The following is a 139,788-nucleotide window of genomic DNA, read 5'->3' on the forward strand; positions in this document are numbered from 1 at the left end:
TTTAAAACAATTCATGAATTACGTTCCCTATACATTTTCATTATGTGCTTTAATTACCATTGACCAGTTGATGGAAGATACTGCAGAGTTTGGCAGGGAAATAATCCAACAGCAAAGCGGCTCTTTAAGCGCATTTACCTAGAGGACTTACAGGGCCACAAATTCATGGTAAATATTGTCATGCCCTGGGCTAGATAAGTTATTTAATGTTAACCACCTGAAAGTATTTTGTCTTTTTGGAATTCAATATATTGGTCTAAGTCAGTTACACTTTTCTGGATCCTGGGATAACTTTAAAAGTTCTAAGTATTTTTTCATGAAACTTGAAACATGAACAGATGACAATAAGGACATTTTGCACGTCATTTCATGTTGTTAATAATGCAAGAATTCTGGTTGCTATGGCAACAAATATATTTAACAAACTTAAAATAGTGAAGTTTAACAGGTAGGGGACCATATTGCTTTGCAATATCTTGTTATAGTTTGAATGTAAATAACTCTTTGCTTTAGACATTTTTATGATTTTTTATTCTGTAGAGCACATGTGAGCAGTATACAATGTACCTCATACCAAAAAGGACCCGAAGGCAGTGACTGGTGTTCAATATTCTTAGAAGAAAAGGAAAATGGCAGTGGAAGACTTGGACAAACATTTTAAAAAACTAGCCTCTTGTGTTTAACTTGTGTTAAGCCTGGCAGTCTGTGGCTGGTGACATGTTTTATTTTGGTCACTTCTTGTATAAAAAAGACCAGTTATTTATTTTGTGAATTGTATTTTGTGTTTGTTTTTTGTCTTAATTTATTTGTTGTTTTTTTTTAATTTAGGAATTTGAAACTTGGATAATAGAATTAAGTCCGTGTTCAACAGTACTGAGCATAGTATAATAAATAACAAATTTACAACAGTTGTTAATTTGTTATGTATTATTATTAACTATGCTCAGTACTTGAATACTGGCTGTCTGCATGGGAATTTGTTTTCTAGAAAGTTGGTTTCAGACTTAAATATTTGACGTTAACCTTCGGAACTTTTCTAGAATTGTACTGGAACACATCAACTAGAACTGAACTTCTGTTATCATACTGAAAGTGTTCTAGAATTAATAAGGAACAGTTGTTGAACGTTAAAATTTATGAGAAAAAACTCTAGAACAATTGTGCGTGATGTGTGTGTGCATGTAATTGTGTGTGTTTATGAACATATGTGAGAAAGGAAGTATACTTGTCATAAGAGAAATGTAAAATTCTACTTCTATGTTTTATATTGTGCCTTTTATAAGTTTTTCTTTTCTCACCTGTATATGCATGCATGTTTATGGATGTGTTTTTAAATGTGTGCATGCATGCCTGTGGTTAAGAGAGTTAGTACTTTATGAAAATGTACAACCACTCATTTTTGAATATGTACTGTGACTGCATGTGTGTGGTTAATGATTGATGCCAGATCTTGTTCTTGTTTAACTTCTATGATGAAACCTTTAGTTACATTCACATTTGTTTTTCAAAATCAATAAAATGCCTTTGATCTATAATATTTTTTTTTCTATTTTATTCCAGGTTTTTATTAAATTCAATAGCTTTTCACGGAATTCCACGGCATTCTATGGAATTCCACGGCATTCTATGGAATTCCACGGCATTCCATGGAATTCCACGGCGTTCCATGGAATTCCACGGCGTTCCATGGAATTCCACGTCGTTCTATGGAATTCCACGGCATTCTATGGAATTCCACGGCATTCTATGGAATTCCACGGCATTATATGGAATGCCACGGAATTCTATGGAATTCCACAGCATTTTATGAAATTCCATCCCATATCAAGCCCCCCTCCTGTGTTTTTTTCACTTTTCCATTGATTGCATGGAATCGGATGGAAAGTTAGTGCCAATACTCCACGGAATTCGATCTAACGATTTCCATAGAATTCCATATGATTCCACGGCAGATCTACAGACGGGAAGCTCATCAAGGTCTAAATCACTATCACTCCAAGCGAAAAAATCAGGGTCTCTGTTACGCGACATGATTGCACAAATGATACAGAATTTAAAAATGTAAAATCCAAAATATGTACTAGTATGTCCAACTTATAAGATACACAATCGAGAACAGCCTTTTTTTTAACAGTTTTATACAGCATTTCATTGTGTTTATAACGTACTATTATAAACAAGTATATTAAAATCTAACACATTCACAACAAAGACTTACCTTAATTGGACATCACAATGACATATAAAGAATGAATTCGCCGGCCGCGGCCACTGATCACACAATTAAAATCAATCAACAACGCAAACTGATAATTGAAGTAAGAATCCCTTCCTTTAATTAATTCTCAAGAGTAAAGAAAAAACACACAAAGCATCTTCAGTTCGCTAATTGATCCGACGATTAACACGCGCGTGAAATGTTTTTGTTTTTTTCTTTTCGCGAAATCCTAGCCCACGATACTGAAAGCTTAATTTAATTACCAAAAGAAAAAAACTGGATTACAAACAAAACTTTAATAACCTATAACTCATGAATTAAATCTCAATAAAAAGAGAATTAAACAATTGAAAAAAATCTACACAATCAATATTGAAATAAGTCGAACTAAAACCGTTTTTGGATCGAACGATCATAGCATTTATTATACTGTAATGTTGTTTTAATCAGAGACCTAGATCTATGTGTCCACATATATCTATCCTTTTTGAAATAATAATATTTTATAAGGTTTTAACTGTCTGAAATACCAAATTATACAAGAATATTTTATCAGCAAAAGCCTTTCAAATAAACTATTCAACAGCATTCTCGCCGCGATTTGGAAGTTCTTAGCGCAATTGCTTCAATGATCGCGGCATTATGAATTCTTATTGTAGGTAAATAAAATCGAGATTTTATAAAAACATAATTACTCATGTTTCTATGAAACTTAATTTTATGAAAATCGGATCATTTTTTACCAAGTTACAGCCGCCTTTCTACAGCGCCGTAACATTTTCGCATAACTTTTCTCGATAATCGTTACTAAGCCGTTGCTACTGACGCGTCGCTATCTTATCGCAATCGTGATACACCGGCTATCTCCGGACTACTCCGATTGATTCATGGAATAAATCGTCTGCTGATCCCAAGTGTTCTTATCAGTTTCTCGACCACGTGACCCCGCCGAGAGATAGCCCGATAAGGCGCGAAGTTTCCAATCTGTGTAATCTATAGGTCTTTGACATACCATATATATATATCGCTCAAATCAGCCAATGAAATAAATGAAGTGTCTTTATTTGTGTCTAGCCACAGGAAATTTTATTGGACAGTCTGTCTTACAAAGGTCAGGTAAGGTGAAAAGCTGGCTTAGACAGCTTCCACGAGAAAGTACAATTGAAACATATACATGTAACTGTTAAGCAAGTGCTAATTATAGCAAAAAACAAAACCTGCATATTTAATTGGCTCTGGAGATAATCTGTCTACTGGGGTCGGTGATGTCCCCCAATAGCTTATCTTATCAGTTTATTTATAAACTGCAGTGTGATAGCTCTTATAATGAGGTGAAGCAAAATGTCTATGTCACAAAAGAATGTTACTTTCAGTTGCAACTGGGCAGACATGTGGTCAATTACACGAAAAAAAATCAATGAAATTAATGATTTTAACTTATTTTTTAACATGATTAATGTTTTTTTTCATTGATATATTATTAATTGGTAATCTCAACCAAAGTGATCAAATTGATTACAGATGTATTAATTCATGCATTTAATAATATTTGGGCTTCTAGACCCTTTATCAACCACTGTTCATCTATAAAAAAAAATCCTATTCTTATTACGGGTGTCACGATACGCTCCCCTTCATTACTATACGTATCGCGGTACAGTGTGTACGATACAATATGTACCGGGATACGTATTGTCAGATGGAAACAACATACAAACCATTTTAAACCATTTTTTCAATTTTATTTAAAGACCTCTACATACATTCATTTCTTTAATTTGTAAAAAATGTAATTTAATTTTAAATTCATGATTACAAAATTTGTCATTTAAAAATTGGATATGAGATGATATTGGCAGAATTTCCATTAACATTGATCCAATTACTGTGCCACATATTTTATTGATTGCGCCAATGGAATCTTTCTTGCCGCGTATTGTTACAACATCCAAACATTAAAAGTTTACTTGGCGCGTTGGCGCATATGAAAAATGCTGTACCGTACCATACGCACTCGAAGGCGTATCATGCACTGTACTGAGAGGAGACTATTACCATATACCGTCCCACACAGTACCGTGACACCCTTAATTCTTATCCTATTAACTTGCACAAAAAAGAAAGATGCATAGTACTGCACGATTATTGCATTTGATGTTCATGGGCATTTGAAAAGTGCGGTCACTCATTCAACTTCTATCAGAAAGGAAAGAAAATGCCAGAGTCTCTTCACTGGTGCAGAAGTTGCATGAATTGCTTTTTCAAAATGTAACTTGTATACATGGGTTAACATGGTTCACTAAAATTCTCATGAAATCAATTATTTGACTGATTACTTAACTGTTCCCACACCTAATTAAGCTCCAACACTTATTTTTTGCATAAATGCAGATCATCAATGCAATAGACTGTATTCGGAACTCCACTAATCGTTAGGTACAATAAACTTTTTACCATTATGACCCTAGTGTCACATGAATATTCTGGTACCGTACTTGCTTAGTTTGAACAAGACTATTTCTAAGCAATATAAGTCCAATACCGATGAAACTCCACCATTTTCAGCAATATTTCTAGTCTATGTGTTGCCATACCAATCAGAATTATTGACATTGGAACACAATGAATTGACATGCATAATCTCCATGTTGCCTTCTATCCATGTTTCAAGTTTCATGAAAAAATATGTAGAACTTTTAAAATTATCGCAGGATCCACTATTTTCAGCAATATTTCTAATCTATTTGTTGCCATAGCAACCAGAATTCTTGACGTAGGAACAAAATGAAATGACGTGCATAATCTCCATATTGCCATCTATCCATAATTTCAAGTTTCATGAAAAAATATGAAGAACTTTTAAAGTTATCACAGGATCCAGAAAAGTGTGACTGACTGACTGACAGACAGAGCAAAAACCATAAGTCCCCTCCATTTTCACCTGTAGGGGGAATAACAATACGCATTCCCGTGGATCTAGGTCAATTTTATTTGTAACTCATGTAAATTAGCCGAAAAAACCAGTTGCAGGCAAGTTCCAAATAAGAACTATTGTTCAGACTTAATCCCTTGAAATACCCCTTGGACCGAGAGCTATCAGAGATCTACACCACAGTAATTAACTACATGTACATGATAAGTTGGCAAGTATCTGATGTTGTTAATGTGTCATTTGTCTTCATGAATTGAAATTGAATCTGCTTTTTGGTCAAAAGTAATCATAATCATAAAATAATTAAATGAGTAATGACCTCTTGTAGTGGTAATCTATAAAATTATTATTTAAGTAAAACAAAAGCTATAATTAATGATCAATCCATGATTAATGAAAAAAGTAATCAATTAAAAATCATGATGATAACAGATTAACAATTATGATTACCCCATGTCTGCTACTGGCAACTTATTGAAAATATAACCCCATTTCTCAGGTAAAAAGTTTTTATCAACTCATCAAATAATTATGAAATGGTATTTGTACTAAATACTTCAGGTAAAAATGAAAGTTACATTTAAAATTTGAGATTTGCACAACAGTAGATAGCAGCTTGTGCTTCAGTGATTGAGACACAAAGAAACTATTATCAAGCATGTGCAATACCCTTAATGTTTTGAAGCATATTTAATTTGCATGAAAACAACTCTTTTATCTTGAAATAATTAATGAGAAAATCAGAGCTTCCCTTGGCATACTTTTTTGTATCTTCATCACACCCTAGGGTGAATTAAAAAGAGACAAAACAAAAACACAATTTCTGATAGAATATTGGAAATAGTGTCACAAAGCATTTGGAGATTCTCAGAATGTTCAAAAGAAATTGTAAATACATTTTAAATGTTTATTTATGGATTATGATGAACAATTTAATGATCAATATAAAAAGTGCTTATGAAATGCTGGGAACAAATTAAAATGAATGATGCCTGATTGAAATCCCGTTGTGTTTTTTCCAGAGACTATTTATCATCTTTGATGTGAGGTGTGAGCATTTAGAAGCCCTTAAATCAATTGAAAGTCTGTCACATTGAATCTTAAATTATGAGTCTGAATATTGAAATGTGTAAAAGGTCCCTTTTTTGGGCTGGACTAAATGACTGCCAACTTATGACATTGAACAACAAGTTTTACTGTAAAGTGTCAAATGAGCAGTACAACAATTGGCCCAGTGACACCCCATTTGCACAAATATTTGTTTGGTACTTTTTCAATCATTTTTGACCCAAGCATTATAACTCCTTAGTAAACTCCTAACAACAAGTATCGTTGAAAACGATGGATGCTCCCCGATGATGCGCTTTGTCAATCTATGTTAATAACCACCTAAAATCTATTATTAGCCTCGGTGACCTTGACCCCAAATTACATCAAGCGTCATCAAAAGGTAGGTCTATATATAGGTACCTACATGCCAAATATGTAAGAGATCAGTAAAATATTGAAGGCGCTATGAAAAACTGTAACAAAAGTGTGACGGAAAAATATATAATTAGCCTCGGTGACCTTGACATTTACCCCAGTGACCTAAAAACTCATCAAAAGGTAGAGGTCCATGCAAGGTACCTACATGCCAAATATGAAAGAGATCGGTAAAGTAGTTAAGGCGGATGGCCCTATGAGAAACTGTAACAAAAGCGTGACGGAAAATCTATTATTAGCCTCGGTGACCTTGACCTTGAACCCAGTGACCTCAAACCTCATCAAAAGGTAAAGGTCCATGCAAGGTACCTACATGCCAAATATGAAAGAGATCAGTAAAGTAGTGAAGGCCCTATAAGAAACTGTAACAAAAGCGTGACAGAAAATCTATTATTAGGCCTCTGTGACCTTGACCTTGAACCCAGTGACCTCAAACCACATCAAAGGGTAGAGGTCCATGCAAGGTACCTTAGACATGCCAAATATGAAAGAGATCCGTAAAGTAGTGAAGGCCCTATGAGAAACTGTAACAAAAGCGTGACAGAAAATCTATTATTAGCCTCGGTGACCTTGACCTTGAACCCAGTGACCTCAAACCTCATCAAAAGGTAGAGGTCCATGCAAGGTACCTACATGCCAAATATGAAAGAGATCGGTAAAGTGTTGAAGGCGCTATGAGAAACCGTAACAAAAGTGTGACGGAAAGAAGTAAGGAAGGAAGGAAGGAAGGACAAACTGGCCACTATATGCTCCGCCAAAATTTTATTTCGGGCAGCATAAAAATATAACACTTGTTTAACCCTTTCCCACACAAAAGCAAAGTGGAAGTGGCTATGTGCAAACAGTATAACTAATCAGAACAGCCTGTGAATAAAACGCAGGCTGTTCAGGTTTTATGCTGTTTGCTGCTCATCAGTATCTAAGGGTTGGAAATGAAGCCTTTAAAACTTGGATCTAGTAAGAAAGGTCTTGAATTAAATATAACTTTCTAAGTGACTACAAATGCGTCAAAATACTACTTAGTATCTAAGGGGTAAAGGGATAAACAAAAAGTAAGGATTTGTAGTAAAAAACTAAGAAGATTGCCAGTAATATTACAAACAAATAAAACTATGTATTTAAACATGATAATATTGTCTTTGTGAAATTAATCTGCAGATTCATTAGCCCATTGTTATCAATAATTAAATCAAATACAACTGATAGATTTACCATGCCAACACATTGTTTAAAACAATTATTATAATACTTGTTTTCCTCAATAAAAAAAACAACTTATTTCGTATTCATTTAAAATTAATAAAAAACCCTCAAATCTCAAGATTGTTTGACCTGGAGATAATAAGATATTTGTGTGGAGTGTGTCCTTCAGCTTATCAGTTACTGTGTTACTGATTGTAATCTAATAAACCGTGGGTGACTGTGCTCTCTAGGGGTCTAAGGTGACAAAATAAGATAAGACTGGATGCATGTATTTAAGAGGGCATAAGGCACTATTTGGATTTTTTATATTAATAAATGACATTAAATAAAAATGGAAACTAACAAACTAACAGCTCATAGATTATGGGCATTCAATAGTGGTGATATTATATTGTTAGTAAAAAACAACTGCATTAATTTATCAAAAAGAAACTTAACACATAAAATTGTCTATTTGGTATCTGAAAAATCTTTTCTTGCTGAAATTGTGATGTACACACCATCAATGCATTTGGTTACGTAATATCCCATATTTCTACGAATTCACTGATGGTATTGACACAACTTACATGTAACTGTAACAATAATAAATATTAATAATAATTATACTGCGAAAAAGTTTCCACCGTAGATTTTCATTTTCAAGTAATTGATCGCCTGATAATAAAGGCCAATTTCGTGCAGTCACACCAGCAACCAGTATTCGATTTCCATTCTGGGACCAGGGTCCATGTAAATTGTTTCGGTGGTGACAATACAATATAGGTGGAGCTTAAATTAGGTACTCTGGTTGATCCACATGGCACATGACCATGTCAACTTTAAAATATGTTTTTCAATGAGTCAGAGATTAATGCATAGACTTAAGCTCTTAATATTGAAAATTCTTCCCACATTTTGAGTCTTAACTGCAGGAGCTCCAGGTCAACACATTGTCATAAACATGATAATACATATTCATCATCACACACTGTCATGCAATTATTCAGGTGAGGAAGGAACTAAGAAATAAAATATATGCACACATGCAGACATTTGTTCACAACCTGTGGCTTTCAAGCCTAAAAGATGCAGCAGACGTAAACATCCTCAGGTGTGAAAAATGATGTTCAATAAATTTAAAATAATCTACAGTAGATACACTTGATTAACCACACAGACGAAATCTACAGTACTGTAACGACACTGAATTGCACTTAAGTATGTGAATAATTTCATCATTGTTCAATTAATTAATTAATTCAATACCAACAACAAAAAATCAATTATAAAAGTGGATAACATTCATTAACCCTTTCAGTGCGGGAACCGAATTTTAAAGGCCTATGCAAAACGTGGTGTCTCATCAGGATCCAAACTGTTTGCTATTCTGATAGTATTCTTTGAAAAAAATCAAAGAAAATGCTAGTTTTAGAAATTCAGCAGACGACATTTTAGCAGACGACAAATTTCCCAGCATGCAAAGGGTTAAGGGGGAAGGGGATATATTTTTGCCCAAATTTCAAGTTCCGAAAGGCAGCAAACAGTCAAATCCATTTCATCAAAACAGAAAGTGACACAAGAACGCCTATTTGTGTCAGTGTCATAATATAGCGCTAAGGCAACATGCATTGAAAATAAAACCAAAGACAAGGCCAGCTTCTTCACTTGTGAAACTATTGCCCTTGATCTTCCCCCCGGAAGCGAGACAATTCACCCCCAAGACAATTCACCCCGATTATCTATTGATGTTTGTTTTTGTTATCAGGGGTTTTTTTTAGAAAAAGGGGAAGACGCTGGACGCTGGGTAAAAGGGGAAAATCGAGCGCGAAAGAGACATATTTGGGGAAAAAATAAAAAACTGTTCATTTCAATGTCTATAACTCGCCTACAGACTTCAGGTTTTTTTTTAGAAAAAGAGGCATGTCTCTGACCTTTTTGTTCTTAAACACATGAGCAAGTATGATATTAAAGTCAAAGTCCTAAATAAAGTTGCAGGGGTAGATCTAATAATGGGAAATGTTTTCAACTGGGGCCGGGGAACGATGTCAATATTGTGATTTCAATTTCATGATGAATGGGTTGACGATCTAGATCTGCTACAGTATTGGAAGGGAAAGGTGCGGCTGCTGCCGATTGTCTACTTTCACTTTCACAATAATCCGACAGTATTAATCGATGTTGATTACATGTACCTTCGAATCCTGCTGGGTTTCGACGGTTTTTGATGATTCATTCTTAAAAAATGCGTCAACGCAATTAATATTTTCCGAGTCCGAACGTTTTATTTTGTTCGTGTATGAACGCCAATTGTGAGACTTTTTCTGTTTTAACGTTTATATCTTGGCTTTCAAATAACCCGGGTGAAAATTCGACTGGTTTCTGGAAATTTATTGACGGAACACCCTTCTCGCGCAAGACCGGAATCCAGTAAAATAGTCACATGATTAATACGATTAGTTGCCCGGTTTCCACGACGTAATTTAAGAGCTATATAATATAGAATCACTGGGATTCCCAGATTTGAGTGTTCGTCGGGAGAGAGAGAGAGAGCGAGATCGTTGTACATGGTACAAATTTGATAAGTGTCGGCTTCCCAAAAGAAAAAAAAAAATTCTTTGAGGGTAAAATATTATATTTTGGTTAAAAATTATATTTTTGGAGGGGAAATGGTTGTTTTAGGGGGAAAATTCTGGTAGGGGAAGACGCCGAATATCGGCGTCACTTTCTTAGTAAAAAAAACCCCTGGTTATTAACAATATCTTATTATAACACTGTATTATGTGAATTGGGAATAAGACATCAAACTGGGAATGAACATCATTTTGGTGATTTTCTCAAACAAAACTATTCATTTCATGAGCAACATATATTTTTGTAATACATTATCTATAATTTAAGCTTAATAAGAAATTTTCCATGACTTTTTCATTAACAGTGATTGAATTTGTTTCATTTAAAGTGTATTTTGAAACCGTGTCCATGCGCGGCATGGACACAGTTTCATTTCATGAGGATTTTTTGTTTAAATTAATAAAAAATCAAGTTTTGAAGTAAAATCAATTTAAATGATGCTATTATATATGCAAGTATATGTTTTAATTATAATTTGTAAAACTAGATAAATGCAACATATAAAACTGCATATTATGCACTTTTGATAAAACACAATTTAATCCCAAATTGATGTCTTATTCCCAATTCACATAATACGGTGTTTTATTAACAATATCTTATTATTGTTTTTATGTCATTAAATAATTTATTATGTGTTTATGTTTTATTTAAGATTGATTTTATTCATTAAAACAGTTTATATTTGTAAAAAGTGTATGAATAAATAATAATGGTATTGGATACATTATTTGGAAATAATCTAATTGTTTTATTTGATAAGTTATGCAAGATTTCGAAATTTTTATAAAATTACTATATTTATTTTTAAATGGGAAATATAATAATAAAATATTTGTCACATAATCAGTCAACAAAGTAACAACACCTAAAAAACAACCTTTTTCACACCCATAAAGGTATCAATAAACAGATAATCTGTCAGGCATTTAGAGCTGATGAGGGTACTGATTATCTAATGGTAGATAAGGCTATTACTGATTGGGGTTGCTTAGAGATAAGGCTGAAGTATGGAATGAGTTAACATACTGTATGATTGAAGTGGACTTGAATTGAGTACAATTTTTGTAAAAAGTACATTACATTTCAAAACATGTTTAAGAGGAGCATACTAGTGGTATTATAGTAGATTTAATAAATCATGAGGTATTCGTGTATAAGTAGCATTTAAAAAAATTATAACATAAAATGGTGTGAATTTGATACTGGCTTTGAAATGAATACTGATAATTGCAGACTAAAATATGTTTCAATACACAACATTACAAAACACAACTTCTATCACTAATCCTTCAATGAGAGAAAATCCAACAACTTAATGGATAATAAGAATAAAAATAATAATTTTTTTAATGAAACACTTTTGTTTATAGGCAGTTAAATAAAAATAATAATCAAAATATCAGGTGAACAACAATGGAATTTTTTAATACAATACCAGGTCTTAGAATTGCCCAGCCCAACATAATTATTTGTCAATGTGTGTAACTGAAGTCTTTGTTTATCTGTGTTGACACTTTGATAAAGCCTTGTCAGGTGTGTGAATGCTTATCATGTACCATCATGTAACTCTAATGGAACTCAAAACTCCCCATTTTTCTCATGTAACTGCGGCGTGCGTCAGGGAGAAAATTTATCGCCCATCCTCTTTTCCCTTTTCCTAAATGACCTTGGGAATTACTAAGAATCTAAAAGCCACCATGGTATAGAACTTACAAATCCAGAAAACAATATTGCTACTTTTCTCAAAATAATTGTACTATTATATGCAGACAACACAGTCTTAATTGCTGAAAATGCCCAAACACTACAAAACTGTCTGAATGACTTTGCTGATTACTGTAAAACATGGAAGTTAAATATAAATAAGGATAAAACAAAAGTAATTATTTTCGGATCAAGGCAAAATAGAAACTTCTCTTTTAAAATAGACAACATGTCTCTAGAAATTGTTAACTCATACAAATATCTAGGTGTTTTTTTAGCAAAATCTGGTAGCTTCCTAACTGCAAAGAAACATCTTGCACAACAAGCAAGGAAAGCAATGCACCTACTCTATTCAAGAATTAATAACCTTAATTTACCAATATATCTGATATTAAAACTTTTTGATAACACTATCCTGCCAATATTAACATATTCAGCAGAGGTTTGGGGCTATGAAAGCATTGATTTACTAGAGAAAATACACAATGAATTTCTGAGAAAAATTTTCAATCTAAGAAAAAGCTCCCCACTTTATATGATATACGCAGAATTCGGAAGATACCCCGTAGATCTCAATATAAAATGCAGAATGATTGCATACTGGAATAGATTAATAACTGGGAAACCGGATAAATTAGCATATCTCATATATAAATACATGTTAAACCTTCCTAACTTTGAATCTAAATGGATAAATTATGTAAAAAATATCTTCACACAAACTGGCAGAAATTACATATGGCTAAATCAAGATCAAATCCAAAATAAAAATATAAAGTACACTATAAAGAGCATATTACTTAATCAATACCAGCAAACCTGGCATACCTCACTTCAAAACTCAACAAAAGGCTTAAACTATTCAATATTTAAGGATAAGATTGAATTAGAGAAATATTTAATCACACTAACTAAATATGAATCATCTTTATTTATTAAACTTAGAACTGGTAATCACTTTTTCCCAAATGAGACAGGTAGATGGACCAATCAAGACATAAATAAGAGAACATGCCCTCATTTTACATGCAGAGATGTGGCGGATGAATTTCACTACATGCTTATATGTCCCTTTTTTAATGAACATAGAAGGAAGTTTATAAAAAATACTACTACTGTAGAACAAATACGCTAAAATTTAAAGAATTGTTGACAACAAGGTCCTTAAAGGATTAAAAAAAATTATGTAAATTCATAAAAGTATTATTTCAAACATTAACCCGCTGATAAGTTTAACTTGGTGTATATGTTAAATTATGTTTGTTATCTTTTATGTATTTCAACAATTAAACCTCATAAGACTAATTCATATCCACAAAAAATATTACTTTAAACGCTAACACGTTGATAAATTTATTTATATAGAGAACAAAATCATGTCTAATGCAGTACTTTTTGCATTTCGTCTCAATCAATCAATTAATATTTTATCAGATGAATTAATCATCTTACATATTGGTATTACTACATCATAGTTCATGTTGAATACCTAACTTCATTCACTACGCATGTTTAAAATATTTTTACGCATGTTTTTTCAATCTGGCAACAAATATCAATGTCACAAATTTGAAATTACTGATTTACTCATAAATGTTGTTAGCAAATTGTGATTTATATTTTAAACCTTGCACTAGCCAAATTATATGCAATGTACATGTATGTTTGTATCTCAAGCTTATTGTTAACCTTGCTGGAATATGTTTTTTAATCAATGACACTTGACACTTATTACTTATTGCAGCACTTCTACTCATCCCCCCTCTCCATCACCCATCCATGCCTTTCACCATTGATTTCATGTGCCATGTGTAAACTTACACAACTTCACAAATACATGTACAGTAAAGTACTTTTTGTCATGCAATCTCACTACTGCAGGTCAAATCGACACAATTTAGTACATGATTATATAAAGCTACTTGCTGAAACAATAACATAAAGTCCTTTACTTACGAATCACATGGTCACTGACACAGGACAAACATGGGCATGGTTAATCTGGCCTGACACAACATCGGTCAATGTCACGTGAATGGGTCACTTCACATTTGATCATTACTTAATTAAAACACACCAATTAATCCCAAGTAGAATTACATTAACAGACAATTTCGGTCTACAAAATGTAAATCTATACGTCACTTTTTAAAGTTTAGTTAATAATATATGCGATCTATAAATGAAACACTCTCCACGATTATTCTACAGAGGAAACAGTGAAAACACAAACAATACGCACATTTCTGACCTAATTCCAGGGTTTACACACAGATCAGCGAAGCGCTGCAGACAAAAATAAATTAACCAATCAAATTCACCGGGTTTTAAATAGAACCGAATGAAAAAACCATAACTATAGTCTGCATCAGTAATCCATGTAAACAAACAGGTTATTCAGGCCAAAGGAATAAAAAATGTTTATTTCTCAGGTCAACATCATCATTCCCCCACTCAATTCAAATGTATGTCTCATATCTTTTTTCATCTCCACTTCTCTTTCTCTTTTCTATTTTCTATGTAAAGTTAAACACCATGTCACAATTGTTAATAACTCTTTGTAAAAGATGCATTGTCACTGAATACTCATGTGTCACTATATTTGTGATTTGAGCTTAATAAAGGTTATGTTGTTGTTGTTGTTGTTGCTTGATTGTAATACCCATTAATAGCACGCTTCCAACCAGATTAAATTTCCTTTCTTTAATTAAGGTTTTCTTATCAATTAAACCATAATATTTTATTAAATTAATTATCCCATCTAACATGAATAAATAAGTAATTGTCATAATGTAAAATTCTAAGAATTAAATGAAACTAATTAATCAACTTCAATATTTGACAAAGTTCTCAAATAATAAAATAGCAGTTAACCTAATAATATTATTTCAGTCTTCACGATAGTTCATTTTATCCACTAGCCATTCGGGCTACTGGAATGGTAAAGACAAGTAGCCCAGCAGCAAAATTACTAGCCCAAAATAAATTTGTTAAAATATACACCCTGATAAAGGGTTTCATCTTTCAATAGCAGTTAATCTATTAAAAGTAAAATTGTATCCAGGGTATGTTAACTGTAAAGCCTATTGCAAAAACAATTGCAACACAATATAACAAGTCAATGTAATTATGTCCTTTATTAATTATAAGTATTTAACATGGAGAGTAAGTTGGTTCCTTTTTCCTAGTTCCATATTCCTTATTCGAATAAGGAATAAGGAACAGTTCCTTATTCCTTATTCACGATTCCTTATTCGAATAAGGAATAAATAACGGTTCCTTATTCCTTATTCACGCTTAACATATTTGACTAAGCTTTTTAAGAAAAATAATGCAAACAATTCTCAATTAAATCAAAGCTAAATAACAAGAATACATTTAATTTGTGTATAACGATACATATTCATGTTTCTTCTCAGCGTTTTAATAGGATTTTTTGAATAACCCGAGCCGGCATTATCTACTTCGAATTCTAACTTCAAATCAACCAAACCTTAAGCCTGTATACTTATTTAACATTTATGTGATATAAAAATGCAATCTAGTACATTTCCTAAGTTTTGTTTTCATTTAAACTCCATTTCCTTTTTCGCGGCCGAATAAGGAAACAGGAACCAGTTCCTTATTCCGTATTCAAGCCGAATAAGGAACCTGCATTTTTTTACTTAAACATCAATGAAAATGATCAAAATTGTTCAACATATAAATGAACATCATTATATACATGTGTATACATAGGTTGGATATTTAAAATACGCATTGCAATACATTTCTACTAAGTTTTAAGTAATGATAAACCAGTTCCTTATTCAGTTTGAATAAGGAATAAGGAACTGGTTCCTTATTCCTTATTGAAATCGAATAAGGAACTGGAATGTACTTACTATTAATAATAAATCAAAATCGAATAAGGAACGGCATTTTCTTACTTAAACATCAATGAAAATGATCAAAAATGTTCAACATATAATTGAATATCATTATATACATGTGTATACATAGGTTGGATATTTAAAATACGCATTGCAATACATTTCTACTAAGTTTTAAGTAATGATAAACCAGTTCCTTATTCAGTTTGAATAAGGAATAAGGAACTGGTTCCTTATTCCTTATTGAAATCGAATAAGGAACTGGAATGTACTTACTATAAATAATAAATCAAAATCGAATAAGGAACGGCATTTTCTTACTTAAACATCAATGAAAATGATCAAAATTGTTCAACATATAAATGAATATCATTATATACATGTGTATACATAGGTTGGATATTTAAAATACGCATTGCAATACATTTCTACTAAGTTTTAAGTAATGATAAACCAGTTCCTTATTCAGTTTGAATAAGGAATAAGGAACTGGTTCCTTATTCCTTATTGAAATCGAATAAGGAACTGGAATGTACTAACTATAAATAATAAATCAAAATCGAATAAGGAACGGCATTTTCTTACTTAAACATCAATGAAAATGATCAAAATTGCTCAACATATACATGAATATCATTATATACATGTGTAAACATAGGTTGGATATTTAAAATACGCATTGCAATACATTTCTACTAAGTTTTAAGTAATGATAAACCAGTTCCTTATTCAGTTTGAATAAGGAATAAGGAACTGGTTCCTTATTCCTTATTGAAATCGAATAAGGAACTGGAATGTACTTACTATAAATAATAAATCAAAATCGAATAAGGAACGGCATTTTCTTACTTAAACATCAATGAAAATGATCAAAATTGTTCAACATATAAATGAATATCATTATATACATGTGTATACATAGGTTGGATATTTAAATACGCATTGCAATACATTTCTACTAAGTTTTAAGTAATGATAAACCAGTTCCTTATTCAGTTTGAATAAGGAATAAGGAACTGGTTCCTTATTCCTTATTGAAATCGAATAAGGAACTGGAATGTACTTACTATAAATAATAATTCAAAATCGAATAAGGAACGGCATTTTCTTACTTAAACATCTATGAAAATGATCAAAATTGTTCAACATAAAAATGAATATCCTTTTATACATGTGTATACATAGGTTGGATATTTAAAATACGCATTGCAATACATTTCTACTAAGTTTTAAGTAATGATAAACCAGTTCCTTATTCAGTTTGAATAAGGAATAAGGAACTGGTTCCTTATTCCTTATTGAAATCGAATAAGGAACTGGAATGTACTCACTATAAATAATAAATCAAAATCGAATAAGGAACGGCATTTTCTTACTTAAACATCAATGAAAATGATCAAAATTGTTCAACATATAAATGAATATCATTATATACATGTATATACATAGGTTGGATATTTAAAATACGTATTGCAATACATTTCTACTAAGTTTTAAGTAATGATAAACCAGTTCCTTATTCAGTTTGAATAAGGAATAAGGAACTGGTTCCTTATTCCTTATTGAAATCGAGTAAGGAACTGGAATGTACTTACTATAAATAATAATTCAAAATCGAATAAGGAACGGCATTTTCTTACTTAAACATCTATGAAAATGATCAAAATTGTTCAACATAAAAATGAATATCATTATATACATGTGTATACATAGGTTGGATATTTAAAATACGCATTGCAATACATTTCTACTAAGTTTTAAGTAATGATAAACCAGCTCCTTATTCAGTTTGAATAAGGAATAAGGAACTGGTTCCTTATTCCTTATTGAAATCGAATAAGGAACTGGAATGTACTTACTATAAATAATAATTCAAAATCGAATAAGGAACGGCATTTTCTTACTTAAACATCTATGAAAATGATCAAAATTGTTCAACATAAAATGAATATCATTATATACATGTGTATACATAGGTTGGATATTTAAAATACGCATTGCAATACATTTCTACTAAGTTTTAAGTAATGATAAACCAGTTCCTTATTCAGTTTGAATAAGGAATAAGGAACTGTTCCTTATTCCTTATTGAAATCGAATAAGGAACTGGAATGTACTTACTATAAATAACAAATCAAAATCGAATAAGGAACGGCATTTTCTTACTAACAAAAACATAAATAGGAATTAAAGAGATCAATAAGTCAATGAAAATCACTGTAAATATAGGTTGGCTATAACAAATATTTATTGAGGTACATTTCTATTTATTTTTTTATAATTATAACCCAGTTCCTTATTCGATTTCAATAACTGGTTCCTTTTTTTTTTTCTTGCCAAAAAGATTAATGAAAGTGAACTAAAGAGACCCGTACATCAATGAAAATCATTATAAATGTAGATTGGGCATCAAAAATATGTATTGTAGTACATGTCTACTATTTTTATTTAATTTTATCCTTGTTCCTTATTCGGTTTGAATAAGGAATAAGGAACTGATTCCTTATTCCGTATTCAAATCGAATAAGGAACTGGCGATTTCTTAATAAAAAATAAGTGAAAATGAATCACTGAGAGCAATAAATCATGAAAACCACTGTTAATGTAGGTTGGGTATAACAAAATAGTTATTGAAGTACATTTTTATTTAATTATTACCCAGTTCCTTATTCGATTTAAACATGATGAAAACATGTCTGATACTCATCTATCGGATAGTCTTGGCCAAAGGTAAGGTCCAGATGCTAGAATGATGCGATTAAAGTACCCGAAATTATGGCCTCTGAATAAGGAATTAGAAATAAGTTAGTTCCTTATTCCGGAGCCTGTATTTCGGACAATCACTTTCGGATATTTTATTTTTTAGATGTGTGTGTTATTTAAGCTTGATTATGTTATATAGATATATTCTGTCACATTTCTTTGTTTATTTTATTTTACGAAATACGCTGACAACAAATATTATTAAGACGATAATAAGGAAATGGCATTGTCTTACTCAAACATAAATTAAAATTAACCAAACAATACTACATGTCAATGAAATGATGGTACACGTAAAAAATAAATTAATGCAATACATTGCTGCTAAGTTTTATTTAATGAGTTCCATATTCGGTTTGAATAATGAATAAGGAACTGGCTCCTTATTCCTTATTTAAATCGAATAATGAACTGGCGATTTCTTACTAAAAAAATAAATGAAAATGAACCAAAGAGACCAATATATCAATGGCAATCATTGTTTTTCACGTTGTGTATCCAAAACTTTAACTGCTGTACATTTCTTCTTAGTTTTATTTAATTATAACCCAGTTCCTTATTCGATTTCAATAAGGAATAAGGATCTAGTTCCTTATTCCTTATTCAAATTGAATAAGGAACTGCCATTTTCTGAATAAAAAGGAAAAAAAAAGAGACAAATAAATCAATTAAAATCATTGTAAATATAGGTTGGATATCGCACATATGTATTGTACAACATTTCTACCTAGTTTTTATGTGTAATGATGACCAGTTCTTTTTTCGCGGGTGAACAATGACAAAGTAACCAGCTGCACTGACTCGGAAAAATAGGACTGGTAACCACCGATACCAGCGCCATTTTGTCGCGTCCCACGATCTTTTATTGTGTGCCATTATTGAAGGTCGCCGGATGTACCGCTGGCATCCAAGATCGGGAAGACGCGTTTTCGGAGATAGAAAATGAATTTTAATATATAAACACTCAATAAGAGCTTGTATACGCATTTGTTTTTTAATGGAAAAACAAAATACGTAGGCATCTCGATGAAACTTTCCAGACTAATAAAGGCACCTGGCCGCTGCTTCCGGTGCATAATCGCCTTTATATTGACGTCTGTGACGTCGAACTGACGACAACGCTGTCCGAAATATTGGCATTCGGTAAGAAAACAGAGCGCAACTGTTACGCTAAGATTAGCGAGGGACTGTTTACCATCGAGGCCATCGCCGTTTTGTAGATCCCACAGCCAATAATCGTGTGACGAGGTTGAAGGTCGCCGGATGTACCGTTGGTCTGCATGAAGACAAAACGTGTATTCGCACTAAAACAAATCTACGAAAATAAAACACTATTTCAGCTAGTATTCGCGCAGGTGTTTGAATGTTAAATAAAATAAAATGTTGATGCATCTCGATGAAAGTTTCCAGTCGACTAGAGGCACCTTCAACGCTGCTTCCGGTGCAGTCTTGATTTTATGGTGACGTGTTGAAATCTCTTTACATCCTTAATCATATCCCTTCGTAACCGCTTACGTATGAAAACGGAATGAGATATCTAAAACATGCTTAGTAATGAGATATCGTTTATTATTGGCCAAAGGTAAGGGTCAGATAAAACTTAAAGAACTGTATTAGAGATATAAATAAAAAAATAACCAAAGAATACTAAATGTCAATGAAATAATGGTACATGTAAAAAAATATATTGCAATACATTGCTGCTGAGTTGTATGTAATGATAACCCAGTCCCTTATTCGGTTTGAAAAAGGAATAAGGAACTGGTTCCTTATTCCTTATTCAAATCGAATAAGGAACTGGTATTTTCTTATTAAAAAACTGAATTAAAATGAACCAAAGAAACCAAATAATCAATTGAAAGCATTTTAAACGTAGGTTGGGTATTAACAACTTTAATTGCAGTACACCTGTACTTAGTTTTATATAACGATAGTCCAGTTCCTTATTCGGTTTGAATCGGGAATAAGGAGCTGGTTCCTTATTCCTTATTCAAATCGAATAAGGAACTGGCATTTCCATGCTAAACAAATAAATTAAAATGGACCAAAGAGACCAATTAATCAATGAAAATCATTGTAAATATAGGTCGCGTATCAAAATATGTACTGCAGAACATTCCTACTTAGGTTTTTGTTAAATGATAACCCAGTTCCTTTTTTTCTTCTGAATATGGAAAAATTAGCAGCCAGTTGCACTTACTTCGGAAAAATAGGACTGGTAATCAAAAAGACCAGCGCCATTTCTTTAGTTCCCGCGACCTTTTATCGTGCGCCAATCTTTACGGTCGCCGGATATACCGTTGGCATCTAAGATCGAAAAAACGCGTTTTCAATGAAAGAAAACCTATTTAATTAGAAACACTCAATAAGAGCTTAAGAACGCATTTGTCTTTAAATTGAAAAAAAAGCACAAAAAACGGGGGCATCTCTACGAAACTTTCCAGACTACTAGAGGCATCTAGGCCGCTCCTTCCGGTGCAGACATTTTTTATGGTGACGTCAGTGACGTCGCACTGATGACAACGCTGTTCGCAATTTTGGCATTCTGTTCGAATACAGAGCTCAACTGTTAAGCTAAAAACGGCGAAGGACTCTCAACCATTGAGACTATCGCCGTTCTTTAGATACCACGGTCAATAATCGTGTGCCGAGGTTGAAGGTCGCCGTATTTACCGTTGGTCTGCATGAGCGAGAAAACGCGTATTCGCATTTAAACAAATCTATGAAGAAAAAAACACTATTACAGCTAGTATGCGCGCAGGTGTTTGGATTTTAAATAAAATTAAATATTGAGGCATCTCATGGAAACTGTCCAGTCTTCTTGAGGCACCTGGACCGCTGCTTCCGGTGCAGTCTTGCTGTTTTGTGACGTATTAAAATCTCTTTGCATCTTAATCATATCTCTTCGTAACTGTTTACGTTAAGAACGGAATGAGATATCTAAAACATGCTTAGTAATGAGATATCGTATAGTCTTGGCCCAAGGTAAGGGTCAGATAAAACTTAAAGAACTGTATCAGAGATAAAAATAAAAAATCTTACATTAAACAGAGCCAATAGTAACGAACATAAAGTTGCGCTTTGCGAGAATGATCCGAATTTAAGTATCCGAAGTTATAGTCTCTGAATAAGGAATTGGGTAATAAGTAAGTTCCTTATTCAGAAGCCTGTATTTCGGACGATCACTTTCGGATATTTTATTTTTCAGATGTTGTGTGTGTTACTTCAGCTTGATTATGTTGTATGAATGTATTCTGTCACATTTCTATTGTATATTCTATTTGACGATACACGCTGAAAACAAGTATTATTAAGAAGATAATTAGGAAATGAAATTGTCTTACTCAAACATAAATTAAAATTAACCAAATAATACAAAATATCAATGAAATGATGGTAGATGTAAAAATAATAATATTGCAATACATTGCTGCTAAATTTTATTTAATGAGAATCTAGTTCCTTATTCGGTTTGAATAAGGAATAAGGAACTGGTTCCTTGTTCCGTATACAAAACGAATAAGGAACTGGTATTTTCTGATTAAAAACCTTAATCAAAATGAACCAAAGAAACCAATAAATCAATGAAAAGCATTTTAAACGTAGGTTGTATATCAAAAACTTTAATTGCAGTACACCTGTTCTAAGTTTTATATAATGATATTCCGTTCCTTATTCGGTTTGAATAGGGAATAAGGAACTGGTTCCTTATTCCTTATTCAAATCGAATAAGGAACTGGCATTGTCTTGCTAAAAAAATAATTGAAAAATAACCAAAGAGACCAATTATTCAATGAAAATCATTGTAAATATAGGTCGCGTATCAAAATATGTATTGCAGTATATTCCTACTTATGTTTTTGTAAAATGATAACCCAGTTCCTTTTTTTCTGAATAAGGAAAAAGTAGCCAGTTGCACTAACTTCGGAAAAATAAAACTGGTTATCAAATAGACCAGCGCCATTTCTTTGGTGCCCTCGACCTTTTATCGTGCGCCAATGTTTAAGGTCGCCGGATATACCGTTGGCACCCAAGATCAGAAATCGCGTTTTCGGTGATAGAAAATCTATTTAAATGGAAACACTCAATTACAGTTTGAGTACGCATTTGTGTTTAAATTGAAAAAACAAAATACGGAGGCATCTCATCGAAACTTTCCAGACTACTAGAGGCACCTGGGTCGCTGCTTCCGGTGCAGTCTCGCTTTTATGTTGAAGGCAGTGACGTCGCACTGACGACAACGCTGTTCGAAATATTGGCATTCTGTTCGAATACGCTACGTTACGCTTAAAACGGCGAAGGACTGTTAACTATTGAGACCATCGCCGTTTTTTAGGTACCACGGTCAATGATCGTGTGCCGAGGTAGAAGGTCGCCGTATGTACCGTTGGTCTGCATGAGCGGGAAAACGCGTATTCGTACTTAAACAAATCTACGGAAAAAAAACACTATTGCAGCTGGTATTCGCGCAGGTGTTTGAATGTTAAATAAAATAAAATGTTGAGGCATCTCTATGAAAGTTTCAAGTCGACTAGAGGCACTTGCACCGCTGCGTCCGATGCAGTCTTGCGTTTATGCTGACATGTTGAAATCTCTTTACATCCTTAATCATATCCCTTCGTAACTGTTCACGTATGAGAACGGAGTGAGATATCTAAACCATGCTTAGTTATGAGGTATCGTTTAGTCTTGGCCAAAGGTAAGGGTCAGATAAAACTTCAAAAACTGTATCAGAAATATAAATAAAAAACTTACATTAGACATAGCTAATAATAACGAATATAAAGCTGCGCGATGCGAGAATGATCCGAATTTAAATATCCGAAGTTATAGCCTCTGAATAAGGAATTGAGTAATAAGTTAGTTCCTGATTCAGAAGCCTGTATTTCAGACGATCACTTTCGGATATTTTATTTTTTAGATGTTACGTGTATTATTTAAGCTTGATTATGTTATGTGGATGTATTCAGTCACATTTCTATTGTATATTCTTTTTCACGATACACGCTGTAACAAGTTTTATGAAGACGATAATAAGGCAATGGAATTGTCTTACTCTACCATTTGTTCTACCATTATACAATATACTGTACTATATTTCTGATGTCTATAGCCAGAATATTTGGTATATTTTGGAAGGGGTCGGCCCGGGAGTAAGCTCACGGGTCGGCCCGGGGGAAAGGGTGGGAAATTAAGCGCGCCACGTGCGTTCTTAAGGTGTTTTTTGGGCCTTAATAGGACATTTTGATAAAATTGTGTGATTTTTTTTATCGAAATATATTTTTATTTAGTATTATTTGAGTAAACGTTGGTGAATTTAAAGTGAAATCGAAAACATAATCAGGAAAAGTTGAAAGATGTTTGATAGGGGTCCGAAATACCGAATTTGCACTAACATTATACTGTTTGCTGGCCTGTTTGGTATTGAAATATTATAACACCCTAGCCATAGGTGTCGCATGTCTTTCTTTTCCGTTAGTTCAAAGTACCACGAACACATTGATGTGCGCATTGGGGTTTAGTTGTGCCCCGGGGTCAAAATAGGGTGTGTCAAAGTAGGGAACCCTCGTCAAAAATGAGATTTTTTTAGGCAGATATGTTCTTTTTAATTTTTAAAGTTACCAAACTCGGCCATGGCTGCTTCAAACTTAGCAAAATTATTTTTATTTGTATGCCGAAGCGAAAAAAAAACTTTAACCTACATATTGGTGTGGGGGTGGGCTAAGGGGGGTCAAAGTGTCCATTTTTCTACCATAATACAATATACATGACAATATTACTGATGTCTAGTTCAGGATATCTGGTATATTCAGGTAGCCTTAGTCGATATCTACCAACTTTTGCAATATTGATCATAGCAACTTGATATTTGGCATGCATGTGTATCTCATGGCGCTGCACATTTTGAGTGGTGAAAGGTCGAGGTCAAGGTCATCCTTCAAGGTCAAAGTTCAAATAGGGGGCATTGTGTTTCCGACAAACACATCTCTTGTTAATACTACATTTAAACATGTACATTTGAGCTTAAATAATCATGATAAGTCATTCCAGCTTCAGATCTGTAACACTTAATGTTTGTACTGTGTACACATGTTTTGTTATTAAAAGACATGATTGCTTGTAGATGCTCCTTTTTGTATACAGACTCGATATTTCTGTGTTAAGTATATTCTTATTAATTGCATATTGTCTGCGAAAGTAAAAGCCAAAGTAGGACCCAATGCTTGATTCAAGGAACAAGCACATATTGCCATGATGTTAAATTGTGAAGAGTTGTCAACACGACTTTGACTTTCTTATACTGTAATCATATTTAACTACATGTTATCATTTGTCACAGGTGAATTTCACAATAAAATGACTTAAAATGATGTGAATTGTTAAAATAATATCATCATATATCAAGTTATAAAGGTATTCCCCGTACTTTAACAGGATTGTTATTGTTTTACTAATTAAAGTGTCTTCATGTTATACAATTGTTTTGTTTTAGCAATATCTTGACTAATTTAACAAATGGTGCCGGTTTGTTAATAAAAATAGCATTCAGGAGGCGGTGAAAATTAGCCTATATGACTATAGTTAAACCATGTGAAAACTATAGAAATCACAATCTAGCCGGATCATCATTAAATTAGGAATATTTGTTCTAATGATATCTTGGTCGAGTTCCAAAACAGTTTGGGTAATATGAAAAACATGGCAGCCAGGGGCAGTTCAGTTATGTTTATAAGGCTATAGTGAAAGCTTCTGTAGATTTCCAGCTAAGCAATGTTTTATTTATTTGGTTCACAGATAAGAGCCTTTTAGCCTTTTTGTGATTAAATGTTTCGAAAACTTTACTACCATTTTATATGATAACTTACACCATGTTGGTAATGATCTTCCTATTTGTAATTACTTACAAATGCTTTATAAAGTATATTTGTTTGTTTGTAAATTGTTGTCATGGTTTGAATGCCTTTAATTATAATGTTGTATAATATGGTAATGTTTTGATTTTTTGAGTATGTATGATGCATAATTTCTGTTTAAACTGTTATGAAGAATTTCTGTCTAAACTGTCATTACAATGTACTTATCTAACACAAACCTCTCAATATAATTTACACTACTCTCGCCAGATGTTCACTTTGGCTGCACAGTTTTCAGTCTTTCAAGTTTGGAACTACTCAGAAATGTTTGGTATTTCAGTCAAAATTTAACCATTTATTCCCCATATTTGTGGTACATAAAGAAACAACAAAGAGTTTGAATGTGTGTACTGCCAATTAGTTGCATTTTATACTTGCCCATCTTTAAACAAACTAACGAATGATGGCCAAAAATGGCTTTGTGGTTTTCTATCTAACATTTAACACAGCAACCCTTTATTTTCTATAAATGAAAGCACTTGCCAGTTTATGTAACTGTATATTTTACAGAAATATATATATATTGTAATGAATGTGTTGTAGAAAAATTCAAGTTACTCTAACGAGAAAAGGAAACTTCGAGGGCAACTGCGACATTTCTTGTTTAGTTTTATTATGCCCCCCTTTGAAGAAGAGGGGTTATATTGTTTTGCTAAATGTCAGTCGGTAGACCAGTTTGTTTGCGATCAATAACTTGTGTACGGTTTGACCCATTGGCTTGATACTTCACATGTACTTTAGTCTTGGACAGAAGATGACCCATATTGATAATTAGGTTACAAGGTCAAAGGTCAAGGTCAGTCACACTAAGTTTGAAAATTGTTTCCGATCAAAAACTCGTCAACAAATTGACCGATTGTCTTGATACTTCCGTTGTGCATTGGCGTTGGACAGTAGATGGCCCTGATTGATATTGGGGTTATAAGGTTAAAGGTTAAGTTCAGTCATTCTAAGTTTGAAAATTGTTTCCGAGCAATATCTCATCAACGAATTGACCGATTGTCGTGATACTTCCCTTGTGCATTGGCGTTGGACAGTAGATGGCCTCGATTGAAATTGGGTCACTAGTTTAAAGGTCAAGGTCACTGTGACATAAGGTTTTATTAAAGTGGCTTAGTCAAACTAATATGATAAGATTAACATTTATGGTCAGTTTTGTTGCAGAAAACCCTGTGTCAAGACCCTGTTGGGGACAAAAGTCTCCGATCATGGAGCTCTTGTTGCTGTAATTTTCGCTTTAGATTTTGACAAATTCTGTTGTGTGTTATTGGTTACACAGGTAGAAAAATTCAAGTTACTCTAACGAGAAAAGGAAACTTCGAGGGCAACTGCGACATTTCTTGTTTAGTTTTATTATGCCCCCCTTTGAAGAAGAGGGGTTATATTGTTTTGCTAAATGTCAGTCGGTAGACCAGTTTGTTTGCGATCAATAACTTGTGTACGGTTTGACCCATTGGCTTGATACTTCACATGTACTTTAGTCTTGGACAGAAGATGACCCATATTGATAATTAGGTTACAAGGTCAAAGGTCAAGGTCAGTCACACTAAGTTTGAAAATTGTTTCCGATCAAAAACTCGTCAACAAATTGACCGATTGTCTTGATACTTCCGTTGTGCATTGGCGTTGGACAGTAGACGGCCCTGATTGATATTGGGGTTATAAGGTTAAAGGTTAAGTTCAGTCATTCTAAGTTTGAAAATTGTTTCCGAGCAATATCTCGTCAACGAATTGACCGATTGTCGTGATACTTCCCTTGTGCATTGGCGTTGGACAGTAGATGGCCTCGATTGAAATTGGGTCACTAGTTTAAAGGTCAAGGTCACTGTGACATAAGGTTTTATTAAAGTGGCTTAGTCAAACTAATATGATAAGATTAACATTTATGGTCAGTTTTGTTGCAGAAAACCCTGTGTCAAGACCCTGTTGGGGGCAAAAGTCTCCGATCATGGAGCTCTTGTTGCTGTAATTTTCGCTTTAGATTTTGACAAATTCTGTTGTGTGTTATTGGTTACACTATAGTAATTATCAGATATGGTTTATATGATTGCCGAATAGTGTTTTTTTCTTTGAAGTGTATAAATCTCCAAACCATTTTTAAGTGTTCAATCTTTATAAAGCTGTATGATTCGACATTTTACCGATGTTGCTTAATTTCTTAACAATGTATGCTTTTGGTTAAAGTTATTGCTGAACTGCGTAAGGTAATAGTATTTATCAAATTTTCAAACCTTACAGCACTGTCGGGTTTAATATTTAATTTTGAAAAACACATACGGGTATGTTTGAAGGTATGCCTCATGTATATATATAAATATATTTATATATATTATTAGCGTTGCATATATATAACAAAATTACACTTATTTTCTATATGTCTGCGTTGTTATTATTTCTTGCACCTGTCAATTTACGTATCCTGAAATAAGCTAGCTTTTGCGGAACAAAAACACACAAATCTACTGGTTCAAAAGCTGGCTGATTTATAATTCTTTCAAAATTACATACCATATCGACCTTTATTATGTGAAGAAACTAAGTCCATTGGTGAATAAAATGGGCTAGCGTTCTTAGTGTTGTTGTTGTTGTTTTTTTACGAAGCACAGCTCAATCTGTGATAGGTCTGTTTTGACCAGTCAATAATTGCTTACTTTTTTATCAGTCCCGGATTTTATATGTGTAGTGCTTAACAAAAAGATCATGGCTGCATAATCCGAAATATTTACTGCAACCTGTGGCCAAACAACCGAGAGGCGCGGAAATTCTCTATAGACACATGTTTCATCTTATCATATGAAATGAAATAAGATGAACCATTAAAGAAAAAAAATGTTTAAAGTTATTTGTTTCAAAATTATTTATTCTAGCGTACATGTGTATTATTTAAGTCTTAAATATTGCATGTTCTTCATCCGTTGTGAAATAAGTCTATGGAAAAAGGAACGACAATTTCAAACTTACAACGGGGTTGTTCGCCTTCCAACTGTGAATTATAAATATGACAAACATGTAGACATGTGCATAGAAAATATTTCTTATATATTTCTACCTAGTAATATTCAGTATTGTTTAGTTTACTTTTTCGCGGCATTATAATAATTAATCACATGCATATTCAAACCGATCGGGGTATGCTTACTTTAACAGTAAACATATACCAAATCTGTTTTGGAATCATTTTATTTGCTTTCACCTTTTTAGTATGATTCTCTTTTTTTCACGTTAGTTCTTCCGTCAACTTCAGAGATTAAATAAACAACTCTTAATTAGTTATTTCTTAACATGAATAAGGGACAAAGTCCATGTCAATGACCGTAACCATTTCGACTCTTTATTTATAGCTGGCTTAGGTATCGACCATCCGAATGTGTGTTTCTGGAATACAGAAGTGGTATCAAATACGCAAGTAGTAAATGAAGTTTAGTTCTCATGTGTAAAAGCAAAGCAGAAACGAGCCAAGGATGTTCGAAGTGGTTAATAAGTTATTACCTAGTATCTGCCAATTACAGTTAGAATAGAAAATGAAACATATTTTAATAACGTCTATTGATTTGCTTATATAACCAACTAACAAAATGTCAATTTACTTTCACAACGATGTACTGTGTGATTGACACTGTGACGTACCCATTTTAAATCAATTATATTTTCCAATAAACAACAGTAAAATATAAAGGAAAATGATTGGTCACAAACAAAAATGTTTAATTGTTTCGGATGAAGTGTGGATAGCAAAATAAAGGATCTACAAAACGGAAATGGCCTCGATGGTGAACAGTTTTTCGCCGTTCTTAGCGTAACTGTTGCACTCTGTATTCGAACCGAGTAAGCAAATGGGTTATCATTAAATTAAACTTAGTAGAAATGTACTGCAATTAATGATTTTGATACCTAACCTACATTTTAAATGCTTTTCATTGATTTATTGGCTTCTTTGGTTCATTTTATTTGTATTTTTTATTTAAAAAATGCCACTTCCTTTATTATTCGATTTGAATAAGGAAAAAGGAGCCATTTCCTTATTCATTATTCAAACTGAATAATGAACTAGGCTATCATTAAATAAAACTCAGTAGCAATGAATTGCAATAAATATATATTTTTTTATTTCCAACCTTCATCTTTATACCTTGATTTTCTTTGACATTTAGTATTCTTTGGTAAATTTTAATTTATGTTTGAGTAAGACGATGCCATTTCCTTATTATCGTCTTCATAATACTTGTTTTCAGTATCGTCAAATAGAATATAAAATAGAAATGTGACAGAATACATCCATATTACATAAGCAAGCTTAAATTACACACACAGCAGCTAAAAAAATAAATATCCGAAAGTGACCGTTCGGAATATAGGCTTCCGAATAAGGAACTAACTTATTACTCAATTCCTTATTCAGATGCTTCGGATAATTACATTCGGATCATTCTTGCAGAGCGCAGCTTTATGTTCGTTATTATTGGCTATGTTTATTGTAAGATTTTTTATTCTATCTCTGATACAGTTCTTGAAGTTTTATGTGACCCCTTCCTTTTGCCAAGACTATACGGTATCTCATTACAAAGCATGTTTTAGACATCCGATTCCGTTCTCATACGTAAACGAATACGAAGGGATATTATTAAGGATGCAAAGAGATTTCAACACGTCACCATACAAGCAAGACTGCACCGGAAGCAGCGGTCCAGGTGTCTCTAGTAGACTGGAAAGTTCAATCGAGATGCCTCAACATTTTATTTTATTTAACATTCAAACACCTGCGCCCAAACTTGCTGTTATAGTGTTTTTTCTTCATAGATTTGTTTAAATGCGAATACGCGTTTTCTCGCTCGTGCAAACCAACGGTAAATACGGCGACCTTCAACCTCGGCACACGATTATTGACCGAGGTATCTAAAGAATGGCGATAGTCTCAATGGTTGAGAGTCCTTCGCCGTTTTTAGCTTAACAGTTGCGCTCTGTATTCGAACAGAATGCCAAAATTGCGAACAGCGTTGTCGTCAGTGCGACATCACTGACGTCACCATAAAAAATGTCTGCACCGGAAGGAGCGGCCCAGATGCCTCTTGTAGTCTGGAAAGTTTCGTAGGAATGCCTCCGTTTTTTTATTCAATTTAAAGACAAATGCGTTCTCAAGCTCTTATTGAGTGTTTTTCTAATTAAATAGATTTTCTATCACTGAAAACGCGTTATCTCGATCTTGAAGCCAACGGTATATCCGGTGACCTTAAACATTGGCGCGGAAAATAAAGGTTGCGAGAACCAAAAAAAAATGGCGCTCGTCTATTTGATAACCAGTCCTATTTTTCCGATGTTAGTCCAACTGGTTACTTTTCCTTACTCGGAAGCAAAAAAAGGAACTGGCTTATCATTTAACAAAAACCGAAGAAGAAATGTTCTGCAATACATATTTTGATACGCGACCTATATTTACAACGATTTTCATTGATTAATTGGTCTCTTTGGTTCATTTTAATTGGTTTGTTTAGCAAGGAAATGCCAGTTCCTTATTCGATTTGAATAAGGAATAAGGAACCAGTTCCTTATTCCCTATTCAAACCGAATAAGGAACTGGGATATCATTATATAAAACTAAGTACAGATGTTCTGCAATTCAAGTTTTTGATACCCAACCTAAATATAAAATGCTTTTCACTGATTTATTGGTTTCTTTGGTTCATTTAAATTAAGTTGTTTAATAAGAAAATGCCAGTTCCTTATTCGATTTTAAAAAGAAACAAGGAACCAGTTCCTTATTCCTTATTCAAACCGAATAAGGAACTGGGTTTTCATTAAATAAAACTCAGTAACGATGTATTGCAATAAATATGTTTAATTTCGAACCTTCATATACCATGATTTTCATTGACATTTAGTATTCTTTGGTTAATTTTAATTTATCTTTGAGTAAGACAATTCTATTTCCTAATTATCGTGTTCATAATACATGTTTTCAGCGTGTATCGTCAAAAAGAATAAACAATAGAAATGTGACAGAATCCATCCATATAACATAATCAAGCTTAAATAACACACACAACATCTAAAAAATAAAAAAATCCGAAAGTGATCGTCTGAAATACAGGCTTCCGAATAAGGAACTAACTTATTACTCAATTCCTTATTCAGACGCTATACTTTCGGATACTTACATTCGGATCATTCTCGCATAGCTCAGCTTTATTTTCGTTATTATTGGCTATGTTTAATGTAAGATTTTTTATTTATATCTCTGATACAGTTTTTTAAGTTTTGTCTGACCCTTACCTTTGGCCAAGACTACACGAAATCTCTTTTCTAAGCATGTTTTAGATATCTCATTCCGTTCTCATACGTTAACGGTTACGAAGGGATATGATTAAGGATGTTAAGAGATTTCAACACGTCACCAAAAAATCAAGACTGCACCAGAAGCATCGGTCTCTTGTAGACTGGAAAGTTCCATCGAGATGCCTCAACATTTTATTTATTATTCAATAACCTGCGCGCAAACTAGCTGTACAAGTGTTTTTTCTTCAGAGATTTGTTTGAGTGCGAATACACGTTTTCTCGCTCATGCAGACCAACGGTACATACGAGGACCTTCAAACTCGGCACACGATTATTGACCAGGGTTCCTAAAAAAACGGCGATGGTTTCGATGGTTAATAGTCCTTCGCCGTTTTAAGCGTCATAATTGCGCTCTGTATTTGAACCGAATGCCAATAGGTTGTACAGCGTTGTCGTCAGTGCGACGTCACTGACGTCACCATAAAAGCGGGACTGCACCGGAAGCAGCGGCCCAGGTGACTCTAGATGTCTGTTTAGTTTCGTCGAGATGCCTCTGTATTTTGTTTTTCAATTTAAAAAAAAGCGTACTCAAGCTGTTATTGAGTGTTTCTTTTTAAATAGACTAACTATCACTGAAAACGCGTTATCTCAATCTTGGATGCCAGCGGTATATCCGGTGACATTAAACATTAGCGCACGATTAAAGGTCGCGAGAACCAAAAGAATGGCGCTGGTCTTTTTGATAACCAGTCCTATTTTTGCGATGTAAGTCCAACTGGTTACTTTTTCCTTATTCGGTAGCAAAAGAAGATCTGGGTTATCATTTAACAAAAACCGAAGAAGAAATGTAATGCCTTACATATTTTGATACCCAACCTATATAAACAATGATTTTCATTGATAAATTGGTCTCTTTGGTTCGTTTTAATTGATTCAATAAGCAAGGAAATGCTAGTTCCTTATTCGATTTGAATAAGGAATAAGGGACCAGTTTCTTATTCCCTATTCAAACCGAATAAGGAACTGGGATATCATTACAAAAAACGAAGAACAGATGTACTGCAATTACAGTTTTTGATACCCAACCTACATTTAAATACTTTTCATTGATTTATTAGTTTCTTTGGGTCATTTGAATTAAGTTGTTTAATAAGAAAATGCCAGTTCCTTATTCGATTTGAATAAGGAACAAGGAACCAGTTCCTTATTCCTTATTCAAACCGAATAAGGAACTGGGTTTTTATTAAATAAAACTCAGTGCCAATATATTGCAATAAATATTTTTATTTTCGAACCTACATATACCATGTTTTTTTTTATCACATTTAGTATTCTTTGGTTAATTTCAATTTATGTTTGAGTAAGACGATTCCATTTCTTTATTACAGTCTTCATAATAATTGTTTTCAGCGTGTATCGTCAAATATAATATACAATAGAAATGTGACAGAATCCATCCATATAACATAATCAAGCTTAAATAACACACACAACATCTAAAAAATAAAAAAATCCGAAAGTGATCGTCTGAAATACAGGCTTCCGAATAAGAAACTAACTTATTACTCAATTCCTTATTCGGAGGCTATACTTTCGGATACTTACATTCGGATCATTCTCGCATACCGCATCCTTTATATTCGTTATTATTGTCTATGTTTAATGTAAGATTTGTATTTATATCTCTGATACAGTTCTTTAAGTTCTATCTGACCCTTACCTTGGGCCAAGACTATACGATATCTCATTACTATGCATGTTTTAGATAGCTCATTCCGTTCTCATACGTTAACGGTTACGAAGGGATATGATTAAGGATTTAAAGGGATTTTAACACGTCACCATTAAAGCAAGACTGCACCGGAAGCACTAGTCGACTGTAAAGTTTAATTGAGAGGCCTGAATATTTTATTTTATTTAATATTCAAACACCTGCGCGAATACTAGCTGTACTAGTGGTTTCTTCGTAGATTTGTTTTAGTGCGAATACGCGTTTTCTCGCTCATGCAGACCAACGATACATCCGGCGACTTTCAACCTCGTCACACGATTAATGGCCGTGGGATCTACAAAACGTCCGTGGGATCTACAAAACGGCGATGGCCTCGATGGTAAACAGTCCCTCGCAGATCTTAGCGTCACAGTTGCGCTCTGTATTCGTACCGAATGCCAATATTTCGTACATCGTTGTCGTCTTTTCGACGTCTCTGACGTCAACATACAGGCGATAATGCACCGGAAGCAGCGGCCAGGTGCCTCTAGTAGTATGGAAAGTTTCATCGAGATGCCTACGTATTTTTTTTCCATAAAAAAAACAAATGCGTATACAAGCTTTTATTGAGTGTTTATATATATTAAAATGCATTTTATATCTCCGAAAACGCGTCTTCCCGATCTTGGATGCATCCGTACACTCGGCGACCTTCAATAATGGCACACAATAAAAGATCGTGGGACGCGACAAAATGGCGCTGGTATCGGTGGTTACCAGTCCTATTTTTCCGAGTTAGTGCAGCTGGTTACTTTGTCATTTTTCACCCGCGAAAAAGGAACTGGTCATCATTACACATAAAAACTAGGTAGAAATGTACAAGAATACATATGTGCGATACCCAACCTACATTTACAATGATTTTTATTGATTTATTGTTGTTGTTTTTTGTAAGAAAATGGCAGTTCCTTATTCGATTTGAATAAGGAATAAGGAACCAGTTCCTTATTCCTTATTGAAATCGAATAAGGAACTGGGTTATAATTAAATAAATAAAAAGTAGAAATGTACTGCAGTTAATGTTTTGGATACACAACGTAAAAAACAATGATTGCCATTGATTTATTGGTCTCTTTGGTTCATTTTCATTTATTTTTTTATTAAGAAATCGCCAGTTCCTTATTTGATTTGAATAAGGAATAAGGAGCCAGTTCCTTATTCCTATTTCAAACCGAATAAGGAACTGGATTCTCATTAAATAAAACTAAGCAGCAATGTATTTCAATAAATATATTTTTACATGTACCATCATTTCATTGACATTTATTATTCTTTCGTAAATTTTAATTTATGTTTGAGTAGAACAATGCCATTTCCTTAATATCGTCTTAATAATATTTGTTTTTAGCGTATTTCGTCAAATAGAATATACAATAGAAATGTGACAGAATACATCCATATAACATAATCAAGCTTAAATAACACACACACACACACATCTAAAAAATAAAATATCTGAAAGTGATTGTCCGAAATACGGGCTTCCGAATAAGGAACTAACTTATTACTAATTCCTTATTCAGAGGCCATAATTTCGGATACTTTAATTCGGATCATTCTATCATAGCGCAGCTTTATATTCGTAATTATTGGCTATGTTAAATGTGAGTTTTTTTTTAATTTATATCTCTGATACATTTTTTGAAGTTTTATCTGGACCTTACCTTCTGCCAAGACTATCCGATAGCTGAGTATCGAATAAGGAACTGGGTTATAATTAAATGAAACTAAGTAGAAATGTACTTCAATAGCTATTTTGATATACCAAACCTACATTAACAGTGGTTTTCATGATTTATTGATCTCAGTGATTCATTTTCACTTATTTTTAATTAAGAAATCGCCAGTTCCTTATTCGATTTGAATAAGGAATAAGGAATCAGTTCCTTATTCCTTATTCAAACCGAATAAGGAACTCGGCTATAATTAAATAAAAAAAGTAGACATGTACGGTACTAGGCTAAAATTAAATAAAAAAAAGAAGACATGTACTATAATACATATTTTTGATGCCCAATCTACATTAATAATGATTTTCATTGATGTATTGAGCTCTTTGGTTCACTTTAATTCATCTTTTTTGGCAAGAAAATGGCAGTTCCTTATTCGATTTGAATAAGGAATAAGGAATCAGTTCATTTAAATCGAATAAGGAACTGATTTATAAGTAAACTAAAATAAGTAGAAATGTACCTCAATAAATATGTGTTATACCCAACCTATATTTACAGTGATTTACAGTGATTTTCATTGATTTATTGATCTCTTTGATTCCTATTTATGTTTTTGTTTAGTAAGAAAATGCCGTTCCTTATTCGATTTTGATTTATCATTTATAGTAAGAACATTCCAGTTCCTTATTCGATTTCAATAAGGAATAGGGAAGCAGTTCCTTATTCCTTATTCAAACTGAAAAAGGAACTGGTTTATCATTACTTAAAACTTAGTAGAAATGTATTGATATATGTATTTTAAATATCCAACCTATGTATATACATGTATATAATGATGTTCATGTATATGTTGAACAATTTTTATCAATGTCATTGATGTTTAAGTAAGAAAATGCAGGCTCCTTATAAGGAATGAATAAGGAATAAGGAACTGGTTCCCTTTTCCGTATTCGGCCGCGAAAAAGGAAATGGAGTTTTAATGAAAACAAATATAAGGAAATGTACTAGATTGCATTTTTATATCACATAAACGTTAAATAAGTATACAGGCTTAAGGTTTGGTTGATTTGAAGCTAGAATTCGAAGTAGATAATGCCGGCTCGGGTTATACAAGAAATCCTATTAAAACGCTAAGAAGAAACATGAATATGTATCGTTATACACAAATTAAATGTATTCTTGTTATTTAGTTTTGATTTAATTAAGAATTGATTGCATTATTTTTCTTAAAAAGATTAGTCAAATATGTTAAGCGTGAATAAGGAATAAGGAACTGTTACTTATTCCTTATTCGAATAAGAAATCGTGAATAAGGAATAAGGAACTGTTCCTTATTCCTTATTCGAATAAGGAATAAGGAACTAGGAAAAAGGAACCAACTTACTCTCCATGTATTTAACATGTGATAAACAACTTCTTCGTTCATCTAATCATCACTGCAATCCTGGAGATCCTCTTAGTCAGAAACCATATCCTGTAAAACAAGCAACCTGATAGTTATTTTCCAGAAGTTTACTTGACAAGTGAAGGCATAGATGGCATACTTTTATCATACATGTTGACTTTTTTCTTATGCTGTGTTTTTAAGCGTAGCTTATTAAACTCTGTCTTACAGAAGTAGCTTCTCCTTCATCACTAATTTTTTACCACTTTTCTTGAAATTCACGTTTCCGTGATTTTTCATAGTCATTTGTTGACTTACGATCAGAAGTGGGCAGTTTCTTGCCAGGCTTCACTCCAGCTACGTATTTAAGCATTATGCAGCCTTATGCGCGTAGGGACTTTCAACTTTGGAAATAAACACACAAACAAGGTTACAAAGTAAAACGATGTTTATTCGGGAAATGCAAGCCGCGTACGTCGATAAGTTTACTTCAGCAGAAAAACACATCAGCATGACGTGTGACACTAGTAAATAACCAGTCTAAATTGTTCACCACGTGGCCTGTGTTACGACTCGAAAATGACCGTTGAATGTATGGACCAATCGGAACGCGTTTAAATCTCGTATTTTAGGCAAAGTTGAACGAAGTTCTGTCGGAAATCTTCGCGAAGTACTCACAAAATAATGACTTTTATCACACTTAAAAATGAAACAATATTGATACACGGAATTTCTACTGGCCCGACGGGCGTACAATATGGCAATTTTAATAGGCCCGAGCTATAATTTACACGCCCAGGCCAACGGGCGTGCGCTTATTTCGCAGACTGTTATTTAAATCCAATGCACAAATATTATAAATACAAAATACTTAATTTGTTTCAATTTTATATGTTGTAACACAGTTTATAGGAAAATAACATTGGTTGGATTGCATTTGACAAAAAACACTATTTCATCTTTCATTTACATACTACATTTATTACCTTCACATCAAAATTGTGCTACAAAGTCAAAATTATAACCCCAAACATCTGTTCACAACTTATTTTTAAATATGACAAAAGCAAATGAACTTCCCCCACCCACCTACTTTTTAATGAAAAATTGAGAAATTTTACCCATTTCATGGCATGCAAAGTACATTAAAACAGAATGCAATTCTAGTTTTGGCTACATTACTCATTAATTTCAACCATGTACTGTGCTTATTTACCTACAAGTCTTTAGATTTTTCACAATTTACCTTTAAAGTTCTGTTCTGTTTCTGCAGCGTGAAATATTGACCTTCGCAAAAACCTCCTTTTTGGAGATCCAAAATATCCTTGCAAGGGAGCTGTCGCTAGTTTCAATGTTGTTTTTTTAAACAATATTTTGAGACATTCTTTCTTAAACCTAACACCAGAAATACCTTTTATAATTTCCTAATCGATTTTTAAAGACCATAGGTTACCGATACCCTAAAGATATGTAATTTTTCCCCCTTTCACTGATATGTGCTCGGTACGACTAAAGAGCGTATATGTCTATGTAGTGTATCGCAACCGTTGTTTATTTTTGGTGTTTTCACTACTTCATATACACTTATATTTGTTAATGCAGCATCAACATACTACAACAATATCCCGGAAAGAGAAACATAATGCATTTGAATATCAACCGTAGTTTCGTTTTGACAACTGACGACATACAAGATTCGATTTACGAAGTGAATCTAAATCTAGTTTTAGTGCAGATTCGTTCATACGACACAAATACACTATTTTGTTTTACGGATCATTTCGGATTAGAGGACTGGGTGAGTCATGTAAAATATCGATTATAATATATACTTTTTATAAACAACTGGCAGCAAGATGAGTTGCAGATAATTCGTCAGTAACCACATTTAAACTAACTCTTTTGACCTGTTAATTATGTTCAGCTCAATTCAACAGTGAAACATGCCCATAATATCACTTTAATTGTTAATTTGGAATTGTAATAATAAACCATATGTCACCTAATCAGTCAAGAAAGTAACAATACCTGAAAACACCATATCCTATTTCCCACCCCTAAAATTACAATAAACAGCTAATCTGTCAGTCATTCAGAGCTGATGAGGGTACTGATAATCGAGGGGTAGATAAGGCTATTACTGATAGGGGTTGCCTAGAAATAAGGCTGTAGTATGGAATACTTAAATAAATATTTTAATTTGTCATGCTTTACAATTTAATATTTAATTAATTAATGTAGAACTGTAACTCATGTTCAAATTTTAATAATGCTGGGCAATTTTATTAAATTATTAATTAAATACACATTTGATTCTGTAAAATTGTATTATGACTGATTATTATTGTAAAATTAATAATCTTTGCGTACAAAAATGTTTCAATACATGTAGGTATGATAATCATATATACTCGGTTTATATGATACTAAGCTATACGTATTTGTACTCACGTTAACATTATTGTTATACGTTTTTTACTTATAATTGTGTGCGCAATAAGTTTTCCATAGGTAACGGGATATTCATTAATAGTTTTATGACAAATATTAAATTCTTAATAATTCATAGCTCTATCAGTCTTTATGTCCTATTCATTAAATTACAATATTAGTGTACATATTGTAAATCGTTGATAATGTGTGTAAATATTGAAATAAATATTAAAATAAAAGTATATAGATGTATGTCTACTTGTGTACATATTGTACAGCTTTGATACTGTATGTAAATATTGAAATAAATATTAAAATAAAAGTATATAGATGAATGTCTACTTGTGTACATGATAAAGCTTTGACAATGTGTGTTTCAAATATTTTAATAAAAATAATAGTTTAAAAAATATATTTTAAAAAGTACTTTTACTGTCTGTTATAATGTGCCGATAATGTAACCTGGTGTAAACACAATTTGTTAAAAAAATGTGTTATTTTGTGAAAATATTGCAATAAAAAGTATTGAACTAAAATGAAAGTATTTCTCATTTGTGTTTATGCATAAATAACTCATTCAAAACCCATCAACACATCAATAGTTTCACTACCGTGCGAGTTGACTTTTAGGTACGAGTTGACTTCCGTGCGAGTTGACCAAACAACGTGCGAGTTGACTACCGTGCGAGTTGACTAAGGTACGAGTTGACTGTAAACCTTGTATTGTGGAGTCGTCGTGGTTATTGTTGGTTGTGTGTAGCCTAAAAACAATGTTCATATTCGCGAACATGACTTTAGAGTTCGAAACATGATAATGGCTAGAGAATTGATCTATTTATGTTAACAGTCTTAATTATATTTTACATTAAACTGTAATTTGTTGATAAAAACATTGCAGAAAAAGCATCAATATTGCAAATATTCGATCATATTCGCTCGTTTCGTTCATATTCGCGAAAATGAGTCATATACGCATTATAGACGGACCCAAAATTTCGAGCAAAAAACTTCAAAAACTGTTAAACGGGAATAAACAACACAATAATACAATTCCGAATGACAATAAGTATGTTTCCAATGTTATTGTCTTTCTGGATTGTATTTATCATCACAAAAATGGATAAAAGCAACGTTTGGATTATCAAAAGGTAAATGTAATATATTTTCGAGATAAGTCACTTTATTATTTATACAGTCTTTCAAAATTATGGAACGTTTTAAATTCATCTTTCCAGAAATAGCAATATGTGGGTCTAATCTCTTTCAAAAAGACATTTTATTCAACGTAACGTACCGAGTTAAGAAAATTCAAAAATTATAAATTGATTTTGACACCTTAAAGGTGCCTTTTCACAGATTTTGGCATTTTTTTAACTTATTCATTAAATGCTTTATATCGATAAATGTAAACATTGGATCGTAAAAGCTCCAGTAAAAAATCAAGAATAAAATTTAAAAAAGGAAAAGAACATTGCCCGGACCAGGTTTCGAACCAGTGACCCCTGGAGTCCTGCCAGAGTCCTGAAGTAAAAACGCTTTAGCCTACTGAGCTATTCCGCCGAGCACATTTACCTGACGTATTTTATACCTTATATAAGCAATCTTCGTAGTTTCACAAAATTTAACGACAAAAACAGAACTCTCCAAATTATTCAATCGTTTCGCGTTGCAACGCTTTATAATTTTTAGGCTTTAAAATCGTCAAAAGATGCATATAATGGCTATATTAGACCATGGTAAATGTTCAGTATAACTGTTTCCTCACAAATATCATAACTAAAACGAAAATTTGCGAATCTGAAACAACTTTTTTCAATTTTGTCAATTTACCAAAGCGTGAAAAGATCCCTTTAAAAAGAAAACATCAATTATTTAATAAAGTTTGGTGTCTTTTACTCTTTATACAATAGAATATATTGCAATGGGTATAAACTGTTTATTGAAGTCTGATCCCCCCTCCCTTCTCTGGTCAAACTCCCATTGGAGTTCTTTATAAATTGGAGTTAGACGGGGATCCCCCGTCAAACTCCCATTGGGGTTTAATTTAAATGGGAGTTTGCCGGGGTCCCCCGTGAAAACCCCGTTGGAGTTTAATGGATATGGGAGTTTCACGGGATCCCCTGTCAAAACCCCACGGAGGAAGAAAATCTACAAACACTTTATTTTCTTATTAAAGTACATATTTCTTACAATTATAACTTAAACATGTGTATTTGTAAACATTGAAACAGAAAACAAAGCATAATATTTAAATTACATTTTTTGTAAAATATAGGTAAAATTCTCCCGTCTGGAAAAATCTCCCGTTGGAAAATTGCAATTCTTAACGGGGGAGCCAAAACCCCGTTGGGATCCAACGGGGGATGGCAACTTTATCATCAAATAACTCTACTTTCCAAAAACATTTTTACTCTTTTTTTTCAATTATATGTATGTACTCAATGCCCCCTACAAATATGCAAAATTTCATAACATTTGTTCAATAAATAAAAAAAATAAGTTTGCAAATAATCTGGATTTGCAAACTTAATCTGGATACTGTTTTTTAAGAATGGTGCCGTTAAGTGAGAATTTTTTGTTTTGAAATAGATTTTCAACTAGTATGTTTATAACTTATAAGGGAAATCAAATACTTTAATTTCATTTGAAAATTGTGGAGAGAAAAAGTTATAACATTTCAAGCAAAAGATTTAATAAAGATTTCCTTTGATTCCATTGTCAACTCGATAGTTTTTGGCGAATACAAATGTTGAAATATGATTTTGTTTGGTTTATGGTTTTGTTAAAGGAAAATCAACGTGACAGTCAAATGATTTTTGGTGTAAGACACACTATATTGTGTTATGTAAAGTAATGTTTTGTTCAAATTAACTTAACAATAGTTAATATTTATTGTATTTACAGTGTTTATAATAATATAATTGTTCACTATTTGTTGACATTACCTGTATATTTTGGTGGATTTAATATTTCGTGTGTCCGCTGCTGGTACATTTTATAATGTTTTGTTTATACGGGTTGTAATACTTTTTTGGAGGCATTAAACTAAATGTAAGTAATCGAATATCACTGTTGAGTGGCATCTAATGAATTCGTTGTAACATTTTCATGTTCAATGCATATCAATTGATGCCATAAAAAGAACACATTCAGCAATCAAATGGGCGGAAATACAAAAAACTGCATAAAAAAGTGTACATTTCTTTGAAATTTTTTTCTCATTTAAATGATATACATGTATGTCTACATGTTTACTACTAAATGCAGTTGACGTTTTTTAATCAGAGCTGTTATGATTAACATAGGCATTAAGAGTTGTGTATGCCCCACACGGGCGGCATATAGATTTCGCACTGTCCGTCGGTCGGTCGGTCGGTCAGTCTGTCTCTCCGTTCGTCACACTTTTCGTGCACGCTCTCTAATTCAAGTAGTTCTCATCCGATCTTCACCAAACTTGGTCAGAAGTTGTATCTAGATAATGTCTATGCCAAGTTCGAACATGGGTCATGCCGGGCCAAAAACTAGGTCACTTGGTCACTTAGTGCGTTTCAAACATTCAGCATAATGTCCGTTCTTAAATTCAAGTAGTTTTCATCCGATCTCCTCCAAACTTGGTCAGAAGTTGTATCTAGATAATGTCTACGCCAAGTTTCAACATGGGCCACACCGGGCCAAAAACTAGGTCACGGGGTCTCTTAGTGCGTTTTAAACATTCAGCATGGCGTCCGCTCTCTAATTCAAGTAGTTTTCATCCGATCTTCACCAAACTTGGTCACAAGTTTTATATTGATAATGTCTAGGCCAAGTACGAAGTTTGGCCATGCCGGGCCAAAAATAGGTCACGGGATCAAAAACAAGGACAGTGGTCACTAAGTGTGTTTTTAACATTCAGCATGGCGCCGCTCTCTATTTCAAGTAGTTTTCATCCGATCTTCACCAAACTTGGTCAGAAATTGCATTTAGATGATCTCTATGCCAATTCGAAACGGGCCATGCCGGGCCAAAAACTAGGTCACTTAGTGCGTTTTAAACATTCAGCATGGTGGTCGCTCTCTATTTCAAGAAGTTTTCATTCGATGTTCACCAAAATTGAAAAAAGTGGCAGAAAAATCAACATATACAAACTGCAGCAGAAGACATATGTAACAAACAGCAAAATTTAAATATTAAACACCTGTTATGCCGCAAACTACTAGTTTAAAACAAAAAGGCGATGTATATAAAAAAAAAATAACACAGTTATGCTTTATGTAGTGGCAAAGTTACAGTTGGGGGCATCCGTGTCGCGTGGACACATTTCTTCTTTACAGCTTTCTCGGAAAGTGTGTTGTTTAATATTTAGAATGTAATTATCTTGTAGATACTCCTGCATTTAGTGGTATCGGGTATAGAAATTGTTCTGTGTGTTCCTGTGTTTTCATGTTAATTCCGTGTTATACTAGTATGTGCACTTTTTAATACTCTATTTCTGCATTGCTATATGTGCACATGTGTATATGTGTATTTTAGTTTTACATAATACATATTATATTAAACTCAATGTGTTCTTGTAGACGTAACGCCTCGGCGAAGATTCAGTATACACTTCTGTGGATATAATGTTCTTATACTGATGCCTTATGTCATTTAACATAGCTACTGCTATACCACATAAACTTTAAGCCGCAGTGAATTTTGTGACAATTTATTCATCTGACCATGTTTCAGTCCCTTGTCGAGTTATAGAATGGACAAGCAAGTTGTCAAGTTACAAGGTTGACATGCGTGTGTGTGATCTTAACCTTCTTGGCCTTTTAACTTCAGACAGTATTCATTCGTGCTTGTATAGGCAAGCGTAGTTATCGGTTCATCCAATGTTAAGCCAGCAGTAAGGGCAATCAATACAACTGTCGTGACCATTGATCCAATAATCATTTTGAACTTTCGTACGCCCCATGACGAAATGTGTATGGAGGCTATATAGTCATTGCTAGAACTACGCGTCCTGTTTCCCCGAATAGTGGAGTAAAGACATATTTTTAACCTGCTTTGGTTGTTTGTTTGATTTGGTTTTACATATTTTGGGGTCCAGTGCATTACTCCATGGTGCAGGACGAGAGTTTGATATACATAAGAACAAACAGTATCACCTTTTGCAGCCGACTCGCCGCTCAACAGCCAAGTTACTTGTATTAATGCCAAGGCCATTAATGGGCACCCGATTATTTCTTTATGGATATAGTAAATGTACACGCCCATGACTCGATTTTGCATGATGGAATTTCGAAATAAATTGGCCTAAACCCTAACCCACTTCGCATCAAAGTGAAAATGGAAATGTGCAAACAGCATAAAACCAGAAAAGCCTGCAAGTAACTCGCGTTCCGTTCAGGTTTTATGCTGTTTGCTGCTCATCAGTATCTAAATGTTGAATTTGAAGCCTTAAAAAATTGAATCTGGTATGAAAGGTCTTAAATTAAATATAACTTTTGAAGGGACTACAAATGAATCAAAATATGTATTTAAGTGGTAAATGGTTAAATGGCCATTGCATAAAGATATTAACGTTTGTTTGTACCCCGTCTATGAATTTATTGAAAGTACAAGCCCGTGTGAATCCCAGACACATAACTTTAGTTTGAATGATTGGATTTTATAAACAAAGAACGGACTCGAGATCAAATCAATAAGCCTTAGGTTTGCGATTAATAGGCTTAAACTGTTAAAATCAACATTCGCCTTAAACATGCACACTTATATCCAATATGTAAATTAAAGAACCAAGCCGGTGAACATTCTGCATTTCATTCAAATCTGTGTTTTATATAAACACGCGTTTAATTTCTGTATAATTGTTAGCAGAAGCAGAAACATAATTATCAGCTTATTTTCAACCTAGTTTCATACGTTAAACCCTTTACCACTGAGATACGTATTTTCACGCATGTGTAGTCACTTTAAAAGTTATATTTCATTGAAGACCTTTCTAACTGCATTCCAGTTTTAAAGGCTTTATTGCAAACCCTTACTGGTGAGCAGCAAACAGCATACAACCTGATCATACTGCGGGACTTACTCGCAGGCTGTTCTTGTTTTATGCTGTTTGCACATAGCCATTTCCACTTTGCTTGTGAATGGGAAAGGGTAAAGCTTATATTTTGGTAAACAATTACAACAAGTATACAGATATGTGTGAATATAATTTTCAATAAACATCATAACTTATCACCACTGCGTTTAATGAGATTTAAAAATACCCACACAATAAACTATTAATAATGCTTTTTACACGAACGGTATTTCGCTTGCGTTAGCCTGAAAACAAAAGCAAATTTATAAAGCAAGCTGTTTTCATTAAAACAACATTATTATTTCATTATTGAATAAAAACGAACACTTAATTCAGACATTCACGTTGAATATTTGTAAATGTGTATCGATGCCATTGTAAACATGTTTAAATGCGCTTTTTAGCAGAACCAATGTTTTCTCGTATATTCTTTCAAACAACACATTTTATTACTCAATTTAAGGCAAAGATTCATGAACAGGTATAAGAAACATAACTTTTAATACGCCGGCATGTTTTGGTTTGTCTATAAAGAATAACATAAACACCGCTGCTCATTCTATGGTTGGAGCAGCATTGCCGGCGGTAGAGTTGTTGTTATAGAAATCTTCGCTGCATCAGGACTTGCACCATGGAACAGGACGACCATGTTCACTGACACTACACTAGAAGCTATTCATCCATATGAAGTGACAATAAATATCTGTATATTTATGAAGAAATCATAACTCGTATGCACTTTCTTTTTTAGCTTTCATGAACGATTTTCAGACAAGATGACCTCGTACGTTCTACATGCGTGGTTTGATAATTAAACTTTTTATCTTATCATGACATTATACTACACCGGTAGTTTTTTTTATCACCAGTCAAATATATGGCATTTACCGATAGGTTTTTATTCATTTCTTTCACTTAAATTTGTGCTATTTTATATCTGTATAGCGTTAATGTGTCCTCAACATAGGGCGTTTATTGATAGTCCATGCTGTCTTCACTTGACGATTTATTGACATAGGACTGACAATGAAAAATTCGGTGAGATGGAATTTAATACGTACCGTTATTGTAACTAGACCAACATTTTTTCTAAGTGACGTTTAAACATGAAAGTTATAGTCCGGATTTCCCTACTATGATAGTATTACTTCGATGCGTGGTACTAAGACGCAGTGATGTAGCTAATGTTCTAGGGGATTTATCTCAAATCAGCCAATGAAATATTCGGATTTATTCATTCGAATCTACAGGCGGTAAATGTTCCCAACAATTTTTTATAGGCGGTTAATAAAAGTCATTTAAGGTGGAAAACTGGGTAAGACAGCTACGCCGAAAAAGTGGGTATTGTGAATTGTTTGCTTAAGGGGTGTTGCTGCAGTTTTGATGATTTTTTTCCATCTAATAACTTTTGCTCAAAAATTTTATTCAAGTACTACATACAAATACTAAATGAAAAATGCAATAAAAACATAGGGTCACCGGCTTTGTTTGGATTTTATTCACCATTATATAATATGTACTTTTTCATTAAAACTGAACAATCTCTAATTGCATAATAATGATTAATAACCTATGAAATTGGAAACATGTAGAGATTATATAAGCTTATATATATCATATACCACAAACAACCAAAAAAATGGAGAACACAAGTTAAATTTTAAGAAATGTAATTGTTATAAATTTTATGTCGACCAAAAAACGTCATTTTTTTACTATTTTTACCACAAAAATGGAATTTAAAAAAGTTCTATCTTATAACTTTTTGCGAAACTTCTCAAATATGTTCATCTATGTATTGTTATCATGAAACAAAAGTAAAAAAGGGGGGTCACCGCACTTTTAACAGAGATTTTTTGTTTTAACTATCCCTACCGTCTACGTCAAATTTTATAAAAATACATCAATTAGACAAAACCCAAGTACCGGTACATAGATTGTAAGAAATATACATAAACATTAGAAATTGTGTTGAGTCCTAACTGGGATCACAACAGCTTACCAAAAGACATAAATAAAAAACAATATCTAATCACAAACATAATACCATACAGTATCAAACTCGATCTTAATCATTAATAACTTACATGTACTTGTTCACAAATTTCGGCTTGTTTTGAAGTTTGTGATTAAATGCTTTAAATTGATAAATTTAAACGACATGACTAAAAAGCTCCAGTATAAAACAAGAATGAAATTGAAGAAATAAAAAAGAAGTAAAAAAAGTTAACCCCACCTGGGATCGAACCACTGACAATTGAATTATAAACCAATTCGGTCATTTCTGATGATACTGATAACAAAATTATTGAGTTGTGATAATAGCACCATCGGTGTTGCTATATATATATTCTCCGTTAAATAAACTGCCGCAACACCCCTTAATTATAAAGTCTTAAAAGAGTAACCTACTGTTGCAGCCACGCAGCCTTGCTTGAAATTGGATTGTCCCTGTCGATCAAATTCTTTAATACTGAATAACTTGAAAAATAAAAATATTGTAAACATTGATGATTATCAGAAACCATTTTGAAAGAAAAAGGAATTCCGGTTTGATCTCATACGATATTTAAATGATATAATGAATAAACATTCATACAAAATTAAGAATATAGAAAACGCGGAATTATAATCTTATATTCTATAAGATAGTTATACAAATATGTGTTTTCATTCACTTTTTCTATATGAATCGCGCTACGAGAAACGGGATTAAATGCATGTGCATAAAGTGTCGTTCCAGATAAGCCTGTGCAGTTCGAAAGCCTAAATGAAATTTTCGTTAAGACGAGTCTTTCTTAAAACGACAAATACTATGAAAGAGAAAAATGTTGTACCCTGGTTAGCAAGTGCGGACTGCACATGCTTACATGTATCTGGGACGACACTTGACGCACATTCCGGACTCGTAGGTAAATGATGCAGTTCAATTGTATCTGAAACCTCCTCAGGACCACATCGCTGCACCGTGTCACACAGTATCAGGTCAGACACTTCATCACAGCTGTAGCACTGAAGATGTCTGTAATGTTCTAACGCTGCGAGCAAACTTTACCATTTGAGTTCTTAAAATATATGGGTTTTGAGTCAAAATGTTTTTCAATGCTAATAACAATATTAAAAATATTTATTTTTGCAGCACTGTTGCCTTTTTTGTATTTAACAATAAATGCCTTTTTTTTAAAGATACTTTCTTAATATCATTCGTGCATCGAAAAATACATATCGCCATTTACTATCTTCGTTTTACTTTTGTGAACTTTCTCATTTGCATTTAGTTATTTGATTTGTACATGTAGTTCTACAGAAATACTATATATTTACCAAGGTCTATCCCAGCTGGAAAACCGTAGGCACCAAATGTAAAGTTTCCAAATGCAATAAATCCAAACACCACATGTGTTTCTGTCGTTGTCATCACGTGCAAGACAGTGGTAATTCTGAATGTGAGGACTGTTTAATTGTTAAATGGAGTTGCCACGTGAGCAGTGTCCACGAGGTGATCACGTGGTGGTTTGCCGTCTAGACGAAGTGTTTGCGACGCGAAGGAGATAATTGTAACGGAAATATATGTTTGTGGTTAATATAAACCTCTAGTACAACAAATGTATACAAATTCATGAATTGTTGAATACTCGGACCAATTGTCATGTACAAATCAGATTCTTTATATTGAATGACGGAAATAGGATCGTGACTAGTGACTACCAAGGACAAACGTTTTGAAACGTTTGAAATTTCCGCGCGTCGCATTTTTGTGACAAGTAAATTGCCCAATACATAATTACATAAATCGTACAAATACAATTGGGATGAGCGTACGGAAATAAATCATACACATAGTTCTTCAAAAATCATAATAAATCATGAAATGGTTACACACTCCATACTGTTTGGTAAAAGAAAACGTCAAAATAGTCCTTCAATTAAATGATCGAATGACAACGACATTTATCAGACAACAATTTTTTATTCCGCATAATTGTAAACGTTGAACTTAGGTTATCGGGATGAATCAGAAAGGAAGGTCGTGTTTCTTATCTCACGTTCATCACTTTTGTTAGGCTGTTCTTCAAACATTTATCTTAAGTGGCGTTGGCTATATGTGCAGCATGTGGCATATGTATTTGGTGACGGCTGCTTTCCTTTTTGGATTCTCATTTGCTCAAGGATGTAAGTAATCTACAATTGATTTTTGTAGATTTTTATGTCCTTCACCACTAAAGTGGTATAGTAGAACTCATCAAGGTGCAGCTACATATGAAGTCTCAAACTTGTAGGTGGAAGCACTTTGATTTTAGAGCCTATGTTAAAGTTTTATATTAGAGGTCACAGTGACTTTGACCTTTGACCTAGTGACCCAAAAATGGGTGTGGCGAGTGGTAGTCATCAAGTTGCAGCTTCATATGAAGTTTCAAAGTTGTAGGATGAAGCACTTTGAATATAGAGCCAATGTTCAAAACCTTAACAAAATGTTAAGGTTTTATTAGAGGTCACAGTGACCTTGACCTTTGACCTAGTGACCCAAAAATGTTGTGGCGATTGGAACTCATCATGTGGCAGCTTCACATGAAGTTTCAAAGTAGTAGGATGAAGCACTTTGATTTTGGAGCCAATTTTCAAAACCTTAACAAAATGTTAAGGCTTTAGCATTCCGGACGACACGACGGCGGACACGCTGGCTAAGACAATACCTCGGGTTTTCTTCGAAAACAGCCGAGCTAACAAGTGTAATTATCATACCACTCATGTACATTGTAAAACGTACGAGGTCATCTTGCCTGAAAATCGTTCCTGAAAACCAAATGGGCAATTAATATTTGCCAGTTTGTTGTTAGTAACACAGCCTGACCATAGTGATAAACGCCGAATATCTTTTAATGATATTTCTTGTCACTATACGCTCCGTGTTCTTGTTTACCATACGTCTAATGCCCCTGCCCAAAGGCAATTTCATACGATTTATGATTACTTTATAAATATACAGATATTTATTGTTGACTCATATGGATGAGTAACTTCCAGTGTAGTGTCATTGAACACGGCCTTCCTATTCCAAGGTGCAAGTCCTGTTGCAGCGAAGATTTGTGTAACACCAACTGCACGTCCGGCCATGCTGCTCCAATCATAGGTTGAGAACTGGAGGTTAATTCAATTTGTATAAACAAACAAAAACATGCCGGCATATTGTACGCTTTTTCTATTATACCTGTTCAAGAACCATTGCCTGAAATTCAGTAATAAAATGTGTTGTTTGAAAGAATATATGAGAAAACATTGGTTCCGCTAAAAAGCGTATTTAAACATATAAACAATGGCATTGATATGCATTTACACATATTTAAAGTAAATGTCTAATTTAAGTGTTCGTGATTATTCAATAATAAAATATGTTGTTTTAAAGAAAGAGCTTACTTGATAAATTTGCTTTTGTTTTCAGGCTAATGCAAGCGGAATACCTCTCATTTATAAAAACATTCATTACTAATAGGTTATTATGTGGGTATTTTTAAATCTCATTAAACGCGGTTGTGCTAAGTTATGATGTTTCTTGAAAATTATATTCACTCATATCTTTATACTTGTTGTTATTGTTTACCAAAATATAGGCTTAACCCTTCCCCGGTCAGAAGCAAAGTGAAAATTGCTTTGTGCACACAGCATAAAACCAGATCAGCCTGCGAGGACTCGCCGTCTGTTCAGGTTTTAAGTGGTTGGCTGCTCATCAGTATCTAAGGGTTGGCAATAAAGCCTTTAAAACTTGAATACAGTAAGAAAGGTCTTTAATTAAATATAACTTTCTAACGGACTACAAATGCGTAAAAATACTACTACGTGGTAAAGGGTTAAACGCATGAAACTAGGTTGACAAATAAAATAAGCTGATAATTATGCCTCTTTTTCTGCCAACAAGTATACAGACATTAAACGCCTGTTGTTATAAATTAAGAACTTAATCAAATGCAGAATGTTCACAGGGCATGATTCTTACATATTGGATTTAAGTGTGCATGTTTATGACAAATGTTGATTTTAACACTTTAAACCTACTTATCGCAAACCTTAGGCTTATTAATTTGCTATCGAGTCCTTTCCCTGTTTATAAATACTATCATTCAAACTTAAGCTATGTGCCTGGGGTTCACACGGGCATGTACTTTCACTAAATTCATAGAAGGATTATATACAAACTTCAAGCACTCACTTTTACATTGGCCTTTACACGAAGAAAATTTTTGTTGCTTGCGACACAATATTTTAATACAATGGTCATTTTAGGCCAATTTATTTCGAAATTCAATCATGCACAATCGAGTCTTGGGCCCGATGATTACTTTTACTACATCCATAAAAGGAATAAGCGGTGCCGATTATGACCTTGACATAAAATCAACATACATGGATGTTGAGCGGCGAGTCGGCTTCAAAAGGCGAATGTTTGTTCCAATTTATATCAAACTCTCATCATGCACCATGATGTAATGCACAGGACCCCAATATGTAAAGACAAAGCAAACGAACAACCAAAGCAGGTTATGCATATGCCTTTACTCCACTATTCGGGGAAACAGTACGCGTAGTTCTAGCAATGACCATCCCTTTCCCACTCAGAGTTAAAGTGAGCTTTGTGCAAGCAAACAGCATACAACCAGAACAGTCTGCGAGTAACTCGTAGCCTGTTCAGTTTTTATGCTGTTGGCTGCTCATCATTATCTAAGGATTGGAAATGAAGCCTTTAAAACTTGAATCTAGTAAGAACGGTTCTAAATTTAATATAACTTTTTAAGAGACTACAAACACGTCAAAATACGTATCTAAGTGGGAAAGGGCTATATAGCCTCCATACATATTTCATCATGGGACGTACGAAAATTCAAAATGATTATTGGATCAATGGTCACGACAGTCGTATTGCTTGCCCTTACTGCTGACTTCAGTTTGGATGAACCAATTACTACACTTGCCTCTACCAGCACGAATTAATACAGTCTGAAGGCAAAAGGTCAAGAAGGTAAAGGTCACACACATGCATGTCAAACATGTAACTTGAAAACTTGCTTGTCCATTCTATAACTCGACAAGGGACTGAAGAATGGTCAGATGAATTAATTGTCACAAAATTCACTGCGGCTTAAAGCTTATGTGGTATAGCAGTAGTTATGTTAAATGACATAAGGCATCAGTAAGGGGAAGTTACATCCACAGAAGTGTATACTGAATCTTCGCCGAGGCGTTACGTCTAGAGGAACACATTGAGTTTAAGTTAATATCTATTATGTAAAAATAACATACACATAAAAACATATAGCAATGCAGAATTATAGTGTTAAAAAGTGCACTAGTATAACACGGAATTCACATGAACAGACAGAACTAAACAGAACCATTTTTATACAAAATACCAATAAATGCAGGAGTATCTATTAGATAATTACATTTAAAATATTAAAAAATAATTCCGAGAAAGCTGTAAAAAACTCACAAGGCCTATGTAAATCCTAAAAGCTCTGATTTAAAAACGTCAAATGCATTTACTAATAAACAAGTAGGCATACTTTTACTAGAAATGGCGCAGCAGAGGCCGACGCGTAACCCCACGCCGCATGTTTGACCCAGAGACGCCCTAGGGTTGGTAAGGGGGCCATGCATAGTTGAGATTTACCGTATTGTCATAAGAAAAGTTCAGTATCAATTAGAAGTGAATCTGTGTAGAAATGAAGAAATTATAGTAAAAGGCAATTTTGGGTGGGCGTGGCCATTGTGACCGGGGCGCCCCAGGGTTGGTAATGGAGCCATGCATAGTTTAGATTGACCTTATTGTCATAAGAGAGGCTCAGTATCAATTAGAAGTGAATCGGTGCAGAAATGAAGAAGTTAATGTAAAATAACATAAAAAATGAGTGAACATCTCTGACCCGGCCCCGCCCCAACCCCCATAACTTTTGACCCAGGGGTCAGATAAAAATTCCGTTACTGTCACCGTCGTACATATGCTCATAGCTACCATGTATGTAAGTTTCAAGGTTCTAGTGCTAATAGTGTAGGAGGAGCAGGTGGCCAGAACGGACGGACGGACAGACGCACATTAATACAATATCCCCACTTTTTCTCCGAAAAACGTGGGGATAATAACATTTAAATGAAAAAAGATTTTCAAAGCAATATTTGTCAAAAAACTTTTTCTATCCATGTTTTTTTTTTTTGACCACGTAAATTATTTCCACCCATTTGGTTGTTGACTTTGTTGTTTTTATGGCATCAATTTAATTGAACATGAAAAATGTAACAAGACACAAGATCCGACTTAACAGTGATATTCGATTTCTTACATTAAGTTTAATGCCTCCAAAAAATATTGCAACCAATATAAACAAAACATTATAAAATGAACCAGCAGCAGAAACATGAAATATTAAATCCACCAAACAATACAGGTAATGTTAACAAATAGTTAGCAATTATATTATTATTAACACTGTGAATACAATATATACAAACTATAGTTAAGTAAATTTTAACAAAATATTACTTTACATTACAATACATAGAGTGTCTCAGACCAAAAAACATTAAACTGTCACATTGATTTTTCTTTAACAAAACCATAAACCAAAGGAAATCATATTTCAACATTTGTATTCGCCAAAAACTATCTAGTTGACAATGGAATCAAATGAAATCTTAATTCAATATTTTGCTTGAAATGTTATACGTTTTTTTTCCCAGAATTTGCAAATAAAATTAAGGCTTTTGATTTCCTTATAAGTTATAAACATACAAGCTAAAAATATATTTTCAAACAAAGAATTCACCTTTCTTAAAAGAAAAATACTTTTTTAAGATGGATTAATACGAAGGACAATAAATATGTCAATCTATTCATCAGTTGAGAAGAATTAAGTAACATTAATTTACTTAGGATGACTTGTTTTTAAAGCATCATTTGTTCAAACAAACAACACATATATTTTCAAGTACTTCATTACAAACAATGAACGAAATCTACAGAGCTACATGTATGAAAGCAAAACGATTCTTAACTCACTTTTAATATGTTAGACAAAATAATACAGATTAACACATATTTCATGCAAACTTATACTACTGACTACGGTATACTGACAAAAATATTACATATATATGTAAGTAAGGATGTTACATTTGAATACAATGCATGAAAACATTTATAATGATAACATAGAAGTTAACACAGATTATGCGGAGCAGAGGCTTTGAAAGAACACCCCAAATATATATAATTGTTTTCTTGTATTACTATTTTGCATAAACTTAGTACAGGTTCGTCATTTTATTAACAAAAAACACAGGATTCTAGTTAAGAATTCATGTTGAAAACAAATTTGTCAAACATATGTAATGTTACTGAATGTTAGTTGCATATGCCTAGTAATGAAGGCAAATATTATGACTTATAAAATACTATTCTCCGATTGTACGAGTTATTTCGGATTAAACAAATAAATTTGAAACTAAGCAATTTGAAACTAAGCATTTCATATTCATCTCCTTCTTTGAAACAAGGTCTTTGCAACAACTAAAAGCTTCTTTGAAGGTGATAACGGTGGGTTGACAGATGTGTTTATGTGATTAGACCAATTTTAAGGCAAATAACTTTGAAGGCAAAATTTGATAAAAATATTTTTATACGAAATAAAGATTTATATGGAGATTTTATGTAAACATGGCAATATAATGAAAACATCCAATAGTAATTCGGCATATTATAAGGTTCAAATACAGAAATAACAACCATTTTTATTTCTTTAACCAATATTATAAGACTTAGGCCATTTAATAGGAAATCATTAATACAAATATTGACAGATTTTTTTTAAAACAGACCTACGTACCATTTTCTGCTGCATAAGTGAAAACAAAAAATCAGTTTCACTTGAAATAGGTCACAGAGACGGCTGGCCTAATAACACATGTTAGGACACAGACAGAGTCACATTAATTCTACAATGGACAAAGGTCCATAATTCAGCAAAGCATCTGGTCGCAGTCAAAGTTCCTTACCATCATAAACACATTATAGAGGTCAAAAACTGGTCACAGTAAAAGTTCCTTTCTATACCATCATAAACACATTAAGGTCAGTAAAATGTAAAAGTTTATGCAAGAGCAGTTAAAGAGGAGTTGAAGACACACGCTTCATAATATATCGTAAAAAAGACATCTGAACAACAGAAAAGGTGTAATATTGCAAATTTATATGCGTGAATACATCATTGTGTATTCGCAAATTATCATACAGGAATTGTTCTTAAAATACAAAAATATAGAAAGAAATTAGGACCAGGCACTGATGACGATTTTTCAGCTTTGGTAGACATCACCCTCCTACAGGTGCAATAATAGCTATACTCCTGAACTGCTTGAGATTTTTTTTAATATCATATTTTAAATCTAATAAAAATTTTAATCCTAAAAAATAAATCTAAACAAGAACTCAATAGAAACAACAAATAAAATTGCATTGTATAAAATGTAAACCATGGTTTTATTATTGAACAACTTAGAATGATACAGTTTTGCAAACATTTTTGTTCAAATACATACACAAAATACACCAATTTAACATGCTGTTGGCAATGCTTATTTTCAAGCATGATTTTCAAACATATGGATAATAAATGTGTACAAAATATAATTTTTCAAAAATTTGCTTGATTGTTAACATTTTAAAATGCTTTATTTGAACAAATGAAAAAACTAAAATTCATGAAATACAGTTGTATAAAGATTGTTTCGCAAGAAAAAAGCTCACAACACTAACACAAAAAAACATGACAACAAAAACACATGTTCTCCCTTTAAATTCAGGTTTTATTGCAAGAAAAAAAAGTAATAAATGACAAAAGATAACAGGCTATAAATCTAGGTTCCATTACCAGACACTGTTTTGATATAAAAAAAAGTCAAAATACTGATTGTAGGGAATTATGACACAGCAATGTCACTGATTGATTGACATTGTACATATGATATTGCCAAATAATCTGATTGCGGCAACCCTTTCCACTCAAAAGTGCATTAACCCTTTGCATGCTGGGAAATTTGTCTTATTACTTTTTTCTGTTTGATATATTTTATTATCCTCGTAAATAGGTGTGTGAGGGTCGAGGACAACACACTTGACACAATGTATGCATATCATAACAAATTTTAAACATTTAATCATCAATAGCTTCTACTTTATAATAATATTGCAAATTATTAACCCTTTGCATGCTGGGAAATTTGTCGTCTGCTAAAATGTCGTCTGCTGAATTTCTAAAATTAGCATTTTCTTCGATTTTTTTCAAAGAATACTATCAGAATAGCAAACAGTTTGGATCCTGATGAGACGCCACGTTCTGTGGCGTCTCATCTGGATCCAAACTGTTTGCAAAGGCCTTCAAAATTCGGTTCCAGCACTGAAAGAGTTAAAAAAGGCTATATGCAACCAGCAGGCTGTTCAGGTTTTATACTGTTTGCTCCTCATCAATAACTTAGGGTTGAAACATTTATGAAGACTTTGTCTCTTTCCCACTCAGAAGCAAAGTGAAAATGGCTCTTGCAACCAGCATAAAACGAGAACAGCCTGCGAGTGACTCAGAGTCCGTGACGTGGTTTACCCGGAATACGGTGGGGGCGGAGCATTGGGGTACTGAGGGTTGACACCTGAAATGAAAACATTGGCTTAAATTATTTCAAGGCGTAAAGAAAGTTGTTTGGTTACACTTACTTACCAAACCACCCCTTGTTATTTAAAGAACTATATATAGGATATATGAGCCTTGTTCTGGAAGTACTGGATTTAATGCACGTGTGTAAAGTGTAGTGCCATATTAGCCTGCACAGTCTTCCATCCGTATCAGTGATGAAACTTTTTGCCTATACTGGATTTTCCTTAAGAGAACAATTCCTTTAAACAGAATTTACAATAAAAGCGGAAAGTGTCATCATCCACCAAATCATCATCAGCACAAATGTAGTTATCATCGATAACATCACAATCATCATCCTTTTCTTTTTCTCTTTCTTCTTCGTTCTAAACATCCTCATCATCACCATCATCATCCACTTTACCAATATCAGCAACAATGTTGTATCAGTGATGAAACTTTTTGCCTATACTGGATTTTCCTTAAGAGAACAATTCCTTTAAACAGAATTTACAATAAAAGCGGAAAGTCTCATCATCCACCAAATCATCATCAGCACAAATGTAGTTTTCATCGATAACATCACAATCATCATCCTTTTCTTTTTCTTTTTCTTCTTCGTTCTCAACATCATTATCATCACCATCATCATCCACTTTACCAATATCAGCAACAATGTTGTATCAGTGATGAAACTTTTTGCCTATACTGGATTTTCCTTAAGAGAACAATTCCTTTAAACAGAATTTACAATAAAAGTGGAAAGTGTCATCATCCACCAAATCATCATCAGCACAAATGTAGTTATCATCGATAACATCACAATCATCATCCTTTTCTTTTTCTCTTTCTTCTTCGTTCTAAACATCCTCATCATCACCATCATCATCCACTTTACCAATATCAGCAACAATGTTGTTCTCATCATCAATCATCATCATCATCATCATCATCATCATAATCATCATCATCCACCCCATAATCATCCGCAAAAATGTAGTTTTCATCAATATCATCACCATCTTCATCTTTTGTTTCCTTTTTCTTCGTTCTCAAAATCATCATCATGACCATCATCATCCACTTTACAAAAACCAGCAACAATGTTGTTTTCATTATTATCATCATTATCATCATCATCATCTTCTTCTTCCTTATCTCCACCATTGCCACTTTCATCATAAACACCATAACCAACTTCAACAACTACCTCACCGTTTTTGAATGGGGCTATAATAAAAATACCTTGCTGGTCATAGCCAATGCCCATGGTTGGGGGTTGATAGCTTGCCCCAGGGGGTGGGGGAGGGTAGCTGTAGGGCTGGAAGGGGGCAGGGCCAGAAACCTCACCCTCGGGCAGTGCAGATTTTCCCATGTCTGAAATCAATGTAAGACTTAAAATACTGTCATCTTTACTTATATACACATCTTTTTTTTCAAATTGAGATTTAAAGAAAATATAAAATAGAGACTAAAAACATTATTTATATTCGGGTGTGCTCAATGAAAAATGGTTTAATGCATACGCGGAAAGTGTCGTCCCAAATAAGCCTGTGCAGTATGTACAGGCTTATCACGGACGACAATTTCCGCTCTAATAATATTCTCTTTTCAAAGAAAGTCTCTTCTTAGCAAAAATCCAGTTTTGGAGGAAAGTGTTTTCCCTGATTAGCATGTGCATACTGCCCAGGCTAATATGGGACGACACTGTATAAAACTCCATTTCCACAGATTGCAGCTCATTTAAATGAGAAGATCTTGTTGACACTGGCCCCTGCCATTATGTGATGCAAACAAAACTGCTGCTACGGGCATGTTTGTACCTGAAAGTCTTCACTATCAGCCCATCAAACTCAGTTAAGTTTTTTAGGGGGTGAAATTTTGAGTGAAAAATTGGCCCCATTCCCAATCTAAAAAAGTTCATATTTTCCCACATAACTGTCTAAAATGTCCAGTTAAAGTTAACCATTATTTCAATTTTCTTGTTGAATAATTTAAAACTTAAGTTAATCTCCTACCTTTTAATTTTTTTTAAAGCTTGTATTTAAGTTTAACTTCAGAAATCATTGAGACTACATTAATGTTTGTGTATAATATACAGCCATTATCAAACCTTCCCAAGCCACCATTTAAAGTGATAAATCCAGCCCACTTCAAACCTTTTCAAGCCACCATTTCAAGTGATAAACCCAGCCCACTCCATTTCAAGTGATAAACCCAGCCCCCTTCAAACTTTCCCTAGCCACCATTTCAAGTGATAAACCCAGCAAACTTTAATCACTGGTAGACTCTACTGCACACTTGGTTTATAGCTTGATACTGAATGTCTGATATAAAACAAGCACTAACATTTGCAAGTCCATGCAAATCACTTTCTTGGAAAAGAGGACTTAAAGCATGTGCATAAAGTGTCGTCACAGGTCAGCCTTTGCAGTCTCCACAGCCAAATTAAGGACGACACTTTCCGCTATTATTCAATTTATCATTTAAACAAATATCCAGTCCAGGCAAAAAATGTTGTCTCTAAAAAGCATGTGCAGACCGCAACAGACCAATCTGGGATGACACTTTACGCACATGCATAAATCCCACCGCACAGACTAATCTGGGATGACACTTTACGCACATGCATAAATCCCAGCAGACCGCAACAGACTAATTTGGGATGACACTTTACGCACATGCATAAATCCAAGCAGACCGCACAGACTTATCTGGGATGACACTTTACGCACATGCATAAATCCCAGCAGACCGCAACAGACTAATCTGGGATTACACTTGACGCACATGCATAAATCGCATCAGACCGGAACAGACTTATCTGGGATGACACTTTACGCACATGCATAAATCCCAGCAGACCGCAACAGACTAATCTGGGATGACACTTTACGCACATGCATAAATCCCAGCAGACCGCAACAGACTAATCTGGGATGACACTTTACGCACATGCATAAATCCCAGCAGACCGCAACAGACTAATCTGGGATGACACGTTACGCACATGCATAAAACGCATCAGACCGCAACAGACTAATCTGGGATGACACTTTACGCACATGCATAAATCCCGGTTTTCCCAGAATGAGGCTCAATTCTTCAAATGAAATCTGAAAACAGATACTCTTCTTGAGAATGGATATTAACCCTTTACCACTAAGATACGTATTTTGACGTGTTAAAAGTCACTTAGAAAGTTAAATTTAACTAAAGACCTTTTTTACTAGATTCAAGTTTCAAAGGTTTCATTTCCAACCCTAAGATACTAATTAGCAGAAAACAGCATACACCTGAACAGACTGCGAGTAACTCGCAGGCTGTTCTGGTTTGATGCTGTTTGCACATAGCCATTTTTTTTTTGCTTCTGAGTTGGAAAGGGTTATGCCTAATTACCTTCAAATCCCTCTGGTTTGTTTGGTGGCGGGTAGGCAGGGTAGCCGGGCTGGGAGTTTGCACCATCTGATAAAAAAGTGAACATGAATATGAGACTGAAAGACCCAAATCCGCTCACCTGAGAAACAAAGGAACTGTCCTGCTTTGTGCAGCCCAACATATTATTAGAACAAATGTTCTGACCAAGTTATGAACATGGATCTATAAATGTAACTTTTATAGTGTTAACAAGGTTTTACTATAGCCATATATGGAAAAATGTCCCGCCCCCTGGCGGCCATGCTTTTCAACAGAACTGAACCATTTTTGAACTTGTCCAAGGTATCATTAAACAAATCTTCTGGCCAAGTTCAATAAAGACTGGACTATAAATGTAACTTTTAGAGTCTTAACACGGTTTTATTATAGCCATATAAGCAAAAATACCAAGCCCCCTAGCAGCCATGTTGTTCAACAAACCAGAACAATTTTACAACTCATTTTAGATAGCATAGAGGCAAATATTCTGACCAAGTTTCATGAAAATTGCACAATCAATGTGGCTTCTAGAATATTAACAAGGTTTAACTATTGCCATATAAGGAAAAATGTCCCGGCCCTGGTGGCAATGTTTTTCAACTAACCGGAACCATTTTCGAAGTCAGTTAAAGGGACTATCAACCACGAATGACGAAAAAAGAAAAGTTCTAAAATACTGTCGTTTCTTACAATTATTAGTTTAAAGTGATTGAAATATCACGACTGGTATATTACATTACTTGAAAAAAGTTCATATGTTCAGTATATTCGGTAATAAAATTTAGTACATCGCGAAAATAGATGACATAAAGATATACACACTATAAATAACGCAAGTTGATTGATCATTTTACATATTGAATATATACAATTCACTACGCATGTACAATTTGCATTTTTGTGTTTACCACGTGACGATGATGATTAATCTACTGGCGTTATTTATAGTTAAGTGGTAGTTACCTGATAGACATACCCAGTAAAATTTATTACCAAATATACTGAAAATATGAAAACTTCACAACTTTTTCAAGAAATGTAATATACCAGTCGTGATATTTTAATCAATATAAACTAGTAATTGTAAAAAAGTATTTTTACAACTTTTCTTTTCTTCGTCGTCGTGGTTGACAGTCCCTTTAAGATATAATTGGAACAAATCTTCTGACCAAGTTTCATGAAGATCGCACAATAAATGTTGCCACTAGAGTGTTAACAAGGCAAATGTTGACGCCGCACAACGCACAACAAACAAAATGGGATCACAAAAGTTCACCATGAGCACATTGTGCTCAGGTGGGCTAAAAATGTGTAAACACTGAACAATTTAGAAATATTTGTCTGTCATCTGAAACTATCATGAGTGGTAAGACATATAACCTTTTCAAGCTCAGAAGCAAAATGAAAATTTTCTATCTGAAACCAGCATAAAACCAGTACAACCTGCAAGGAACTCGCATTCTGTTCATGTTTATGCTGTTTTCTGCTCATCAGTACCTGAGGGTTGTGAATAAAGCTTTTACAACATAAATCTAGTAAAAAAGTTCATTTACCTAAGTTGGTTTTCTAAGAGACTACACACGTTTCAAAGTGCGTATCTGAGTGGTAAAGGGTAAAGACCCACTTACAGTCATAGTTCTGTCCATGTGCTATTCCATTGCCTTCCCCAAAGCCCGGGACCGAGGGTGTGCCCATGAAACCCCCGGGGCCCGCAGGGTGCTGTGTTTGGTTAGTGTAAGGGTTCAGGGGGATCGACCCTTCGACATTGCCTGTCAATCAGAATCAAGAAGTAAGAATAAGTCCCAACAAACGTTTTAACACAGCTAATGCAAAGTAATATATTTTCCTTTATTTTTAAAAGCTAATAGAAAATATATTTTTTATGATATGTAACAATACATAATAATATATATATAGTACTATTATTAATATAGATTATTTTTAGAAAAGTATTCAATGTTAGCTTTGATTTTATTTACAACATGTATACATGCATTTGTTCATAGCTATTTATTAGGTAAGAAATGCAAAATAATTTAAAACTTAACATGGTGTACTTAAATCACTAAAATGAAAAGGAACAGTTGTTTTGAGTTTGTATTACAATCAAGGTCTTGCATATTATGCTATAATTATATTTCATGGACTTTTTGTTTATGGTTAAGCAAACCATCGTTTAGATGGGCATTTTGTTAACATCATCTGGATGGTAGAAATCTTAAGATTACAAACAAGAGATGTGTTCGTCAGAAACACAATGGCCCCTACTGCGCCGCTTTGAAATATAATTTCTACTTATCATTTGGCAGGTATAGAAATCATCTCCCTTTAAAGCTTATTACTTTCCTTGGATTTGTCCAATCCAACCGCGGGGGGGGGGGGGGGGGTCTGTAGACAGTCAAAAATAACCAAGTCAAACATCACTGACAACCAAGGCCTGTGGTTCATCATGTATCTATGGACATAAGTCCACAGGTGTGTAATAAACCCTACCATTCAAAAATTAGTACCGGAAAGAAATGATAATTATATCATTTAAAAAAAACTTTGACAAATCAATCATTTGAGTTATAAATAATCAACATAAAAAATCTGTACAGTAACTGTGAAAAGAACTTAAAGTCTTGGTAAGGAAATATATAATCTGAGATTTATAATGATATAAATTACTTCCCTTGAAAATAATTGTCTCTAACAAATCTCTATTTTTAGTAGCAAATAATTAAAAGCCACTACCGTGACTGTAGATTCACCACTCAAAATTTGCAGCTCCATGAGATACACAGGTATGCCAAATATCAAGTTGCTATGCGCATAATTGAATAATTATCTCCCTTTAAAGCTTATTACTTCCATTGGATTTGTATTTTTGACCTTAGACCTTGAAGGATGACCTTGACCTTGACCTTTTACCACGATGTGTTTGTCAGAAACACAATGCCGCCTACTGTGCCGCTTTGATTTATTTACCAAAAATATATAAGTTGGCAGGTCAGATAATTATGTCCATTTAAAGCTAATTACTTCCCTTGGATTTGTTTTTTCGACCCCGTGACCTCGTTTTTGACCCGGCATGACCCATATTCGAACTTGACCTAGATATTGTCTAGAAACAACGTCTGACCAAGTTTGGTAAAGATCGGATGAAACCTATCCGAATTAGAGAGCGGACACGAAGTGTGACAGACTGACGGACAGTGCGAAAACTATATACCCCCTTTTCTTCGAAAGGGGGCATAAAAATACAAAGAAATCTGACTGTGCAGACAGTCCTGGTTAGGACTTATTACCGAAAGCCCAAGAACAAAAAATCTGTCAGCCAGAGGAAATATCAACACAGCTCTTGATTTCTTTGAACGTAAGTAGCATTCAAGTTAGCTCTTCAGAATCATTTTCCTTTTGTACACAGGATATATGGTAATTAAAATAAGAACTATTAAGTCGATTTTGTGTACAATAAGAAAACCTATTAAAGACGAAATAAGGGTTATTTTGACGTTTAGGATATGGCGTCTAATCATTTATCTTTGGGTCTCTGGTTTGATTACCTGTCAACGAGGGTTTTCAGAATCTTTCCCAAAGACAAAATGATTCTACCAAGGAAACCAACAAGAGTTTCATGATAAGTTTAAGACTTAGGATGCCATTTAAACTTTCTATAACAGAGCATTTCCACAAAAGTTGTCTACATGCGATAAGAAGTACCTTTCAAACTAAGATTAACATGTATATGCAGTATATGACAATTCCCCTTTTTTAGTCTATTCTTTACTTGAAGTACAATTCACAGCTCCTTTGATGCAAACATGAAAAGGGCTAAATGCAACCGGCACAAATCGAGAACAGCCTTCATGTAACTCGCAGTCTGAGTGTTAAAGGGTCGATGGAATTTATACTGGGTTTGTGTACGTTAGTGACCAAAATGTCAACCAACTCAAGCGTGTTTTTTACGTTCAAAAGTGGGTCCTGAAGGGAGAAGATTCCCAATGGTAAAAGGTACATACTAATTGGACCTAAACATTCCCGATGAAAGATGTCAAAAAAATATTTTTTGCACAAGTCTTAAAATTGAATTATAGTCAAAGCTGAGAACAGCAGTCAGTCAAGGGAAATGGCCAAAGTGAATGTTGTTGACAAGTGACTGCTATTCACCGATCACCACTTTTACGATGGTTGGTCAGTTGGTAGTATTGCTACGTCGTAACCACACCCAGTCGTTAACACAGTATAAAACAAAGGCTCATTGCGGAAAACTAAAGCATAATATAAATAACTTCTTTTGAATAATACCGAATAATATCTTATAAATTGATTTAAGTTCATATCAGACAATATGTATTACATTCATTGGGGGATATTTCTTAATAAAGGTTGTAACATGTCATAGACGTCACGTCAAAACAACAATAGAAAGCGGATTCGCTGTAATAAACCTAAAGAACAGTATAACTGTATCGTTCTTATTCAAAGAAAACAAATATTGTAAAAATTTATTTAGTTTGTTATAAACGTTGGTTTCAATATCTGTTTTGCCTTAATAGACGATATCTTATCCTTTTATCGCCTTCTTACAACAATGATCGCCAGCTAAGTGTTGTTTTTAACACCTTTATAAGTGATAAAGTACTATTGACAAAATGTTCCCCCTTATGCTTTGTCTCTCTGACTGCAGCTGATAATTGCTACTATATATAATACACATAGTTATTTTTAATTACTTGCACCTGTTTCGTTAGTGTTTTTATCACATGCTATACCATGTTTCCAATGTAATACAACCATTACATATAAAAAAAATCATTACACATGTGTAATACAACATCTTTAAGCGTTTTCATTGGCGTAGTTTACGTTTATTGACCAATCGCATTTTGTTATTTTGCTGAAATTACGTCGCAACGTCAATTGACGTCACGAAATGTAAACAACATTCGGGATTTATCAGTATGTTTGCGTAAATATTTATTTAATTTGCTCATTTAAAAGCATGTGATGAAAACGATCTGACACTCGTTGTCATATCATACCATATTGTATTAAGCTCTTCCAGAAAATTCGATAGTAAGCTCGCCAAAGGCTCGCTTACTAACACAATTCCTGAACTCGTTTAATAAAATATGGTTTAATACGACAACTCGTGCCAGATCCTATATTTACTTTTCACAACTCAAAACAAAGGACTCGTGACCGTTGTCCTCAGTTCAAAAATGACTTTTGTATTGAAATATACTGGCCGTTGGCCGTTATGGACAATTGACCATTATTCTGAAGTGTAATATAGAGTGACTTTAGTCCCAAACTGACCATTTTTGCAGTTGACCGTTGTTCTCAGTTTACCTCTAGGTAAGTTTCGACTGTAATAACAAATCCAGCACTATCAGTTTTACCTAAGTAAATATAATATTAATAACAATTTTATTCTCAAATTTCAAAGTATTTGTTAGCAAATATATAACAACTCTTATTTCTTAGTTTTAGTTAAAACTACAAGATTTTCCCAATCCAATGCGGCCTGGCCATATTCCCAATGTGGAAGTTGCTGGGAATATTAGCTTTGTTCTGGGGAACCTGGGCTTCCTGCATGCTCCTAAAGTGTTTTCTCAGATTGTGTGCATAAAGTGTCATCCCAGATAAGCCTGTGCAGTCTGAACAGTTTAATCAGGCACAACAATTTTTATTTTTTATGGGGGGGGGTGTTAAAAGGGAGTCTCTTCAAAGCTTAAATATAGTTTAGGCAGAAAGTTTTGTTCCTGACTAGCCTATGCAGAGTACACAGGCTAATCTGGGACGACACTTTACAGTATGTTTTTCAGTCCCTTGGGATTGGGAAAAATTGCAGCGTTTGAAACAAAATTGTGAAATTAGTGTTGTTGTTTTGAGAACACATGCTTCAAAATTAAGAATAAGTGTTTTCAATACTGTATTTACTAAGGATCAACTCACAGAGCTGGCATGGAGGTGAACTAAATGTTGAGATCTAAAAAAAAACATTACAAAATTACCTTTTTGGTTTCTGAAATATTCAATTCGGAATGTTTAGGTCACATTTATGAAATACCTGTACTTTGTTCCATTAGGAATGGGGTTGTATACATGCCCCAAATTTCAACACAAAAAGAACACTGCTTTATGCACAGGCACTTATCCCAGTTTGCATACCTGAGTGACCATAGGGTAGACCAACTGGAGGTGGCTGAGAGTACGTGGCAGCTGCAAGCGTTCGATAAGCAGAAACATTACAGGCTATGTTATAGTGAGAGGATGAGCCGTGTTTTGCGAAAACTAGGCTTAAGCCATGTGCATAAAGAATTGTCCTAGATTAGTCTATGCAGTCAGATCAGGCTTATCAGAGATGACACTTTCTGCCTAAATTGGATTTTTCCTAAGACGAGACTTCCTTGGAACGAAAAAATACAATAAAAGCAGTAAGTAAAGCTCAGATTCCCAAACAACACCCATATGTGAAGTAGGGGCCCTTTTCTAGAAAGCATCTTATTATATTACCACATTAAGGTATATCAGAGGCTAATTTCTAGAAAGCATCTTACGATATTACCACATTAAGGTATATCAGGGGCCCATTTCTAGAAAGCATCTTACGATATTACCACATTAAGGTATATCAGGGGCTCATTTCTAGAAAGCATCTTACGATATTACCACATTAAGGTATATCAGGGGCTCATTTCTAGAAAGCATCTTACGATATTACCACATTAAGGTATATCAGGGGCTCATTTCTAGAAAGCATCTTACGATATTACCACATTAAGGTATTTCAGGGGCCCATTTCTAGAAAGCATCTTCCGATATTACCACATTAAGGTATATCATGGGCTCATTTCTAGAAAGCATCTTACGATATAACCACATTAAGGTAGCGCACCCGTAATGATTTCCCGCGATTTATTGTACGGTCATTACCGATCTTCAATGATCGGTTATTTCCGAGAGATGAATTATTTTTTTCAAACTTCGAATTTTGATATATGTTTACGTAATTCCTTTAAAATACAGTATTTTCACAATAAATATTGACTTTGATCCAAATACGATTTCGCATTTTTTTCAAAGATTGCAGAACCTTTTTAACTGTTTACTTATTTATATCTTATTTAAGCTTTAAAAAAAGTTAAGTTGTCTTGGCCGAGTGGTTAAGGCCATAGACTAGAATTCTTTTCGGATCTTCCCGCACAGGTTCGAATCCTGCCGACATCGCATACTTTTTGCGGCGCGTTTTAATTCTTTTCTAACGTAATTTGCTTTAATATAGCATATAAGCTATGTTTATAGTTAAATATGTTGCAGTTTTAATGCACATTCTTCAATTTTTAAAATTTAAACAACATTATGGCTAAACTGGGTGATTTACTGCTGAAAATACGAATCATGCATGTTGAATTTTTATTTTTATTTCATCTATAAAAACTATGTTCAAAATATTACTTAAATGATACTAATTTTGAATTTTATGACATTTTGTTTTTAACCAACCCAATTTCTACTTGGCTGAAACCACTTACATTTCATGGCGCTCTTCCATAAATAATAAGTTATAAAAAATAAATGTCTATAAAAGAAAACTTTTTTCATCTTGTTTAAACTTTTAACACCTTTGCTGCATCTGTACACACCAACTCCATGCTCATTTGGAAATCTGGATGAATTATAGAACTTTCATATACCCCAGGGGTGCACCTAAACTGGACAAAAGTCGAGTGTGGGGGTGGTTTTGAAAAAATCAGTATATTGTTTTAAAAAGCATGGAAAGCCTACCTAAAAATTGCATGTAGTTCAACAAAATGATGATGATTAAGAAAATAATACATTAGATTATATTTGGATAGGTGCCCATTACGGTTGCGTTACCTTAAGGTGTATCAGGGGCTCATTTCTAGAAAGCCTCTTAAAATGATTACAACATTAAGGTATATCAGGGGCCCATTTCAAGAAAACATCTTACAATATTACCACATTAAGGTATATCAGGGGCCCATTTCTAGAAAGCATCTTACGATATTACCACAGTAAGGTATATCAGGGGCTCATTATAGAAAGCATCTTACGATATACCACATTAAAGTATATCAGGGGCCAATTTCTAGAAAGCATCTTACAATAGAACCACATTAAGGTATGTCAGGTGCTCATTTCTAGAAAGCATCTTACAATATTACCACATAAAGGTATATCAGGGTCCCATCTCTAGAGAAAATCTTACGATATTACGACATTAAGGTATATCTGGGCCTTTTTCTAGAAAGCATCTTACGATATTACAACATTAAGGTATATCAGGTGCCCATTTCTAGAAAGCATCTTACAATATTAAAGCATATTACGATATTACAACATTAAGGTATATAATGGGCCTTTTTGTAGAAAACATCTTACGATATTACCACACTAAGGTATATCAGGTGCCTTTTTCTAGAAAGCATCTTACGATATTACCACATTTAAGTATATCAGTGGCCTTTTTCTAGAAAGCATCTTACGATATTACCACTTTAAGGTATATCAGGCGCCCATTTCTAGAAAGCATCTTACAATATTACTACATTAAGGTATATCAGGGGCCCATTTCTAGAAAGCATCTCACGATATTACCACATTAAGGTATATCAGGGACCCATTTCAAGAAAGAATCTTACAATATTACTACATTAAGGTATATCAGGGGCCCATTTCTAGAAAGCATCTTACGGTATTACTCACATAAAGGTTTATCAGTGAATTTGGGTAAAAGTAAGAAATTAAGAAACACTTACAAATACAAGTGCAGACAATATAGTTATAACTTAAGTTTATGAGTTTTCAAAATAATGAAATCAGCCTTGATCCTGACATATTGTTCTCATTTGTTCAGATCAGCGATAATTTTTAATATTTTATGTCAAAGAATCAAGGATGCTTTATAAATATTGGCAAATAGAATGGGCTATTAGCAATCTTAAAATACATGACAGGAGTACAGTTAATGTTAAAATAACTAAATAAAAGATAATTAATCTGATAATAAAACTACATGTACAATCCAATTAAATCAAAGCGCTGAAGGCACTGAAGTTGTTCGCTATGGCATAATTTAAGACACAATTCATTTTTCAAAATTAATCGCAAGTTTGAAATGAACACACGCTATTCAAATTTTATAAAGAGTGTGTCATAACGCACGGGTCGAACTTTATGTGCACCTTTTGTCATCCTATTTATTTCATAGAGATAACTTAGACATAATAACAGCAACATGGCCATTTTTGGACGTTCTGAAAGCATAGAAAGTATGATGAAAATGAAAACTGAATATAAAGACAATGTGCAATCACCACCATATAAATGAATATTGTTGGAATAACGCATACCTATCTCACTAAGAATATAATTTCATGATGAAAATTCCCTGTACAAAACTTTAGATTTTTGACACCATATACAAATTGAAAATAAACACTAAGATAATTGATGAAAATTAATAAAAAATAAATCTGCGAGCATTACTTTTTACTCACGAATTAGGTAGTCATAAAGACAGCCCTGGACCCGTACATTGTTGTTTATTCATTACTTGTTACCCGAGCAGTTCACACGGTGTCAACAGCTCTGACCTAAACATAGGTATAGAGCACTAATGCGCTTTTTTGGCGTAGCTGTTTTACTCAGCTTTTCATCTTCATGACTTTTACATAACGCCAACAGGCACGCATGAATATTTTTGAATATTTCATAGGCTGATTCGAGTTACAACCTCTGAACTTTGGCTACATCACTGTGTCTGTGTTCAGTGCAAAGGATGCAGCACTGTTCAGTGTAAGGAATTCCGGACTACCGGTACTCTCTGTATGTTCAAACAACACAAATTGTGGCCCAGTTACAATTACGCGTTAAAATCCATCTCGCAGAATTTCAGTTTTGCTTTCAAGATGAGAAAACAATCATTACCGAAATAGTATAGTGTCACGATAAGAGGAAATCGTTTAATTATCCAACAACAATGTTTGCCGTACTTGGTCAGCACGTCTGGAAATCGTTCCTGAACGTCTGGATATGCTGCCATTATTAACAAGCTTGCGTTTTGAATTCAATTTTGTATCAAAAAGCATTGTGCTAAAATGTGCCATTTACAATTCGCAATGAGATCTTTAATGACCATCGTCATGCGAAAATGGGTCTTATTCCATATGCGCCCATCATATATATAGCCCACTCAGCCAGCGCATCTCTCAGTCTGGTCAGGAGATACATAATGAGACCATAACATATTGAGTGGTTTTATAGCGAACAGCATCGCCTCTGACTTGACTGCGCAGATGCACATGTTGGGTTTAACAAACGCTGGCCGAAACGCACAAGACCCATTTTCGCATGACGCAGCTATGAACGTGTGATTTAAATGTGTCGAAAGAAAACTGCGCTTAAATCAAATATTAACATATGATATAGTCGATAGTGAAGAAATATACTCATAATAAGGCACATGAGTACACATATGATGTGCACTCTCGTAGTATATTTTTATCCACTTACACTAATGTGTGCTCTGACAATGCTAACACACATTTCATACGTTGAATATGCAACTTACAAGTAAAAAAATAACACAATAGTTAAACTTGTGTTTTCATTATATTTATTTATTTAGAAAAGTAAATTGCAAACTTTATTTCAAAGTCAGCGTATACGCCGACTACATTTTTAAACGATATTTCTTGTTTTAGTTAGTTGTTTTCGGTTTTAGCGATTATAAATCATTTTTGAGGTTGTCTAAAGTATGCCTGTTGTAATTGGTGAACTCATGTCCAAAGTTTTATAAATTTAGAATTGTGAATATAAACAAGCTTAACCTTCTACTAACCTTCTACTAATGCGTTGCTAGCACCCGTAAATACAAAAGATCGCCGCTATCTGTTCAGAACAAAAGAACGTTTCCCAGAAATCCCCGCTGTAGAAGCATGAACGAGGTTACGACACAGACCATTCGTATAATTATTGTAATTAATTGTTTGTTATATTCGGTTTGAGCAATTATGAAGCATGTTTGTAGTTGTCTATCGTATCGCTGAAGTTATTGTTGAACTCATGTTCAACGTTTGATAAATTGAGAATATAGGCTAAACCAGCGTAACCTTATACTACTGCGCTGTTTTCCCAAATCTATTAATAGCCTCAGATAATGAATTACCTGTACTACGTCATTGAGGTGTATGTGAGAGCAACTCTGCGTGGAGATTGCCGTGCAATTGGACTCTCACCTGTTTATCGGCAGCCGCATCTATTAATAGCCTCAGATTATGAATGAGCTGAGCAAAAATACTACGTCATGAAGACGTAGCAAAAAGTGGACTATTTTAATCATTTATAAACAATCTCTTCCGCGACACGTATAATACAATCAGTGTTAATTTATTCTTTTCTATATAAGCTCCGTTCGACACTATTACATTTAACACGATATTCATATAATGTTTCCATTTGTGAATGAATAAAGTTGGAGAACTGAAACCTGTTGCATATATTATACAACTCTTTCTCGCGCGGATACGGCGTGTGTGGCAGGTAGAAGGCTCTCCGTAGATAAGCCAAACCGACTTGAAATTTTGAGCAACAACATTAGCTGGTCGTTACGCGACCAACTAAATAACTAGGTATGAATGATTGCAACACAGTCATAAAATTCATAAAGAGCTTGTAATAGAAATGAAAACAAAACTGGGCAGTTATGAATTCAGTATTATAACAAATTATACAGTTATGTCTTCAGTATTTAAAAAAATGGATAAGTATGTCTTCAGTATTTAAAAAAGGACAGTATTTCACACACAAAACTGGACAGTTAAGTCTGGAGTATTTCAAACAAAACTGGACGGTTAATGTCTTGAGTATTTCAAACTAAATGGACAGTTACGCCTTCGATAAGAAATCTTTGTGAAAAGAACTGAATATTTCTGATTTATCTTCCATCCACTTGATTGCAAACATACAAAAAAAACAATTCTACATAGCTCTGTGAAAATGGGGTTTATTGCATGTGCGGAAAGTGATGTCCTGAATTAGCCTGTGCAGTCTGCACAGGCTTATCAGGAATGACACTTCGCTTTTTTGAAATTTTCATTTCAAGAAAGAAATCCAGTTTAGGCGGAAAGTGTCATCCCTGATTAGCCTGTGCATACTGCACAGGCTAATCTGGGATGACTTTTTAAGTACATGCATTAAACCCCCTTTTCACCTAGCACGGCCCAATTATATTTTTTAATCTGGTGACCTAGAAACACATGACCCATATTCAGACGTAGCCAAGACAACCTCAAGATAAATTCATGTATTCTGGCCAAATTCAGACTTAAACCCTTTACCACTTAGATACAAATTTTTACACATTTGTTGTCCATTAGAAAGTTCAATTTAATTTAAGACCTTTCTTACTACATTCAAGTTTTAAAGGTTTCATTTCCAACCCTTTGTTACTGATGAGCAGCAAACAGCATAAAACCTGAACAGACTGCGAGTTACTTGCAGGCTGTTCTGGTTTTATGCTGGTTGCAAAAGCCATTTTCACTTTGCTGCTGATGGGGGAAAGGGTTAAATTGCGCTTCTCAAGTGGTTACAATGTGTTTCTTAGATTTTACCTATAGTCCAAATTTTCGATGCAACTGAAACACATCGAAATGGCCTAGAAAGTGTAAAAATAAACATTCTGACCAAGTTTCTAGATTGGATGAATGAGCTGAAAGTTGACACAACATGATTCAGTAGTATAACAGTAGACAAGCAAAGACTAAACACAAAAGCTCACCATGAGCTCATAAAAGCATTCACTTCGACAAACAAGATAACCTTTCTTTAAACAAGAGCACAGCATAACGGGTGCCAACGCTTGGCTGCGTGTGCAGTTTTGAATAAATGAAAGCTTGTCAGAATTTTTTTAGAGGTCACAATGACCTTGACCTTTGACCTAGTGACCCAAAAATGGGTGTGGCGTGTAGAACTCATCAAGGTTCATGTACACATGAAGTTTCAAAGTTGTAGGTGGCAGCACTTTGACTTTAGAGGCAATGTTCAGGTTTTAGCACGGCGGACGGCGGAAGACACGACACGGACACGACGAGCTGGCTATGACAATACCTCGGGTTTTCTCCGAAAACAGTTGAGCTAAAAATAAACATTCTGGCCAAGTTTCTTGATTGGATAAATGAGCTGAAAGTTGACAGAGCATGATCGATTGTGACAGTGGACAGACAAAGACTGAACGGAAAAGCTCACCATGAGCTTATAGAAGCAGTAACTTCACCAAGGTAACCTTCCTTTAAAAAGTTACTGCTTTTTACAAACGCTGACTTTGAAACAGTAATATTGCATGGGGGTGCAATCATAGAAACATTTCGTGGTAACTTTGGTGATGAAACAGATTAGCTTGTACTGTAGGGAGTGTTGGTACGGAAACCAGGTGGTTAGTCTTTAGGAAAGGTTATATCTTAGACAGATGTGCTTTGAAAACCCAAACTACAAGCCGTGTTTGGTGTATTAATAAATTTAAGTGTATCCCATAGCGTGTTATTTGATTTCAACAATGTGTGAGTTAGGATAGGATAAAAGTGTATTACATCAACATGTGGACCCAATGACCATATTTTCCTGACTATAAGACACACAAAAGTCCAGTTCCCTGCATCTAACATTGTAAAGATTCATATAGTTGAACAAAATCGAAATAATGATAGCAATTATCTGTTACTTATAAAGAAAGAAAGTAAAGACAAAACTAGACCTCAGAATAAATTTTGCTTTTACTTTATGATTTTCCCCCAGAAGTTACAATTTATAACAAATTATAACAAACTCAATATCAATCAATTTATGTGTTGTTACAAATGAACAAAAACAAATGAAAATACATATGTATGGGGTACCTTTTTACTATTTTTGTATAAACTTCTTGATATCAGTAAATGAATTTGATATCCAAATATGTACAGGTGAAACCAGATGGCTTGAAATTGTGGTTGGCTCATAGTCTAATAAGCACCAATTTTGTACTGCTTCATATTCATATTTTCTGTTGTTTGGCTAGCATTCAAGAGAGTCAAATAATCGGATGACTTGAACAGTTTATTTCGTCCCTGTCACAATTTTCACACCTTCTTTTGTTTTTTGGCTTGAACTCGCATCAAGGTCCATAAAGCTTTTAATGGATAAGGAGCGTTTTATTACCGGTAGTGCTACACTATAAGTGATGTGACAGATGTTGCAAACTAATAATTCTCTAATGTAATAATTGATTTGAGCAAAATATGTCATTGGCTCTATCGTTGATTGAATTGATTCTTACATGTTCCCGGAAATGTGCTTCTTCTAAAGTACATTTATATCATGATATTTGTAAATGAATGTGAAACTGTTTATAAATATTTATTTAAAAATATCTAGTTAATGTTTTTATCACATGCTCTACCCTGTTTCCCATGTAATACAACCATTACATATTTTTTATTACACATGTGAAATACAACATTTTAAAGCGTTTTCATTGGCTTAGTTTTCGTTTATTGACCAATCGCATTTTGTTATTTTACTGAAATGACGTTGCAACGTCATATTACATCACGAAATGTAAACAACATTCGGGATTTATCATTATGTTTGCGTAAATATTTATTTAATTTGCTCATTTAAAAGCATGTGATGAAAAAGATCTGACACTCGTTGGCATAGCATGCCCTTTTTTATGAAACTCGTTTAGGAAATTCGTTAGTAAGCTCGCCAAAGGCTCGCTTACTAACAAAATTCCTGAACTCGTTTAATAAAATATGGTATGATATGACAACTTGTGCCGGATCCTTTATGTATCAATTCATAACCAGATAGAAATACGGAGTTTATTAAGTATGAAGAGTCTTCCACGGGATATGAAAATCTAATGCAGACTTATGTAAGTAAACAATTTATATAAGAATTCGTTTGGCTCAGATTTTGGTTGGCTCTTACTTGTCGGAGCCATCGGGTTTCAATTGTACTTCTTGATATCAAGAATTTGATTGTTTGATAAAAAAAAATGATTTGTTTGATTTCATAATATCAATTAATATTCAAAATTTTAATTTTGGTTTAATGTATGTAACACAGTGCATTTCAGCAAAATTATATAGGGAAAGAGTAGGAATGGACATTATCAATAAATTAAAATTAAAATACACTGTACACTGTATCTATGTTGTACAGTCAACTTAAATCTGAAATCAAGCTTAAGTTTTTATAAAACATTTAATGGATTGACATGTGAATACATATTTGGAAATATTTCAGGATAGTTTATATGCGTCTTATAATAATAATGGTACCATGTGTCTTTTTTGTGGATGCTATTACATATAATACTGGATATAAGGAAAACGCGTCTTATCTACAAATGCCATCTAAAGTAAAGAAATAACGGAAGAAATCAATAAACTTGTGGATAAAATTTGAAACGTTATGGAATTAGGGGAAGCATAAATTAGGGGAATCATCTAATCTAGCGATGGAACTAACAGGTAGGAAATAACTTTTTATATGAATGGAAGTATCACATACTTTGCTGTTTCTGGATGACCTGCCCTTGCCTGGCAGCTCTTCTACGTCGCACAATGACGATGTAGATGATTACTGCGACCACTACGCAGCCTACGATGACACCAACCACGATTACAACGATATTGACCTGCCTTAAAAAGAACAAGACTTTAAATGCAACCTTGTGTGCATAAGTACAATTTTTCAAATAAATTAATTTGAAATTAAGCTAATGAAAATTAACAAACAAGAGGGCCTGAATGGCCCAAAGTCGCTCACCTGAGATAACAAGATATTATTGGGACAAATCTTCTGACCAAGTTTCATGAAAATCAGAAAATAAATGTGGCCTCTAGAGTGTTAACAAGGTTTTAATATAGCCATATAATGAAAAATGCCCCGCCCCCTGGCAGCAATGTTTTTTAACCAACCGGCATCATTTTTTAACTCGTCCAAGAAATTATAAGGATGAATCTTCTGACCAAGTTTCATTAAGATCGGACAGTGAATGTGGCCTCTGGAGTGTTAACAAGATTTTACTATAGCCATTAAAGGAAAATTGCCCACCCCTTGGAAGCCATGTTTTTCAAGCAAACATAATTATTTTTCAAACTCATCCAGGATATCATTAAGACCAATCTTCTGACCAAATTTAATTAAGATTGGACAATAAATGTGGCCTCTAGAGTGTTAACAAGGATTTATTAAAGCCATATATAGCCATATAAGGAAAAATACCCCGCCCCTGGTGGCCATGTATTTAAAGCAACCAAAACCATTTTTAACTCATTCAAGATATCAGTGAGACAAATCTTCTGACAAATTTTCATGATGATCGGAAAATAAATGTGACCTCTAGAGTGTTAACAAGGTTTTACTATAGCCATATATGGAAAAATGCCCCGCCCCCGTGGTGGCCATGTTTTTCAACCAACCGGCATCATTTTTGAACTCGTCCAAGAAATTATTGGGATGAATCTTCTGACCGAGTTTCATGAAGATCGGACTATAAATGTGGCATCTAGAGTGTTAACAAGATTTAACTATAGCCATATATAGCCATATAAGGAAAAATGCCCCGCCCCTTGGCACTCATGTTTTTCAAGCAAACATAACAATTTTTAAACTCATCCAAGATACCAATACAACAAATCTTCAAACCATATTTCATGAAGATCGGACAATAAATGCGGCCTGTAGATTGTTAACAAGGTTTTACTATAGCCATATAAGGAAAAATTCCCCGCCCCCTGGCGGCCATGTTTTTCAACTAAAAGGCATCATTTTTTAAGTCGTCCAAGATATTATTGGGATGAATCTTCTGACGAGGTTTCATGAAGATTGGACAATAAATGTTGCCTCTAGAGTGTAAACAAGATTTTACTTTAGCCGTATATAGCCATATAAGGAAAAATGCCCCGCCCCTTGGCAGCAATGTTGTTCAAGCAAATGTTACTATTTTCAAACACATCCAAGACATCATTGGGACAAATCTTTTGAACAAGATTCATGAAGATCGGAAAATAATGTGGCCTCTAGAGTGTTAACAAGGTTTTACTATAGCCTGACAGTGCTTTCCACAGGCCAATTAACTATCCCTCACTGGGGCGTATTCCTGAAATTTTCCGATCATTGTATTTTGGCTGTAACTGCAAAAAGCCATTTTTAAGATCAAAGCGATATCGACTTCGCCGAAACTTTTGAAAGCCGATTAACGATCCTCTATCAACTACATCTAACGCTTTACCCAACTAAAGCCTGCTTAAGGGCAGAGCGTCGCTGTATTGGAAAATCAATATTGGCTAATGAGAGCGTACGCTTTGTATAAGCGGCAGCACTCGCAGGCAGGCAAAACCAGCAGTTAAAGGCTCTATAAAGGTGACAAATCCAATTATTATGCATATAAACTGGTCTAATTTTTACCTGATTTTAGTTACTATTGCATAAAAAATGCTAATAACACAGCTAAGGTGCAACGTTGTCAAGAAGTATGGAAGATATACCCGTTTCATAATTGGAAGAAATGTTAACAACTTTGCAACTAACGTGATTTGTAGCCCCAAAGCGGTGACATATGCTAAAAATAGCCGAAAGAACATTCAATTTTAATTATATTTTAAACAACTTTTTACCAGCAGAAAGTAACTTATTAGATCACTACAAACGTTTTGACCAGTTAGAAGAGACCTACTTTGTGAGTGATACCGGAAAACGTTGAAAATCAACGATGTTTTTTTGATGACCTGAGTCACTTTCACTTTCACTTTCCTGAGTAAACAGCGATGTAAATAAACTGATTGTTTGTAAACACGATTGACTTTGAGGACACTGTATTTTGAGCTCAAAACAAGTTGTATTGCTCATATTTTTATGCTAATGTCCAATAGCATATACATATTGTTTTTTGATAACCTTTATAAATAAAATACGGAAAAAATAATTAAAAATCGGTAAATAATTACGGATCTTCACCTTTATAGAGCCTTTAAATCATGCAGACGACTCGTGACGTTCATGTAATTGCCAAAGAAATCTTGGCCAGTTACTTAGAAGACTGACGATGGCTGTAATCCTCGTGGAAGTTGTGCATTTCATGAATAACACTGTCAAAACATGTACTCGACTCGTAAAGCGTTTTAACAAATTATCGTTAATTTAATTACGCAACGGTTAATGTTTTCTTGTAGTCTCAAATGAGCATAAATAAATTTGTAATCCGAAACCCACTTCCGAATATAAATTTAAACTCTCCGTTAACAGATTCTTACTTCAAATAAACAGTGATAATATATTGTGTGTTGATCCTTCGTCTAAATAAACAGGGCGCGAAAAGTATGCAGCATGTACCTGTCGCGTCATGTGCATAGAAAGCGTGGGTGTATTGAGCGTTGTATTACCAAGCACACACCACGGCAAGCGATTAACGCATGTTAAGTGGCAATATAAAATATTATTTCATCAAATCTATAAATAGTCACTGATGTCGAAATTTATTTGATACTTGGCAAAATGGCAACGTTTGTTGTCAAAGAAATTATTGAGAACTTTTATCGTCAGTATTTACCAGAAAGTGCTTTTAAAAATTGGATTATCGGGTAATGAATAGAAACTTGAAAAGTAGTTAGTATACAGTAATAGAGTCGGATTTATTGGGGAATCGTTTGAGTCGGGGTTTTACTATCTTTACGGGAAAGTTTAAAAACAACTATTTAACAAGAGATCCTGAAAGGCCCAAAGTCGCTCACCTGAGATAAAAAGAAATGACCTGTTTTTTTGCAGCCCAAGATATCAATGGAAAACATGTTCTAACCAAGTTTCATGAAGTATGAACAACAAATGGTCCCCTGGTAGCCATGTTTTTCAACAGACCTGAACCATTTTTGAACTCGTCCAAGATATCATTGTGACAAATCTTCTTACAAAGTTTCATAAAGATCCGACAATAAATGTGGCCGCTACAGTGTTAACAGGGCAAATATTCATGACGCACAACGGAAGACAGACAATTGACAAAAAGTGATCACAAAATTCACAGAGAGCAAAAAATATTATGCTCATAAAGATTGTCACCATGTTTGAAGATGATATTATTAAAACTAATAGAGTAAACTAAATCAAGATATGATAACAACATTTGCACTGAGCAAGTGTCATTCAGCTTGAACTAAAAATGTGACTAAAAGTATTCACAATGTTCCACTATAAACAAATGAAGACATACAAAAAAGCTACCACCCCTTGAGAGCCTTGTTTATAAACAAACATGAACTATTCTCACCTTGCAATTATATTTCCTATTAAAAAATCAATAAATCTGTTTTAAAACACAAATCTTACATAATGTGGATTATTGTATTAAACAATAAAACCAAGTTTATTTTAGTAGAAATGTGGACTCTTCAAGGGAGAGTATCTTGAGCATGATAGTATGTTGATGAATAAAGAATTCTCTCAAATTTCTGAGTGGGAGTTACTGCCCATTGTATAAATACAAAGTTCTGAGATCACTTCCTTTCTGGCATTGGATTTCAAGGCTTAAACATACAGAAAAAAATCGAAATTAAAAATTTAAATTAATCTGTACATATATTACTTAGTTATATAACAAAAACATCACACAATGTCTGGAGGAGGTAAACCAGCCAGCAGGAATGAAGAGGAAAGCTCAGACAAAACTGCCAGAAAATCAGGAAACTAGAGTGTTCACCAGCTTTTTTACTATTTAAATATAAGGAAAAAGACCCCCCCCCACTGGCTGCCATGTTTTTTACCAATCCAAACCATTTTCGAACTCAACTGTCGTATCTAGAAAACAAATGTTCTGACCAAATTTCGTGAATATTAAGCAAAATATGTGTCTTGTAGACTTTTGACATGTTTTCACTATATACATATAGAGAAAACTTCCCCATTCCTTGGCGGCTATATTTTGCAACCCGTGATGACCATTTCCGAACTCGTTCAAGATATCTATAAAATCGATGTTTAGAAAAGTGTGTATGTTGATTAGGCAAAAAATGTGACTTCTAGAGTTTTCACAAGCTTTTTTATTATATAAATATAAGGAAAATGACCCCCCCCCCCCTGGCGGCCATGTTTTTTTACCGATCCAAACCATTTTCGAACGCAACCGTCATATCCAGAAAACACATCTTCTGACTAAATTTCATGAAGATTGGAAAAAAATGTGACTTCTAGAGTGTTCACATGTTTTCACTATATACATAAAGAGAATACTGCCCCGCACCCTGGCGGCCATGTTTTTTTACCGATCTGGTACCGATTTCAAACTCGTCCGAGATATCAATGAAATCAATGTTTAGACAAAGTTTCATGATGATTGGGCAAAATTGTAACTTCTAAATTGTTCACAATGTTTCTCAATAGCCATATAAGGAATACTGTCCCGCCCCCTGGCGGCCATGTTTTTCAACAGACTGGAACCATTTTTGAACTCAACCAACATTTCATTTAGATAAACATTTTCACAAAGTTACATGAAGATTGGGCATCAAATGTGACTTCTACAGTGTTCACAAGGTTTTTCTTTCTTTGACCTAGTGACCTAGTTTTTGACCCAGCACGACTCAGTTTAAAACTCAGTCGAGGTATCATTAGGACAAATGTTCTGACCAAGTTTCAAGAAGATCGGACAATAAATGTGGCCTCTAGAGTGTTCACAAGGCAAAATGTTGACGACGCACGACGGACGACGCACGACGCACGACCGACGACGGACAAAAGGCGATCACAAAAGCTCCACCATGAGCACGTTCTGCTCAGGTGAGCTGCAAATGTAAAAGCAGACATAAGACAATAATCCGTATTCTATCAAAAGGGCCTGTCATTTCTCTCAGCGCTACCACAACACTTGCATGGCATTTCAAAATCTGTAACAGCCCCAAGTGATTGCTGCAAAATATAAATAGTCATACACATTTGTAAAATATAAAAAATAATTGGCTTTCAAAATCACTCAAGTGTCATCACAACGTCCTTACAGCCATCAAGATATTCAAAGTACAATGGTTGCTATAGCAGCTTAATCCCCCAATATATGATGAATGTGATCTTGTTTCACAATGTATAACCTTGACCTTTTAGGTAGAGAAATGGTTGCTTCACTCAGCATGATGGTGGACATCATGATGGTAGACTTTAGTGCGAAGCTATTAACTCCATCAATCCGTGTTCTCCATAAAAAAATGATTTGGCAGTTATATTTTTATAGAAGCCAGCAACTTAGACGGACATTTTTTGCGCTGTTTTGAATTGATATTTTGGGGAAAAGCGCCAAGATTGTTAACATTAAATCTCCGGCTGCCAGGGATTCCGGACACAGGTGATTAGCGTGTGGCTATGATATTAATTAGTAATAACATCATTTTGAATAAAAAAAAATTTTTTAACGTAAAAGCAACTTCTCTGAAAAAAGGTTCAATATCAAATATATATATATATATATATATATATATATATATATATATATATATATATATATATATATATATATATATATATATATATATATATAACAAGATATCATACTCAAAATGACCCGAAAATAGGGTTCATTGCTTTGAACAGCCATCACTTCATCAATTGTGAAGCGATTTCCATGAACTTGGTCTACTCTTATTTAACACATAAATGAATTTCCTTTCTAGAAATTTATATATCTTGCAATATTTTTACAAATGCTGGGTCAAATTTTAAGACATAAAACAATACAAAACTTGCGTGACCTACTCGTCAACTATCAGACCCTGACTTTTGTTAACAGATATGTTTTTATTCCAGACTTAACAGGTCATTTTTCATCAAGGAATAACACAAATACATTTTGATTGATATGCATGATTCTGTAGTACATAAAATCAAATATGTTTTGTTGTTTTTTAATCACTCAATAATCCCTAAGAAAACATAGTAAGCATGTTTCCTCATGTTAATCATAATCATTTAATGGAATATAATGTACATTGTATACCTTTTTGTTTATTCTGCAAACTAAGTCAGATACATAAAATCTATTTATGATTAATGATAATTAACTCTCTCAGTAATATTCACTATTAAATATTATTAACATCATAATAAATACACTGTATTGCATGGTATGTGTTTTACAAATATCACTAATACTGTTGTATTCATATTGACATCAAGATATGTGATGTAAATGTATGTGTTCATGTAATATGTACGTGTATGTTATTTTTTACCAGTAAACAAACATTTTGTTGAGTTAAGTTCTATCTATGGTGACGACTGTCATTAAATATGTAGTGCGTATTGCTTTAATTCTGTTTTAGTTGAAAAGCATGTTTTTGAACCCCTTCGAATGCAATGAGTGAATTTTGTTTTTTATCTACATTAATGTTTAGTTTGATATTATCAAAAACAAATTGTATGATGAGCAGTTATTCTTTTTGTGTCAAATGGAAGCTATACAAAATGTTCAATTTCTGAATTCACCCCTATTCCCAGAAAATGTGCATACATTTTTAATATAATGAATATGTTTACCATGTTCCATATTATCTGTCCAGAACTTACTTTGTTGATTTTATTGTTATTTTTTGTCTTAAATTCTTACAAATGGTAATATATATGAAAACGTCTTTTTTGTTTTCATCGCAAATATGCATATTTAATGATTTATAATACTGCAATTAATTCTGTACTGTGTAATTAATTACGGTCATAGACATACGTGAACAATGGAGTTAGTAACAGCACAAGCTGATCAGCATAACATGTAATGATACTCATTGAATTGAAACGTCATTTCATACAAAACAGCGCTATTCAGCGTTTGTGACATGATACACAGAAATGGCATAACTTCGTCAGTTTCATGATTTGGATGCTAACATTTCGTATTTTGATTATAAAGATGTAGCACTTTCATAATACCGTATATGCATGACTGAAAAAGTAATTTTTTGACCAGAATAGTCAAAATCGCATTCCCAGCAACATATATATTTGATAGTTGATAGTGATTTTTTTTTCTTCCGAGAATTTGATTGTTTTGTTATAATTTGATAATATTTCATTCAAAATGATATTTTTACTAATTGATATCATAGCCGCATGCTAACGACCTGTGCTTCCGGAGAAAACTGCATCAATATATATCACACTTATGTTGGACAGACACACAAACAAGCAGTGTGAAAGGAGGCACAAAAACAATAGAACCTTGTTTAACAATAACACTCAAAATACAGAACCTTGTATAACAATTACACACAAATAATAGAACTTCATTTAACAATAACACACAAATGATTTACACACTTAAAATGAGCATTGCAGTTAAGGGAATTAACAGAGTTGTTTCATCAATTCTTTTCCTTGTGTAGCTATGGGTCCGTTAAACAGACTTATTCTCAAAGCAAAATGGTATAACAAAATCCCAATTTGAAAAAAAATCCTCAAATTTTTTTTTCTCATAAAGAAGTGTCTAGTTAATGATTATTAAATCTCATAACTAGTAATTTTATTTCAATTGAATCTAACAGAGTATATAAATATAATTTTTATGATTCTGTTCTTATAATTTAATTACATTTTGTATTATTAGGAGTTCTATAACATTAAATTTTCCCAAATCAGCAGACTTTTCGAAACAATTCCCAATGCCGACATTGCATTTTTTTCCAAAATGGCCAGGCAAAGGCCTTCTTATATGTTTGCATAAGCTTATGACAAGAGTGTACACATGTTTGATCTATGATTTAAACAGGTGACCTTAGTTTGAATGATAAACATTCTGACCAAATTTTATAAACATTTGAACATTTAACCAAATTTAATAAAGATTGAGTCATAATTATGTCCTAAAACATCAAGATTGTCAGAAGCTCATGAAAAGGCCGGGAGCAGTAAGATTCGTGTTATAATTCTTAATTTATAAATAACAAGACTATTGCCATGCAATAAAAGTCCCCTACCAGTGAAACTCCACCATTTTCCAGCAATATTTCTAGTCTATTTGTTGCCATAGCAACCAGAATTCTTGACGTAGGAACATAATGAAATGATATGCATAATCTCCATATTGCCATCTATTCATATTTGAAGTTTCGTGAAAAAATATGAAGAACTTCAAAAGTTATCGCAGGATCCACCATATTCAGCAATATTTATAGTCTATTTGTTGCCAAAGCAACCAGAATTATTGACGTAGGAACAAAATGAAATGACATGCATAATCTCCATATTGCCATCTGTCCATGTTTCAAGTTCCATGAAAAAATATGAAGAACTTTCAAAGATATCGCAGGATCGAGAAGAGTGCGACAGACAGACTGACAGACTCACAGCGCAAACCATAAGTCTCCTCCGGTTTCACCGGAAGGGGACTAACAAGACTATTGCCAAGCAATATATATGTCCCCTACCGGCTCCTACATTGTCAGATTTTTTTTTTTTTTTTTATGACAACCATAATTTTTGACGTAGAAACAAAATGAAATGACGTGCAAAATGTCTATATTGACATCTATCCATATTTCAAGTTTCATGAAAAAATATGAAGAACTTTTAAAGTTATCGCAGGATCCAGAAAAGTGTGACAGACAGACTCATAGACGCACAGAGCGCAAACCATAAGTCTCCTCCGGTGAAACCGGTAGGGAACAATAAAAACATGGCTTTTTTTTTCTTGCGTAGAAAATGGCTGTTTTTCATTAATGTCAGAAGTTTGCCACTCAAGTTTAAAAAAAAGTTTTCATCTAATTTCTTCATAATTTGGAACAGTTTGCAGCTATTTTTTCTTAATTTAGCAAATTTCTTGACCCATGTTTTGATAAAATGCAGGGGCCAAAGCCCCTTCACAATGATGGGAAGAAAAGGCCCTTGAACACCAAGGTTCATACTTGCGTTCTGTCGTGTACACCATAGGGTCACAACACCTCTGCTCATTAGGGTCACCGCAGCACTTGTCAAACGAGTCCGTCATGTTGGTCTCGGGGCAGACAAAGTACCCGAACGTGCTATTCTTTAAGTTCACCTCATTGTAGCAAATAGTAGGCTCTGAAAAAATAAAATAAGTAGCTCTGGAAAAAGGGGGCTTATTGCATGTGGGTAAAGTGTCGTCCCAGATTAGCCTTTGCAGTCCGCACAGGCTAATCAGGGACGACAAATTCTGCTTTAATGGTATTTTTTTGTTTAAAGGAGGGATCCTCTTACCACAAATCTTAATCAATATACTAGTACTACAAAAAAATTAACATAGACAGTTAACCAAACTTAGAACAAGTCCATCTAAATATCAAAATAGCTGAACAAAACTAATTTAAATATGTGTCCATAGGGCAAAGATGTTGGCTCATTTCACTTTTATCTCAAAACTCCACATACCTGAAATAACTTAACCGTGATCTGAAAGTCATGCATATAGATTCACACACGAAAAATCAGTGAAATACCTCACAGCCTTCCGGAAAAAACTCCTGAAAAGGAATGCTGGATGGACAGACATGCAAACACACGGTAAAACTACTGTTGTTTTGCACCCTAGGGGGGCACACACAGGGATAATACCTCTGTCAGGGTACCGGTAGTAGAGACTTCTGTGTCCCACCCTACCGGGGGCATAAACAGGTACAATACCTCTGTCAGGGTACCGGTAGTAGAGACTTCTGTGTTCCACCCTAACGGGGGCATAAACAGGGACCATACCTCTGTTAGGGTACCCGTAGTAGAGACTTCTCTGTTCCACGCTACGGGGGGCATAAACAGGGACCATACCTCTGTAAGGGTACCGGTAGTAGAGACTTCTGTGTTCCACCCTACGGGGGAGTATAAATAGGGACCATACCTCTGTAAGGGTACCGGTAGAAGAGATTTCTGTGTCTAACCCTACGGGGGAGTATAAATAGGGACCATACCTTTGTATGGGTACTGGTAGTAGAAACTTTTCTGTTCCACCCTACGGGGGGCATAAACAGGAACCATACCTCTGTAAGGGTACCGGTAGTAGAGACTTCTGTGTCTCATTCTACTGGGGTCATAAACAGGAACCATACCTCTGTAAGGGTACGGGTAGTAGAGACTTCTGTGTCTCACCCTACCGGGGGCATAAACAGGGAATATACCTCTGTCAGGGTACCGGTAGTAGAGACTTTTGTGTCACAACCTACCGGGGGCATAACCAGGGAACATACCTCTGTACGGGTACCGGTAGTAGAGACTTCTGTGTCCCACCCTACTGGGGTCATAAACAGGGACCATACCTCTGTCAGAGTACCGGTAGTAGAGACTTCTGTGTCCAACCCTACGGGGGAGTATAAATAGGGACCATACCTCTGTCAGGGTACCGGTCGTTGAGACTTCTGTGTCCCACCCTACCGGGGGAGTATAAATAGGGACCATACCTCTGTCGGGGTACCGGTAGTAGAGACTTCTGTGTCCCACCCTACCGGGGGAGTATAAATAGAGACCATACCTCTGTCAGGGTACCGGTAGTAGAGACTTCTGTCTCCCACCCTACCGGGGGCAAAAACAGGGATCATACCTCTGTCAGAGTACTGGTACTATACTACTGTGTCCCACCCTACCGGGGGCATAAACAGGGACTATACCTCTGTCAGGGGACCGATAGTAGGGACTTCTGTGTCTAACCCTACCGGGAGCATAAACAGGAAACATTCCTCTGTCAGGGTACCGGTAGTAGAGACTTCTGTGTTCCACCCTAACGGGGGCATAAACAGGGACCATACCTCTATCAGGGTACCGGTAGTAGAGACTTCTCTGCCTGTAGCTACTGAGGCCATACACGGTCCCTATGGCAGCTGCAGTCTGCCATGACCCCCTCGTAAAGCTGGGGCCGCTGTAGCGCACACGAACGCGTGTCGAACTGCTGAATAACAATGAAACAAGAAAATGATCCGTTACATGAAATACAGTTACTATCTTGGTAATAAAACTGTTAGGGAATGACAGTGGCCTTTATGACAGGATTGTCAAATATTGACCTTAGTCATATTACTGAATTATAACACACATAATATACATCTTCATTAAAATCCCAATTGAAATAGGACAAATAGTTAAAAGGGCATATTGTTATATGTAATACTAATGATATTATATAGTATTATTATATTAACAATTTACTTACATATGTTTTATTAACTAAAGATACCTGCTAATAATCCATTGTTTATCACAACACAGTAATTCCAATCCAAAATTACGCTCCATGTTTGTTTACTATGACGCTGTCAGCGAACTGTGTAGGAATACGACCTACATTTTCAATTACACAATATAATGTGGTTTTTTTTTTCAAATTATTGTTCTTCAAAATTAATGGTTTTCACTTGTATTATTAATCTTAGGATGCATTTGTTTATTGCATTTGGTAAAGTTATGTTCCAGTTGCAAATGCGTTGGAACTATTTTGTTGCGCGTAGAAAGCCTATGCATCGTATAGTTTTGTGTTTTAATTGTAATATTAAACTGTTAAACAGATTTTAAATGCAGAACATGACTGCCTGATATGATGTATTAATTTAATGTGTTTTAATATGAATTGCTTTTTATAATGTAACAAATCATATTATTGACTTACTGTGTTAATTTAGGATTCCGATTCTTTCATTGGTTAAGGAATTCCTAAGTGCTCGTTGATTGGTCGAGACGCCTAAGTTTCGGAATCCTAAAACATCTTCACTATAAATAGCGCGCAGCATCACGGATTCATCACCTCGGTCACTGACTCAAAATCTATGTAATTTAAAGTCGAAAACCTACCAGTTTAAGCTGAAGTCACCATAATGGTAGGGAATAGTTCTATAAGCTATTAAGTATTGTTAAGTTATTACAAAACTAACCGAATGACAGTGATGCTGCGCACCTTCATCATATTCATAGTTATTTATTTGTAAACTAAACTTCTAAAGTCTCGATCTACGATTTGAATAGATTCGTTAAAACTCTACTCGGTCGTTTGTTCAATCCTGACAACTTAGAAAGAAGTGTCTAGGTATTACAATATTGACACTTTTTTTCCCCTTAATAAAGATGTGGATTAAAATCATGTTGAAGCCATCTTTTCAAGGAGATATCCATCTATTTACAAGTAATATTTATATTGATGAAATAGTTAAGAAATTCCAACATGCCAATAACAGTCGTGTGATTTAAAAACGACCACAAGGGAGGAAAATGCCCAATCCCACTTACAGGGTTCAAATAAACACTTCAATTTTGAAGAGATTACGCAAAGTTTACAACCATTTCACTTACATTGTAACTTGTAAAATAAGTTTTACAACTTAAAGGGTGGAAATCAGCTGACATGAGGCAAAATCACACCCCTTTAATAAGTATTCAATTCAAACTCATGCATACACAAAATTGAACACTTCAACGAGAATTTTACTTCACTACAGTACAGTTAGCAATAGAGCACATACGTTTTATGGAACTAATGTAAATTTCATTCAAAATAATCTTAAAACCCTAGAGATTATCAAGCACTAATTTAAAATGGGGCCTTTTCAAAATTAAGAATTTAAAGAATTATGAAAATGTAATAATAAGCATTTATATAAAGGAGACGTGAAATAATCTAACTTTCGAATAAAATGTTGTATTAACTACCAATATGCCCCCTGAAGATTGGGCAAAGATTTATAAAATACTTTCTGCAGATGCAATAGCTAGTATTGCCTATGGGAAAATAGTATATTGAATTATATTTGAGAATAAAAACCTTAATGCCCTTTCATCTACAAAAAGTCAAGTATTCAAATACAATATTTAAACCTGATTGTCCTTACAATGGAATTTAAAAAAAAAACCGTGCTCTGTGTAAAAGGAGTTTAATGCATGTGTCTAAAGTGTCATCCCAGATTAGCATGTGAAGTACGCACAGGCGCAGTGCCACACACAAAGGGCCTGTGAAAAAACACTAGACCTAGTGTTAGACCTTATAAAGTTGACCGGTTACAAACAGCGCTGATATATAATTGGACCAATTGTTCAGACCAAGTTTTATGAAGGTTGGGTTAAAAATCTGGCTTGTTTTGTTCATTGAATTGACTATGTTTTTTATCCAATATAACTAGGCCAAGATTCGATTGAATCAGATCTTCTGACCAAGTGTCAATGTAACCTCAAGGGTGTTAATAAGGTCATTATTAAAAACGGACAACGCAAAACAGACAAAAGGTGGTAACCAAAGCGTACCAAGAGCATATTGATCTCAGTCGGGCTCAAAAAAAAACCTACTAAATAATAACCGTGAGGTTAAAGGTTAAATCTCACATGAAACACATCAGATGCAATCAAACCTCAAGTATCAAGTGTGAATATTGATCTCAGTCAGGCTAATAAACACCCTACTAGATAATAACTGCATGGAAGGTTAAAGGTTTAATCACACATGAAACACATCAGATGCAATCAAACCTCAAGTATCAAGTGTGAATATTGATCTCAGTCAGGCTAATAAACACCCTACTAGATAATAACTGCATGGAAGGTTAAAGGTTTAATCACACATAAAACACAGCAGATGCAATCAAACCTCAAGTATCAAGTTTGAAAATATCTTATCTGATACAGAAACGCACAGCAGCTGGCACATGTACATCACTAACAAAGCAAACAAGATCAACATTCTGACCAAGTTTCATAAACATTTAGTCATAAATGTTGCCTAAGAGTGGTAGTGAGGTTTTCTGATCCAGCGATCTACACATGTAGTTTCTGGACGCATGAACCAGATTTGAACTTGGTCTTGATTTAATCAAGAGAAAAAGTATATCCAAATTTTAAGAAGGTTAACCCTTTCACACTCAGAAGCAAAGTGAAAATTGCTATGTGCAAACAGTATACATGTAAAAATGGACCAGCCTGCAAGTAGCTCACAGTCTGTTTGAAGTTTTATGCTGTCTGCTGTTATCAGTATCTAACTAAGGCTTGGAAATAAGCCTTTAAAACTTGAATCTACAGAAGTAAGAAAGATCTTTAACTACATTTTAATTTCTAAGAGACAACAAATGCTTCAAAATACATATCTAAGTGGTTTAGGGTTTATTCATTAATTCTTATGTGCCCTATTCTACTTTTGTATGTATTGTAAGGGTGTATATAAATACATAATTTAGTTACACAAAGGCATATACAAAACAAACAGCTTCTTATTTTAAAGAATTCTACACAAAATAAACATGCATATAATTCTGTTAGAGTTTCAGATCAAAGTTACTACATCAAAACATTCGCTAACGGACAACCTAAATTTTAAACATATTCTCATCATATTCAGTTCCTACATACTAATAACTAAATTAATAAATGGCTAAAAGAGTTTTGTTTACCTACTAACATGTTCAGGGGCAGTATTCCAGAAGCTTCCTAAGTTTTAACTTAAGTTAAGAAATTTCTTAAATAAATTTCTTAAGTTAAATTTGAAATGTCAAAAACAAAACATGAGACGCTTAGTATTTCTCTTTAAGAAATTCCTTTAAGAGTTAAAGGAAGTTAACTTAATTTTCAATATATGAGAACAAATACACCGTGTAAAGAAATTTATTAAGTTTATGAAGCTACCAGAATTTAACTTAAGTGAAATCTTATGTTTAAAGAAAAAATGGCGGAGATAAGGAAAAATATTGCGCAATGTTTCAACTTTAATTATTTTTTAACTTAAGAAGCTACTGGAATACGGCCCCTGGTCAGAAAGTCAAAATAACTATCTTGCTAATCATAAACTGATGTTAGCAAATTATTCAACAGAAAATAATTGAGCCCGGCTCTTTCAAAAGGGGGTTTAATGCATGTGCATTATGTGTCGTCCCAGATTAGACTGTGCAGTCTGCACAGGCTTTTCAGGGAAGACACTTTCCGCTTTAATGATATTTTTGTTTACATCAAGTCTCTTCTGAGCAAAAATCTAGTTTAGGTGGAAAGTGTCATCTTTGATTAGCAGGTGCGGACAGCACAGGCTAATCTGGGACAACACTTTACGCACATGCATTAAACCCCAATTTCAAAGAGCATGGCCCAATTGTTTAAGGAAAGTCAGTACATTTGTAAAACTTAATTAAAAGCAAAGAAATTGAAATTGAAAGCAGTAGACTAGTTGTTTAAACAAAAGGTTAGGCCAGATTTGTTTTATAAAATGATTTTCGAACCCGCCGACTCCAATTTTTGAAACCAAACAAAAAAATCTCAATGTTTTTCGGATGCCAAAAGGTGGCTTTTAAACACGAAACACTTGCCGGGTTTCAGAAAAAGTTCAAATGAGTTATAAATCATCGTAATAAACCCAGTTATAATTACCCACAATAATACGTGAACATCCTTCATCATGTACATGCTCTGGTATTTACCAAAAGCTACGCCATCATTGTTTGTTCAAAAAACGCTATGTACAACGCTTTCATCAGCAAAGTCTGCTCATTTCCCAATAATTATGCAACCGTAAAATGAAATCCTGAATGGAATCGATTTGTAAGTAAATATTTTATTATTTCTTTACAATTTTATAGAATTGATAGTATTAATATGACTTAACATCATTATGAAAGCAATAAGAAAAGAACGATTTTAATTTAACAGGTGCTTGAAATGCGAAACCCATTTACGCCTATCAACTTTAAACCTTCTATATTTAACGCACAAATACGGTCATATTTTAGAGAATAAAATTTTATGCGTTGTTTAATGCAGTTGTAGTGAAGAATTTGTGCATAAAATATGTGTTTTTTCGTTATTTTCAATGTGTACGAATTGGGTACGAAACTTCGGTTTTGTACCGAACTGGTTCGTTTCAAAAGTTCAAAAATCGCAAAATCAATTAAAACGATTTCAAACCATGAATGTCCAAATAAAATAGTCAAGTTTATGGGGGTTATTATCGGATTAATGGCTCCTGTATGACATTGAACTATAAATTATGTTATCCTGGGAAAAATTGTCCCGAAGATCAATAATAATAACGATTATTAGGGACGCTATTTCTTAAATCAATACCATGACAAAAACACATGTTAATTTGTTTCAACAGGCATTTGTGAGCATTTATGTGTAACAGATTCCATTATTATAATATTCTGGGAACGATATATTTAAATTAAGATACCAACTATTTCTGAAATGATAGTAGGTCTTTCACTCGATGTACTATATTCCGGATATGTTAAAATTCGGACATATCAAGATAGTGATATTTATGTGTTGATTTGTTGTATATAGTTTGTAAAAATATGTTTTGTGTTATTTCAGACAACAAAAATGGATGGTGGAAATTATCCTGGGCCTTTCTGTCAAGAAATATTTGTGAAAAATATTTATTTAATTGAACCTGGAAATAAACCACCACAGCTAACAGAAAACCTTTTAACAATAGGTGTTTTTTTAGAATTTGTTGAATATTGATAATAAACAGAAGTTGATGTATAGCATGTCCAAATGACCAAATGTAACTGTTTAACAATTTGAATTGAGATGCTTTATTTTCTGATGCTTGATTTATTTTTCCGTTCAGATGATGCATATTTGTGGGATTCTAGGTTTTAATAAATAATTCTGAAACATTTATGCAGCATACTGTTACATTATTGTTAACTATATTATAATATGTTGGTTATCTGCTTTATCAAGTGGAAAAAATGTTATTTATTTAAAAATAAAGCTTATTAAGACTTATGAAGGTAGATCTACTTATTGTTATTTTTGTTTTAACATACTTCTCAAAGTAATAAAAATATAGTCAATGCCATTATTCATTAATGTAGTAAGGTTCCTTAAATGATTGTCCTTATTAATAAAGTTGGAATTACCGGCGGTTTTCACACCGCGATAAAGTGGCAACAACTTTTTGGGGGCCAGTGAAACCCCTGAAAAGCGTTTTATTATGTTATTTGTATTTGTCTGCGGTATTGATTTTTACTGGGCAATACACTATTTAATGCTTCTTTTAAACCTCAATAGCTTATTTGTTGTTTGTTGAGATAAAGTATTTTTAATGCAAAATATGGATTCCTTGTGAAACAAGAGCTGTCAGAGGACAGCACGCTCGACTATTCGAGTGCTTGACAGTATAACGTAAGCCATCATGGAGAGGGGGGGGGGGTATAATGTGGGTGGGTGGTCATTTAATAGATGATCTTTCAAAAATAAGGAAAAAAAATAAATAATAAACTTGGGGGAGATTCTGGGGTAGAGCAAGGGGGATGTTTTGAGTTAAGTGCATTGTAGTGTGTCAGGTAAGTGCCGTTTTGTCGAATTATGAATCATATGTGATGATAAATAAAGAAGTTATGGCAATTTAAGCAAAATGTTCAATTATCTAAGTATAAAAAGGGCCATAATTCTGTCAAAATGCTTGATACAGTTGTTTGCTCTTGTTTATAGATTGGGATCATGCTGGTAAAGAAGTATGCAAAATATGAAAGCAATATGTCAAAGGACATAGACACTATTTGAGGTGGTACGCAAAATTAAACATAGATTTATCAATAATATGCATATTCTAAGTATAAAAGGGGCAATTATTCTGCCAAAATGCTAGATACAGTTGTCTGCTCTTGTTTATTGATTGGGGTCATGTTGGTTAAGAAGTATGCAAAATATAAAAACAATATGTCAAAGGACATATTTGGGGTAGTACGCAAACTTTAACATTTGCACGCTAACGCTAACGGGAATGCCGACGCCGTGATGAGTAGGATAGTTCCACTATATATATTTCATATATAATAGTCGAGCTAAAAAAAACATAGAGATGGCAAGTTTCAACCAAATGAGACAATTAAAACAAAAAAAATTAAATGATAGCAAAATGAAAAAAGTTATTTAGTTCCACGCACGAAGTCCGCAAAAAGCAGAGGAACTATGACCAAAATGCTCAGCAAAAAACCACCAAAAATATGGACAAGTGAAAAAAATTGCATAACTTTTGATCCAGTTAAGATATTTTTAAAATTCTTACCTAGAACCTGACTGGTACGAGCGATATGAAGAGGACCCGAAGCCACCACGCGAGCCTATACGTGAGCCGCCTCCTCTTCCCCTACGACCCTCACATACTGAACCTGTGCATGGACAAAAGAAAGAGTAAGGTGAGTCCCACAACCCTCACATACTTCACCTGTGAATGGAAACAAGACAGAGTAAGGAGAGTTCTACGACCCTCACATACTTCACCAGTGAATGGAAACAAGACAGCTCAATGTGAGTCCCACAACCCTCACATTCTGCACCTGTGAATGGAAACAAGACAGAGTAAGGAGAGTTCTACGACCCTCACATACTTCACCTGTGAATGGAAACAAGACAGAGTAAGGAGAGTTCTACGACCCTCACATACTTCACCTGTAAATGGAAACAAGACAGAGTAAGAAGAGTTCCACGACACTCACATACTTCACCTGTGAATGAAAACAAGACAGAGTAAGGCGAGTCCCACGACCCTCACATACTGAACCTGTGAATGGAAGCAAGACAGAGTAAGGAGAGTTGTACGACCCTCACATACTGCACCTGTGAACGGAAACAAGACAGAGTGACTCATACGACCCTGACATACAAAACCTGTGAATGAACATAAGACAGAGTGACTAATACGACCCTCACTAACTGCACCTGTGCATGGACAAAAGAAAGAGTAAGGTGAGTCCCACAATCCTCACATACTGCACCCGTGAACGGAAACAAGACAGAGTGACTCATACGACCCTCACATACTGAACATGTGCATGGACAAAAGATAGAGTAAGGTGAGTCCCACAACCCTCACATACTGCACCTGTTAATGGAAACAAGACAAAGTAAGGTGAGTCCCACGACCCTCACATACTGCACCTGTGAATGGAAACAAGACAAAGTAAGAAAAGTTCTACGACCCTCACAAACTGCACCTGTGAATGGACACAAGACAGAGTAAGGTGAGTCCCACGACCCTCACATACTTCACCTGTGAATGGAAACAAGACAGAGTGACTCATACGACCCTCACATACTAAACCTGTGAATGGACACAAGACAGAGTGACTCCTACGCCCTCACATACTGCACCTGTGAATGGAAACAAGACAAAGTAAGGCGAGTCCCACGACCCTCACACACTTCACCTGTGAATGAACACAAGACAGAGTGACTCAAACGACCCTCACATACTGCACCTGTGAATGGAAACAAGACATAGTAAGGCGAGTCCCCCGACCCTCACATACTGCACCTGTGAATGGAAACAAAACAGAGTAAGGCGAGTCCCACGACCCTCACATATTGCACCTGTGAATGGAAACAAGACAGAGTAAGGTGAGTCCCAGGACCCTCACATACTGCACCTGTGAATGGAAACAAGACAGAGTAAGGTGAGTCCCAGAACCCTCACATACTGCACCTGTGAATGGAAACAAGACAGAGTGAAGTGAGTTTTTGAGCTGCGCTCTTCAAAAATGTTGCTTAATGCATTTGTGTAAAGCTAATCAGGGATAACACTTTCTGCCTTTTCGCTAAGAGATAACCTTTCAACGAAAAATACCATTAAAGTGGAAAGTGTTGTCCCTGATAACTGGGACTACACTTTATGCACGAGAATTAACAAATGACCATAGGGTTCATGACACAAACACCTCCACCCTGTACCCAATTTGGATTGACCGTTTGCAAGTAATTTGCCAATAAAACAACATTCCGTTAAGCAGTGGGTCCAAAAATGAAGTTGTTTTGTAATGATAAAAATTTCGGATTTTAATATCGAAAACCCATAAGGTAAAGATTCAAACCTCATGAAAACCTTCTGGGTAACAGTTAAAAAATAACATTCTGATCCAAGTGACATATAGAACGCTATATTTTAAAAGATCTAAACACTTTGACAAACATTTAAAATCCTGCCTTTTGAAATTTTATTAATTTTTTCACTTTAGTTTTAGTGACTTCTGCTTAAACGTTTATTAGAACTGATTATCTGATTGATTTTTTTTTTAATTGCTTAAAATTATTCATGACATCATTATTTGCTCAAGTATATATTATTGTTCTCTCAATTAAATCTTGCAATAATTATTCGTGAATTTGTGTATGTATCTGTAAACATTGATTTTAAGATTGGGCAAACCTATCTTCACTGAGGGAAATTCAATATTCAAAGAACCTTTCCCTCAGAGGCAAGTGGAAGCTCTATTTACCATGTAAAAGTTCATTTAGATTGCAATAACAGATGATTCTCTGATGATAGTAAAGTATGTCTTTGATCAGAAAGTCGCAAATCTTTAACCGTTTACCACTTAGAAGCAAAGTGAAAATGGCAATGAGTAACTCGCAGTCTGTTCAGGTTTTATGCTGTTTGCTACTCATAAATATCTTAGGGTTGGAAATGAAGCCTTTAAAACTTGAATCTAATAATAAAGGTCTTCAATTTAATTTAACTTTCTAAGGCACTACACATGCGTAAAAATATGTATCTAAGTGGTAAAGGGTTAAATGAACGGGTCCCTTGAAACACTACTTGTTAATGTACAACTATTGCCTGATGAATAAGCAGAAAAAAGAATCTGAATCTAGGACATCTAAACTCCGGGTAACAAACATGTTATTGGCTTCTACAACCCCGATCAATGAAGTCAATAATACATACACTTTATGCTGGGTTTCAATGGAATAGTTGTCAATGTCATAAATAATTCATTTGTGCCTATGCTTTGCTTTATCAACAAATAAACAGTAAACACTCTGTAAATGATGACAGTAGCATATGGAACGCCGATGCTGCCTTCTGATGGCACTGGTCTTTATGTTCTGTGTATTTACTACGTTGTTTTGTGTAAACTACATATTGTCCTGTAGAAACATCATTTTGTTCTGTACATTTTTCTTTATGCTATGTGCATTTGCAATATCGTTTTGTACTATCGACATTTTGTTAGGTGCATACATCATTTCATTTTGTGCATTTGTCATTATGTTGTGTGCATTTACTAACTCGTTCTGTATTAACGACATTTCATTTAGTGATTACATCATATTGTGTGCATTTGTCATTATGTTGACGTGTGTGCATTTACTAACTCGTTCTGTATTAACGACATTTCATTTAGTGATTACATTATATTGTGTGCATTTGTAATTATGTTGTGTGCATGTGTCATCATGTTGTGTGCATTTGTCATTATGTTGTGTGCATTTGTCATTATGCTATGTGCATTTGTCATAATGTTGTGTGCATTTGTCATTATGTTATGTGCATTTAGTAACTTGTTCTGTACTAACGACAGTTCGATCTGTGAATTTGTCATGGTGTTATGTGCATTTACTAATTTGTTCAGTACAAACGACATTATGTTTGTGTGCATAAATATTTCCTTTTGTGCATTTTCATTATGTAATGTGCATTTACTTATTCGTTCTGTACTAACGACATTATGTTTTGTGCATACATCATTTCATTATGTGCCAACGTCGTTATCATGTTCGGATACATTACACTGGGAAATAAAAGAGATAACACCGGTGCGAAAAAAAAAATGGCGAAAAATGTAACCACGTTGGAAGGCGCTCTCGCAGCTGTTGGCCTTAGCGCCATTTTAGCGATATTTATAAGCGAAAAGATTGATTTCAAGTTAATGAAAGAAATGTCTGATCGCGAATGTAGTAGAATCGGAGTGGAGACCATTGGGGATCGCTTAAAGTTGCGACAAATAGCGACTGATGGTAGTGATTCAGTTCATACAAGCCACAGTAGCACGCCAGCACCATCAGCAACAGGTTATTGTAATCGAGATAAATTTTACGAAGATAATTTAAATTTGATGTTAAGAAGTTGTTTTTTCAATAATTATAATATATCAAAGTTACATCCCTGGTTTGCGTCTAATACTGTCATAACGTATAGTGTAATATATATAGTGTAATGTATATATCTGTCAGTTACTGGCCGAGAAATGAAACTAAAGTGATTTCCAACAAATTAATTCATAATAAACGTGTTCATTTCGTCCTCAGATTTTACAATTCATTCTAATGTTAAATAGCATAGGCCTACTAGATCTACGTAATATACAAGAAACAAGAGCTGTCACCATATGATGACTTATGCCCCCTATAAATGCTTGATAGAAGCTATGAGCTTTTCTCGAAACCTAAACGCAGATTTCGTAACCTAAACGCGGACCCTAAGTTCAAGGTCAAGGTCACAGGGGTAAAAATGTGTGTGCGTATGGAAAGGCCTTGTCCATATCCACATGCATACCAAATATGAAGGTTATATCTCAAGGGACATAGAAGTTATGAGCATTTTTCGAAACCTAAACGCAGATTTTGAAACCTTAACGCGGACCCTAAGTTCAAGGTCAAGGTCCCAGGGGTCAAAATTTGTGTGCGTATGGAAATGCCTTTTCCATATACACATGCATGCCAAATATGAAGGTTATAATTCAAGGGACATAGAAGTTTTGAGCATTTTTCGAAACCTAAATGCAGATTTCGAAACCTTAACGCGGATCCTAAGTTAAAGGTCAAGGTCACAGGGGTCTAATTTTGTGTGCGTATGGAAAAGCCTTGTCCATATACACATGCATGCCAAATATGAAGGTTATATCTTAAGGGACATAGAAGTTATGAGCTTTTTTCGAAACCGTAACGCAGATTTCGAAACCGTAACGCGGACCCTAAGTTCAAGGTCAAGGACACAGGGTCGAATTTTTTGTGCGTATGGAAATGCCTTGTCTATTTACACATGCATAACAAATATGAAGGTTATATCTCAAGGGACATAGAACTTATGAGCATTTTTCGAAACCTAAACACAGATTTTGAAACCTAAACGCGGACCCTAAGTTCAAGGTCAAGGTCACAGGGATCAAAATGTGTGTGCGTATGGTAAGGCCTTGTCCATATACACATGCATACCGAATATGAAGGTTATATTTCAAGGGACTTAGAAGTTATGAGCATTTTTCGAAACCTAAACGCACAGTGTGACGGAAAGACGGACAGACAGACGGACAGACGGACGGACAGTCCGATCACTATATGCCCTCCTTCGGGGGCCTAAAAATAACGGATGTTAATAATTGTTATAAGTTTAGGTTTTATTCTTCAAAATTGTAATAGTCCAAATAGATTCCTACCTAAATGTTAGTCAATTCATTTAAATTAAGTGTTTTTTTCTTTCAAATTTAGATAAGTCTGAGGTTAATTATAGTTATAGCTACAGCTCCTGCTACAGCTATCTAAATATATTCATAGAAACAAAAAATCTATATCACTTGTCAGCATAGATCTAGTATTGCCCTATAAGTATGTCACATTTATCTCATCGTAATATGTTTTACTATTTCTACTTTTTCTTGATGAATTGCTTTCACTTTCATTACCTCGATAATAGGCACAGATTTTACTTTTTTATTTCAATGTGTTATAATTAAATTCATCAGTAGGGGCTATCATATCAATTATGATAATTGTTTCTATAAAATTTGTATATTTTACAATGTCTTCTTTGCATTATTATTCTGATGAAAATATATTCTTCGTGGTAGTTTTTTTTATAATTAATCCCATTAAAACGAAAAACTGCGCATCATTTCATTAAAATTTTGAAGAATAAAACCTTAACTTATAACAATTAATTATTGACATCCGTTATTTTTTCTAGTACATGACGTAGATCTAGTAGGTCTATGCTCTTTAAGATTAGAAAGAAATGTAAAATCTGAGACCGAAATGAACACGTTTATTATGAATTAATTTGTTGGAAATCACTGTAGTTTCATTTCTCGGCCAGTAACTGACAGATATATACATTACACTAACTTCCCCACATTCTTCATACAACATTACGCCTCATTTCGCCACATTACGTAGAAATGTATACATTAGTGTATTGAGGTGTACACACCGAATTTTACGCCCCTGAGAATGACTAGAACAAAACGATGTAACACATTATGGCAGTATTAGACGCAAACCAGGGATATAACTTTCATATATTATAATTATTGAAGAAAAAACACTTCTTAACATCAAATTTAAATTTCCTTCGTAAAATTTATCTTGATTACAATTACCTGTTGCTTATGGTTCTGGCGTGCTACTGTGGCTTGTATAAACTGTATCACTACCATCAGTTGCTATTGTTCGCAACCTTAAAGGGGCCGTCCAACAGATTTTGGCATGTATTGAAGCATGTTATTAAATGCTTTATATTGATAAATTTAAACATTTGACCTAAAAATCTCCAGTAAAAAAACAAGAATACAATTTTAAGAAAGGAAAAAAAGTAACCTTCAACAGGGCTCGAACCACTGACCCATGGAGTCCTGGAGTTAAAAGTATCCCGCCTAGACCACTCGACCATCCATGCCCATGCTTAGAGCGAATGTATTTTTTACCTACATAAGCAATCCTCGTAGTTTTCCAAAATATAACAACAACAACAGAACTTTACAAATTATTCGTTTCGCGTCGCACGTCGCTTTATAATTTCCAGGTTTTCAAATCGTAATAAAGATGCATATAATGGATATTTAAGAGCATGATAAATGGTCAGTATTACTATTTCCTCAAAAATATCATAACAAAAACGAAAATTTGCGAATCTGAAACAACTTTTTTTAATTTTGTCAATTTACCAATCTGTTGGACGGCCCCTTTAAACGATCCCCAATGGTCTCCACTCCGATTCTACTAAATTCACGATCAGACATTTCTTGCATTATCTTGAAATCAATCTTTTCGTTTATCAATCTCAGTAATATGGCGCTAAGGCCAACAGCTGCAAGAGCGCCTTCCAGGTCATAATATACTAAATAGTTTCCCTATATAATTCAATGTAAAAGCGAAAACTTTAAGCGAAAATAAATGAAACATTTTGCACATAGAGACCCAGATAACCATACCTTTTCTTAAAGGCCATTCTAAGCGGAATCGATTTATGCAATAAAAAAGATATGTCATGCTCAAACCAAGAAAGAACTTGACACGAATCAAAAACGACTGTTTTTGCAACTTTTTTTTTCGGCCGTTTCTTAGTGGAATGTAATCTTTGTCAGTGCAATGCTTTACTGTATCGACAATGTTCTCGCGCCAGCGAAACAGGTAAACATAAGAGAATGATCTCTCCAATACACTACATAACTACATGTAGTGGTTTAAAACTGTTGAATGAGGTTAATAGGTATTATCAACATTTGGTCATGCTTATCAGCAACGGTAATAAGTAGTCCCTTAACACCACACAATCACACATGCATGAAGAGTTTACCATCTGCAGGTCAAGAACCTGCTTATATAATACAGTTTTATACTAAAAATATAATTTAATAAATGTTTAAAGCCCTGTTTAAGCATGTATTGATTCTTAGTTTTAATACTATCTTTTCTTGTGATTTACATTATCTTTTAATTAACATAATCTAATAAATGTTCTTGTAATTTACATAATCTTGTAATTTTCATAATTTAATAAATCATAAGAATATAATTTAATAAATGTTAAAAGTCCTGTTTAAGCATTTATTGAATCTTAGTTTTAATACAACCTTTTCTTGTTATTTACACAATCTTGTAATTTACATAATTTAATAAATGTTCTTGTAATTTACAAAATCTTGTAAATTACATAATTTAATATATGTTAAAAGCCTACATCCTAAGAATATAATTTAATAAATGTTAAAAGCCCTATTTAAACATTTATTGAATCTTACTTATAATGCTATCTTTTTTTGTAATTTACATAATCTTGTAATTTACTTAATTTAATAAATGCTCTTGTAGTTTACATAATCTTGTAATTGACATAATTTAATACATATTAAAAGCCCCGTTTAAGCATTTATTGATTCTTGAAGTTTATAGCTTATATATGTTCTGAACCTTCACGGCAGTATGTTACATATGTGTTTTTTACGCATAAATTTGGTCTTTACATAAAGAAATAATTATTATCATTGAAATCTTTTCATCAAATCCTGAAACTTTGCAATTAGGAACACAACAATAAAACACCATAATAACAGAGGAATGTATACAAGTCAGTGATACACTGATATGTACAGCTGGCTGACAAAATCTCTGTTTACCTGTTTCCATTCACTGGCGTTATCTTGTTGATACAGTGTATAGTCTTCAAGTTTATCATATTTCAGGGATTCAGTAGTGAACACTTACTCTACTCTTATATCCGAAAGATAAAACCCGAACAATAATTGCACAAAATGAAATAATTACATGTTTGCACAAAACATAATGTCGTTTGAACAGAACGAATTAGTTAATGCACCTAACAAAATGACAAATTCACAGAACGAACTGCCGTTAGTACAAAACAAGCTACAAAATGCACAAAACATAACGACAAATGCACAGAACATAATGACTAATGCACACAACATAATGACAAATGCACACAACATAATGACAAATGCACACAACATAATGACCAATGCACACATCATTAGGACAAATACACACAACATAATGACAAATGCACACAACATAATGACAAATGCACATATCATCATGACAAATGCACACACAATAATGACAAATGCACACAACATAATGAATAAATGCATACAACATAATGACAAATGCACACAACATAATGATAAATGCATACAACATAATGACAAATGCACACAACATAATGACAAATGCACACAACATAATGACATACAAATTCACACAACATAATGACAAATGCACAGAACGAAATGATGTATGCACTAAATGAAATGTCGTTAATACAGAACGAGTTAGTAAATGCACACAACATAATGACAAATGCACAGAACGAAATGATGTATGCACCTAATAACATGCCGTTAGTACAAAACGGGTTGGTAAATGCACACAACATTATGACGAATGCACAAAATGAAATGATGTATGCACCTAACAAAATGTCGTTAGTACAAAACGATATTGCAAATGCACATAGCAATAAGAAAAATGTACAGAACAAAATGATGTTTCTACAGGACAAAATGTAGTTTACACAAAACAACTTAGTAAATGCACAGAACATAAAGACCAGTGCCATCAGAAGGCAGCATTGACGTTTCATAGTAGCATGGTATGTAAGACCAGTTTTATTGCTCTATAAATCAACTACAATATACACACTGTACATGATGACAGTAGCATGGTATGTAAGACCTGTTTTATTGCTCTATAAATCAACTACAATATACACACTGTACATGATAACAGTAGCATGGTATGTAAGACCAGTTTTATTGCTCTATACTAATAAATCAACTACAACATACACACTGTACATGATGACAGTCACATGTTACTTTAAACCAGATTTCTTGCTTTATAATAAATGAAGTACACTGTAAAACTATATAAAAATGCATAGTGTTTATTTCTGCAAAATAGTTAAAAATCAATATCAATACAACGTGCAGTGTTGTTTTTTTCATGAAAAATCGGGTCCGGTTATCGGCTCCATTCCCAATGGAAAAAGTATATTTTTTTTCCCAAATGGGAGCTAAAAATTCCCAATGGAAGGTTTCCAAAATAAATATTTTTTGAGATCTCAATATTATGTTCAACTCCCATCCATATAAGTTCAACCTTAGCACATATAATACTGAAAACACTAGTATTCCCTATTTTTAAACATTTTTAGCAAAACAACAACAACACTAATTTCCCAATTTTAGTCAAATGCCGCAAATTTTCCCAATCCAAAGGGACCCGGCCCCATTCTCAAAATGGTGAAAAAAAACACCGACGTGATTGTATCTATTTAATTTTCTAGATGTGTTCCATTTGTGTGTGTTTTTTTATTTATTTATAAATTTTGCTACTATCAAAGGCTAGTTATTGCAATATCACAAACCTCTACCTGAACTTACTAAATATGTTCTGGTCAATACAAAAAAATAATAGTTCAACTAGTTCAACTTGTTTAAACAAAATACATAATTGTTGGTCTGTCAAGAGCGTACAATTGCAATCCCCACCTTGAACTGACCACACACAATTTTGCTTGAGGTAAAGATCATTAAAAAAATACTTCCCTCATTCGGCAAATAATCCATTAACAGTAATACTTTAGTTTAACCAATATTTACAATTGTAAACGGATAAGATATAGAATAACAAGTCTCGCTCTCGGTTATCAATACTTAAATCATGTGATTTTATTTCAATCAAACTTTTAAATGACTTTCCTTATAATTTAATTTAATGGTTTTTAATCTTTTTAACATAGTAACGCGAATTTTGCGATGCCATTTTGTTTGTTAAATGGTGAGGTTGATTGGCCGCGTTTAAACTAATACATTGGTTGCAGCACTCCAGTTTCAAAATTTTAATCGATTCACGTTTGTAATCAATTAAAACAAGCGACGCCAGTTAAACGATTAGTAAACAAAAAATTTGCGAATTCTGATTGAACAAGAGATGTGTTTGTCAGAAACACAATGCCCCCTATTGCGCCACTTTGAAGCCATATATTTGACCTTTGACCTTGAAGAATGACCTTGACCTTTCACCACTCAAAATGTGCAGCTTCGTGAGATACACATGCATGCCAACTAATAAGTAGCTATCTTCAATCATTAAAAAGATATGGGCAATTTTAAAGTTTTCTGACGGACGGACAGACTGACTGACTGACGGACAATTCAACTGCTATATGCCACCTTACCGGGGGCATAAAAACTGTGAAACGAAACGTATTTTTAAATTGTGAAATGGCCGTTTTTGACAGTTTTGAGCACAAAAATTCTGTTCTTAACAGTTTAAAATGGCCATTTTTGTAAAAAAAATTGCGGACGTGTTAGATTTGTGAATTGTCCGTGTCAAAATTGTGAAATGTCCGTCTACTGCCAGTCTAAAAGAAGGAAAAAAGCCCTGAGGGTAGCTAAAATGTCCACATTTTATTAGTTTCTTATTATGTATGTAACCAAGATAAACAAACTGCGTGTGAATATCTGGAAATTACATTTGTGAATGTCTTGTAGTGAAATAAGGTCACTTCAAACAGCCTTGCTGTTGGGCTAACTCTTTAGTGGTAAGTGGCTGATACCTGCCTGGGAGACCCTGGTTCCATACTCAATTGGAGCTCATGCTTTTTCACTTTAGTATCTTTAAACAAAAAGGTTCTCACTGAAAATAGGTTGAGATGAGATTATATAGCTTAGATGATCAACAATGTATCCTTTATTGAGCAAATGGCATAAGATTTTTAACATTAAAATTTGATTTGAAGTGAAAAGTCTTAAGAACAACTTTAGTTCTGACTACCATCACATGAAGTGGTTCTTTTTTAAGTTTGAGCGACATTAACAGTAGTGAATATTATGACACCTGTTTACAGAAGTTTCTTCAGCTAGAATAACTAAGGCTTATATTTTTCGTTAAGCACTTCATAGAACAGGCACCTTTTATAATTGTACATTCTTACAGTAAAAAAATTATGATATCTACTGCAGTAGAATTAACTGCACACAGTGCAGAATCAATGGGTTATTGCAATAATTCAACTCTCAGCTTTATAACCCAAAGGGTTGCTGAGAGTTGCAATGTGCTGTCTATTGTCCTTATATGCAAAATGTGTTAACCTCTGCAAGGGCTAAGGAACACTGATACTGCAAAAATTATCAACGTTTACCTGTCTAAAGCACAAACTCATGCAAATGGTACCATTAAAGCAAGAAATAATTGCTCTTTATTTACTTTGTTATTCTTTCGTACGCTCTATCCACCATATTGGAAGAGACTGTTTTAATATCTTGCCAACTTACGGTATCGCTATCGGTTAGGTCGCAGTACACCAATCTTTTGCACATCGTGATATTTTATGTAGCCAATTGTCAATAACGACGTCGAATATTTACACCATTCCAAATTTCAACATAAATTTAAATGTCAAAAAGAAAAGTGTGTTAAAACATCGTCGTGTTTTTAGGGTGCATGTGGAGAATAACTCCGTAGGTTGCCATTCAGGTAAATTTAATGTGTTTTTGAAGTTTATTTTTTGCTTTCCTTAATTGGTAACCAACGGGGGTAAACACAAGGGGTGGACAGAATGTAAACACACTGTTAAGAACTTTATTTTTTCAAAAATCTCAAGTTAATGAAATACATAAGCAAACATCTTTAGTGCATAAAATACAGTTTTTTTGCAGTTTGTGTTGATATCTTTAATTTAAGATTTAAGAATAAATCATTGAATATGTCTAAACTGTCAACTGGGTGCCAAAATTTTATGTTGCATACAGCATAACCGTGTACACGAATGCCTTACACATCGAATTTTTGGCCAAGAACATAGGCTTATTAAATGATGATATTCTGATGTATTTCACATTGCCGTAAGCAGCATAATAAATGTCATTTATAATTATGCACTAGTTTAAACTCTTAAGCAAAAATGTTTGAAAAAGTTATTCGAAGAAAAGCAACACATACGGGTGTGTGTACGTCCATTGACATTCAATTGTTAACCCCACAAAGTCACGTTATCCTGCACCCTTGTACAGAAGTACGGACTGACCTTTTACAACATCTATCAGAAACATGTATTTTGAAATACACTCACTGTCTGAAAATGAGTGAGGTAAATGAATGATGAGCTTTCAAGCTTTCATTAAATGTCCAAACTAAAGACAAAAGTTAAATACAGAACTGTTTATAAGTTGTTTATGAGTAAGAGTTAAAAAACAGTAAAGTCAATCACAAACATCATTGCTAACTTACAAAATATCGCGAAACCTAAGAGAATCGAAATCCAAACACTCAGATTCATTTTCGGCCTTCACCGAGATGGATCTATTTACCTGAGCTACGTTCGTTGATAAATGCCCCAAGCTATTTTGGTTGAAATCGAACGACTAACACAGGGGCGTATGCAATGGGGAGGCAGGGAAGGCGGCCGCCTCCCCAATATTTCGGCTAGTCATCGTTATATAAATAAAACGTAAAATCCCCCAAATCGCCGCCCCAAAACCAGTGTTTTTGTAATCACGCGCCTTCAATGCAGAAGCCATGTGTCCCCTCTCCGTCTGCTCCGAGGTTGCCAATAGTGATGTGTCAATATCCCTTGTAAGGTGTCATTAACCAGGGGCCCGGGTAAATGGCATTGCGTTAATTGTTTTATTGTTCTTTTCCGTGATTGCACTGTCGGTGTTTTGATTAAGGACAGGCTTTTCTTTTAATTTTAATTGATCGCTTTAATTCAAATGTAACTGCCACTTAAAACAATTTTGAGTTAATATACTCGTGAAAACATTAATTTGATTGAAAATATTTTGTTCTCTTAGTATAACAGTTATTATTTGATTAGTAATTATTGAAACAATATCATATATGTAATTGTTTAATGTTCAAAATGAGTATTCCTAATCAGCCTCGAAGTTTTGCTTTTCCTAAGCGTACATTTGGGAAGAAAACGCCAGAACAGCGTTCATTCCAAATCAAGTTGGTTTGATTCGTTCACATGTCTCCACTACGATGAGGTATGTATATTAGTATTAACTTTTAATTTGCGACCGTTCTTACCTTTCATGAACCTAACGTCATTGTCATTGATATTTAACTCAAAATTTATTACATTAACAATGTTATTCTTTTTAGAGCCGGGACCGTGCGTCCGCCTCCCCAATGTTTGGAGGTTATCTACGCCCCTGTAACAAGTTCACATGACCTGTCGACACTTACAAGTCAGTGCTAGTCGACACAGTTTAAATGAAGGCCTGATATTGTGAGCATTTGTAACAGTGTACAGAGGAAAACAGTCGTGTATGTTCATCTGTCTGGTTGCCGTAAATTGTTCTTACTCTGTCTAAATTTAAATATAGTTTATAACAAACACATAACTTGCTATATAATTAGGTTATTATAATAACTTAAAAGGGGCTGGTCAGAACATCAATGCACCTGTCCTGTTTTAAATATATGTTTGAAAAACAATACCGATTAAATGCAATCACTTCAAAGAAAGCACTGCCATTGAAAACGTATTCCATGACCATATTCTAAATTAGTAGAGAGTTTGTGGTAATGTATTCCTAAACCTACTATATTTTGTGTGTTGTCATTCCAATTTTTCATTACTTTCACTTGAATAAAATATAAATAACAACAGTGTATAAACATAGTCTTCCCGGACGCGGAATGTCATTAGGAACAATGCCTGTCTGTTGGAATGTGGAATGTTATTTTTGTTGGTGGAACAATATATGTCTACAGACAGACAGACAAGCAGACAGACAGACACACATACACACATACAGACAGACAGACGGACAGATGACATGCAGACAGATGACAGACAGACAGACAGACAGACAGACAGACAGACAGACAGACAGACAGACAGACAGACAGACAGACAGACTTAAACTGTGATTCCGGTAAGAAAAAAAACTTTACTTGAAAACGGGGGTATAATAACGTACAATTTAAAATTAATCAATACGCGCGTACATATAACGTCAGTAATACATGTGTATAATACTCTTATAACAGATGAATTTAAAATGATAATAAAAATGGTTGTTGTTCTTTACGGATATATCAAGTGCCCTTTTCGTTTCTCACGAAAGTTTTCAATATTATAACGTTCATACTTTTGTAAATATCAATGATAATACAACGGATGTTCTTTCCGGGCATTGAAAGCACTATGATCTTAAAAAAAAATCAATTAGTTAACGCCAAAATTTGCATTGTCTACAAAAGTAGCATGCTATTTGATGTTTTCCCAGTTTCCGGATATCCTAATATAAAAATAGACACTAGCGTTGCGTAAACATGTGCACTTTGCGATCAGCACATAAGTTAGTCGTGAAGACGCAGCGAATACCTGTAAATAAACTCTGATATTCACACACGCGTAAACAAGTCGTACTGACGTATTGACGTCACGGTATGTGTACAATTGATACCTACCGTAATACATCGACTATCTTCGGAAACGTCCATACAATAGATGCAACACTCTGGACCCAACCGGCTTTTTATTGCATAAACCACTATTTACGATGACTCCGGAAATGGACGAAGTGTTACGATTGATAGATGCAATTAATACGTATGAGCTGTACGTATGTACTCATAAAAGCTCAGAGCATTCAAGAAGAACTAATGACTAGATCAACTCATCCGACCTAAAAAAAGTGCAACAATCTAAAAGCAATTAAAGCATCTTACAAGTAAAAGCTTAACCGAAGCAAATTGCTTCAGGATACAATTAATAAAACACAAATTCCCATCGTTATATTTACAATGAAAGCAGCTTCGGAACAAAGAAAAAACAAATATATTTTAGAAGTAAGTCTTTGATTATTAATCGCATAATTAAATTATAAAATAAGGTGGGTGGGAAAAAGTTGGGAGATAGCGGTGCAAACTGCACGAAGTTTTCATTAAAGCAGAAGTAGGTGCCCGCTAAAATGCTCACAAAGTGCACATTCGTTTCAGATGCATGAAACAGTTTATATATAGATCTCTTACGATGTGACACTGAAATGAAATTCCTACACTTTATATACTTTTTTATGAAATTTATTCATTGGAAAATGATGACTATCGGGTAGTCGGTAATAAAATGATTAAAATAACACAATATGGGCCGATTTTTTAACATACTATTGTTATAATGATAGCATTCCAACGATTTTAATCTTCAATAATTTTCTTGTGTTTTGGAAAAATGTTTTCTTAGTATTTAACGTAAACATATACAAGGTAAGTAACTTCGAAAAGCACAATCTGGTTAACTTAAGAAGAGTTGTCGTTCGCTAATAAACGCGGCTAAAAATCGGCGGACTGACGGTGGATAAAAATCACATTTAACACGTGGGCACTCATATTTTAAATAGGAACAAACATCCTTATTCATCAAAAACTCGTAAACTTCAATTCAATATCATTAAATAATGTACAGTCTAGTGACCCATGCGCGAAACTAACAACAACGGTCGAATATTGCACTTATGTCTCTGCCAAGTGGTAACAAAAATGTTTTATGAGAATTTCACATTGATGAAATCAGTTTTTAAATTAGATGGATAACAATAAACATAAGCAATTTCCCAGCGATACCTCATACATCAAAATAACTCAATTTCAGAACTATCTACATTCATACTTTTCATTAAACATGAATTACGAAATCATCTAAATTGGTACAGCAAAAGCATCACATATCTTTTAACCTAATATCTGTTTTATCTTAGCTGTACATATTAAATATATCTACATTGGGTAAGTATACACATTGTCTTGTTTTCGGAAAAAAAGTATTTGAAATCGCTGTACATAACAGTATTAGCACCACAATTTTAATCAGACACACGTCTGCTTCGTCCTCCCAACAACATTTCAATGCAATATATTCATTAAAAATAGCGAGCGTCAAATACCCTTTTAAATTTCAACAACGTATATACTAGTACGTGAATGTAGGTAAAATGCCAGAGGTAAAAATGCCATAGGTAAAAATGCCAGAGGTTAAAATGCCAGAAGTAAATTGGTAAAATGCCAGAGGTAAAAAGCCATTGGTAAAAATGTCAGATGTTATTTAGTAAAATAGAGTTTTGAGCAATTTTTTTTTCAGGATGTTGAGTATTGTAGGAATTACATTTTTTGCTTACGTTACGGAAACATTTTTTTAATTGAACATGTTATATTCCTTTTAAAAGCTGTTACATTTTTATTGTTGGAATTGAATCATTTGATTTTTGAGGACAATAAATTATTAAAGCAATGTGACAAACAAGCAGGGTTTTGATGGTGATTATGTTTACATTTATTATTAAATGAGACCAGAAAATATGTATTGATACGTCTAGCTTATTTCTGTATTAAAGCATTTAAACTTAGAGCCGATAATATAAAGATTTATTAAAGAGTTAATTTTTTTCCCACCACTGAAATTTTGTATATAATATCTAACTGCATATCGCTTTTGGTACTATTACCGAAAGCGCGCGCTCTCAGTAAATCTAGAGATCCGAAATAAAAGATGCAAATGTGTCTTGTTTTTTTCTTGCATTTCTTGTCGACCTTTATTGCTAGCTGAAAGTTTATACATTTTTTTTCAAGACATTGAGGGGTATGCAAATAAGTCAATGTTATTGACTCTATCTAATATATCCAACATTAATTATCCTATTGCTCAATAAACATAATGAATAAATTACGGGGAAAAAAAACTAAATTACAGTCTAAATTTAGAATAAATATAGCATGTTCAATTAGTAAAAAAAATGTAATAAGTAACATAAACATAGAATGTTATTCCATCAATACCCGTTCTAAATATCCTTAAAATATTGCTCAAAACTCTATTTTACTATATAGCATCTGGCATTTTTACCTCTGACATTTTTACCTATGGCATTTTTACCACTTTACGTCTGGCATTTTTACCCCTGGCATTTTTACCTCTGGCATTTTTGCCTATGGCATTTTCACCTCTGGCATTTTTACCGCACATCACTAGTACGTATCTAAACAGACCCTTTTCAAAATAGGCCAAAATTGATAAGAGCGCAAAGTCACGTGACTTGTAGAACTCCAGAACGAGACTGAACGTGTATAAATTTCCAATATACCAGCGCAACGCCGCATCTGATTTCAACCTTTCACTCTTTTGAACATTTGACGATGTAACGACTTAGAAAACAAAATATGGCATTGTCAGAATAAGTTAAAAATATCTACTTCACATATATTGTCAATACATTAAATAAATTGTCTTGATTAATGTAGGCCCCTACTTGTTTTTCTCCATTCTTTCACACATTTGACACGCTTTGTTATAGCTTTTTTATCGCGCTGTTTGAATAAAGATCCATCTTGTTTATTGATACATCTGTGGTTAAATAGCCCCTGTGTTCCGGATAAACCCATTATCTCGTTATGATCAGATACAGTGCCAAGTTACAAATACTAAATAACAGCATGGTGTCATAAACCACCCGTGGTAGATGCCTGGTCATTGAACACCATGTATGGTACCCCAATGTCTTATTGTGGTAGAAGTATTACGTAGTCATTTCTAAGACTAATGTAACGCCAAATACTCAAACTAAATACTGTATAAATATTAGCCAATTTAATTATAATAATACAGTGAATGCTCGACATTCGTCCTTACAGACCTAGCCAATTTTTCACACAGGCGGACATTTGTTACTATGTTTTTTGACAACCTGAACAATCGTGTCTTCGTTATTTGACAATGCGGATAATGGTTCCTACATAATTTTGACAGCCCGGACATTCGTCCTTCGTTATTTGGTCAGCCCGCAGATTCTTTCCTGAATAATTGCTATCCCGGTCATTATTATCACATTTTATCAAAATACTATGACACTCTGGACATTTTATCCGTTTTTTTATATGTCGTTATTAAAAAATCATATTTTCTCACATTTTATGTTATACCTTATATTATTGTAAGATTTTATCGCGATCATGAGAATGATAACGTTAAAACATAATCGAATATATCGACTTACACTGAGATCTGTAATTTGCCAAATCTTGAAGAAATCTGGGCGTTAAAACTATGTAGGAGACTATATATCCGGTCTGTCAAAATAATGTTGGAACGATTGTCCGGAATGTCTAAATAGCGTGGGAATGAATGTCCGGGTAGTTAAAACAACGTATGAACAAATGCCCGCCTTGTCAAAATTAGCGTAGGAACGATTTTCCTTGTGAAAGAATTTTTTGATACATAATTAAGTGCTTAATACTTATAAATACATTTGAAATATTTATAAGCTTTTATGCTAAACACGAAACCTATTTAGCGGGTACCGCTAAAATAAAATTCCGTCATAACATATAGTCTTATAAAGAATGTTCGTTAGTATATGGAAGAACACAATTAAAACAAGCTTTTTCATTGACCACAACAATGTTAAAGAATGTTTCCGAAAAATAAAGACACACACACACACACACACACACACAGGAGAGACTTTTGACATGATGTGACATATATTTATCACTCATAATCATGTTTAAAGAGAAATCAAGTATATGCATAGACAGTTCAGTTTGCTCCACGTTTGTTTTTTCACCTGTATAAAAGAATTCTTCAATATTGTCTTTCACTGTTAAAGAACATTTATTAAAGTTAAACGAATAATGACACAACATTTAAATAGTTCACTTGCTTTGCTTTTTCTATTGCTTTTTCTTATGATTTAGTCAACACACATTTTACACGTTCGATCGTTCCTGAAAAATATTACAGACCAACAAACATACCTTTGAGAATTAAAGGTATATAAAAACGTTTTTATTATACGACTTTTATATATCTTTGTTTTGTGCAATTATCAATGTTTATTCTTCAGATCACATTTGCTCTTATGGCAATGGGTATTTTGAATTTGAATCAAGATTAAATAAAATGTATATACGTGTATACTATATACTATGGCTTTGAAATATGACCTAGGTGTAATAATGTTTATTTCATAACCACTCATCAATTTATTGACTAAACAACACATCCATTTATGCATATGTTTGCCGAAATTGTAACCAGTGTCAGTGCTCATTAAAATCCCGAATGTAATAAATAACAAGGTCTGTTTGTAAAACATGCATGCCCCCATATGGGCTGTCAGTTGTAGTGGCAGCCATTGTGTGAATATGTTTTTTGTCACTGTGACCTTGACCTTTGACCTAGTGACCTGAAAATCAATAGGGGTCATCTGCCAGTCATGATCAATGTACCTATGAAGTTTCATGATCCTAGGCCTAATTATTCTTGAGTTATCATCAGGAAACCATTTTACTGTTTCGAGTCACTGTGACATTGTCCTTTGACCTAGTGACCTGAAAATTAATATGGGTCATCTGCCAGTCATGATCCATGAACCTATTTAGTTTCATGATCCTAGTTGTAAGCATTCAAGAGTTATCATCCGGAAACCATTTTACTGTTTCGAGTCACCGTGACCTTGACCTTTGACCTAGTGACCTGAAAATCAATAGGGGTCATCTGCGAGTCATTATCAATGTACCTATAAAGTTTCATGATCCTAGGCATAAGCGTTCTTGAGTTATCATCCGGAAACCATTTTATTGTTTCGGATCACCGTGACCTTGACCTTTGATCTAGTGACCTGAAAATCAATAGGGGTCATCTGCGAGTCGTGATCAATGTACCTATGAAGTTTCATGATCCTAGGCCTAAGCGTTATTGAGTTATCATCCGGAAACCATTTACTATTTCGGGTCACCGTGACCTTGACCTTTGACCTAGTGACCTGAAAATCAATAGGGTTCATCTGCGAGTCATGATCAATGTACCTATGAAGTTTCATGATCCAAGGCATAAGCGTTCTTGAGTTATCATCCGGAAACAATTTTACTATTTCAGGTCACCGTGACCTTGACCTTTGACCTAGTGACCTCGAAATCAATAGGGGTCATCTGCGAGTAATGATCAATGTACCTATGAAGTTTCATGATCCTAGGCCTAAGCGTTCTTGAGTTATCATCCGGAAACCATCTGGTGGACGGACGGACATAGAGACGGACATACATACGGACGGACCGACATGACCAAAACAATATACCCCCTCTTCTTCGAAGGGGGGCATAAAAGTCAACTGGATTATAATCATCGATATGCTCCGCCAAAGATCTATACACGTTCAGCCTCGTTCTGAAATTCGACGCGTCACGTGATATCTAAAAATAGCAACAGCGGTAGTAGGTTATATTACACTAATTCCGATTCCCATAGGGTCCCATTATAAAACTGACAACTTTCACAGCATTTTTCTTGCCTTTTCGACGTATCAATTTTTCCGAACCTGGTATCATTTTAAAGATGGATCTGTCCTCTTCCAATAATTGCAATCAAAAACATACCGTCTCGCAACTTCTAAGAAAGTAAATCGCTGTCGAATGAACCCACCGTAGAAAAACGTGTTTCGGAATCCTTATTTCGACAAAAGCCCCACACAATAGAAAACACACCCTCAAAAGTCCATCTTTTTAGTTAGCTTCCAATCCAAGGCATCAAAGTACTCCAGACACATACAGGATATTACAAATAACCACAAAAGACATGTCTCACATTGTTAAATGGCTTATATTCAAGAAGAAAAAAGGAACTCTTTAGAAATAGGCACTACTTTCGAATGGACCACGGAGGGATACACAATGATTTAGTGTAATGTAACCTAGTATTGTGAAACTGGTCGGAAAGGTTAAGATGCAGTAGATGAGTTGTTGTTCGTTTTTGTTCAGGGGTGCTGATTCGCCAGCTAGAACACTGATACGATGCAAAGACTAATGGCCCTATTCCACTACGAAAACAAGCCCACGATTCGCTACAATTTCTCACACTTATGGAATCGGGAAGACTCGTGACAGTCTGCGTTTCAGTTACGACAGTGGTACGATTGAGTTACGACGAATCGTGGGGTTCGGTTGAAGTCTTGCGAATAGGGTCGCGACTTCACTACGATGTGTAAGAATCTACTGCGACTGTACTACGAACGATGCAGATCGGTCACGACTAAGCTAGGACCTCACCGAACGCACCCATGAATTCGGCGCCAATATCTACTGATATTGATTCTAACACGGCACGCGACTTGTTTTCTATAGACAAAGAAGGAAATAACGTGTGGGTTATTCTGCAATAAATTATGGGCGGAGCTTAATGTTTCGAAAATTGTTCCGAATAAATAAAGAAAATATTGCAGTAAAATGCACGTGCTTAAATCCCGCTCTTAAAGACATGTAAAAAATGTAGCACGTATATAAATGTAATGAAACAACAAATTGTATATTTGGTGATAAGTGGCATGACCACGCCTGCTAAGAATTTGTTTGTTAAGAAACGTAATTAAGAAAACATTTATAGCATGTCAGCTTTTCAGAAAAATTACCACATGTGACGTCATTTAGTTTTTATGAGTGTTGTTCTCAATGAAAGTGACGTAATTTGCAAAATATTTATGAATGAAAACGACGTCAAATGTTTGTACAGACCAATGACGTCACTAAATAGTGAACTTTGTACTAAGAAGGGCGGAGTATTGAAAAATATAGTTCACGTCCAAATGCTTGAAGCAAATCAATCAGAATCGTGTACGAATAGAAATAGGGCCATAAACCGACAACGGCCTCGATAAATGACAACCGGCCTGTTTCACGCATGGACATTTATTGCCAAGATAATAACGGTTTGAATGACAATAATCATTATTATACATTACTATTGCTATTAAAACCACACAAATTGATATATTTATCATTTAAATTGTAATAATCAGATTTATGATTATTTTGTTAAGCGACTAGGCCGTCATGGATTTGGACCGTCCGGACCCGCATTCGTAAGATGCACATAAATGAACCAATCAGGTGCCCTCGGAAAATTCCGTCAGCAGAAAGAGCTTTGGTACGGAAAAGCACGTGTATAAAGACGTTATTGCTCTTTTTGCACCTCAGAAAACTTTCTGAGTCATAAACAAACCTATACAAACCAATGAATTCGTTTTGTTTTTTTTACCGGACAATCGGTCCTGTAAATTTGACAGACAGGTCGGACCTTACACAATTTTACAGGACATGTCCGTCGGTCCGGCCATGTTTGGCCAAGACTGCTGTTAAGTTTTAATAAGATATCACATAGCCGCATCGCGGAGAAATCGAACTAACACACATCAGCTATTTCTCAGTTCGGTATATATTGTATACCGGGCATTTACAATAATTTATAAATAGCGGATCAAAAATAGTCGTTTGTTATGGCATTTTATTTATGAGAAAATACATGATTTTACAATCATACGAACGAGCATAACGTTTTGCGAATATTCGTTCTAACAAATCTTTTTATTTTTTTTAATAGAGAGATATGTCTCATGATTATAATATCTCATTTTTTTTTACTTTAATCTTGTCAAACGTACTAAATTATGAAAAAAAGCAATGAATATAGTGCAAACATGTACAAATGTTATAATGAGAGAGTAAGTATTTTTCCCCCAAAGTAGAAAATCGCGCGTAAAATTTCCCCCACATAAGGGCTAAAGGCCCCATCCCCCACAACCCAAAAAAACCCTGTCTTTGCCAAAACAATTCTTTTTTGTGATTGATGTTTGATTTGTTCTCATTTTTTAGCCTATGGGTTTAGTAGCTCATTTACTGTTAAAACAAGACCTAAACGTCATACAGCCGCAGTTAGCCTTCAAAACGCCGTTAAGGTGGCATGGTGATACGTGCATGTCAAGTCACGCCGCCCGATGGTAGCGGTCATCAGCGTCATGATGTATGTATGTGACCCCAGGGATTTGTACGATGGTCAGCAATTTTTCACTTGTGCATTCAACGAGATTTTTATATTTAAATTTGAAGAAGTGTCAACAAAGTAATGATGGCTTACTTTATGGTGACTTGTAGGTTTGTATTGTGCTGTATTGTGCTGTTTTGTACTGTTTGGGCAATCGGTCACTTGCCTTAAATAAAGGACCAACTAATTGTTTTTAATGAAAATTCAATACTGCTCCAGCAGCTGGAGTTTCACTTCTTTATATTGTAATAAATGCAAATAATTTACGATATATGGGACAGATAAGTTATCAATTACGTAATGATAGTTTAACTTGTATAAAGTCAAACGATGTTGAAACTTAAGAAAGATCTACAGGGCTCTCGGAAACGCTTAATTATGCGTATTTGTACGCATACATTTGAAAAAGGACGCATGTCCCAAACCAATCGAGAGTCCCTGATACGCACGTTTTTTTGAAATAAAAATGTATAAAAATATCAAAAATTGCGTCGTATCCAGCAGCTGAAATGTACCAAAATTGTCCGCCATTCCGGATTGTTTTTCAATGTGGTTTCATTGTCAGCGTAAGCATTTAAACAACAAAAGCTGTCTTCATAGGATGACTTATGCCCCCTATAAACGCTTGGTAGAAGTTATGAGCTTTTTTCGAAACCTAAACGCAAATTTCGAAACCTAAACGCGGACCCTAAGTTCAAGGTCAAGGTCAAAGGGGTCAAATTTCTTTGTGTGCGTATGGAAAGGCCATGTCCATATACACATGCATGCCAAATATGAAATTGCTATCAGAAGCGACATAGAAGTTATGAGCATTTTTCGAAATCTAAACGCAAAGTGTGGCGGACAGACAGACGGATAGACGGACGGACAGTCCGATCACTATATGCCCTCCTTCGGGGGCATAAAAATGTCTTAGAATATCAAAATTAATCAGAAAGCCACATTAACTAGAGAGCGGACACCATGCTAAATCATTGAAATGCACTAAGTGACCCCGTGACCTAGTTTTTGACCCGGCATGACCCATATTCGAACTTGACCTAGATATTGTCTTGATACAACTTCTTATCAAGTTTGTTACAGATCAGATGAAAACTACTTCAATTAGAGAGCGGACACCATGCTAAATCCTTGAAATGCACTAAGTGACCCCTGATAAATATTATTTTTGCTTAATTTAACAAGAATTATTCCACCATATTGACTAATTTTTTAAGCATGAGCGCGATGATTCTCGATACTGTTAATAATCGAATCAAATGGCAACGCCCGGCAAACCACTAAAACGATTTGTTCGAAGAACGCGCGTATAAATATTTAAAATATGTACGTATACTTCGCGCGTGGCCGGTTGACTCGTATGTATTAATTTCACTTCCATTCTTCTTTTGGTTTTCTGTTTTGTATCTATAGGTTAAAGATCAGCAATATGTAATAATGTAAAATAAGCCGCGAAAACTCCGCATAACATCCTATACTGCGTGTGATGCAGCTAAGAACTGCATAGGAAAAGACATTCGCTATCTTTGATCTCATTCATTTAACTCTTTACCTTTCACCAACTCCAACCACAATCAACGCCGTACATCTTTTTTAAAGATATTTCTTGTTTAATTTAATGTGTCATTAATAGTTATATGTTGTGTTGTCTGTGTACGTTTGTTTGGTTCTAATTTGTTTTCAGCAAATCTTATGAAAAAAATATCGTAATTGTAAATGTTTAAAGCAAGTCCCGTTTCCGATATCATATAAGAGAATTACTTTGATATGTTTGCTGACATGCACAATCATTGTTTTGACAGACAACACGTGCTTATCTAAAGTTTGTGTTTCGTAATACATAGAATATTGGATTTTCGTTGTTTGTTTGGGAAATAAACAAAGACGCAGTCGGCGGTTTTCTATAGGCCTTTTGTACTGACCAAGGGACCGTTTCAGTAAACATCGTAGTACACTTTTACGATACGATACATTTTTCGAAGATACATACTTGCTTAAGTCCATATCATATGATTATAAATTTTCAGCACTTAATTAATAGCATTGGCATCTCAAGCGCCGTATATATTTGACGAGCATGGACAGCTAGTTCGTCTACTTATTAAGATAACAAAATTCTCTCGTAAGTTAAATTTGTCGTACGATCGTTTATGAAACGGCCCCATACATAATAACTAATAGTGCACGTGCTTATTTAACATTTAGGGATAAGAAACACGGGTATCATGCGGCGTCTCATCTGGGTCTATGCTGTTTGCCAACGCCTTTTTTCTAGACGCTAGGCATTAATGGGTTAATACTATAACGATAAAAAAATAACACGAATGTAAGTGAAATATATGAATGCAAACCTATCGATAAATGCCACATATTTGACTGGTGATTAAAAAAAATATTGGTGAAGTATTATGTCATAAGATAAAAAAAAGTTTAATTATAAAACCACGCATGTATAATGTACGAGGTCATCTTGTCTGAACATCGTTCCTGAAAGCCAAATAGGCTATGAATATTTGCCAGTTTGTTGTTAGTAACACAGCCTTACTTCAATTATATACGCCGTATATCTTTTTAATGATATTTATTGTTTACCATACGTCAAATTCCCCTGCCCAAAGGCAAGTCCATACGATTTATTTATTTACTTGATAAATATACAGATATTTATTGTTAACTCATATGGATGAATAACTTCCAGTGTAGTGTCATTGAACATAGTCGCCCTGTTCCAATGTCCTGTTGCAGCGAAGATTTGTGTAACACCAATTGCACGGCCGGCCATGTATTCTGTATTCTTCTTTAACCTCCTTTGTAGAGGAACCAAACAAACGTTTGTAGACAGTGAATAATCCACCACCGAATATGAAAAATCAATATTACACGTTCACACTGTTCACACCTTAAGTCGGCCAACTTTTATAAGAATATAATAGTGCATTTACTAATCGCGAATATATGTGATTTCGTACTGTACGTGCGGGTTTTCATAAGTTGTTAAAATAAAAAAAAATAAAAAAAATAAAGTTTATTTTCTGAAGGACGGAGAGTGCTTCTATAAATGCATTAGGGTTATATTGCCCTGACTATAAATATTCAATAAACGCTATTGCCTGTTTAGTTAAGACCTATGCCCTGTGTTCGTTTTTGTATGTTTGGTACGGGATGGTCGCTGCCTTGCTTCGGTCACTAGGAGCAACTGACGTGTCCTATCCAGACCGTAAAGCAAACGTCCACAATGCTTCTCAAACTCGTGATATTCTGTAAACAAATGGTTTTTCAGGAAAGTCTTTAAAGTTGGCCAACTGTTGATGAGTATATATATAGCTGTTCGTCTATAAGTAGAGTGTTAAATGAAGTCTCTGTTATCACCTCCCACTGACGCTCTATGTCGACCATAATTGGCTGTGTAACACTCTGAAGGGCACTACACTTGAGCACAAAATGTTTTGCTGTTTCGTTTTCTTCACAGCAAATCTGACATGTTGGGTAAATATCAAATTGATTAAAGTTCTTACGTTTCGTTTGAAGCATATACGTCCCTGTGAGTAACCGTATCTTTGTTTTTAACGGTTCTGACTCTCTGCCAGTATATTCCAACGAGAGCATAGGGAGAATCTTGCCTGGAATGTACTTATCTTGTCTCAAGAAAAACAATGTGGAATATAAGGGTGTTAAGCTGTCTATTTGAATACTCCAGTAGCTATGAACCGCATTTTGCACACGTTTCTTCCATCTTCCCTTCGTGGGTGTGTCGTCAGCAAGGTCAGCAACAGTCCCCAAATCGTACTTCCACATTGCATTCCGTATTTGCGTAAGCCAAGATGAGCTGTCAACTGATTTAAAGCTAATCTGACGTTCAAGTAGCGCTCGCTCAATACTGTTTTAATCTTGCGTACATATTTATTACAGTAAGTAAGAAGATCAGCGCCTGTATGTGAATTTGTGCTTCGATCGGTAGAAGTCCGGATAGAAGATTTATTGCCGCATTGGCAGGGCTTGACACTTACTTTTTTTACCTACTTACCAGAAGGATCACCAGCTTTCAGAAGTAACTGGTCCTCCAAGATTTCAAGTGGTCCGACAATTTCTATGTTATTTTACCTAAATTTCAACTTACTTTCAAGACTATCCACAATGCATTGTGCATTTATAAAAAGAAAACTATACTGTATTAATTTTATATTCATTGTACACATGGTACAATAACATAATTCTAGCACATAGGCTAAACACTATTTCATTCAACCAGAAAACAATTTTTGTACTTTAGTCTTTAATTAACTACCATCTTTAGTTTACAACACAATCAAATCTTTCTATTGTAACACTTATTTTTCGATTTTAACCATGATCCATCATCAGCTTATATGCTCTGTTTTGTAACAAAGTTAAATCCTGTCCGTAAAAGTCACAGTCACAATCTTCAGGCTCGGAGTCCTCTGTACTGGGTTCCTGCTCATGTTGCATTTCATCCTCCTAAATATTTTCAGCAACCATGAAGACATCCTCTTTTGCTGCATCACACACGTACTCATGAATTACGGCATGCTATGAAACATTAAATAAAATATTAGGAAAACAAACAACTGAAAGATCGGCATCATGCGGTTTGCAAGGTGAATGACTTTGTAAAGATTGAGTTAAAATTCAGGCCCCTTGACTTATAATGCTCATGTTTATATGTAATCATTTGATGTCTTTTCTCTTTAATATACTCAGTAAGATAATCTGAGGAGTGGATCCTTTGTAAGCACAGGTTATGTCCAGAAAATGTAATGGTTGATTCGGGTCCATTTTTGGGTGGTAACTCAATGAAATAAAGACAATAAGATACCTTTTTTATCATTGTAGTATGGTCTTCGTGACCTTCTCCCAGCAAAGTTCCACCAATTCACTGCATCTATTGGGTCATACTTCCCCACACTTTCAGACTCTGAGTAGATGAGCATCAGATCACTTAAAGAGCTCTCACCTAGACAAGACCTCCAGTTATTCTTAACCAGCTTCATTCTGACAAAAAGAAATTGAAAGTAGTACTGGGACAAAATTAAATATATACAATAACTGGATTTCTAATATTAACTTAAGTGTCTGTGGTGAAAAGTTTTATCATTTATACATTAAACATTAATTTATACCTAGAAAATCCTCGGTCAGCATCCACCGAGCTAGAGGGGATTGACAGTAGAAGATTGACTAGACTGAATAGACCTGGGTACTTCTCATGCTTCTCCCACTGCTCACACCAAGACATCTTTCTAACATAATCATCACAATGCTTCCTGAAAATTTAATATATTTCATACATAATGATATCATATCAAATGGCCAGCAGATTTAAAGTTCAGTAAAGTGCAAGAGTGGAGAAGAATATGTGTTTTCATATAATGCATTAAGAATAACATTTCAATTCGTTTATCTAAATCTTACCTGTTATAAATTTCTCTCTTGAATCGCACCCATTCAATTTCTATTGATGCTATGTCGATTTCCTCATTCTGTGCAACCAATGCGGGTTCACAGATCCTAGCAATTTCTGCAACTGCTTCATCTCCAAAGTCTGGAAAAAATATTTAATCATAATATCATTTTATTTAACTTAACCCTTTCCCACTCAGAGGCAAAGTGAAAATGTGCAAACAGCATAAAACCAGAACAGCCTGCTATTAACTTGCAGTCTGTTCAGGTTGTATGCTGTTTGCTGCTCATCAGTATTTTAGGGTTGGAAATGACGCCTTTAAAAATTGAATCTAGTAAAAAAAGTGTTTAATTTAATTAAACTTTTGATAAGGGATTACAAATGCGTAAACAAATGTATTTATGTGGTAAAGGTTTAAGTATTTTTTTAAAGTCACTATATCAAAATATATATGGAGACACCGACACTGCACTTTTTGTTATTTTGTGGGGTTTTACAATGCACATTAATACAGTTCATAAAGATATATTGAACCTCGCCCACAGATGATGCTCATTAGAAATAAATTGGCTACAGACTACCTGGTTCGTTATCGATACATGTTGGCCAGTTCTTAAAGCTCATGAAGTGGCTCCCCTGAAAGAGGTAAAGGTCACCAGCAAACCGAAGTTCAATTGCATGAATAATTGCTGATATAAACTCTTTCCTGGTACTCTCTAGCTTGCACACGGCATCGTCTTCTTGTGAATTATACCACCTCCTCAAGTAGGGCCCTGAATTGTTTTGTTATCATAATATTAAAGGAAAGCATGAAAAAACACAAGCATTAGCATTGTTGTAATACAACATAAAGCATGCTTTTAAAATAGACAAGCAAAGCAAAGCAAACGCTAACTAAAACCATGCTAGCATGCTAATTCTAATTTGTTAGTCAGACATTGTAGGCTTCTTGGGTTTGCTTTTTTTAAATAAAATAAGTTGTGTTTAGAAGCATTCAGATCCATGTCATGCATTTATATACATAGCTCTACTATGTTTTATAACTTACAACTTGTTTCATAATGTGACAATGTCGAGACTAACATCAGTATTAGTAGAGAGGTTAACAGTTACACGTGTATGTTGAATGCAATAATACTTTAAGCAGATGGAAAATAATAGACATTATCATAGTTATATTTTAATCTAACATGACCTGTGACAATCCTTATATGTAACTTAAATTATTGTGAATGTATATTTCTACAACTGGTAAAATATAGCAGATATAATTATTATTTCTTAACTAACCTGTGAGCTGAACAATGGATGGTGAAAATGAAAGGCCGCTTTGTGTATTGTCTTACACGTTCGACAACCCCTGACTTGTTCCCAGTGATAACAGAGGCGCCATCCGTTCCCATGGCTACAACCCTCCCCTTCCACTCTTCACCAAATCGCTCCGTTAAACAGTCCCTGATCCCTTTGGTGATATGTTCCCCATCTGCCTTTATAACGTTTTTTTATCCCCATAAAATGGGTGTTCACCTTAAAGAGGTAAATGTAAATAATTGCCTCATAGGAGCTTGAATTTCTATTAATGTTCGACAAGCCAATATTTTTATAATAGAAAAATAAAATACCGCTTCAACCGGTGCTAAGAGTGCGAGTGGGGATTGAACTTTTTATAAATTCCAATCATGAACTGACACACAATTTTACTGTGTTTGATATTGTATTTTTGAATGCAGTTAGTGCTTCCAAATAAGCCACTTTTTCAGATTATTGCATGTTATATATTGACATGAGAACGGAACTATATTTGCTGAAATTACCTTGCATTGAAGAGATGATTTTAGGAGTACAATCTCTGCCTCTTTGCAGGAGGTGTCTGTAGATCCATCACTGATTATTGATATGAATGGGCTAGAACAAATAATGTCCTCTTGTTTGACCCGCTCTGTGTCTGCGATAGCCTTGATGAATTTTTGGCAATATTTGTCAGTCGAGTACGTAGCGCCTATGTCAATGCCTTTAGATTTGTCCAAAAGGCATAATGACTTAAAGTCAGAATATGGTCGACCAGCTTTTGCCAGGTAATGTGCATTCTTGAACAAATAAGTCATTTTGGGGAAAGCAGCAGTATTCAGCATTTTCACGACCTTAGAAGGCTTAGCTTCTTCCTTACTTTATTAGCATTTTCTTTTGCTACACTTTGTTGATGAGCATCAGAATTTTGATGTGCTTGCAGAGAATGCTTTCTAAATGTTACACAGCCTGTTACATACGAATGTCTATCTTGATCAGCACGGGCCTCGACACAGTATCGATACTTCACACAAATTTTGCATGGCATGTGTTTTCGGTACAATCGTATTCAACACACTCGAATTCTTAAATCCATGAATCCAGAAATTTTCGCTTTCTCTTGTCTTTGTCATATTTTCTCTGGACTTCGAGCTTTTCTTCATTGGATTTTGGCTTTTTAGGGGTAGATTCAACCATCCCCGGAATAAAATTCCACATCGCGAAAACGTGTAACTTATAAATACGCACGTTTACTCTCTGGCAATATCAAAACATTATTCGGCGCCCTCCAGTGTTAACTTGCACGGTAAATAAAGTATATTTTGATGGAACTAAGATCGATTGAATGCTGATTATTGCTGCTTTTTCAAAATAATAAATACCAATTTATTCATTTCTCGATCCGAACGCTTTGAATTTTATGTTAATTCGTGTATCGATCTCGGCGGAGTCGGGAGACATTTGCGGAACGCAAATCGATGTTTTGATCCGACAACAGGTTTTTGTCATCTGGGCATCTAGAAAAATTGGAATTTCCAATATGTTGCTATTTTTATCCCGGTCTCGAGTCGGCCCAAACATAATGTGAAATTATCGGTTTATTATGAACATATAAAGTCGTTTTATTGATGAAAACGGCTTTCCACCAGTATTTCGCAATAAGCTGGCCAGGAATTTTAACTGGTCCGACGGACCAACAAAATTTCTAGTTTCACTGGTCCTCCCTTTTTTACTGACCCCGGGTCAACGGACCACCGTTAGTGTCGAGCCCTGATTGGCTGTGTTATCTGGTAATCTAAGGATTTCTTTAACAAACTTTCTTTGGAATGCCTCGAGACAGCTAATAATGCGTTCAGGTGGTAATACAGTTCCAATCCATATAAAAGCACTGGAAGAACATAAGATTTGCAAAGATTAATAATTGACAGTGCATTTAGCCCCGCTTGACCTTTGTAAAAACTACCTAATATAATATATGCTTTTCTTCTTGCTTTTTTAAAATTTTCATCCACATTGGCTTTTTGGTTGTTCAGCATAGAGTAAGTTCGTATAATACCGAGATGTATAGCCCTTTGCACAGATGGTATTTCCACATTGTTCATGAAGAGGGGAGTAGACGCGCCCTTTTTTACGTTGGTGACTAACATGGATATGCACGCTCTTTGTAGGTTGTAAGAGGTATCGCTCCATATTGGCGAACTCGGATGAAATGTAACAGTTCTTGAGCTTCATTGACCGTCTCGGCACATTAGCATATATCATCCGCACTAGCACTGCCTGCGCATTTGACGTCACCGATAGTGGATCCCACCCTGGCTTCTTGTAGCCGATCAAGCAGCGGGTTAATGTAGACCTTGTAAAGGTCGGTGCTCAGTACTCCTCCCTGTCTGACGCCCTGCTGGACACTGAACTCGGCTGAGACGCGCCCCTTCCACTTCACTGCACAAGTAGAGTCCCTATGGAAGCTATCAATTAGGGACCAATGGTTGTCAGATACTCCAATGTGACCCAGTCGTCGCATAAGGTGTTTGTTGTCCACCAAATCGAACGCAGATTTCGCATCTAGAAAGATCAAATGCATTTCGGATCTATTGTCATGACATTCACGATACAGTTCTTCTACTATAAAAGCTGAATTTAGCGGTGAAGAATTCTTAGTGAAACCCCGTTGGTATATATTTTGACTGTCCTTTATGTTTGGTGCTATCCTATCATTGTTTCGATTAACTTTTTTATTTTTATGCCCCGTAGTTTCCTGACACATTGGTTTCACCTGTGTTTTTAAAAATGGAAGTCACCACACCTCTCTTCAAAACCGCAGGAAACAATCCACTAGCAAATACATGGGATACCACTTTTAAAAGAAACTCATGAGTGCTGTCTTCACAGTTCAATAAATGTTTTACCAGTATTCAAACTTTTAACTGCTTTTTCAAGTTCAATATTAGTCATAGGTTGGACATATTGATTAAGGTTCATATTCACTGTCAGTTCGTATTCAAGATTCACGATTTCATCATATACATTGTCGAAGAGGTCATTGGTGGCCTGTCGCCCAAGAGCTTGAAAATGATGATGAAAACCACATAAAAATTTATCTTCTTGGTACCGTTGGTTACCTACGTATAGATTTAAAAAAAAAACAACCTGCCCTGCTTGTTACGTTGGCTATTCACAAGCTTATGAAATGTTCTAGAGTCATATTTCCTGCTTTCAATGATCTTCTGTTTTAAAGGGACTGTCAACCACGATTGACGAAACAAGAAAAGTTCAAAAATACCGTATTTTTTACAATTATTAGTTTATATTGATTAAAATATCACGACTGGTATATTACATTACTTCAAAAAAGTTCATATTTTCAGTATATTCGGTTATAAAATTTCGCGATGTGAAATCGAAAGTACATCGCGAAAATAGGTGACATAACGATATAGATTACGAAGTAGAGTGATCATTTTATATATAAAATATTTACAATTCACTACGCATGCACAATTTGCATTCCTGGGTTTACCAAGTGACGATGATGATCAATCTACTTGCGTTATTTATAGTTAACTGGTAGTAACCTGGTAGACATACCCAGTAAAATGTGTTACCAAATATACTGAAAACTTAACAACTTTTTTCAAGCAATTTAATATAACAGTCGTGATATTCAAATCAATATAAACTAATACTTGTCAAAAATACGGTATTTTACAACTTTTCTTTTCTTCATCGTCGTGGTTGACAGTCCCTTTAATCCAAAGCCTTTTTTTCGCAATTGCCTGCCTAATACTAGATCGCAATGCCCTCTTAGCTAAGTTCTTTTCAATTAACAAACTACTCTCTCCACGAGGTCTACCCGCACGCTTCCAAACTTTGTATGCACTTTTCATGTTCATGACATTGTCTTTAATTTCTGGGTTCCACACCTTTAACTTGGGTTTAGAATTAAACGGTTTTTTCCTACTGACAAGATTTGACGCAGATTCACTCAGAAGCTCACATAAATCTTTAACAACCTCATCGACATTATCGTCACCAATTACAGTTTCTAGGTGTACGAGACCGTCCTTGGCCCGAATGGAATATACTAGTACATGCTTCTCAATAGTTTTCCAGTTCACCCTTGCATTTATTACGCTCTCTTCTGGCGTTACATTCAAAGTAAAATTACACAAGAGTTCAACCTTAATAGGATAGTGATCCGATGTATTTGTCAGCAGGTCATTAAGTACGACCTTTCTTGAAGTGAATAGTTCTGATGGCACGTTGTACAGAACAAAGTCAATCTCGGTACACTCATTGCCGCGAGGGTCTTAGTATGTTTCACCGGAATTCTCAAATTTAATGTCAAAGTCATTTACCAGTTCTTTCAAGTAGATCAGTCTTCTAGATCCATGAGCCCCTCCAAGATTTTCATTAAAGTCGCCGCTCACAAGGATAAAAGTGTCAGTGTTATATTTTAAAATAATTTCCCTTAACCGGTCCACACAGTCGCAAAACTCAGTCACATTACCATCAACCCTCGACAGGGCATGTATACAGACACTATGACTAACCCCATAATGTCCTAGAAGTTAGAAAGTTGCAGGCATTGGATTCTGTTTCCTCCGTCATCAAGCACGGTCACTTTTGGATCAAGTTCTTTCTTCCATAAAACACCTACCCCGCCAAAACCTCGCGGAAGCTGTGTAGGCAATATTGGGTCATTATAATATGTACCTTTCCCAACAGAGTTTATGATTTCATGTGGCTTAAAAGATCAATTTGAGACTGAAATAGCCAATGTTCTTGCACTCGTATAATATCGTTTAAAAATGTCCGCTATGGCGAGTGTACTAGTCACAATTTTATTACAATTAAATGAAACTATCCCTTAAGTTTTTGAAGACTCGCCTATAGTTTCAAAACTTACACTCGGTTCCGACCCTTGCACTATCTGAGAATGTTCCGATTTGTGACATGGTATAAAAAAGGATGCTGATCAGGAAAGCTCTTAACACTAGCGCCCGCCGGTAGATACATCAACGGTTGATGAAAATGTCTAACACTAGGCACTACTGGAACATGTTCGCTATCACGATCTACACTGCTACGGTTCGGTAAGCTCTCTATTCCATCGCTGCGGTGCATTGCTGTCGAAACCACACTAGTCGTTATCAGCGTTGCAGGGGGAACGCTGTTAATGTTCGTAAGGACCGGCATGGCACAAACACTGGCGGCGGCAACATGTCTGTCAGAAGTCAATTCGGGGGGGGGGGGTACTGGTACTGTGCCTACCTCGTTAATACACGGTGTTTCCTCACTCGAAGGAGCATTATGAACCGATTGTGCAGATTCTGGTGCTGACTTAAGTGTCCGTCTGTACACCTATATCACTCGCAGTTTCTTGTACACGATTGCCAGAAATAATATGACGCTCATCGTGCGGAACAGAGATATTCTCTCTAATGGTATCATGCGAGCCATTTTCTTTGAATATAAACTGCTCAAGTTCACTTTTTATTTTGTCAAAAACAAAGTTAGTTAGTTTATCTTGTAATTTAGTCAATATAGTGTAGCGAAAATGATGCCAGTCACTTAACTATTTTCTTGGTGGCTTCTAATACCAAAACCGGAAATTGATTGTCGTAAATCCATTTTAGCAGTTACCCGGGTTCATATTATTAATAATACACGTTAAGATGGATCAAGGGGCAAATAATCTAGTCGTAAGTGTTAATTGTTCATATTTTATTATCATCATACCATTCGTTTCAGTTGTCATTCTGTTTTAGGTGAGAAATCATGCGAAGTAGTAACTGACTGCTCGTTTGTTTATAAATACTATAAATAGATCTAGGACAAATAAATATACTAGAAATGCTATTTAATTATATAAAATTCTCTTCATAATATGTCCAAATTTTTATTTTCGTGTTCAATGTGTCTACGCTCAACCCGCAGAAAACACTTCCAAAAACTATTCCAAAATTTTCCACTATATAGAACGTAGAAACAATAATATTATCGTTGGGGACTTTAACCTAAAGCACCTCTGCAGGAACCCCGAGGGCGATCCACGATGCGACGATCATGCAGGAAATTTGTTAACATCTATGAATAACAACAGTCTCAAATTCCTAAACGACGGACAGGTGACGAGACTGTCCGACCGCGCCGACCACCTATATAGCGCGATTGATCTCGCCCTAACGTCGGCTAACTTACAAGCTATTAGCGATTTTAATGTTATTGACAATTCGTTTGGTTATGACCATCTCCCTATAGTAATAAATCTAAAACTAAAAATAGAACACACCCTTCCGTCAATGCAACATAAGTGGAAAATCAACAAGGCTTCACCTGAGCAATGGAACAACTTTAAAGCGCAATGCGATAATGAATTTATCCCAAACCACGATCCTACTGACTCTAACACCCACTTCCGATCATATTTAACTAAACTTAAAACAGCACTAGACAACTCAATCCATGTAGTTAACAAACAAGAGGGCCATAATGGCCCTGAATCGCTCACCTGACTCATTAAGATCAGATGAAAACTATGACCTCTATTGTCTACACAATGTTTTTCTATGATTTGACCTAGTGACCTAGTTCCTGACTCTAGATGACCCAAATACAATCCCAATCCAGATTTCATCAAGATAAACATTCTGACCACAGTTCATAAATATTGGATGAAAACTGTGACCTCTATTGTCAACACAAGGTTTTTCTATTTATTTGACCTAGATTTTTACCCCAGATGACCCAAATACAATCCCACCCAGATTTCATCAAGAACTCTGACCAAATTTCATAAAGGTTGGATGAAAACTGTGATCTCTAATGTCTACACAAGGTTTTTCTATTATTTGACCTAGTGACCTAGTTTTTGACCCCAGATGACCCAAATAAAATCCCAACCCATATTTCATCAAGATAAACATTCTGACCACATTTTATAAAGATTGGATGCAAACTGTGACCTCTACTGTCTACACAAACAAATTGTTGACGGACGCACGGACACACGCAGGCACGCACAACGGACGCCGGACATCACACGATCACATAAGCTCACCGTGTCACTTCATGACAGGTGGACTAAAAATATGTGTCGGAGATAAACATGAACAGTTGTGGTTAAAATCCCATAGAAAGAACGGCTGTTTGTAAAACATGCATGCCCCCCTATATGGGCTATAAGTTGTAGTAGCAGCCATTGTGTGAATACGTGTTTTGTCACTGTGAATGGTGGTGGTGGTGGTGGTGGTGGTGTAGTAGTAGTAGTAATAGTAACAAAGAATTGGATGAAAAATTTGGACTTTATTGCATAAACACCATTTTCTCAATTCAAGGGGAGGTAATTCTGTACTTCATGGACCAATAATGCTCATTTTTTGTAGGGTTCGTGTCCACATTGATATAAAGACACTGTGCAAATTTGGAAAGGATCGGACAAAAAATGTGGAAGATTTTTGAAAGTTTTCACAAAATAGGCAAAAACGAATAAACAGGCAAAGTTCAACGAGCTCCTGCGGCCATGTTTTTTGACGAATCAAATTTCTTTGAACAACTTTTTCAGGGGAGCCTTCAAAGGTCATCCCTGTGAAATTTTTTGAAAATCTGATGAGCGGTTTCTGACAAGAAGATTTTTTAAGGTTTTTACCATATATGGTCATGGCGGCCATCTTGGTTATGTGATCAATTTTTTTTTAACAATTCTTTTGTCCCATGACCTAGGGATGCTCCACATGAAATTTAGTTGAAATTGGCTCAATGGTTTAGTAGAAGAAGATGTTTACAAATTGTTTACAGACAGACGGACGGACGGACGGACGCCGGACGCTGAGTGATCACAATAGCTCACCCCGAGCTATCGCTCAGGTGAGCTAAAAACCTAAAAAAATTAAACGCTCTTTCCCCTGGTGGAACCAGGATTGCGAAGCAGCCATTAAATACCGTGAAAAATGTAGGAGAAAATGGAACAAAATCAAAGCAGGCCCTAAATATGAAAAACTTGAAGAAGCTCGCGCAACGGTGAAACAAGTAATCAAAAAAGCGAAACATGACAGCTGGAATGATAACTGTAACAATCTTTCGTACAAAACGACTAGTAAGGAACTTTGGGATCAGGTACATCGAAGGCAAGGTAGGCCGCCCCCCCCATTACTCCTATATTCCGTAAAAAAGGCGATATTCTTGTAACCAACGCCGATAAAGCTACGGCCCTAGTCCATCACTATCAAGCTGTAAGCAGCGACGAAGGCTACACCCAATAATTCATAGAGCGTAAACTAAAAATGAAAGAGGAATTCCCCGCCTGGCTCGAAACTCATAAGCAAGACGAAAACCATAATTATAATGCCCCGTTCAGCCTTTTTGAACTAGAAACAGCCTTACTCACGTGTAAAAATGGCGCACCAGGCGATGATAACATCCATTATAAAATACTCAAACAACTTCCTCTCTCCGCAAAACAAGATCTACTTGCTCTATACAATAAATCATTGGCCGAAGGCACGCTGCCAGAGGAATGGAACGAGGCCACAATTATTCCGACACTCAAACGTAATAAGCCTAAAGATGACCCAGCCTCATATAGACCGATATCCTTAACCTAAACATTCACAAAACTAATGCAACAAAATGATTAAACCGCGTCTTTGCGCTTTCCTAGAAAAAAACAACCAAATTTCAAATAATAAATCAGGGTGTAGAGCCCATCACTCATGTGAGGATCATATAGTGCGCCTCGAAGTCGACATAAGGAGAGCTCAAACCCTCGGCCAATCAGTGGCAGCCGTATTCCTAGACCTAACGACCGCGTTCGATAAATTATGGAACGAAAACACGATTCAAATGCTATATAAGCTAGGAATCCAGTGCACTATGCTAAAATGGCTTGCAGCTTTCCTCACAACTCGCAAAATCAAAGTACGACTACGGGACGCGACCTCCGAAACGATCGATACTTTAAACGGCTGCCCTCAAGGAAGTGGTCTCTCACCCATTCTATTTTTCGCTACAATGAATACACTAGACCGTGCAATCAACGAGCATAACGCTAAAAATGAAATCGATTTAATTAACCTCTCTCTTTTTGTTGACGACAGTGATATATGGATCACATCTAAATCACCAAAAAAAGCAATTTCCATATTCAAAAAGCTTTAACTACTATAGAAACTTGGAGTTCAACAAACAGTTTTATAATTAATACTACTAAAACTCAAGCAATCGTTTTTATCAAACGGCATCTCCAAAGCGACATCCAACAAAATTGCAGACCTTCCTCAATTAACGCTTTGTGGCACTCCGCTTCCGTACCTTGAAAAATTACCTTCCTCGGGATGACATTTGACAAATACTTAACTTGGAAAGACCACATCCTTAATTTACTAGTGCGATATCAAAAAGACCTTAACTTCATAAAATGCACCCAAAAATAACTGGGGTACAGATAAGCAAGCACTGATGCGTATCTACAAAGACACCATATGGGCAAAAATAAATTACGGAAGCATAGCATACCACTCAGCCAACAACAATCTACTATACAAGCTACAAGTAATACAAAAAACGGCACTAAAAATTATCACGGGCACGCGTAAATCCACAAGCATCTTTCTCCTCCACATCAAATGTTGAATGCTTACGCTGAACCAACAAAGAGAAATTAATCAGCTTAAATACCACGCGCGCACAAAGGCTTTAGGAGATGAACTCTTTATCAACTTAAGCGTAACAAAGGAGGACCCGGTCTACCTTAAAAGAAACAAGAACTTCCCGTTCGCGATGAATGTTCAAGCGCTAAATGAGTATTATGAGATCGATAATATTAAAGTACAGCCACCAACTTACTATAGCCTGAGTGAAATTTCCAAATCTGACGTCGACTTTAATTAAAAATTCCGAAATCGACTCAAACAGCGCCGCCATTAGATAATTCACAAACCTGATATGATACAACCTGAGCTCTTTCAGCGGCCTCAAGTTTGTTCCTTAGCATTTTGTCAATGTTCAGGGCATAGTTTTCAAACATCTGAGTTTCTGCTTTCAGCAGAGGTTTTCTATTTCGAGCTTCCTTGGCCATGCTGACCCTACAACCACTTCTCCCGTACCAATAGTTAGATTTAAACGAAAGATAAACAGTTTTATTTTCACACAGTTACTTGTTTTATTGTGAGAAAGCTGCTGATCAGTTCACCCCAAATCTGATTTGAGATGATATTCGTTCTTAGATAAGTTTTATCGGGTCGCACTTTTGTGTTTCTTTTTGTGTTCAGTTTTTTATTTCCTTTTCTCTGATTGCAGTTTTTAGTCCTATCCACAGGAATAGATCAGCAGCTTCCTACACAGCTTTTAAACTCTCATATTGTTTTATTTGTGGTTGCAAATGTACGTTTATTTTTGCTTTATATTGCTTTTGGTTTCCATCGATGCTTTATTACTCCCTGGTCATTATAAATAACTTCTTGCACTGACTCTGCTGCTGGTCCAGCTAATCTACATCCTTACATTTATTTGTTTGTTTTAAACATATTTCACCCCATGCGTACCACGATGATGATAATATCATGCCTTTAATTGCCCCTCCTAGTGCAATACCAGCAGGAAAGTAAGGAATATGTCTACCGTAGTCTAATTTGTGTTGTATGCCTTAAATTGTATCGACTGTTTGTGTATTTGTATTTCTTCTGATTATGTATTTGTATTTTAATACCCAAGTAATTGTCTTTCTTTTAACTAGCTTCTTTACTCTTGTTTTACTGTTTACATTTGTTGTATAGTCGGTTCAAAAAGATTTGTAGCTTAAGAAAAGAATTTAAATATTTTCGACTTGATCATGAAGACATCAATTTAAATTAAAAACCGCAACTAGAAAATCTCACAAGAAGAGAAACATACAAATATACAAATAAACAGCATCAAATAGAATAAATCACATTGCTGACACATTAATTGTGTAGTCAATACGAATGAAATTGTTATTGCTTATATGCTTTTGTATGATTGCAGAAAGTTTTGCAAATGAAATTTGATTATACAACCCTATTCCGTTCACACTTTGTGTTCTGTCAGCTGATCAACTGTTAGACAATTATCTTAAAGTACATATGTGGCTGGGAATGCGATTTTGACTATTCTGGTAAAAAAATGACTTTTTCAGTTAAGCACATATTATGAAAGTGCTACATCTTAATAATAGAAATCCGAAATTTGAGCATCGAATTCCAAAAAATGACGAAGTTATGTCATTTTTTGTGTATCATGCCACAAACGTGAATAGCGCCGTTTTGTATGAAATGACGTTTCAAATCAAGGAGTATCATTACATGTTATGCTGATCAGTTTGTGTTGATACCAACTCCATTGTTCGCGTATGTCGATGAACATTATTGATTACAAAGTACAGAATTAATTGCAGTATTATAAATCATTAAAATCTCATGGTTGCCATGGAAACAAAAGTATTTTTTCATATTTATTACAATTTGAAGAATTTAAGACAAAAATAACAGCAAAATCAACTAAATATGTTCTGGACAGATATGGAACATGGTAAACATATTCATATTATTCAAAAGGTATTCACATTTTCTGGCAATAGGCTGTATTCAGAAATTGAACATTTTGTATAGCTTCCAACATGACACAAAAAGAATAACTGCTAAAAAATACAATTTGTGTTGTGCATCTTTACCGACATATATATATATTTTTGTTTTTTTGTTCAACTATAGATCAAATAAATGAGAAAACATTAATTAAGTTAACACTTGCTATAAAAACAGTAAATTGGCAATTGCATGTACATGATATTTGTTATCAACAATGCATTTATAGTCAATATATAAACAAACTTAGCATAAGTGCAGATAGAAAACATAATTCACTCATTGCATCATAGGGGTCCAAAAACCTCCTTTTCGACTAAGACAAAATTAAAGCAATAAGCACTACATACCCGGTATTTAATGCAACACGTCACCATAGATTGAAGTTAATACAACAAAATGTTTAACGTTAAAAAATAATATACCCATAACAAGAACACATACATTTACATGCACATCACATATCTTGATGCCAATATGAACTACAACAGTATAAGTGATATTTTTAGAACACATACCATGCAATACAGTGTATTTATTATGATGTAAAGAATATTTTATAGTGAATATCACTGTGAGATAGTTAATTATTCTATATCCAATAAATACATCCAATGGGCATTCTTCATATGTACCACGTGACCGTCCAATATATTCCGGTATTGGATCCAAAAAGTCTGTATTTTTTCCATATTGGACAGTTGAGTACAAGTGCACTAAGCAATTGTTTTATAACGATAAAAGCCGTTACCCAGAAAAAGTATCCGAATGTACTATAATCGATTCACACAGGCGATATTTTGCTTGTATGTCTCTTTTTAATACTTTCCTATTGAAAATATGAGAGGAAATAAAAAAACGAATCGAGAATGTGATATTTAATTTATTTTTATTGTTAGAAATTTAAAAAAAATGCAAAAGCAAGTGATATTGTTATTGCTAGAAATTGAAAACAAATATGCAACAGCAAAACAAAAAATCAATTTTATTAACCTCAATGACAACTTTAATCCAATGCTAGGCTTATAACAACTAAGTTACAATGATATGCATTTCCATTTTCCATTTTCTGTTCTTCCATCCATTTATCGAAATGTATTTTAAACCACATTATTTGTTGATAGCGTTTGTACACATGCTCACCATTCTGACCCAAAGGCCAAAACACAATTTACGAATTCGTAATCCTGTCGGAGCGAGTTGTTTTATTCCTATCGAAGTTAACAATTATGCATGACAAACACACAATCCGAAATACGTTTTGCCTTTTGGATTCGTTCAATGCTATCAAAATGGTATAATTTGCTACTAGATTTATTAAACACTACCACCTCCATATTGTTGTCCCTAAAATGCAAAGTCTTGCTTATACTAGTATGTTTCGTCAGAGAAATGACGTCACACGAGATACATCATAAAGTGCGTAATCAATGAATGAAAATAAAAATACGGAAAGCTGGTTTGGTAATGAGGATATAGAATAAAAAGTTTATTAGACGTTTAAACTGTACAATACGTGATAAATTTGGACGAGCACACAGTTTGAAGTCATATTGGACGAGCCGTTTGTACAGTGAAACGTCTAATAACCTATAATTATCATTAATCATAAAATAGATTTAATGTATCTGATTTAGTGTACAGAATACACAAAACTGCAAACAATGTACATTATATTCAATTATGATTTAAATACTCCTACTGTAACATGCTTACTATGTTTTCTTATGGATTGCAGAGTGATTAAAAAACAACACAAGGTACGCATAGTTGATTTTATGTACTACAAATTCATGCATATAAATCAAAATGTATTTGTGGTATTCCTTGATGAAAAATGACTTGTTAAGTCTGGAATAAAAAATAGTTGTTCAAAAAAAGTCAATCACAGCACACTTTGAACACAATATATTATCCATAGTATCATCCACACAATGTCCACACTGACAGTAAGATGTAAACTTGGTAAGCTGAGGTTGCACCAGAATTGGCAAATTCATATTTGAAGATCTGCAATAATAAAAAATATTTTATAAAGGACTGATTCCTTATAAGCAACCTTCTACAAACACGAAAAAATACATCATACAATGGAGACCACCTACTTGTCCATAATTTATTGCAATTACAATCAATATGATATGCAATCTTTTTCTCCATTGATATTTTTCTTTTCAAACTTGATATGCGTAAAAATAACACAGAAAATTATTACCTAGTAATCAATTTATATTTTCAATTTAAATATTCTTGTTTGACATTCAGAATTCATTATGAGCCCTTCAGATGTGCACAGAGAACAGAGCATAGTGAATGCTCTTAATTAAAACATTAATATAAAGTATAACACTTTTTAATTACTTCATCATTCATGCATTTAATTCATTTATTTAATTAATAATGTAATTTAAATACAATTATGTATGTAATTTTTAATTATATTATTTATTGTTGTCAGCATAGTATTGAAAACAATGCTTTACTAAGCTGGTTACATGCTAATCTCTTCCTTGGCAATACTGCTTCATCAAGCACGTAAACTGTTATCCATCGTGTAACATAATACATTTTTCTAAAAATACATAATTCTATGTTTAAAACAAAACATCATCATAACTTTGCATAGGATAATATTTTTTTAATAACAGGATGCTAAACACATATCAGGTAAAAAATGCAGGGTGTAAGTCATATGATACCTGATAATAATGAGCACTTATTTTGGTGTTCACCCTTTTCGGTTTTGCTCGATCTGTATTTTTAGCTGAAACACATGACAAATATGATGCAGCTTAAGAAAGCAATAAATACTTTTTCTATTTCATCATGTGTACAACCATTAATATGGACATCCACAAATTAAAATTCAGAGAAGAATAGAAACATTTAAATGTATACTCAAAATCATCATAAAATAAAATTATTAGGATTACTGATACTTTAATTGTGATGTCGTTATGAAAGGCAATCTTATTGCTTACTTGCCATCGAGTGATTGCTTAGAAATTTGCAAAACACATTTTATTATACAACCCTATTCAATTTATTTTGTGTCTGCTGTCAACTGATCAACTGTTAAACAATCATCTTAAATTACATAAATTGAAAATCGCATGGAAAGAAGAATACATGTACAAAACATTCTAAACGAAATTTAATTACTGTCATAACAGGAAAGTTCAACAACAAAACATCAAATAAGAAATTTGTTACATGTTGACAACTTTCGCCCAGTTTCGGGTAAAACAGACAAAGCAATATCGTCTTAAATCTTCATTTTGACAGCCAAAACGACTCATACAGATACCTTGATTCGTTCAATAGATTTATTTTACATGAAATTCCATCCACAGAGACAAACTTTTATATTGGTTGAAAAAAAGCACTGAAAACTCAGAAAAACCTACCTTGACAAAACTCTGAAATTTTATCCGAAAATTAGCAATTGCCAAAGTCCATCACCTGCGAAATCTGCCCTACAGTATTCATTGTTTACATAATCTGAGGTTAATTTAAACCTAAACAAATTAAAAGAAAAACGGTAAATTTAATTCTCCGCACTCAACAATCTTGCTGTAGGTTCTATCTAAGTAGAATAATCATAAAACACATAAATACCATCGTATTTCTTTATGCTTTTTACATGTACAAGGATTTTCCTTTAAAAAAACTCTAAAAACATGGTCTAATTTTTGTTCTCAACTTTGCCTGACAATTTACACATTTAAGCTGCTGCAATAAGTCACGTGACTATGGTCTAAACATGTGA

The 139,788-nt window shown here is 34.4% G+C and overlaps 1 protein-coding gene across 2 annotated transcripts; it reads right to left on the reverse strand.

Moving 5' to 3' along the window:
* Window positions 1–52,601: 52,601 nt before the first annotated feature.
* Window positions 52,602–107,202, reverse strand: LOC127848389 (uncharacterized). 2 transcript variants are annotated; one of them, XM_052380836.1, is made up of 9 exons: window positions 107,126–107,202; window positions 94,386–94,488; window positions 87,157–87,296; window positions 85,312–85,468; window positions 75,944–76,074; window positions 62,005–62,145; window positions 60,359–60,424; window positions 58,205–58,336; window positions 52,602–56,975 (listed from the first exon to the last, which is right to left on the reverse strand). In XM_052380836.1, the coding sequence occupies exons 1-9, from the start codon at window positions 107,172–107,174 to the stop codon at window positions 56,926–56,928; spliced, it is 969 nt and encodes a 322-aa protein (XP_052236796.1). In that variant the 5' UTR covers window positions 107,175–107,202; the 3' UTR covers window positions 52,602–56,925. The 2 variants fall into 2 exon arrangements, with proteins under 2 accessions (XP_052236796.1, XP_052236797.1); XM_052380837.1 differs by lacking the exon at window positions 62,005–62,145.
* Window positions 107,203–139,788: the final 32,586 nt, after the last annotated feature.

This window comes from Dreissena polymorpha, chromosome 10 (assembly GCF_020536995.1).
Source record: "Dreissena polymorpha isolate Duluth1 chromosome 10, UMN_Dpol_1.0, whole genome shotgun sequence".
NCBI classification, from domain to species: domain Eukaryota; kingdom Metazoa; phylum Mollusca; class Bivalvia; order Myida; family Dreissenidae; genus Dreissena; species Dreissena polymorpha.

Bases quoted from the DNA above. Each gene is read 5' to 3' on its own strand.
- LOC127848389 (XM_052380836.1), bottom strand. From the start codon at position 107,174: ATGAATCTGAGTGTTTGGATTTCGATTCTCTTAGGTTTCGCGATATTT. The intron at 76,075-85,311 runs GTATGAACCTTG...GTTCTTTTTAAG, and splicing joins GTGTACACGACAGAACGCAA to GCAGGTCAATATCGTTGTAA. The intron at 58,337-60,358 runs GTAATTAGGCAT...CATTGATTTCAG, and splicing joins CAAACCAGAGGGATTTGAAG to ACATGGGAAAATCTGCACTG.